The sequence below is a fragment of the Chionomys nivalis genome, chromosome 1 (genome assembly GCF_950005125.1).
Source record: "Chionomys nivalis chromosome 1, mChiNiv1.1, whole genome shotgun sequence".
In the NCBI taxonomy this organism is placed as follows: domain Eukaryota; kingdom Metazoa; phylum Chordata; class Mammalia; order Rodentia; family Cricetidae; genus Chionomys; species Chionomys nivalis.
In genome coordinates this window covers 27,555,939-27,699,688 of record NC_080086.1, presented here as the reverse complement: position 1 = coordinate 27,699,688, position 143,750 = coordinate 27,555,939, and the positions used below count along the sequence as shown (strand labels likewise).

The 143,750-nt window shown below is 46.1% G+C and overlaps 2 protein-coding genes across 3 annotated transcripts; one reads left to right on the top strand and one right to left on the bottom strand.

Annotated features, from left to right (window-relative positions):
* Window positions 1-26,232: 26,232 nt before the first annotated feature.
* On the top strand, window positions 26,233-32,305 carry Nanog (Nanog homeobox). The gene is made up of 4 exons (XM_057762438.1): window positions 26,233-26,392; window positions 29,283-29,548; window positions 30,965-31,051; window positions 31,844-32,305. The coding sequence occupies exons 1-4, from the start codon at window positions 26,233-26,235 to the stop codon at window positions 32,303-32,305; spliced, it is 975 nt and encodes a 324-aa protein (XP_057618421.1).
* A 13,774-nt stretch (window positions 32,306-46,079) lies between these two features.
* Window positions 46,080-118,825, bottom strand: LOC130882225 (solute carrier family 2, facilitated glucose transporter member 3). Of its 2 annotated transcripts, XM_057782148.1 has the most exons (11): window positions 118,460-118,825; window positions 113,382-113,459; window positions 57,538-57,630; window positions 56,981-57,141; window positions 54,209-54,449; window positions 53,744-53,906; window positions 52,905-53,092; window positions 51,380-51,484; window positions 50,945-51,046; window positions 49,938-50,141; window positions 46,080-48,385 (listed from the first exon to the last, which is right to left on the bottom strand). In XM_057782148.1, exons 2-11 carry the CDS (start codon window positions 113,400-113,402, stop codon window positions 48,179-48,181), a joined length of 1,485 nt encoding a protein of 494 aa, XP_057638131.1. In that variant the 5' UTR covers window positions 113,403-113,459; window positions 118,460-118,825; the 3' UTR covers window positions 46,080-48,178. The 2 variants fall into 2 exon arrangements, with proteins under 2 accessions (XP_057638131.1, XP_057638136.1); XM_057782153.1 differs by lacking the exons at window positions 113,382-113,459; window positions 118,460-118,825 and adding an exon at window positions 59,858-60,052.
* Window positions 118,826-143,750: the final 24,925 nt, after the last annotated feature.

Here is a 143,750-nt window from a genome sequence, read left to right as displayed (position 1 = left end):
GTCTGTTTTGAAACGGTTAGTCACGCTATTTCATTGCATCTCGAAGTTTAGTTCTGGCTGGGGGTGTTGCTCAGCTGTAGAGTGCTTGCCTGGCCTGGGTTCCCTCCCCAGCGCTGTCTAAACCAGCTGTGGCAATGTAACCTATAAACCGAACCCTGAGGAGGACATGCAGAAATAGGAAGTCCTCATCCTCTGTACAAGAAGTTCAAAGCTAACAGAAAACCCTGCCTAAAAACAAAAAACAAAACAAAACAAAAAGTCTGGCCTTGGCTGGGCGGTGGTGGTGCACGCCTTTAATCCCAGCACTCGGGAGGCAGAGGCAGGAGGATCTCTGTGAGTTTGAGGCTAACTTAGTCTGTAGAGCAAGTTCCAGGACAGGCTACAAAACTACACAGAGAAACCTTGTCACAAAACAACACAAACAGAAGTGGTAGCACACAGAGCAAGTTCCAGCCTTGGGCATGTTGGAAAAAAATCCTGTCTTGGCATGAACTGTCCATATTCCAGCCATTCTTCAGTACTGGGGGGAGGGTGTGTGCTGCAATTATTTGATTTTCAATTTTTTGAAATGTGCTCTCTTAATTTTTTAAACTTAACAAGTATGAAAGGCTGTCCTTGAACCCCTGATTTTTTCTGCTACCACCTCCCAGTGTGTGTGTGTATGAGAGAGAGAGAGAGCTCTTTTTGTTTCATTTTGACTTTGTGTGTGTATTTTATTGGTTTGTTTGTTTATTTGTTTTGGTTTTCTTTTCACAAGGTTTCTCTGTGTAACGGCCCTGGCTGTCTTGGAACTTACTTTGTAGACCAGGCTGAACTCGAACTCAGAGAGACCTGCCTGTTGTGTGCCACCTCCAAGTTTTGTGTTTTTATTTTTGTTTTTTCCTTTTTCGAGAGAGAGAAAGAACATGAAATTGGCATCTCTATGCGTTCCAGGACAACCAGGGATATATAGTGAAGTCATGTCTTAATTTAAAAGGGGGGGGGGGACTGAGAGATGGCTCAGTGGTTAAGAGCACTGGCTGCTCTTCCAGAGGTCCTGAGTTCAATTCCCAGCAACCACATGGTGGTTCACAACCATCTATAACGAGATCTGATGCCCTTCTCTTGCCTGTAGGCATACATGCAGGCAGAACACTGTATACATAATAAATAAATGAAAACAATAAATAATAGATTTACTCTGAATCGTGGTTTCAGAGGTTCAAGTCTATGGTCACTGGTGCCATTGCTTAATAGCCCTGTGACAGGCAGAAACATCAATTTAGAAGATCATAAGGGGAAAGTTGGTCATCTTTTGGGGATCCAAGAAGCAAAGATAATGAATGAGAGAGGAACCAGGACAAGGGGCCCAGAGTACCCTACTTCATCAACCTAGACCCCACCCCTCGCTTGTACTGTCTACCAATGATGCCCTCGGATTCTGAGTACTTCAACAGATTAACACATCAATTGAGCCTGGCCTCCATGATCCAATCACTTCCTTAAGGCCTACCTGTAAACACTGCACTGGCGACAAACACATTCATTTTGGAGTGTGTTATCCAAACCACAGAACCAACCTATTTATTCATTCAGTCGTCTTTCAGACACAAGGCAGGTTCTATGCGGCTAGAGTCAGCACACCTTAGCACACCATTTTGTTGGTGGTGGTTGCTTGTTCGTTCCTGGCCACCCAGATCCAAAATAGTCACACAAAACTGTATTATTACACCGCTCAACCTATTAGCTTATGCACATTTCTAGCTAGCTCTTATATCTTAAATTAGCCCATTTCTATTAATCTATGTATATCCATGTGGCTGTGGCCTCCGGTAAGGTTTTGTCAGGCGTCCAGTGTCTGTCTCCTGGCGCGGCTACTTGGCATCTCTCCTTGACTCCACCTACTCTCTATATATATCTTTTTTAGCCTGGCTATATTTTGTTAAGCCACTGGCCAAAAGAAGCTTTTTTGTTAATCAATAAAAGCAACACATACACAGAAGTGTTCCCACACCAGAGATCTATGCTCTAAGAACCCTGAGTAATACACAGACAAGCTCATGTGTGCATGCAGGTGGGCAAAAAGTAATACACAGACAAGCTCATGTGTGCATGCAGGTGGGCAAAGGCCAGAGGTCAAAATTTGTCTAACACCTTCCTTTTTGAGACACGGTCTGTCACTGAACTTGCAGCATGCTGATTGGGTAGACTTTCTACCCGATAGTTCCAGGTTTCCATCTCTAACCCCTCAGTGTTGGGCTTGCACACGGATCCACTCAGCCTGGCTCTTTTTTTTTTTTTTTTTTTTTTTTGGTTTTTCGAGACAGAGTTTCTCTGTGGTTTTGGAGCCTGCCTTGGAACTAGCTCTTGTAGACCAGGCTGGTCTCGAACTCACAGAGATCCGCCTGCCTCCTCCTCCCAAGTGCTGGGATTAAAGGCATGTGCCACCACCGCCCGGCCTCAGCTTGGCTCTTATATAGGAACTGGACATCTGAACTCTGGTTCTTACATCTGCACGTAACTGGACATCTGAACTCTGGTTCTTACATCTGCACGGCCAGCCTTGTATTGACCAACCCGCTTCACTAGCTTCCCCTACTTTTTCCTAACTTGTCCAAAGTCTGTTATTTATTAGCAGAGGTGTCCGGCAGTAGATGCCTCAGTTTATCCTTCTGTCAGCCTGGTGACATGTTCTCTCTGTCGCCTGTATCCTCACCTTCCAACACAGATCATCTTCATTCCGCCGTCATCAGTCAGTCGAAGGAAGAGGGTTGCTCCAGAACTTAGAATCTCCAGCAGCAGGGAGGAGCAGTTTGTACGAATCGAACCTTAAACTGTTGTGCAAAAATACACTTAATTGATCGTTACACAAAAGTTGTTAAGTGAAGTGTTAATCTAATTAATCTTTACCAATACGAAATCAGGAGTCAAATATTGGGGTAAGAACCTGAAAGATCAGAAAACAGAGCAGCCCGTCAGTGGCTTCCTACCTCTTCATCTCCTCCATCTGAAAGGGCCAAGATCCTCTCTCAGCCCTGCCTTACTACCTCCTGTCTCCTTTCTCTACAATTCTCCAAACCTCTATGGTCAGCTATTAGCTAGCTCTGCCCTGTGCCCCCAGGCAAGCTTTGTCAGAACACAATCAAAATATCACACACACCTGTTTTGTGGATAAAACTAGTTCCTCATACTAAAGTCCCTGATAGAACTAACCTATTTGTTTTCTGAAGGAAAACATCACACTTTTGCCAGTTTAGTCCTTACTGTGCACCGTGTGCAGTACCCAAAAATTCAAGATACTCCAGGTGTGCCAGGACTTCCTTGTGACCAAAGTCATGCAGTCTGTAAAACCCCTTCAGAAAAACACTCTAGAGGCTAGAGAGATGGCTCAGTGGTTATGAGCACTGGCTGCTCTTCCAGAGGACCTGAGTTCAATTCCCAGCACACACATGGCAGCTCACAACTGTCTGTAACTCCAGTTCCAGGGGATCTGACACCTTCACACCAATGCATATAAAATAAATTGAAATAAATTAATTAAAAAAGAACACTATAGTTAACAAAAAAAACAACCATTAGCTGGGTGGTGGTGACACAGGCCTTTAATCCCAGCACTCGGGAGGCAGAGATGGGTGACTCTGTGAGTTCAAGACCAAAGCAGCCAAAGCTGCAAAGAAACCCTATCTCAAAAACAATCATTGTTTTCCACAATGATTTCTTTTTTCTTTCTTTTTTTTTTTTTTTTTATTTTGGTTTTTCGAGACAGGGTTTCTCTGTGGTTTTGGAGCCTGTCCTGGAACTAGCTCTTGTAGACTAGGCTGGTCTCGAACTCACAGAGATCCGCCTGCCTCTGCCTCCTGAGTGCTGGCATTAAAGGCATGCGCCACCACTGCCCAGCTTAAACATAACATTTTTAAGCCAATAAAACATAAAACAATAGCAGCCAGGAACAGAGAGTCGGTGGGGAGGCCAGAAATACTAACTGCATTCTTGCACCTTCTTGTTCGAAAGTCACAGAGAGGATGCACTCTGTCAGCTCCTTGTTATGCTATTCATCGGGAAGAAATAAACTTTCTACACACATACACACACACACACACACAAAATAGATGATAGACAGATACATACATACATACATGCATACATACATACATATTTGTAATAAAAAGTTTTAATTAAAGGTGAGTGAATGCCACTGTACCTGGCCCTTAGGTTTTAATTAATCAGGAAATAGTTTTTATCCCCCACCAAACTGCAAGCATCATCCATGCCATGTCGGCGAGGCCTTCTTTCATCATGACCGCATTTTCCTCGGGTGCCAGGCGGGCTTTCCCGGTCCATGACTAGAAAAAGACACCCTGCAACAGCCCAGATCTAACAATGCCAAGCTAGGTAAGCGTTGTGCTCCTGAGCCGTGAGGGGCCTTCCCACATATCTTTCACTAACATAGCCACCCCTCACTTACCATCTGCCATTTTCCCATTCCCCCAAGCTTTGCTGATTTTGTCTTCCAGATATTTCTCTGTTTGCGTCAGGTGTCATCATTCACCGCCATTCCCAAGGACTTTTTCTTTCTTGTCAATCTCCACGTGGTTGCTACAGTTGCCTATGGGTTGAGTGCCCTCAAAGCCTTCAAGTATGGTTCTCAATCTTTCTAATGTCTTGACCCTTTAATACAGTCCCTCATGTTGCAGTGACACACTATAAATTATTTAGTTGCTACTTCATAACTGTAATTTTGCTACAGTTATAAATTGTAATGTAGATATCTGGTGAGCAGGATGTCTATATGAGCCGCCTGTGAAGGGGACACGACCCACAGGTTGAGAAGTTGGTTTAGGAGTTGGTGGCACATACCAAGTTATCCCAGTCGCCAAGAGGTTGATGCTGATGGATCACTTGAGACCAGTTTAAAGCCACGTGGGACAGCAGAATAGGGCGGGTCTCAAGCAAACAACAAATAACCTATTAAATACTACTGTAAGGTATTCTGTGGGCGGAGAGATCTTGGTGTTTGGGGTGGGACCTTTGGAGATTGGTAGGATTAGATACGTCATCATTAAGGTGTGGCCTCTGTAATTGAATTTCTGCAGCTTCTATAAGAAGAGCTAAAGAACAGCCGGCACCGTGACAGTCCAGTCACACAAGGCTTCGGTACTCTCCAGAGACAAGGACGTCCTTTGGGAGCCTTCTGATCTTTGCCTTCCAGAACCGTGAGTTGAAACAATCTTTTTCTTTGTAATTCAGAGCTCAGTGATATTGTGTAATTAGTAACAGTGACATAAGGTTCCATCTGGGAACTGGAGATGGGGTTTGGTAGGAAGAGTGCTTACCACTTACTTACCATATAGAAGGTTCTGGGCTCAATCTCGACTACTTAAAGAAAAAAATTAGAAATTTTACTGACTGGTACACTGTGTGCTTAGCTTGTGAGAAGCTCTTGGCTAAATCACCAGCACCAAATTTAAAAAGAAAGTCAAAGGGATTTCTCCTTGAATTAATTGTTGATTTATTTGACAGGGTCTCCCTATGTAAGTCCTGAATGTTTTTTGGTTGGTTGGTTGGTTTTGGTTTTTTGAGACAGGGTTTCTCTGTAGTTTTGGAGCCTGTCCTGGAACTCATTCTATAGACGAGGAGGGCCCCAAACTCACAGAGATCCGCCTGTCTTTGCCTCCTGAGTGCTGGGATTAAAGGTGTGTGCCACCACTGGGTGTGCCACCACCACCCGGCGCCCTGGATGTAGTTTTGAACTTTATACTAAACTGATCTAACACTCACCTAGATCCTCTGCCTAGGGTGGGGGATACCCGGATTAAGGTGTGAACCATTACACCCAGCTAGGGAGGTGTTTTGTTTTTACTTTGTTTTCTTAAAAGAAATATCTTCCTATTTGCATGTTCACAGAAGCTAGCACAACTGTGGGGGTCAGAGGACAGTTTTGGGAAGTGTCTTCTTTCACCCACCTTGGCCTTAGGGACTGAACTCAGGTCACCAGTCTTGTGAGACTGTCTGTTTTATTCACTGAGTCACTTTACGGGCTCTGTCATTTGTTTTCCTTTTTATTTTTTAGGGTTGTTTTGAAGTCAGAAGCTGTGATGCCCCCAGCTGTGTTCCTTCTGCTTTTGGGGCCTTTCTGTATTTTCTTAAGAATTTAAAATTTGCTGGATGCGGTGGCACGTGCTTTTAATTCTCAGCACTCTAGGGGCTAAGGCTGGCTAATTTCCGTGAGTTCAAGGCCAACCTGGTCTACACAGAGAGTTCGGAATCCAGCAAGTTTAATAATTTCTCTTTAATGTTAGAGATGTTCTTTCCTAAAAATGTTCTTTAAGACGTTCTTTTAAAAATTTATGCCGGGCCTGTGGCACAGACCTTTAATCCCAGCGCTCGAGAGGCAGAGGTAAGTGGATCTCTGTGAGTTCGAGGCCAGTCTGGTCTACAAAGCAAGTTCCAGGACAGTCAGAACTACATGGAAAATTCCTGTCTCAAAAAACAAAAAAATTCATTGTGTGTGATTTCTGTTACTGTTTTTCCTTTTTTTTTTTTTTTTTTTTTTTTTTTTTTTTTTTTTTTTTTTGGTTTTTCGAGACAGGGTTTCTCTGTGGTTTTGGAGCCTGTCCTGGAACTAGCTCTTGTACACCAGGCTGGTCTCGAACTCACAAAGATCCGCCTGCCTCTGCCTCCCAGGTGCTGGGATTAAAGGCGTGTGCCACCACCGCCCGGCTGTTTTTCCTTTTTTTTTGTCTGTATGTTTGTGTACCACTTATGATGGAGTCATACCCCCAGGACTGGAGTTTCAGATGGTTGTGAGCTGCCATGTAGGTACTGTGAACTGAACCTAGCTTCTCTGCAGCCAGCGCTCTTAACTGCTGAACCATCTCTCCAAATCTGTTCTAAGAAACAGAAAACTCATTGCTTCTAAGCACTTTAAATATGCTTCATCAGTAACAATACACTTTTTTTTCTTTCAGGACTTTGCTTTGTTAAAACCTAGTAATTCTGAAGGTTTTTTTTTCTTTAAATCTCTTAAGATTCAGAGCCTAGAGGATCTGATCTGAAAGCGTACTCACATCATGAGCAAAAGTCTGGCCATCAAGAAGATCACAAAATCAAAAAGTTGGAGTAAGTAAAAATTGAATCAAAAGTAAACACTAAGAAAAATTAAAAATAGTTTGGGTAGTACCTGGGACTGAACCCAGAATCCAGAACCCTGTTCTCCCACTAGCCAAACTGTAAATAGTTTCCTCCACCTCCTCCTCTTTCTGTAGAAGGATATCACTACGTAGACCTGTTTAAAGTCAGGCCTGATGATGCCTCCAGCTGCATCAAACCTCTTGGGTACCAGGATTAGAAGCAGGTACCTACCACATCTGGTTGCATCTTTCTTCTTTCGTTTGCCTTGATTTTCTGTAACAAGGTCTCATGCAGCTGTCCTGTCTCCTATGTCTTGAACTTTTTTGGTTTTTCGAGACACGGTTTCTCTGTAGCTTTGGTACCCGTCCCGGAACTTGCTCTTGTAGACCAGGCTGGCCTCGAACTCCCAGAGATCCGCCTGCCTCTGCCTCCTGAGTGCTGGGATTAAAGGCGTGCGCCACCACCGCCCGGCTATGTCTTGAACTTTTAATCCTCACTCCAGTCTTCGCTTCTCAGTAAATAAAAGCATAGAATTTTAAACTGGGCTGGAAAGAGCACTTGAGGCTATTGTAGAGGACCCAGGTTTGAGTCCCACATGGCGGCTCATAGCCTTCTGTCACTCCAGTTTGAGCTCCTCAAATACCCTGTCTGGACTCCATTGACATGGTGCATGTAAACTCAGAAAGGCAAATAACACATTATGAGAGCCAAAGTTAATCTGAACTTTTCATCACTATGCCTACGTGATCCACGGATCAAATGCCTCTGATCTGCAAGCCCCTTGCCCAAGGACAGACAGTTCCTGAAATGCTAAAGGCTATTGTTTATGGGAGAATATGTCAGGATGTACCCTTGCCTCTGATTGGATGTAGGCCGAGGTGCATAGTCAGGATGTATGCTTGCTCCTGATTGGACCTGATAGGAAATGCCCTGAATTGTGGGTTTTCCTTTTAAGCCTCTGCAAAATGTGACTTGGGGCCATTTCCTGGGAACCTGGGTATGAACTGGCCAGAGCCATTTACCTGGCCAGTATTCAATTAAAATTTGCTTCAAATTTGACTTTAAACTGTGGTAGTGTTCTTATTCTTTTTTAAAAGATTTATTTAAGCCGGGCGGTGGTGGCGCACACCTTTAATCCCAGCACTTGGGAGGGCAGGCGGATCTCTGTGAGTTCGAGACCAGCCTGGTCTACAAGAGCTAGTTCCAGGACAGGCTCCAAAACCACAGAGAAACCCTGTCTCAAAAAAAAAAAAAATTAAAAAATAATAATAAAAAAAAAAGATTTATTTATTATGTGTACAATGTTCTGCCTGCATGTGTCCCTGCAGGCCAGAAGTTGGCACCAGATTTTATTACAGATGGTTGTGAGCCACCATGTGATTGCTGGGAATTGAACTCAGGACCTCTGGAAAAAGAACAATATTAACTGCGGAGCCATCTCTCCAGCCCCTGTGTTCTTATTCTTGACCAGTGAGATTAACACCATAAAAATGAATAAATAAAGCTTTTTTTAAAGATCTTATTATAGGTGGTTGTGAGCCACCATGTGGTTGCTGGGAATTGAACTCAGGACCTAAGTTTTTTTTTAAAGGTCTATTTATTTATTAAGTATACAGTGTTCTGCCTGCAGGCCAGAAGAGAGCATCAAATCTTATTACAGATGGTTGTGAGCCACCATGTGGTTGTTGGGAATTGAACTCAGGACCTCTGGAAGAGCAGCCAGGGCTCCTAACTGCTGAGCCACCTCTCCAACCCTGGGGTTGAGAATTTAGCTCTGTTGGTAGAGTACTTCTCTGACAGGCTCAAGGCCCTGAGCTCAACCTTCAACACTGGGGGCACCAAGCTGCTGCCACACCTGTGATCCCAGCACTCAGAGATGGAGGCAAGAAGGGAAAACATTCAAACATTACCCAAAAATGATGGTAATAATAATAATAATAAAAGTTTTGAAGCAGATTCTCTACATAGCCCAGGCTGTCCTGGAAACTGAAAGCCTTCTGCCTCGGCCTCCAGAGTGCTGTAATCCCCCTCACACTGAAAACCAAATAGATTTTAACGTGGAAGATGCTCCCATGATCTGAAGGCGTACTCACAGCTTGTCTGTATCCTCCAGATCTCGTGAAAAGAAGCCAACAAATCACACACCTCCTGCGACAGCAATGGAAACGATTCTATGGGAGCAAAGTGAAAGGGCAGAGGAAAACAAACTGGAACAGAGAACAGAGAAAGAAGCTGAAAGTGAAACCAAAAAGCCAAGCCCAGCAGGAAACCGAAGGCGCGAGTCCCAGGAAGCCAGTCAGCAAGCCACTCCTGGACACTCTGTGGGCAAAATTTAAATTAAGAAAAAGTCCCGCAGTGCAAGACTATTTTTCTCTGTCATTTGAATTTAGCTTGACAGATAAGCAGGTACATGCCCTCTCCCTTTTCCGATAGGTCACTCTCGAGGTGCTGTTAACTGTCGTTATTTGGTTGGTCTGGTTTTTTTTTTTTTTTTTTTTTTTTTTTGCTTTTTCGAGACAGGGTTTCTCTGTGGTTTTTTGGAGCCTGTCCTGGAACTAGCTCTTGTAGACCAGGCTGGTCTCGAACTCACAGAGATCCGCCTGCCTCTGCCTCCCAAGTGCTGGGATTAAAGGTGTGCGCCACCACTGCCTGGCTGTTATTTATGTCTTTAGTCATCCATTTTATTAATGTAGGTATTTTATTATGAGTGTTTTGTCTGCATCAGATCCCACTATAAATGGTTCTGAGATGCCATATGGGTGCTGGGAACTGAACTCAGGACCTCCGGACGAGCAGAAAGTGCTCTTAACTGCTGAGCTATCTTTTCAGTTCCCAGGGGTTTAAATTAATGAAAGAAATGTCCAGCCCACGCCCTGATTCATGTCTTGGAGGTTCAGTTGGATAGTGACTGGCTCCTGGGGGTTCTAACCTAATTCAGTTAAGCCCTCAAGACTCTTAAAGAAAGAGGGTTTGTATGTCTGGTGCCTTTTTGTATTGCTTTCTCTGTCTACTGTCCACCACAAGGTGACCAGTCTTGTGATCCATGTATTCCCACTTCCATGATGGTGACGCTCATCCCAGGCCCCAGCGAATGGGAAGAGTGACCAGGGGTGGGACACTCTGAAACCAGGAGCCAACAGCTCTTTCCCTCCTTTCTCTAGCGTGCTTTGCTTGATTGTAATAACACGGAAGTAACTCACAGAGACCGCTCTCCTTTTTCCTCTGTTTTTCTCGTTTTTCTCAGGTCTACCTTTGGTTTCGTGAAAAGAAGAAGAAATACAAGGAAGAGATGGCGAAACAGAAGAACAGAAGAAACAGCTGGAGTGAGGTGCTACAGACTTGCTGTGCAGACCTGAGGGATGAGGACATGGCCGACCCGAGGGACGAGGACGTGGCCGACCCAAAGGATGAGGACATGGCCGACCTGAGGGACAAGGACGTGGCCGACCCGAGGGACGAGGATGTTGCCGACCCGAGGGACGAGGACGTGGACGACCCGAGGGACGAGGACGTGGACGACCCGAGGGACGAGGACGTGGCCGACCTGAGGGACGAGGACGTGGACGACCCGAGGGACGAGGACGTGGCCGACCCGAGGGACGAGGACGTGGATGACCCGAAGGACGAGGACGTGGCCGACCCGAGGGACGAGGACGTGGACGACCCGAGGGACGAGGACGTGGACGACCTGAAGGACGAGGACATGGCTGACCCGAGGGACGAGGACGTGGCCAACCTGAAGGACGAGGACATGGCCGACCTGAGGGACGAGGACATGGCCAACCCAAAGGACGTGGCTGACCTGAAGGATAAGGATGTGGCTGACCTGAGGGACGAGGATATGGCTGAAGGAATGAATTCATAACTGAGGTCATATAGACCAGTGAGCATACTTGGAAATCATTAATTTACACAAAAGTAACATTAAGCTGAAGGGCCAGGCAGTGGTAGCACACTCCTTTAATCCCAGCTCTCGGAAGGCAGAGGCAGGCAGATCTCTGAGTTTGAGGCCAGCCTGGTCTACAAAGCGAGTTTCAGGACAGGCTCCAAAGCTACAGAGAAACTCTGTCTCCGGGAGGTGGGCGGGGAGAAGAAAGAAAAATTGACCCTGGCCTCATTTGGTGAAGATTAAGCAATCACTATGCTCCAGTTACCAATTCAGCAAACCGAGGGACTATTCCTAGGGGCTGCCTTTCCCAGCATTCATTGCTCTAAACATGGACGTTGAACTGCTGGGAAACAACGTGATTTAACCACCAAGGAGCAAGTCCCAAATGACTGAGTCTGACTTGGTAGTATCCTGTCTCAACTCCAAAAGCGTTCTTCTTGCAATTACAACATGAATAATATTCTATCAATTTGTATGTTATGTGGAGTGCTTATTTGTTTCAGACCCCTGTGTGGCTGGGCATGGAGGAGGCATGGGTAAGAGGATCTCTTTGAATTCAAAGCCAGCCTGATCTACATAGAGGGCTCCAGGCCAGGCAAGGCTACACTGTGAAGTCCTGTCACAAAAATTGAGGTATGGCCGGGCGGTGGTGGCGCACGCCTTTAATCCCAGCACTTGGGAGGCAGAGGCAGGCGGATCACTGTGAGTTCGGGACCAGCCTGGTCTACAAGAGCGAGTTCCAGGACAGGCTCCAAAAAAACCACAGAGAAACCCTGTCTCGAAAAACAAAAAAACAAAAAAAAAAAAATGAGGTGTGTGTAGGGGACAGAATTCCAGAGTAATAATATAGGTAGTGTCTTTATTCTTGTACCTTTTCTTGATAAGAAACATCCTTAGCTTTTTAACTTTTGGGGTGTAGGGAGAATGCTAAGGATTGAACCACAGGACGTCATAGGGCGCTTTCTACCCCTGAGCTACACTTTAGCTCATGCCATTGATTTTTCCAAAATGCATTTAGCAGTCAGATGTCATGGTTTTGTACTCAAGAAGCAGAGGCAGGAAGATTGCCCAAATTCAAAGCTATCCTATGGAGATTGTCTCCAAAGTTTTACTTTAGCATGAGTCTCTTGTTCTTCAGTAGAAATTGTTTTCCAGTTTTTTTGCTTGTGTTTTTTTTTTTTCATACTACGATTTGTCTGTACAGCCCCGGCTGTCCTAGAACTCAACTGTTGACCGGCCTGACCTCGACTGTAGAAATCCGCTGCTCCCACCTTCTGAGTGCTGCTTTGGGTGTCACCACCGCCCACACCCTTTTTCCGATTTTTTTAAATTTTTATTTATTTATTAACTTATTTTTTATTATGTATACAGTGTTTTACCTGCATGTATGCCTGCAGGTCAGAAGAGGGCACCAGACCTCATTACGGATGGTTGTGAGCCACCATGTGGTTGCTGGGAATTGATCTCAGGACCTTTGGAAGAGCAGCCAGGGCTCTTAACCACTCCAGCCTTCTTTTCTAGATTTCGATTGCATCGTTTTTGTTTGTTCTTTGACCCAAGGTCTCAGGTGTCCCAGCTGCTTCCAAATGCTGGTATTAATCCTGAGATTCACAAAAGAAAAACCAGCTCCACCATTTTGAGCCTAATTTGAATAATAAATACCAAGAGATGGCTCAGTGGTTAAGAGCACTGCCTACTTTTCCAAAGGTCCTGAGTTCAATTCCCAGAAACTACCTGGTGGCTCACAACCGTCTGTAATGAGATCTGGCGCCCTCTTGAGGAAGAGACCTGGTCAGTCGTCAGACCATGAAGCCCAGTATGGAGAAGTTCAACAGAACCACCATACACGGGCTGCCCATGCGTGCTTCAGCATTGCCAGGGCATAATTTTCATTTTTTGGGGTGTTTGTTTTTCAAGCTGGGGTTAAAGGTGTGTGCCACTACTGCCCAGCCAAATTCCATTTCTTTCATTCAAGCAAGATGGACTTTGGTCAGAACTACTCCCTGTAACTTCCCAGCTGAGTGGCCCAAAACATGCGTTACAGAACTGTTCCGGAAAACCCATCAGGCCAAAAATTTCCCATGAGTCTTTGTAGTTATTTTCTAAGAACTAAGTTAGTGCCTCTTTAGCACGCCTTTAATCCCAGCACTCGGGAGGCAGAGGCAGGCGGGTCTCTGTATTCAAGCCCAGCCTGGTCTACGAGAGCTGGTTCCAGGACAGGCTCCAAAGCTACAGAGAAACCCTGCCTCAAAAAAAACAAAAACAGGAACTACAACTCCCAGCATCTCAGGAAGTTACCTGGTCCTTGGGCAGGTGGGGCTTACAGGTTAAGGTATTACAATGGAACTGTGGCGCTATGCTGCCAGGGATGGCAGAGTGAATGTATCTTGGTGTGTGTCAACTATAGAACAGTACTGTGAAACATTCTATGTGTAAGTGGGCTCCCAGAAGGATAAGAAAGTCCCTTAACTCTGCCCTAGAACTGGATCTAGGGGTATACGCAAACTTCTATTTTTTTTTAACCCTTGTGTAGATTTTTAAATCTTTAAAAAAGATTTATTTATTGTATATACAGTATTCTGCTTGCAAGCATGCCTTCAAGCCAGAAGAGGGCACCAAATCTCATTATAGATGGTTGTGAGCCACCATGTGGTTGCTGGGAATTGAACTCAGGACCTTTAGAAGAGCAGGCAGTGCTCTTAACCACTGAGCCATCTCTCCAGCCCATGTGTGTGTAGATTTTCTTAATGCATATTTTATGTAAGGAAAAAAATCAATAAAGAAATAACCACACAAATTTTAAGAGTTATTTATTTTATGTGTATGAGTATTCTCCCTACAATGTCTAAGAATTGCATGTATGCAGTACCTGTAATGGTCAGAAGAGGGCATCAGATTCAGATTCCCCTTGGGTTGGAGTAATAGATTGTGACCTGCCATGTGTGTGCTGGGAATTGAACCAAGTCCTCTGGAGAGCTCTAAACACTGAGTCGAGAGAGAGAGAGAGAGAGAGAGAGAGAGAGAGAGAGAGAGAGAGAGAGAGAGAGAGAGAGAGAGAGAGAGAAAGAGGCAGGTGATGGTGGCACACATCTTTAATCCCAGTACTCAGAAGGCAGAGACAGGTGGATCTCTCAGTTCAAGGCCAGTCTGGTCTACAAAGCCAGTTCCAGGACAGTCAGGGCAGTTACACACACACACACACACACACACACACACACACACACACGCAAACTGTCAATAAATAAATAAAACAGAAAAAACGTACTTTATTATAGTTTTCTAAATAATTCAGAAAATTGGGCAAACCTTGGTTTTGGCCCTATCAGCTACTATAGAACAGGCAGGATTTCTGTGGTAGGAAGAGAAAGTACGGTATCTAATTAAAGGACTAATTATTAGCCTGTCTCTCTAGTAAGCCTTAAAACAAGCCTGCATGTGTAAGGGCTGCCGGTCCCTTGATCTAGTGATTGACAGCCCAACTGGAATAGTAGGTCTTTACATACTCACATGGTACTTTTTCTATTCTAATAACACTAAAGGGACGGGTGTTGCACACAGCTTCTCATGAGCCTGCAGCAGAGCCAAAGAGACAGCATGAAGCAGCTGGAGTCATGTTAGGGAAAGGGAGCTGGGAGCCCGAGATTTCTGGAGGAGACATTTTGACCAGAAGGAGAAGTGCCGTGAGTTCCAGATCTATCCAAGCTGGTTAGAGGGCTTAGTAACATAAGCTGTGAAAATAAGACAGTGGGGCTGGAGACCTCAGCCAGAGTACTGACTGCTCTTTCAGAGGAGCCAGGTTGGTTCCCAGCACCCACGGGGCAGCTCGCAACCATCAGTAACTCTTTCCAGAGGACCCGGTACCCTCTTTTGGCCTCCACAGGCACTGCATGCACGGTGCACAGAAATGAATACAGGCAAGACACCCATACACATAAACAAATATATATGTGTGTGTGTGTGTGTGTATGTGTGTATACATATATATACATATATATATATATAGGCTTTTTTTTTTTTTGACAGGGTTTCTCTGTAGCTTTAGATCCTGTCCTGGAACTAGCTCTTGTAGACCAGGCTGGTCTCAAACTCACAGAGATCACCTGCCTCTGCCTCCCGAGTGCTGGGATTAAAGGCGTGCACCACCACTGCCTGGCCACATAAATATTTTTTACAAAATACAGTAGAACCTAGTGCTCTGTGTAGTAATATAATATCAAGTCTCCCTTTGGGAGCTTTGCCAAGTATGTAGAGAAAGAGGTAGAATTGTCTGCAGGTGCACAGGCAAGCTGCACACTTTGCAAACAGATCTATGAGTTTGAGGCCAGCCTGGTCTATAGAGTTCCAAGACAGCCAAAGCTGTTACACAGAGAAACGCAGTCTTGAAAAAACAAAACAAAACAAAAAAACCCTAAGAATTCTATGCACTTGCAACAGCAGCAGTCCTACACAATCTTCAAAGCAAGCCCCCTCATCTGCTGAGCCACCTCACCAGCCCAAACTCTTCTACTCCCCGTGTGGCACCTAGAACATGGCAGGACCCTGAAATACTCTGAATATAATATTGATTTTGCTGTCGCTGATGGCTAGACCTAGGGCCTCACCCAAGCTGGGGAGATCCCCCAACTGAAACTCCACCACCAGCCCAAGGGTGTATTTGGATACATTATCATCAAAGTCACCACCATTTTTTATTTCGTTCTACCTCACCTAATTAGATTCACAGCTTAAGTCTGGATAAAAGACCGAACACTGGTGCTAGATTTTTTTCATGACCCCACCCCCACCCCTGCATTCTCACTTCGCCCTCGCTCAGTTCCGGAGAAAAACTAACTGTTCTTCCTCGAGTGCGGGCAGAGTAAGTAGGGAGTGGTCCTCTGCTCTCAGACTATTCCAGAACAGTCTGAAGCTCCCCAAAGTTTGGTAGTGGTAGACTCTCCTTGGTATTCCTCCCAGGCCTGGAGGGTACACCCACTGAGTAAAACATCCATTTTTGATGTTTGCCTAAGGTTAAAGAGGCCCGGAAGGCTGGGTGGGAAGGAGGGAGTAACTCCCGAAAGATTGGCATCACCCTAGCCTGAGGACTTCTTTGGTTTTTTGAGTTATTGGGAATGAATTTTTTTTTTAAGACAAGTCTTTTGTGGCAGAGGCTGGCTATTAAATAAATGAATGAATGAATGAATAAATAAATAAATAAATAAATAAATGATAAGTAAATGCTCCTAAAGAAAATGACACTTGTTGGGCTGAGTTCAATTCCCAGGACCCAGGTAAAGGTAGACAGGATAACCAACTTCTCACAGTTGAACTCTAATCTCCACACCTATGTAAATGCACAACGTGACTAATTACTTAAAAAAAAAAAAAAAAAGAAAAACTGGGCGGTGGTGGCAAACGCCTTTAATCCCTACACTGGGGAGGCTGAGGCAGGCAGATCACTACGAGGCCAGCCTGGTCTACAAAGCCAGTTCCTGGACAGCCAAGGCTATTACATGGAGTAACTCTGTCTCGAAACAACCAAAAAGAAAAGAAAGAAGGAAAGAAAATAGCCAGCCCGGGCGGTGGGGGCGCACGCCTTTAATCCCAGCACTTGGGAGGCAGAGGCAGGTGGTCTCTGTGCATTCGACGTCAGTTTGGTCTCCATGTTGAGTTCTAGGAGAGACAGCCAGGACTACACAGAGGGATCCTGTCTCAGGAAAACTTGGTGACAATGCAGGGTGGCGGGAACATGGAGAAAAGGTTGCACTTATCCACTGTTTGGTGGAAGAGTAACCTACTCAGCCACCACGGAAACAAAAGAGGGCTGCCACGTGCCCAGCACGTGTCCAGAAGGCTGAAAACCTCTGGATCCAGCTAGAGACACTCAGCTCTTTCTGAGACAGCAAGCAAAGGGAATTAGCCTCTGTGTCCTTCAACAGAAAGTGTGAAACATGCACACATGTAAATTTTCTTTTTTGGCAGGATCCCACCGTTTTGCCCTGAAACACTCTATGTAGGGGGAGGGGCTCAGATTCATAGAGATCTCCCCCGCCCTGCTTTTGCCTTCTAAGTGCTGGTATCATAGCTGTCCTCTTGAATTTCTGAACAAGGTGGCAATCACTGGGACTCATTAAGCTTTTGTTCACAAGGCATGGGACTCGGCTAGAGACAGCCACTAACACTTAGAATAGAGAAAGTCAGTAGCATTCCACTGCAGGTTGAGCGTCTATAAATGCTGGGACTCACTAAGATCTTCAGTATTTGTTTATTTGTGTATGTGTGTGGCTATGCCACATATGTGTTGTTGCCTATGCAGACCAGAAGAAGGCATCAGATAGCCCCACAGCTGGAGTCCCTGGCAGCTGTGAAGTCACCTGGTTGCTGGGACGGGACCTGAGCTTGGGTCTGTCAGAAGAGCAATCTCTCCAGGCCCCTCACTTAGAGTTTGAATTATGAGTGTGTATGTTTGTGAGTCTGTGTAGGAGAAGGCCAGAGGCATTGGGTCCCCTGAAGCTGGAGTCGCCATCTGTTGGCAAGAGCAGTATCCACTCTCAACTACTGAGCCATCTGTCCGTTCTCTATTTACTGATTTATTGTCTGTCTGTCTGCTTGCCTGCCTTTTTTCTTCCTTCTTTCCTTCCTCTTTCCCTTCCTCCTTCTCCCTCCTTCTCTCCCTCCTTTCTTTTTCTTCCTTCCTTCCTTTTTTTTCTTTCTCCTGTTCCCCCCCCCCCCCCCGCAAGTCAGTGTTTCTCTCTGTAGCCTTGACTGTCCTGGAACTCGCTCTATAGACCAAGCTGGTCTTGAACTCACAGAGATCCACCTACCTCTACCTCCTGAGTTCTGGGATTAAAGGCATGCACCATCATCACCCAGCCTCCTTGTTGTTTTTTGAGTCAAGTTTTACTTGTTTTTAAGTGTAACCGCCCAGCGGGTCAGTTATTCTAGCAGGCTGGCCTCAAGCTCAGGAAGTTAGCATTGAACCCCTGATTTTTTTTTTTTTTTTTTTTTGCCTTGGCCACCAAAATGCTCAAATTGCAAACCTGCGGCACCACACATAGCAGCTAGAAATTCTCCAAAGACAAATTTCTTGGCTCCACCCTAGAGATTCTGATTTAATAGGTATGAGGAAAGAGTCTGCATTTCTGTGTTCTCGGGCGCTGCTGATGCCCAGATGATTTAAGACTCCACTTAAGCAGCAGTGCACTACGATGAGCATGAAAGGATCATTGTTTTAGCCAGGCGTGTAAGCACACACAGAAATCTACAACGAAATGTGAAATGGCAAGCACTAAGGGACTGTGGAGGAAGAGGGGCACCCCATTCTCTGGGAGGGGTGATTCTATAAACATGGGCTGGATGGGGGGGTTATGCCTGTAATCCCAGTATTTAGGAAGTGGAGGCAGGAGGATCATGAGTTAAAGGCACCCCTGCACTATAAAATTGGGAAATTGGCCAGGCAGTGGTGGCTCACGCCTTTAATCCCAGCACTCGGGAGGCAGAGGCAGGTGGATCTCTGTAAGTTCGAGGCCAGCCTGGTCTACAAGAGCTAGTTCCAGGACAGGCTCCAAAGTTACAGAGAAACCCTGTCTTGAAAAATAAAAGGAAGGAAGGAAGGAAAGAAAGAATGAATGAAAGAAAATTTTTTAAAAAAATTGGGAAATTGGGGAGGAGGCTCGAAGCCCAGACTGTGTCATGGAAATGAACTAAGAAAATGCTCAGGAGACAAGCATTCAGGGCTCAACAGTTAAGAGAACTTCCTGAACCTCGAAAGAAAAAAGGAGGCAACTGTCTGTTGCAGCCTATACTTGCATTCCCAGCACTCTCGGGGAGCAGAGACAGGATACCCCACAAATTAGAGCCCAGCCAGAGATAAGTACGTGAAAAAGAAGGGAAAAAAATTGGCTTGGGGCTGGAGGGATATCTCAGTGGTTAAGAGCATTGGCTGCTCTTGCAGAGGACCTGGTTTGATTCCCAGCACCCACATGGCCGTGGCTCACGAGGTAACTGCAGTTCTTGAGATCTGATGCCATCTGTGGACTCTGAAAGCACCAGGCACCGAGTGGTACACAGACAAACATGCAAGCAAAACATTCATATATATATAATAATTTTTTAAAAAAAGAAAATGTACTGGAAATGTGGGTTCTTTGGTAGACTTCTTGCCTCGTACAGCCTAAAATAGGCCTTTCAATGAGTTGCACCACAATAGGACACCGCACAGATGCTTGTAATTCCAGCTTTCAGGGGGTAGAGGTGTGAGGGTCAAAGGTTCAAGGTCATCCTTTGCAGCAGAGAGTTCAAGGCTGGGCTGGGGATATTTTGAGATTACATTTCAATGGGGGGGGGTGCGGGGGAGGCGGTGTCCAGGTAGCGGTACACGCCTTTAATCCCTAATCCCAACACTTACTCAGGGGCAGCGGCAGGTGATACCTGTGAATTCAAGGACAGCCTGCCCTAAAGAGGAAATTCCTGGATGTCCAGAACTGGATTTTTTTTTTTTTTTTTTTTTTTTTTTTTTTTGGTTTTTCGAGACAGGGTTTCTCTGTAGCTTTGGAGCCTGTCCTGGAACTAGCTCTTGTAGACCAGGCTGGCCTCAAACTCCCAGAGATCCGCCTGCCTCTGCCTCCCCAGTGCTGGGATTAAAGGCGTGCGCCACCACCGCTCGGCTCAGAACTGTTTTTATTGTTGTTTTTGTTTGATTATTCCACACGCGGTTTCTCTATCACCTTGGAGCCTGTCTTGAAAATCTGTAGACCAAGCCGACCTCAAATTCACAGAGATCCACCTGCCTCTGCCTCCGAGTGCTGGGATTAAAGGAGTACACCACCACCCCGGGCCAGCAGGTGGATCTCAAGACTAACCTGATTAACCTGCTCTACGCAGCCAAGGTTACATAGTGAGTTTTGTTTCCAAACCAAAGCCAACCGAACAAAAGAGGTGCTGTCTGACCGGTGGTTCAGGAGAGCAGGACTGAACACCTGGGGGTCCCACCTCGGAAAGGCAAGAAAATGAAAGCCAGTGCGGTGTCACATGTCTGCCTGTAATCCTAGCATTTAGGAGGTAGAGACGGGGGACCAAAAATTCAAGACCCAAATTGAAAATAGGAAGTTCAAAAGTCACCATTTAAAAAAACAAAAACCAGAATTAATATCTGGGGAGATGGCTAAGTGGGTAAAGCACTTGCTGTACAAGTGGTGAGGTCTGAGTTCAAATCCCCAGGACCCACATAAAAACCATGTGGAGTGACTGGCGAGATGGTTTAACACTCAAGAGAACTGGCTGCTATTCCCAGACCCAGGTTCAATTCCCAGCACCTACTGTCGGCTCACAATCATCTGTAAATGATGCCATGTTTACTATGTGGGCATTTTCCACACTGGTACACAGTCATAAATGCAGACAAAAATATATACGTTAATAACAATAATGCCAGGTGGTGCGTGCCTTTAATCCCAGCACTTGGGAGGCAGAGGCAGGCAGATCTCTGTGAGTTTGAGGCCAGCCTGGTCTACAAAGGGAATTCCAGGACAGTCAGGACTGTTACCTTTGGTTTAGCTTCACAACTAGTTCTTTGAGACAGGAGACGTGTCACAAAGAAGAAAATAATTATGTCAATTAAAGGATGTTTAAGGGCTGGTGGTGGTGGCGCACGCCTTTAATCTCAGCACTCGGGAGGCAGAGACAGGCAGATCTCTGTGAGTTTGAGATCAGCTTGGTCTACAGAGAGAGTTCCAGGACAGGCTCCAAAAGTTACAAAGAAATCCTGTTCAAGGGAATGTTTAAGGGAACCAAAGAGATGGCTCATGGGTTCAGGGCCAGCAGAGGACTGGAGTTCCCAGGATCACGAAGGGCAGCTACAAGAAACTGTAACTTCAGAACCAGAAGATCAAATATCCCTGTCCAGGCAGACACACATACTCATACTCATGTGCACACATGCACGCGTGCACACATGCACGCATGCGCACAAGTGCACACCCACACATATACTACACACACATGTGCACACAAATTTAAAAATAATAAGAAAAAGCAATTGTTAAATTTAAGTTGGTGGAGCACAGTGGCACATGCATTTCATCCCAGCATCTCAGCGCTCAGGAGTCAGAAGCAGACAGATCTCTGTGAATTCAAGGCCCCCTCGGTCTACACAAGAAGCTTCCAACGCAGATCTTTACTGCTAACTCTGACCAATTTTCTTTTTTTTTTTTTTTATTTTATTTATTATGTATACAATATTCTGTCTGTGTATATGCCTGCTGGCCAGAAGAGAGCACCAGACCCCATTACAGATGGTTATGAGCCACCATGTGGTTGCTGGGAATTGAACTCAGGACCTTTTGGAAGAGCAGTCAATGCTCTTAACCTCTGAGCCATCTCTCCAGCCCCTCTGACCAATTTTCTAAGTTTGAATTCTAAAAGCCTATTTTCCTTTTCTTTTTTATCCAGTGCACTTTCCCAGACACCCCTGACTTTGGTCCCACCCCTTATCTCTCTCCTCCCAGCTGCTCCCAAGATTTACAGCTTGCTGGCTCCATGGTTTTTCTTTCAAACCTAATAAAATGGCCCTCTAGGTTCAAAAGAAGTCTCTTAAGTGTGAAACAGTGGCTCCCACTTCATTTGCATACAAAGCTTTGGCTCTCCCTTCTCTTTAATAATATGATAAGTATCAACTTTTATGCCTTGTTTATTTGTTCTAGAATAACAGCTCTCAAACAATACCAAGTATAGTCTGTAGTGAGTGTGTGTGTGTGTGTGTGTGTGTGTGTGTGTGTGTGTGTGTGGTCAACATGAGGATTGTACCCAACCAGGGCCTCTTTATGCTAGCTGGGAGTCTACAAAAGGAAACTTGTTTTTGTTGAGACAGAATCTCTCAGTCCATACCCTGGCTATGATTCTCTCTCTCTCAAAGGTCGAGGTTTCAGATGTGAGCCACCACATCCTGCTTCAAGGAAAGACTCTGAAATACAGATTCCTAGTCCTTAGCACCTCTCTCTAACACAGAAGTTGGTGCTCATGGTTGGTGTGAGAGCCTTTTCTAGAGTTTAGAGATGCATGAAACAAAACAGGCTGATGGTGGGGAGGATGGGTCAACAGGGAAAAGACAGACAGATGGTAGATAGATAGATAGATAGATAGATAGATAGATAGATAGATAGATAGACAGACAGATAGATGGACAGATGGACAGAGAGGCAGATAGACAGTTGATAGACAGATAGATAGACAGACAGATAATAGATACAATATTAGCAATATAAGAGAAGTAAAGACAGGCACAATAGAGCATTTAAGATGCAGGAGAATCATGAGTCCCAGGCTAGCCTGAGCTACATAGAAAGATCCTAAAACAAATGAAAACTGAAAACAGCTTTCACCCAACAATGAAAAGGGGTGGCATTCAGAAGGAAAAATGTAAGAAAGCAGAAGAATTCAGGTATGTTTTTTATAAAATAACGATTTATATTGTGTGGCAGTGGGTGAGTATGCAACCTGTTGGAATACATTCTCTTCTACCTGGGGAGGGGGCACTGCAGGAGAGGATATGGGGATATGGCCTTTGATGAAGAGCTCAAGCTAAATATACCTGCTGAGCTATCTATGGAGACTTGATCCTCCTGTCTTTGAAGTGCATGGATTCAGACTTGGTACCAAGGTGTTATGCAGTGCTCTGAATCGAACCCAGATCCTCATGTGTGCAAGGCCAAGTACTCTAGCAACTGAACTGCATCCCCAGGTCCACAAAACCTTTTTCTGAGGTTTTAAAAGCAGAAGGGTTAGGATCTGTAATTTTCCCTCAAATGGTTAACTTGCTGGAATTCCCTTCCAAGGTCCATCTCTTAGTATTTCCTTTCTGCTGTCTAGCCCATCTGGAGGACTCAAGGCTTTGGATTTCTCTCCTCTGCCCCACCTGCGTGGACCCAGACACTGCACATCCCACCCCCTTTTCAGTACTGATCATACAACATTAAGTTCATCTCTTGCTTCGGTTTTGATTGTGCTTTGCCACTCTGGGACCTCACTCAACATACCCCTCCTCCACCCACACAGCCTGTCCCAACCAAGTCAGGCTTCAAGACAGTCTCCACCTTATTCAAACTGCTCCCCTGTGTAAGGAATGTGGCCAACCTGGCATTTGATGCCAGCCTCCTTTGTCTCCTGGGTCTTCCACCCAGAGACTCTCACCCTGGACACAAAGAGGCAGGACAGGGATGGGGGTTAGGGGCTGATTCATCGAAGGCCCCTATACAAAGATCCGTTCTGCAAGGAGCTGTGCTTCCTGTACCAAGCCTTTGCAGAGGTTGGGGTAAGGGCAAGGATTTGGTGGCCTTGACCCCATGGACCCAGAGGCAGGAACTAGGAACCGGCTTCAAACGTGAAAAGTCCAGTTCTCAGTACCTCCTCCCAGAGGAAGGTCAGAGAAGACAAAGAGGTGTTTACCGAAATCCTGGCTCCCTCGGGACACACCGACACACCTATCCTTACCAAGTGCTTTCTTGTTTATAAACAGAAGTCAGTTTTTGGGGTAGCAGAGTGTGCAGCTGTGGGTAGAGGGCCCCATAGTCCAGTAATGAGAGGATGTCAGGGTACACAGCCAGCCCCTTGTCCCCCAACAAAAGAATACGTAGTTATTTTAAAATTTAAGTGTTGTGAACCAGGCAGTGGTGGCGCCCAGCACTCAGGAGGCAGAGGCAGGCAGATCTCTGTGAGTTTGAGGTCAGTCTGGTAAACAGAGTGAGTTCCAGGACAGCCAAGGACACCTAAAGAAACCCTGTATCAAAAAACTAAAATAGGGGGCTGGAGAGACGGCTCAGCAGTTAAGAGCATTGCCTGCTCTTCCAAAGGTCCTGAGTTCAATTCTCGGCCACCACATGGTGGTTCACAACCATCTGTAATGAGGTCTGGTGCCCTCTTCTGGCCTGCAGACACACAGACAAAATATTGTATACATAATATTGATATTCTGAACATTCTGTTCATGCAGTGCCTAGTGGAAAAAAAATCACACCAGAGCCATCTTGTTCTTAGTCCAGTGAGCCGGTGAAAGGCAGAACAGCACTTCCCTTGTTGGATCATTTCTACTCTGGGGCTTGTAGTCCATCTGTTCATTCTTTAAAATATTAATATCTCACCCACCTGGCGGCAGTGGCACACACCTTTAATCCCAGCACTCACTCGGGAGGCAGATCTCTGTGAGTTTGAGGCCAGCCTGGTCTACAGAGCAAGGATAGCCAGGGATATGCAAAGAAACCCTGTCTTCAAACACACACACTTTTAGAATTTACATACACACATACACACCCACACATACACACAAAATTCTAAAGTGTTATTTCTTTTTAAAAATTTCCTCACCCCTAAAAGTTGGTGGAGGAAAGAGAATGGCGTTAAAACAGTAAATCTGAAGAGCCCGAGGGAAGAGGAGACAATTCCAATGTCCTTTTCCACCTTCTTCCAGCTGGGTGTTGACAGAGGTCAGCCAGCCACATTAGTTTATATTTAGTAGTGTTCAAATGAAATAAAAAATGATTGCTTTTAATTTTATCGTGTTGCCTACCAGATTAAAGTTTAAAAAAAATCTCAAAAAAGAAAGTCATTCACACTTAGTGTTTTGTAATATAAAATTCACATAGAATCTCAACGAGTACCCACTGTGACAGATAGTCTTGACATGATCAATGTTATGAGAATACAGCATTTTCTCTGTATAACTCCTAAAACACACAACAGGTACTTCCCTCTCTATCCACACACACAGAAACAGACTTAACAAGCGAGGCTAGAGCTATACTCACTCAGTTGTGTAAAATAACACTTATCTGTGAACACGACAGTGCTCAGCAAGCCTCCAACTTGGGGTGGGAGAAGGAAGATCAGAGTTCAGGGCCAGCATCAGAAACGTAGCGAGTGTGCGGCCAGCCTGGGCTACATGCAACTCTGTTTCAACCAAACCAAATTAAAAGATAAAATAAATTCTTTAGTTTGTTTCTTAGGAGGCTGAGGCAGGAGGATTGCAACAAATCTGAGGTCAGCGTAGGCTACAGTGAGACTTTGTCTCAAAACAAAACAAAACCCCCCAAATGTATTTAAAAAAAAAAAAAAAAAAAAAAACTCCTCAAGTTGTGGCTGGCTAGCATACTTCCAATCCCAGCAGTGGGGAGGCAGAGGCAAGCAGATCTCTGTGTGTTTGAGGCCAGCCTGGGTGAAACACTGAGCTAGTAAGACCCTGTCTCAAAAGCAGAACCACCTTGGGCATGTTAAAGGTACAAACCTGCTTACTGAGGAAGGAGCCCATGAGTCTCAGCGAATCACAGAAGTGCAAGAGTCTCAGCGGGTCACAGGAGCCCAAGAGTCTCAGCGGGTCACAGGTCCTTCCTTCAGACTTTTGCTTCAGCATGGCATTTTGGGCTAGAAAGACTTGTCTAACTCCCCACCCCCCCACCCCCGCCCCAAGCGAAAACTAAAAAAGAGCTAAGTGCTCTTTCTAAAAAAGAGCTGAAAAGGACCACCATTTTAAAACAGGGACTTGGACAAGTTCTGCGTATTTTATGATGTCTGCAGGGAGAATGGAAGAGGCCATAGCCCCACTTGAGACGTCCAGGGATGGGGGTGCAGCCACGGTTTAACGGTGGAACATGATAAAGCCACAAGAAGCTTTTTTTTCTCCTTCCTTCCTTTCTTCCTTCCTTCATTCCTTCCTTCCTTCCTTCTTTCCTTTCTTTCTTTCTTTCCTTTTTTTTTTTTTTTTGTGTGTGTGTATGTCTCTAGATTAGGTGACCCCATTCCTTTTTCCCTTCCCGCCTCTGTCTGGGTCACTCTGCATTACAATGTCCTTGGTGAACCTCGCGGGTGGTATTAACTGTGAATTCACAGGGACGGTGGGGCGTGGGTGCTGGGGTGGAGGGGCAGGAGGCGAGGGTGTGGGCGGAGGAAAGGGGTCTGAGGGGGAGGAGTGAGCCAGGACACTGGAATCTACCACCTTTTAAATTTAGAGCCTTGAACTGTCGGCCTTCTACAAGGCTGAGCTTGTCTCTTGCTTTGTTGCTGGGTAGACTGAGGCTCGCTTCCTTCTGGCCTCTTGATAGTATTACTCGGGACGTATTGATTTTTTTGTTTCTAAGATCTTTCCCCCTTCAACATTGAGCCTTACAGTCTTAGCCTTGTTGTTAAAAGCCTTTTTTTATTTTTTTTAAAAAAGTCCCTAATTCTTTTCTTTTCTTTTTTTTTTTTTTTGCCGCTACTGATTTCTGGCTGACATGAATGTGGATCCCCCTGGTCCCCACAGTCTGCCTTGTTATGACGAAGCAGAAGCAGTGAATGATGGAGATTTGTCACCAATGCCTGAAGTTCATGATCCTGAGGAGAACAATTCTTGCTTTCAAGTATCTGTTGCTGAGACACTCCAAAAAGAGATCGGTAAGTTCAATCCCCCAAGAACCGAATTAATGAGGGGAAGAGAAGGAAGAAACGGGGTGAAGGGTTATCGCCTCTTTACGAATTGTAGTCCATGATCAGGTGTTATTATCAACCTTCTGAACACCCCTCTTTGAAGTGTTGCTGGTGACACCAATGTCACCTTCTAGTCTCGAGCTGTCCTAGAGACCAGGAACACAGAGTCAGGCAATTCGAGGCTCTTATGGTGTGAATTTGAGACCCTAAATGTTTTAGGCTCTTTGGAGACAAATATGTTGCAATAATTTAGCAAGGTGATTCTCTCATCTTAACAGTGCTGGGCATCAGGTGTCGTGGGTGGTGTTCTCAGCAGCTGGGAGACCTAACACCCCAGCTCACTGACGAGTACCGGGTTTTCAGTGTGCGATTACCTTGCAGTGTATCCAAATGGCTTCTTTTTCCTGAAGAAGTGGTTGGCTTTTCTCTCAACCTTGGGAGGGAATGTGGGTGTCTCTTAGCAGCCTTGTACTTGTGAGCATGGCAACTAAACCTCAGTTCCTCCTACTGAGCCGCTGGGGCCAAGGTCTGGGCAGATTCAACCCAGGACTGCTACAGTGAGTGAGTGTGTGTGTGTGTGTGTGTGTGTACGCGCGCATACGCAGTATATGCAGACCCTATTACAACAGCACACCCAGGCCAATGACCACTGTCACCTCTTTTCTGAGCTTTGGGTTTAATATTTGTCATTTGGTTGGTGATTTTGTTGTGGCAGAGTGCCGGGTTGGGGATGAGCCGGTGGAGGGGTGGAGGTGGGGGACATCCTTTGCAACCAAATTCCAGATGTGTGTTTGGTGAATGTCCCTAGTGCCAGTACTTTCCATTTAGAAGCTGCTTTAAGGCCGGTGTGAGGAAGAAACCGGCAGTCCGTCGTCCTCAACTCAAACTGTGAAGCCCAATAGAAACAGGCTGCCTACACAGGCTGCAGCACTGCCGGGCGCTTGCTTCACTTCTAGGCTGCCGAGTCAGGGTCGAGCAGCGCGTCACCCGGGGTGCTATAGCTAGGGAATGCTGGGGCAAAGCTGGGTGGTGGTTCTGGGTTCAACCCTTCGAGTCTCAGAAGAACCACAAAATGCTTGGCCTTGTGGCACACAACTAAAAACCTAGCAGTGGGGCAGGGAAATTGGGGACTTTGTTTTACAAAAAACAAAAACAAAACCCAGCTGAAGACCTAGAAGGTCAAGGACGAGAAAAACAAGTCATTTGTTCATTGGAATTTTGCCCTCGTATTGATAATTATCGTATCGATAATTTTTTTTTTAAATTTATTTATTTATTATGTGTACAATATTCTGCTTCCCACACACCAGAAGAGGGCACCAGATCTCATTACAGATGGTTGTGAGCCATCATGTGGTTGCTGGGAATTGAACTCAGGACCTCTGGAAGAGCAGTCAGTGCTCCTAACCTCTGAGCCATCTCTCCAGCCCCTCGATAATTTTTTAATATGTATATATTTATTTATTACGTATACAATATGCCTCTATGCCAGAAGAGGGCACCAGACCTCATTACAGATAGTTATGAGCCATTATGTGGTTGCTGGGAATTGAACTCAGGACCTCTGGAAGAACAGCCAGTGTTCTTAACCTCTGAGCCATCTCTCTAGCCTCCTCTTATCGATAATTTAAATGGCAGACTGTTTTTGTTTTTGTTTTGGGGTGAGGTAGGGTTTCTCTGTTGCTTTGGTAGCTTTGGAGCCTGTTCTGGAACTTGCTCTGTAGACCAGGCTGACCTCGAACTCGCAGAGATCCACCTGTCTCCGAGTGCTAGGATTAAAGGCACACACAACAAGCCTGGCTTTTGTACCAGCAGAAGGAACCACAGTCACAGTAACATCTGGAAACAGGCCTCTTTTTTTTTTTTTTTTTTTTTTAATATTGGGAACTAAACCCAGTGCTGCACATTGGTAATGGTAAATGATTTTATTTAACCTTGGAAATTTCCTTCGATAACATTCAGTACAATGGATTTCTTTATGACATTTTCACGCGTGCATGTTAGTTCATTGATATGTTAGTTCAGGTATGTTTCTTGTCATATAACTAGACTAGAACTCATCCAGTGGTAAAGCACGGACGGTCCCAACGGGGTTCGACTCCCAGCACCGTGCAAAAAACTGGGGGAGATAAAAGTTCCTAAAATCTGATATCTGGGATTATAAACCAGCACTCAGAAGGTAAAAGTAGGAGAATCGAGAGGGAAAACAGACTGTATGCTAGGCTGTTGACTGCTAAGTGCTTTTGTTATTAATTAATTAATTTTTTTATTTTATCTGTACTGGTGTTTTGCCTGCATGTCTATCTGTCTGTGAGGGTATCGGATCCTCTGGAACTGGAGTTACAGATAGTTGTGGGCTGCCCTGTAGGTGCTGGGAATTGAACCCAGATGCTCTAGAAGAGCTGACAGTGCTCTTAACTGCTGAGTCATCTCTCCAGCCCATTTCTTTATTTGTTTTTTTAACTGTGGCTGGTCTCAGCCTATGTCAGCTTCTGGAGCAGCTAGACTTCCGGTGTGTGCTGCCTCCTCACCTCCCCACTCACTGCCAGAGCTCACACTGTACGTAGGTCACAGTCCTAACTGAGAGAAATTAGGCTTTACTCTTACTTAGATTTAGGGCTCTGACGATGACTACTTTGACAATAAATATGTTAAACCTAAATAGTATCTGGGAGGTTTTTATTTTGTTTTGCTTTTTTCTTTTTTGAGACAGGGTTTTTTTCTGTAGCCCTATCTGGCCTGGAACTTGCTTTGTAGACCGGTACCGCCTGGAACTCAGATCGGCCTGCCTCTGGTGTGTGCCACGGTGCCCGGCTGAAAATGTTTTATTAACAAACTATCTGTTTATTCCTATCAGGCTCTCCTTGCCCTTTTTCTGTGGACCCATCACCTCAGGACAGCTCTGATGCTCCTAACAGTCCCATAAAGCTCCCTGCTCTTGAGTCTGAAGAGGGCACTGAGAATAAGGCGGAGGACAAGGTCCTCACCAGGAAGCAGAAGGTCCGGACTGTGTTCTCTGACACCCAGCTGTGTGCGCTGAGGGACAGGTTTCAGAGACAAAGGTACCTCAGCCTCCAGCAGATGCAAGAACTCTCTGCCATTCTGAACCTTAGCTATAAGCAGGTAGGGTTGGTTCTTTCCCACCGGAATATAATATAACAGAACGGGGCTGATTTGCCAATGGGTGGAGTTAACACCTGGACACCTCTCTAACCGAGGGCTATCCTTTCTCATGTTAAAAACCATACAGTTAGCCGGGCGGTGGTGGCGCACGCCTTTAATCCCAGCACTTGGGAGGCAGAGGCAGGCGGATCTCTGAGTTCGAGACCAGCCTGGTCTACAAGAGCTAGTTCCAGGACAGGCTCCAAAACCACAGAGAAACCCTGTCTCAAAAAACCAAAAAAAAAAAAAAAAAAAAACCATACAGTTATGTGTGACTCGTGGTTCATATATTGTCCCCTTGAGTCCCATCAGTTACTTTATCTTCTACTTCATTCCCTGCACCCACCTCCAGCTCCCAGGTCACAGTCTCACAAGGCAGCCCCGACTGGTCTGAAACTTAATGTGTAAACCAAAATGGCGCCACGCTCACAGGTCTGCCTGCCTCTGCCTCCCGGTGCTCAGATTAAAGCAGTCCTCACCACACCCAACATTTTATTATTTTAATTTGAACTAAGCATGACGGCACATCTCAGCATTTGGGAAACAAATGAGGCTCCGTGAAACGCTGATTTTAAAAAAGAAAAACCAAATGAAGTAATCTTTTCATCAGCACATATACTAAAACTGGAGCAGTGTAGAGAAGTTCAACCTAGATTCTTTTTGATCTTTTTCAAGACAGGGTTTCTCTGTGTAACAACAGCCTTAGCTGTCCTGGCACTCTCTCTGTAGACCAGGTTGACCTCGAACTCACAGAGATCCACCTGCCTCTGCCTCCTGAGTGCTGGGATTAAAGGCGAGCGCCACCACTGCCCGGCTGTCTGCCTTTTAATGGTAAAGTTACAGGCTGAAATGAAATGAATGAGAAGGCAGTGTGTGGCCAAACTCTCAGCACCTGAGATGAAGACAGAAGGCTCGGGAGGCCAGGCCAGCCTGGAGCTCAGCAAAACTCTCTCATAAAAACAGAAAAGAGCAAGGTGATGGTGGCACACGCCTTAATAGGGTTCATGTGGATAACTGTAGTGTATGTGAGGCCCTGGATCAATCCCTAGTACTATTCCCCACCCCAAAGGAAAAAGAAAAGAAAAACTGAAATTTGTCCCCTGATCTCCGTGTGTCCCCCCTCCATGCTAATAAAAAATAAACAATACTATTTTTAGAATTTATGAAGCTGGCTCATCTGCATGTCTATGTATACGGGTGTTTTGCCTGTGTGTATGTCTGGGTATCGTGTGTACAGTGCTCATTGGAGGTCGAAAGAGGGCCTAGGTCCTCTGGGACTGGAGTCATCACGTGGGTGCTGGGAATTGAACCTGCGTCCTCTGGGAGTGCTCTTGTCTGCATGTCTTAAATTTTAAAAAGCCCTGTCACTTTCTGCAGGTTAAAACCTGGTTCCAAAACCAAAGAATGAAGTGTAAGCGATGGCAGAACAACCAATGGCCGAGGCCTGGCAGCGGCGTGACTCAGGTAACTGGGCGAGTGACTGGAAGTTTTACACACTTTGCTTTTTCCCATCCCCCCCACCCCCTAACCCCCCCACCCCCTGCCGCATATGTCAGCACCATCTGTGAGCCACCCACCTGCGGGTTGGGAGCCCATGCCCATTTCCCGGGAAAGTAGTCAGTGGATTTGAACCACCGCTGTTCCTTTTCAGCCCTGTCCTGTTGTGTCTGTCTTCCATCAGTCCTGTTGCCCTTTCCATGCCCTCTCCCTGCTCAAGTGCTCTTTCTGGTGGTGATTGTTTGGTTGGAAGTATCACCCCAGCCCCTGGCATCCATATACCCAAAGAGCCTGGGGTGTGAAGATGGAAGCTTCACCCCAAGCCCCCTACCCCCGAGAAAGCCCACCAAACCCTCCTCAGAGCTGCTCAAGACCACTCCCACAGGGTATTTACACAGCAACCCAGAGAACAAACCGGTGGTTTCCCAATCTTCCTTCCCCATCTCCTCTCTTAGGGCCAAGAAGGCCACCTGGGACCGCTAGTATCCATTAAACCTGGGCTGTTTCTAATTGGGTTTGATTTGGTCTGATTTGGATTATTGCATTGGCAGAGAGGTATCGGGTGGCAAAAGCTTTTCAGTGATCTTTTTTATTTTTTGAGATGGGCTCACATAGCCCTGGCAGTCTGGGATCTTCCTGCCTGTCTCAGGAGTGTTGGGATTGGAGCATGTGCCCCCATGGTGATCTTTTTCATATTTCTTTGGCTTATGACTTTAAATTTCCTTTTTCACTCATTGAATTAATCACCTCTTCCAGAAGGGTTCTGCATTTGTGGAGTATCCCAGCCTCAATTCCAGCTATCCCCAGGGCTATCTGAACACATCCGGAAGCCTTCCAGTGTGGGGCAGCCAGACCTGGACCAACACTTGGAGCAGCCAGACCTGGACCAACCCAACTTGGAGCAAACAGGCTTGGAACAACCAGGCCTGGGCCAATCCAACATGGAGCAGCCAGGCCTGGACCAACCCAACTTGGAGCAACCAGGCCTGGACCACTCAGTCCTGGTGTTCTCAAACTTGGAATAGTCAGTCCTGGAACACTCCCTTCCATAACTTTGGGGAGGATTCTTTGCAGCCTTACATGCAGTACCAGCAAAACTTCCCTGCCTGTGATGTGGAGGCGAGTTTGGAAGCCCCTGGGGAAGGCCATACATATTTTAGCACCCCACAAGGCTTGGAGCTACTCCTGAACTACTCTATGAATATGCCAGGGGAGGCATGAGGAGCGGACAACCCAGTTTCAAGTCAGGGCAGTGGCTGAATTTCTTCTATCGGGGATTTCAAAAATTTCAAACTGGTGGCGTTTCTTGAGACAGGGTTTCTCAATATAGCCCTGGATATCCTGGAACTTATTCTGTAGATGGGACTGGTCTCAAGCTCGGAGATCTCTCTGTCACCACCACACCAGGCTTCTTTCAAAGATTTTTATATATTTTTACTTTTATTCTTTTGGTGCCAGAGAGCAAATCTAGGTCCTTGAACATGCTGGGCAGCCATCTACCGCTGTACCTGCAGCCTCTCCATTGTCTTAGAGCTATAGAACGTTCTATAGTGTTGTGCTGGAGATTAACCTAATGACTCGGGGACACTGACTTGTCTCTTCCTCTCCCCCACATTCACACACACTTACCCACCCCATTGCTGGCTTATCTTTTCCTTAGAAGCTTGGGTCTTGGTGTGTGTGGTATGTCGATTTGAGGGGTGGGGTCTAACTGGAATCTGAAGGAGGTTGGACTAACTTTGAGTGTCTTTAGGATGCAGAATCTGAAGCAAAAGAATAAAGCTTTATTCAGATACAAAGGGCCGCTCTAGAGGATGAGACAAAAGGATCATGAGTTTGAGGCTAGCCTGATACACAGTAGTAAGCTCAAGACCAGCGCAGAGATGATGTCTCAACACAATAAAGAAAAGCTTTGGTTGAAGGAAGACTTTGGTATTGGCAATTAGGAGATTTACCTGTCAAGTGTGCTTTGTTTGACTGCTGTATTCCTATCTGTAGAAAGATGTTCATATTTGACAGCTCCATGATGAAGCAATGCCTGCTTGACTATTCTAAAATAAAACACTAACTTGACTTGTAGTGTTCTCTCTGTCTTGCTTCCACCTAGTGGGGTTTTTGGTCTGTGAGGCAGGGTCTCATGTAGCCCAGGCTGACCTTAAATCTATGTTGCCAACACTTGAGGCTGAGTGGAAGAATTAAAAAAAAGTTTAAGACCAACCAGACTGCACAGGCTTTGTCTTTAAAACAAAAAAGCAAAAAAACCTATCACGTGACATGGTGCTCAAGGTTGGATCCTACTGAGTTTTGAGTCCAGCCAAGGCTACTTACCTAGTGAGACCCTGTCGCAATAAACCACAGCCCAGGATGAGCCGGCCCAATGTGGCAATGGCCTTGCCAAGTCTGACAGTCCTCTCTGGATCCCTGAAACTCACGTGCTGAAATGGGGGAGAACCAACTTGTGAGCTGCCCTCTGCTCTCACCTGTGCACACTGACGTACTTGTGCACACACACCAAGTAGATATAAACTAGCCTGTTGCAGGAGGTCCTTCCGCTCCTCCAGCCAATAGCCGCTGAGAAACCAGTCCATTGGGGGCGTGGTCTCTCTTTAAAAAAGCGGCCACTTCCCTCCTCACTCTTCCTGCTCTGCTTCCTGCGACTAGACTCCCTTCCTGATTGCACAGAGGGCTGTTGTCTGGGACGGTGATCTGTAAGTTTTTTCCCTTTTCCCCTTTAAATAAATAACCATTCTATTAATCATAATTCCAAACTAGCGTGGGATTGTTTGTGACTTACGCCTTTGCCTTCACTAGCCAACAGCCAGAAAAGACAGATGGTTAGCCAGTAGAATTTTGTCCATTCTGATCATTAAACCTCCTGCGACTGACTGCTCCGAAAATCTACCTGGCAGGAAGTGCCACACTGGAATAGCTTTGTAGTTTTTTATGAGTATGGGTAATGTTGGAGAGCAATTCCTGATCTGGTGTGTGCTAAAAGAGTGGGTTTTGGCCCGGCGGCGGTGGTGGCGCACGCCTTTAATCCCAGCACTCGGGAGGCAGAGGCAGGAATGTATCTCTGAGTTCGAGGCCAGCCTGGTCTACAAGAGCTAGTTCCAGAACAGGCTCCAAAGCTACAGAAAAACCCTGTTTCGAACCCTCCCCCCCTCAAAAAAGAGTGGGTTTTGTTTGCTTGTCCTGTGCACCACCCTCACCCTGCTGCTTCCCTTCCCCCAAGGTGCCCTCTTTAGCTTCCATCCACATCTCTCACGGATGTGTGTGCACACAGATTGCCCATTCCTCATCACACATGAGAGTCTGGCCTATTTCACTTGGTTCCAGTTCTGTCCATTTCTCTAGGAATGAATGGAATAGCTTTTTTTTTTTTTTTTTTTTTTTTTTTTTGGTTTTTCGAGACAGGGTTTCTCTGTGGTTTTGGAGCCTGTCCTGGAACTAGCTCTTGTAGACCAGGCTGGCCTCGAACTCACAGAGATACATGCCTGCCTCTGCCTCCTGAGTGCTGGGATTGAAGGCATGCGCCACCACCGCCCGGCTTTTTTTTTTTGTTGTTGTTGTTGTTATTATTTTTATTATCTGTTTTGAAGCAGTGTCTCAGTATGTAGCCCTGGTTGTTCTGGAATCAACCATGCAGACCAGGCTGCCCTGATACCCCCCCCCTCGCTTCTCCTTGAGGCTAGTATTAAAAGTATGTGCCACCATGTCTGGATGTGACTGGCCTCCCCTCCCCTAGACAAGGTTTCTTTGTAGCTTTGGAGCTTGGCCTGGAACTCACTCTGTAGATCAGGCTGGCCTCGAACTCACAAAGGTGTGCCTGCCTCTGCCTCCTGAGGGCTGGGATTTAAGCTGTGTGCTACCATGCACACAAATGGAATTGTTTTCTTTATACCTTAAAAATGCATTATTTAGGGCTGGAGAGATGGCTCAGTGGTTAAGAGTACTGCCTGCTCTTCCAAAGGTCCTGAGTTCAATTCCCGGCAACCACATGGTGGCTCACAACCATCTGTAATGAGGTCTGGTGCCCTCTTCTGGCCTGCAGACATACACACAGACAGAATATTGTATATTAACAAATAAATAAATAAATATTTTTAAAAATGCATTATTTATAGCTTAACAAAACTAGAGTAGAGACTGGAGAAATGGTTCAAGGGTTAAGAGCCCTGGCTTCCCTGACGGGACCCAGATTCAATTCCCAACATCCACATGGCATCTCACAACCTCCTGTAACTTTGGTTCCAGCATGTTTTCTGCCTTCTGCGTTCTACTGACATGTGGTACACAAACAAGCATGCAGGCTAAATCCCATATACATGAAAAGAAAAGTACTGCATTGTGTATACATACCACAGTTTTCTTTAAATCCATTTGTTGATGAACATCTAGGCTTTTTCTGTATCTTGGCTTTTGGAACTAGTGTGGCAGTAGACATGGATATACAATTAGCTGTCATTGTATGCTGACCTGGATCCTTCAAATGGACGTCTAGGATTATAGGCGTGCACCATTAGGCTTCTCCAAATGTAGCCATCTCCTACAGAACCATGCTGTTTTTTCTTATGTTTGTGGTTGCTGGTCAGCGTTCAGCGGGGTTCTGCTATAGCTTGACAACACTGGAGACAGGAGACTCTAAGGCTTGAAATCAGCATGTTTGACCTTTATTCTTACGAAGACTGGCGGATACAGACAAGCCTGTCCTTTCCTAAAAGGTATCAAGCAATTTTTAGATTTTTTTTTATTGTACATGAGTTTTGCCTTTCATAGTAATGTATGTACATTCTTTGCAAGCCTGGTGCCGGTGAGGTGAGAAGATCGAGTTGGACTCTCTGGATGTAGAGTTGGGAACAGTTGTGGGTACTGGGAACAGAACCTGGATCTTCTGCAAGAATAGAAAAATTTCTCCAGTCCCAGGAAATTGGGGGGGGTGCTTTACAGTTTGGGAAGATTATACCACAGTGGTTGGAATGATGTCATAACTGGAGCAGGAGGTCAGCTGGTCATGTTGCATCCTCAGTTAGGAATTGGGGAGCAATGAATAAGAAATGAATGTTTCAAGAATGTTTTATTTTTTTAATCACAGATATGTGCCCTGAGGAGGCCAGAGGCCTTAGGTCCCCTGGAGATGAAGTTACAGGTGGTTGTGAGCCACCTGACATAGCTGCCGGGAATCAAACTCCAGTTCTCTGGAAGAACAAACACTTAACCGTGCTCCAAGAGAGTGCGTTTTCTTCCTGTGAAGCAGGAATCGATGAGGGAGCGCTTGACAGCACATGCAGCAGAGCTTCAGTGAGAGCCACAGGAACCAGGGTCTCAACAGTTCTTGTTTTTGTGTAAACTGGGGATTAAATCAGAGGCTTCCTGCCTGAGCTTCTCCCCCACCCGCTTGGGGGCCTTCAAGTGTTAGGGGCACTGGGACTGGCAGGATGCCTGGTTTCAGACGTGAGTTTGGAGTAAGGGTGAGGGTGGGCTAGGAGAATAACCAGCAAAGATTTGAATTTATTGATAAGACAAAAGATACACCCACCTGGGGTAGCTGTGTATAAACATTCAGTTTCTCTGTGACACAAGAAGGAAATTAAGTTAATGTGACTCCGATTGTATTAATTATAGATGACCTAATTATTGCTTAGTCTTAGTAGATTTAGCTAAAACAGCACAGAAAAACATGGAAGAAGCAAGAGACATCTAGTAACTACCACAAGTAAATATCCTTGCTTGTCAGTCATAACATCTGTTCTCCCGACCACTCACCAGGGTGCCCCACAGCACAGTGAGTAGAATAGTTTCCATAGCTCCCACTCAACTAAGGAGAGGACTGTTTTGGTAACCAGAAATATTGGAGCTCAGGGTTAAGAGTGCTGGCTGCTCTTCCTAGAGGTCCTGAGCAACCACATGGTGACTCACAACCATCTATAGATCTATAGAATCTGATTCCTTCTTCTGGCATCAGGTCATAGATCACTCATGTACATAAAATTATATATATATATGTATGTATTTATATATATTCCCTCATTTTGCCACACAGGACACATCCACAAAGGCTAGGGCTATCCTTCTGCAAAGCCCAGCCTAATAACATCTAAAATTTTCATCCTTCATCTTCTGTCCTTGTGACCATTCGCATCAACGGAGATGGGTTCCCCCTATCGCCACAAGCCCTAAGGACCCTCGTACAGAGGCTGCTTCACTTCACGTCTTTCCTCGGATTCTAACATTTGTGTGTGTGTGGGGGGGGGGGCGGGAGTTGTAGGGATCAAATCCAGGGCTCTACCATGGATCCACATTCTCAGTCCTCGGTGTGAGAATTTTGATTATCTTTGGTTTTACCTTTTCCAGTGATTACCTTTTCCAGAGATTACACCAACCGCCAGGGAGGTGAGAGGCTTTGAGAAACCTCCCCAGCTGCGGTTTGCCTCGACTTTGCTTCAGCCTCTCCCCAAGGGACCTATTCAAATGCCTCAGTCAACTGATTCTTGAGTCCCGAGCTGTCCTGGGACCCCCAGCTGACTTCTTTATTTAACAAATTCTCTTCTTCTCCTGCCTGGCCCCTCCCCCTCCTCCGTCTGGCAGCTATCTGCTTTCCCTTTGTAGTTCACCCCCGGACCTGTTTTCTCCCGCCACTACTGGGTTTTCTGAAGACTCAGGGTTTATTCAAAGCAGAATGAACCTTTTTTTTCCTTCACCCTAAGAAGCCAGATGTTGGGAGTAACTGACCAGGCCTGTGCTGCTTCTGAGCTTGGATTCTGTACCGTCTGGTACAGGCAAACTCAATCCAGCATGCTCGTTCCCTCAGGTTCAGAAGGAAATGACAAAGCTAGAAAACTTAGGAAGATTGAAGTTTTAAAACACTAAGACATAAACTCTTCGCTTTGGGAGAGGAAATAGAAAAAGCAAGTTTCTAAGAAAAGACGGGGAGGGAAAGACAGGCTGGCCCATGGATGAGTTTTCGCTTCCTCTCACATCAGCTTGATGTGAACCCACACCAAAATAAAAAGAAAAAAAAATTTAAAAAAAAAGGAGGGGGGGAGTGAGGGAAGATTATCCTTAAGTTAAATTCATACTTTCCTAATTTGGGGGTGACCTTTACAAGTTTTTAAGGTGATTTATTACACACAGTGAATTAAAGCTAAAATTAGGTTGCTTGGGGGCTGGACAGGTGGCTGGCTCTGCAGTGAAAAGCATTTCCTGCCGCTCTGGAGGGACCCAGTTCAGTTCCTAGCGCCAGGGCAAGTGGCTTCACAGTGAACTGCTCACAGCTCCAGGGGTTGTCCTGCCTCTGGCCTAGCTAGGTACACATGCACACGCGCGCGCATACACAACGCACGCACGCAAACACACAACTGCTAAGGAAAATAAATCTAAAAAGAAAACTACCCACAAAAAGCTACCCACATCAAGTCTTTTGAGCGTCTGCCTTCGCAGTAGTACCAGATTAGAAGAGCGGTTGTCTCATTTTCCTGTAATATTTTATGGCTTTTGCTGTTGCTTTAAGCTGAGAAGAACAAGTCTTTAATCTTAGTCTTTGAGCAGGCGCAGTAGCAGGCTCTGTAGTCACTAGGGAAGCAGATGCGGACGGGAGGATTGTCAGGGAGTTCAAGGCCTACTTGATTTTACAGTCAGTTTCAGAGTAACCAGGACTGCACGCTGAGACCCGTCTCAGAACAACAAACCCCAAAGACTGGGCCAGCAAGAAGTCTCAGCGGGCAGAGGTGCTTGCCACAAGCGGAGCCCAATGACTGGAGTCAGTCTCTCTGATCCGCGGGGTGGAGAGAAAAAGCTTCACACAGCTGTCCTCTGAGCTCCACAGACGGGCAGTGGCGTGCACCCCTCCCTGCTCCCCAGCGCAAATACACGTAATCGTAATAACCCCACAACCACAGCAAACCCCCTTTGTTACTGCCCTGTTCAGCTGCTGAATTTCCCCTTTTCTCCTAAAAACAGCAAACACTGTTTTTTGTTTTTCTAGACAGGACCTCTCTGTGCAGCCCTGACTGTCCTGGAACTCACTTTGTAGACAAGGCTGGCCTCGAACTCACAGAGATCCGCCTGCACTTGGGAAGCACCACTCCAGATGCAGACAGAACTGCTGGGACAGAGAACTTTCAACACGGAGAAAGCCTGTCTTGACAAACAAAAAAACCAAATGAAACAAAAAAATTTCTGTGTATGAGTGTGTGTGTGTGTATATATAATATAACACAGAAATGTAACAGTTGGCTGTGCATTTGACAGGAAACAGAGGGTGAAATACATGGGAGGGATTGGAGGGAAATTATGTAACTATGTTATAATCCCCTAAATACAAAATTACAAGGGGGCTGGAGAGATGGCTCAGTGGTTAAGAGCACTGGCTGCTCTTCCAAAGGTCCTGGTTCAATTCCCAGCACCCACATGGCAGCTCACAACTGTCTGTGAAGATCCAGTTGCAGGGGATCTGACACCTTCACACCAATGCACATTAAATAAACCATAAAAAAAATTTTTTTAAAGATTTATTTATTATGTATACAACATTCCTTCCGTGTATGCTTGCATGCCAGAAGAGGGCACCAGATCTCATTATAGATGGCTTTGGGCCACCATGTGGTTGCTGGGAATTGAACTCAGGACCTCTGGAAGAACAGTCAGTGCTCTTAACCTCTGAACCATTTCTCCAGCCCCCATAAAAAATATTTTTAAAAAATTACAATAAAAGACTACTTTGCAGAACTATATATCATCAAATAAATGAAATAAGCAATTATCATTTTTAAAAATAATCTTTTTTTTCAAAGATTTATTTATTTATTATGTATACAACATTCTGTCTCCATGTACGCACACACGCCAGAGGAGGGCGCCAGATCTCATTACAGGTGGTTGTGAGCCACCATGTGGTTGCTGGGAATTGAACTCAGGACCTGTGGAAGAGCAGTCAGTGAGTGCTCTTAACCACTGAGCCATCTCTCCAGCCCCCATATTAAAAATAATCTTAAGAAGCTGGGCATGGGCCGGGCGGTGGTGGCGCACGCCTTTAATCTCAGTATTTGGGAGGCAGAGGCAGGCGGATCTCTGTGAGTTCAAGACCAGCCTGGTCTACAAGAGCTAGTTCCAGGACAGGCTCCAAAACCACAGAGAAACCCTGTCTCGAAAAACCAAAAAAATCATCTTAAAACAAAACAAAATGAACAATAACAATAAAATATGTTCACTAAATACCAAATCAACTTCAAGGAAAAAAGTAATGTGTTTTCATGACGTTGCTCTGGCTGGTTCTGGAAGAAGCAGAGGCCGCAGAAACACAACATCATAGCAAAGAACTGCTAAGAAGAAAAATTAAAAAAAAAAAAAAGTAAAACATTCATCCTGGGGGGCTGGAGAGATGGCTCAGTGGTTAAGAGCATTATCTGCTCTTCCAAAGGTCCTGAGTTCAATTCCCAGCAACCACATGGTGGCTCACAACCATCGGTAGAGAGGTCTGGCGCCCTCTTCTGGCCTTCAGGCATATACACAGACAGAATATTGTTTACATAATAAATAAATAAATATTTTAAAAAAAAACATCCTGGCGCCAGAATTTTTTTTTTTTTTTACTTCCCCGCCACACTGACATCAGTGTTTCTCTGTGAAATAGCCCTGGCTGTCCTGGAACTCACTTTGTAGACCAGGCTAGCCTCGAACTCAGAGATCCGCCTGCCACTGCCTCCCAAGTGCTGGGATTAAAGGCAGGCGCCACCACCGCCTAGTGAGCCAGAATATATATATATATATATATATATATATATATATATATATATATATATATATATATTTTTTTTTTTTGGTTTTCGAGACAGGGTATCTCTGTGGTTTTGGAGCCTGTCCTGGAACTAGCTCTTGTAGACCAGGCTGGTCTCGAACTCACAGAGATTCACCTGCCTCTGCCTCCCAAGTGCTGGGATTAAAGGCGTGCGCCACCACCGTCCGGCTAGCCAGAATATTTTTGTTAGGCACTTTTATGGTTTGTTTGTTGTGTGCATGTGTGTACTCATGCATGTGTGTTCAAGTAAAGGGTCAGCCCTGGCGTCCCTTGGTCACTCTCTGCCGTGACGGCAAGCCCTAGGGACCTGGTATCGCTTGGGCACCGAGGGACCCAATCAAGTCCTCATGCTTGTCTGCAGCCCTCTACGAACTGACTTTGCTTAGCTTTAATTTCAAAACCAGAATTCTAGACCCGGGGGAGAACCAGGAAACAATGGTGCCCAAGAACTCCAGGAGAGAATAGAGACGCCGGCACCGTGAGAGACATGCCTGGGATCTCTGGAGTTAGGAAAGTATAGAGACGACCGCACCGTGAGCACAGGCCTGGGATCTCTGGAGTTAGAAGGGTATAGAGAAGCAGTTCTAGGCGAGCCTGGTCTACAAGAGCTAGTTCCAGGACAGGCACCAAAGCTACAGAAAAACCCTGTCTCGAAAAAAAAAAAAAGAGAGAGAGAGAGAGAGAGAGAGAGAGAGAGAGAGAGAGAGAGAGAGAGAGAGAAGTGGCACCGTGAGAGACAGGCCTGGGATCTCTGGATTTAGGGGTGATGTAGTTAAGGTAAGCAGTGTTACCTTTGACATTGCTGGACCCGAAGTCCCCGAAGCTCCCACGATGTTCACACCCTTACTTTGTTCTGACAAAGCACATATTCCCATCAGTCTGCTCAGAGCCGATGAAAAAGTAGAAAGTCGCTGCGCTGGTCCAATGTTTAGCATGAGCAGGATGCTTCCAGGACCTGGATGCAATATGGTCGACTTTCCATCCTCAGATTGTGGGGCCCAGAACAGGTTAGCCACACTGCTGTTGTGTTACTGGCTGGCAGTACTGGGTTCCAGGAAAAGCCAGGAGCTGATACCACCCAGGGAGGGCCAATATCTAAAGGGAAGTACCTGATAGTCCAACCACTACAGAAGATTAGATAAGATCACCAGATGTCTCTGAGCCCAGGACCCAACTATTTCCCTCTTGCTAAGATACCCCTAGACAAATGTCAGCCAACCAGGGTCCTGAACCCTGGAAATCACCTTCCCCCCAAAACCTTTACTATGTAAAAAAAAAAACCCTACACGGCCTGGGCTGGACACTCTGTGCTCTTAACCATTCTTAACATACCGGATTCAGTCACCATGGTGGTCTTTTCGGGGGTGAGGGGATCCCTGTGATCTGGCATAACACAGATGTTTCCTTGTAGATGTTGTGAGCCTGGGCTACCTAGTAAATTTGAAGCTTGTTTTAACTTCAACACAGTGGCTGGAGCCTTAATCTCCTGATATCTCAGCCAGCAATGGCAACTCAGCAGTTACCGGCCTGCTTCTCTAGCGGCACCGGCTCAGACCGCAGCCTGATGACAATCCCGCTCAGGCAGACACCCGCTCTGTAGCTGCCGCTATAGGTATAGTAGCGAACTAAATGTCTATAATTCTAATTATGAATAAGATTGGAGATTCAGAGGTTGGAGTGAAAACCTGCGAGTTCAGGGGCTGAGTAGCAATTAGGTAACCCTTTGTCCTGGCAAGTGTCCATGAAAGACACATGCTTCCGCTTCACCAAACCACAAAACCCACCTGACTACTTCCTGAGTGAGTCTCTACCCATCCGAGATGCCCTCTGATGCTCTGTGGTTACTTTCTGTCAACTAGTTGCTAAAGCTGCCTCCTGACCCAAGGTTGATTTTATTTAATTAACATGAATGCAAACTCGGGGTTCACAGTGTAATCAAATATCCCCCAACAGAGGCCAGCATGAGCTACATGAGAATGTGTCAAATAGTAAAAACTGAAAATGTGTATGTATGGTATGTATATGTAGAATGTGGGGGGTTGGTGGTATGTGCGTATTTGTGTCTTGGTGTGGGTTGCGGTGTGTCTGTGAAGTGTGTATGTGTTGGCGTATTGAGACATGGCTTCCTGTGCAGTCCAGGAGCTCTGGACACTCTTGCCTTGATCTCCAAGCACTGCCACAACTACCAGAGTTCTTCCAAATATATATATATATATATTGGTTTTTCGAGACAGGGTTTCTCTGTGGCTTTGGAGCCTGTCCTGGAACTAGCTCTTGTAGACCAGGCTGGTCTCGAACTCACAGAGATTCACCTGCCTCTGCCTCCCAAGTGCTGGGATTACAAATATATGTTATTTTTAAAGCTACCCCATCCATTACTAGGAGGAAGGTATTTTTGTTTTCAAGACAGAATCTATGTAGCCCTAGGTCTTCTGGAACTATGTAGACCCGGCTGGTCTCGAACTCACAGACATCCACCCGAGTGCTGGGATTAAAGGCATGCACCATAATACCCAGCTGTCAAAATATTATTTTATCTAATTTTTACTTCTATGTATGTCTAGTTTATGAGTTCTAAAGTTGTTTTTTAATTTTTTTGTTTGTTTTTTGAGACAGAGTTTCTCTGTAGCTTTGGAGCCTGTCCTGGAACTAACTCTGTAGACCAGGCTGGCCTTAAACTCAGAGAGCTGGGATTAAAGGAGTGCACCACCACTGCCCCACTTTTGAAGTTAATTGGTAGACATTAGGTGTCCCTCATGGAAAACAACACTGTCAATGACTTTTTCAAAAAAATCATTTTCTCACAATATTGTCCCTCTTTTTTTTCTTTTTTCTTTCTTTTTTCTTCTTTCTTCGAGAGGGTTTTCCTGTAGATCAGGCTGGCCTCAAACTCACAGAGTTCACTGGCCTCTGCCTCCTGAGTGCTGGGATTAAAGGCGTGCGCCACCACCGCCAGACTAGGTATTGTTCTTGATTTGTGCTGTATTTTGGAAATGATTTTTCTTGTCCTAAGTTTGGTACCCACTATGGCGATGCTGAGGTTGCAGAATAGTAAGAGGTATTGTTCCTTCCTCCCTCCTTTTCCCCTCCTCTCTCCTTTTCTTCTGTTTTTGAGGCCTGGAAGCTACTACATTCCCAGACTAGTCTCAAACTTGCCCCAGTCCTCCTGATTCAACCCTTTCTGGTAGCAGCAGTCGATAATAACAGCTACTCAGGAAGCTGAGGCAGGATCAAAGTTCAAGGCCAGCACGGGCAATTTAATGAGACCTGTATCAAAATAAAAACTAAAAGAAGAGTCTGGCAGTGGTGGAGTGCGCCTTTAATCCCAGCACAAACAGAAGGCAGAGGCAGGTGGATCTCTGAGTGAGGTCAGCGTGATCTACAGAGTGAGTTCTACAGAGTGAGTTCCAGGATAGGCTCCAAAAGCTACACAGAGAAATCCTATCTCAAAAAAACAAAACAAAAACAAAAATAGTAAGAGGATGGGAGTTCAATTCCTTCCTATCACCCTCAAAAAAAAAAAAAAAACAAAAGGGAAAAAAATAACTCCATATGGGGTAACACCACCCTCTGGATTCATGTTCTCAATAATAAAGACCTGATAGGAGCGTGAGCATGGAATGGTGGTACATGCCTGTAATCTCTACACATGGGAGGTAAGGGTAGAAGGATAAGGAATTCAAGATCATCTCAGTTACTTACCAAATTCCAGGCCAGCCTGGGCTAGGGAAGTCCCTGTCTTAAGCAGGTTTTGAGACTCATGATGATTCATTGGTCCTGGTCGTGGAGTGATGGATAACTGGAAGGGTTAAACAGTGGGGCACCTGCAGGAAGGCTCCATTCATGCTCAGGTGTAACCCGCCCTGGCGGATCAGTTAGTCTAGGGGTTGTAACCTGCCTGGCAGGTCAGTTATTCCAGGGTCCCGGAGAGGCGCTATCTGAAAAGACATGGGCAAGAGAGAGGAAGGAGGCCAAGCAGAGTTCTTGTCAAAGCCTCTGTTTATTAGCATCATGGTTGTGGCTTATATAGCCCCTGGGTGAGGAATTTGGGTTGGGATGGGGGCCGGGGCATGGTCAGGGCAGGAAGGGATCTTGCAGCGATGGTCACACAAGTCGACACTTGGTCACGAGGTCAGAAGGTCACAAGTCGACACACCTAGTTCTCTATGCAAGAGGAATCATTCCTTTTGTGATTCCAACCACAAACAGTTCTCTAGATAGTTGGAAAGTGGGGCAGGTTCCACTAACAGGTAACTCTCAAGATAGTTGGGTGTGGGGTGGGCTCTGCCAACAAACAGTTCTTAATACCGTTGGGGTGTGGGGCTCTCTGCAAACATCCCCAGGACAATGGTCCCTGCTATACTCTTTGGGAAAATGGCTCCTGACACTCAGGAATTGCAAGGAAGCAAAGAGGAAAACCGGGGCTATAGACAGTTAACCACTAGCTTCCTGATAGGAAGGGAGGGGTGCACCATCCTCTCATCCAGAGAACCACTCAAAGCCAAGTGTGCCAGGTTCGAGGCCAGCTTAGTCTACATAGTGAATTCCAGACCAGTAGTAACAAAAACCCTCTGTGCGGTGGTACATTCCTTTAATCCCTACACCAAGGGCAGGCGCAGCTACTCAGAGATACCCAATCAAATATCTGTAGTCCCATCAGCACTAACATGAAGCTGTGGAACGGAAACAGGTACATTAGGTGTGTTTGCTATGACCAGGGACTGGAAATAAATGGCAAATCAAAGGGAAAGGCAGCAATTTTGTTCTGGTTGGGAGTGCAATCCACCATAGGCTGACTGGGAACCAGCTGCCTATGGCTCTCCAGGAAGAGTGAGGTCACACTGACCTCTGTAAAGGCATGGGGTGAACTTCAGGAAAAGAAACACTGTGAGCAAAGTTGGGGAGAGGCAAGAACAACACAAGTAACCCGTGTATAGGAAGCAGTGCTATCCTTCCCCGTGGTGTGTGTCTGGAGGGTTCACCCCGGCTCTGCCTCAGGAGAGCGGGTATCACAAGCCCATACTGCCGCACAAGCCCATACTGCCGCACCTGCTATGTGCAGCGGTGGATGAATCTAGGAGGCTGTGCACACAGGACACTCTCCCCACTGTGTTCCCAGCCCCACAGCCAGGACTTAAAGAGATTGCTCGAAGCCCAGGGAAAATGAACATATGGGAAAAAAATAAGCTTGTGGACATAGCATACATTCAGAATCTTTATTTCAAAACAAAAACTACAGTAACATGAATAGAAAGTATATATGGAAATATTTACAAGCTGGCCATTGTCAAATGGAAACATTCCACCCAGTGTTACTGCCAACTCACGGAGGGGCAGAAGAGGGAAGGCTGAGGAGCCACCTTTCCCCAGCAAGGGCCCTCTCCGTAGCTTTGTGAGTTTTTACCCAAGTTTCAATGACCACAGCGAGTCACGAACAAGTACTGAAACTGAGTATTGAAAATACTGCTATATGCAAGGGTTTGCCTAAAGGGTCTGGAATGTGTGAGCACCAAGAGGGACAGAGGGGTCCAGTGACTGATGGAAAAGGGGGCAGACCATCAGGGCCATCTCCATTTGTGAGCCCTGTAGAGATCGAGGGGATGGCTGTGGAGGGGGGTCTGTGACCCACCGCAGGAGGGAACCTTGACATTCCTCCCAACACACTACAGTGCATATTTCCTAGCTTCCTCTCCACACAACTGGGTCCTCAGGAGTCCCGACCTCACACTTTCCCTAGTGCCATCACCCCTCCCAGTTGGAAGGAGGCTGAGCCTGCCACCCCCAACCTCAAGGAAGCAGCCCTCTCCAACAAGAATAGGGAGCCAGAGGAGTGCAATCTAATCCTGGTGCAAACTCCGCCTGGCAGAGGCCCTGCGGCTCATGTACACAGGGATGAGCTTGAATAGAGTCTAGCAAAAAGAAAATGACAGGAACAGGGGAAACAGGTACCTCACAGCCAGAGCAAAGTGACAGTGCACACACATTCATATCCTCAAGCGTGGGCCACACTGCACAATTCCACTGCTCCTCCAGTGTCCAGCAGAGTCAGGGCCCCTCGGGCACTTAGCACAGTTATCACAGGGACACGGTGACATGGGAGCCTGAGAGTGTACCAGGCATAGACGAGCATGCCATGACCGCAGAGCAACACGGTACTCAAACAAGGTAACTGATAATCATTCAGGAAAAACCCTCTCCCAGAGCTGAGGTAACAAAGTTCAAATTTGCTATGAATCCCTTTAAACCAAAATAAAACACAAATCAACACATAAAAATCTCTTAAGAAATAACACTGAACTAAGAAATGCCTATCAAGAACTACTGCATGACGTTTCTCTCATTTGTATGGTTCGCTCACCAGCTGGGTGGTGGGGGTGACCGCAGGAAAAGAAACCGTGAGTTCATCAGGACAGGAAGGAAGTATCTGGCCCAGGCGAAGGAGAAGCATCCTGCAAGCTCTCCTCCCTTTTCTGGACTCCATACAAAATCAAAGGCCACCAACACCACTAACTACAAAGCCCACCTTTGTAAGAAGCAGAGATTTCAAGTAACACAACATAAAAACTCTAATCTTAAAAGGCTCACAGAAAGCTGTGAGCCTTCTCCTACAGGCACTCACTCTTCTGAGAGAACCTCGAGAGACTTTGTCTAGGACGGAGGCAGCTCGCGCGCCCACTAGTAATGTCTGCTCTCCATTCAGGATGCGCCTTCACCCTCCAGCACCAAACCTTGGTTCCTCTAGTACCTCTCTTTAAACACCTCCCTCCAACCTAATTTTCTTACTCTTTCATTATTTGGTAAAATTACATTTAAAAAAATAAATATTTATGCAATAAAACCTGAAGATAAAATAAATAAAACTCAAGTTACTTAGCTGTGTTGTGTGGAGCTGTGTCAAGTGAGGAGGGCTTGAATCCCCATGGCCCCCAACACTGGGAGTGAAAATCTTTGTTTCCCTGCAAGCTGAGGTTGGGGGAGGCAGGGCTGTACCCCATTCCTACTCCCTAGGTGAGGGGATCCTAAAACCTAAGGGGAGCTGCAGCCATTCCTTCCTGACATGAAGGTAGGTTCACTCGATCTCTCCAGATTACAAGAGAAATATCCAAGAAATGTAACAGTTAACAAAGCCATTGATGATCCGATTAACCCCAGCCGTGGGTGCAGCTGAGTGTTCATGAGTATGTGGGCTGAGAAAGGATCACATAGCAGCATTCAGAAGCAGTCCTGGTTCATCCTGATGAGGTCTCCCGGCTTTCAGGGAGGTTGCTTGCTGCACTGGAGGGAGGTGTAGGAGGCCCACCTCAGGCATTGGCAGGGCTCTCCTTGCCGGGCTGCACGCTGTTCATCTCCATACCAGAGGTTTTCCCAGCCTGTGCCCGCCCCTCGAAGGCCCGGGTAATGTCCTCGAAAGTCCTGCCTTTGGTCTCAGGGACTTTGAAGAAGGTGAAGATTAAGAAGACCGCGAGGAAAACAGCGAAGATGATAAAAACATAGGCTCCCAAGGCGGCCTAGGAGACAGGGGAGGAAGGTTGGTCTTTGGCAGCTGACTGGCTCATTTCTAGCCGGCCTTAAACTACAGCACTTCCATATTGAATGAATCGGCAAGATTGCTTCCCTTAATATGGCACTGTTTCTCTGTAATTCTTTGTATCATTTTTAAAAACATTTATTTCATATACAGTGTTCTGCCTGCATGTATGCTTACAGGCCAGAACGGGGAACCAGCTCTCATTAAGGATGGCTATGAGCCACCATGTGGTTGCTGGGAATTGAACTCAGGACCTCTGAAAGAACAGTCAGTGCTATCTCTTAACCTCTGAGCCATCTCTCCAGCCCTGTATCATTCTTTTTTAGTCACTCACTCAAACTAGATGCTTCCAAACACCTTCTGAGGAGGATTTTGTTTTGCTTCTGATTTATTACATAAAGCATTTTCTATTCCCACAAGTATTTCTAGAAACCTGGATTTTAAAACTTATAGTCAAATATCTAAGATCAAAATCTTCAGAAGGGCCAGACGTGGTGGCACACTTCATTTTTACTAATTATTATCTGATGTATATGTGTGTTTTGCCCGTATGTATGTCTGTGCACCATTGTGTGCCAGGCTTTATAGGCAGTTATGAGCTGGGAATAACAGAGCCTGGATCCTCTGGAAGAGCAGCCAGTGAGACATCTCTCCAGGCCCAACACAAACCTTTAATCCCAGCGCTCAGGAGGCAGAAACAAGCAGATTTCGGAGTTCAAGGCCTGATGGAGGAAGGTCATTGGCTAATAAAGAAACTGCCTTGGCCCATTTGATTGGCCAGACTTTAGGTGGGTGGAATAAACAGAACAGAATGCTGGGAGGAAAAGGAAGTGAGCACAGATGCAGGGCAGCTCCTCTCAGAGCCAGATGCGATGCAGCCAGCCGCCAGGTCAGACATGCTGAATCTTTCCCAGTAAGCGCACCTAGTGGTGCTATGCAGATTATTAGAAATGGGCTAAATTAATACATGAGAATTAGCCTAGAAGAGGCTAAATAGATATAATGGGCCAGGCAGTGTTTAAAAGAATACAGTTTGTGTGTTGTTATTTCGGGGCATAAGCTAGCCAGGCGGCCGGGAGCTGGGTGGCAGGAACGCAGCCCGCAGCTCCATACAACAAAGGCCAGCCTGGTCTACAGAGTGATATCCAGGCCAGCCACAGCCTTACAAGTGCTGGGATTGCCAGTACCAACCAGGCCTGGCTCGTCCCTTGCCTCTTCAGTTTCCTTGCGGGAAGTCTGGTTTAAAGCTCTTTTATTTTTTTGGTTTTTCAAGACAGGGTTTCTCTGTGGTTTTGGAGCCTGTCCTGGAACTAGCTAGCTCTTGTAGACCAGGCTGGTCTTGAACTCACAGAGATCCTCCTGCCTCTGCCTCTTGAGTGCTAGGATTAAAGGCGTGCGCCACCACCGCCCGGCCGTGGTTTAAAGCTCTTGACACGCAATCTGCCCCAGAGCGTCTACTACTAAGGTGCATCCTAAGTGTGTTGGCTTAAGTAGGCTGGTTTGTGATAATGTTTGATTTTAAATTTACTTACTGCAGCCGACGGGAAGAGCATCCCAACCAAGAAGTTGGAGGTCCAGTTAGAACAGCCAGCTACCGCCACGGCAGCTGGGCGGGGGCCCTGGCTAAAGAGTTCAGCCACAATAAACCAGGGAATGGGGCCCGGTCCAATTTCAAAGAAGGCCACATAGACCAGGACAGCCACAATACAGACAAAGCTCATGGCGTTATACTCATCCTGCAAGAGAAGGAAACACAGCAAAGTCTGGTTAAAAAAAGACAGCACGGCGTAGGTCCCATTTTTGGATCTGTTGTATAGAGCTGACAGTCACTCTGCTTGGGAGTCAGAAACCCTACTGCCGCTGAATGCAAGCTACTCCATCTCGCCCATCTCATTTTGTACCAAGACCAGTTCAATAGCCGTAAAAATGGAAATACAAGATGACTTTTGCAATTTTTTTTTATTTTTACTTTTTGTTTTTTTCTAAACACTATTTCTCTATGTAGCCCTGGCTGTCCTGGAACTTGATCTGCAGACCACGCTGGCCTTGAATTTAGAGATCCACCTACCTCTGGGCCAGGATTCAGGGTAGGCACCCACCACACCTTGTGGAGGATCTCCTGCCTTTGCCAACACTGGGTTTCCAGGTGTGCACTACTGCCAATGTCTGGCCTTCAAGCTGACTGTTAGGAATTAAAGCAGACAGGGCCTGAGAGATGGATCTGTGGGCACAGGTGCTTGCCACCAAGCCTGAGGACCTGACTCCGGTACCCCAGACCCACACGATGAAAAGTAATTGGAGGATTAGGAATTCATGCCATCCTTGGCTATAAAAGACCTCTCCTAAACATTAGACAAATGTACCTTAAAAGCCCATGCACACAAGGACAGAGACACTCGTTTCCCAATCTCTGAAGATGCATCTTCAATAAAACAAACTTGACTCTACTGATTACCTGGAAGGCCAGGACCTCGGCTGCTGCCACAGAGAGTCAATTACAGTGTAACCTCATCTCTTCCACCATTCAAAGAGCACTCACCTTGAGTAACAAGGAAATGGTCATGAGGATGGAGCAGATAGCCATGCCTCCCAGGCCTATCATGTGCAGGGTTCGCCTCCCAGCCCTCTCGACCAGGAACACCTGGAAGACAAGGCATTTGCAACTTCACACACACACTGTGCCTCGCCCCGTATTTCTAGGTACCTAATCCTTTCCATGCCTCTCCTTTCTCATCCATTCCAATATATGCTGGAATTCTTTTTCTCAGGGCAATTAAAGAACAAAAAGTGCTTTAACTAAATGTGGGTCACGGAAAGGTAGGCAGTCTCTATGTTGGAACGTTAGCAGGAAGGATTCTTGTTTCACCCATCCTTGTCACCCATTCTTCTTTGTTATTTTAAATCTTTATTCATTTTATATAGCAATCACAGCCCCCCCATCCCTCTCTTCCCAGTCCCTCCCACCCCAACTTACAGACACTATAGTGAAGATAGTATTAACCACACCGGCTCCAATTGTAGCATAGATTGGCTCCTGGACACCTGCATCCTTGAAGATTCCTGTTGAGTAATAGAACACCTGGAAGAAGACAAAAACTGCATCACGGATTGCACCCCAGGAATACTGGGGTCCTGCACCTCTATCTCCCAGTTATCCAGGCCAGCTACTGTTTTCTCCTAATGTCTAGTTCCACTACTTTCTTTTCTTTTCTTTTCTTTTTTTTTCCCATGGGGAGTGAGGTGTGCCACATCTTCCTCTGTAGCCTCTGCCTCTCCAGTGCTGGGGTCACAGGAATGAGTCACCACGCCCACCCAGTTTATGTCTACTTCACTAAATGTTAAAGATTTAAGTCCTAGTTCCTCTTTTGTCTCAATTCCCAGTCCTCTCTAGGGATAACATTTAGATGTGATGTGTGCCACCACACTCCCCTTTGCCTCTACGTCGTTTCTGTTATTAAGCAGGGCATGATGGCACACACCTTTAATCCCAGCCTGCACTCAAGAAGCTGAGGCAGGAGAATCTGTGAGTTCTAGCCAGACTGATACAGTGAGACTAAGTCTCAAAAAGCAGCAAAAAAATAAAAAAATGTAAAAGAAAAAAACTATAAAACAACAACAAAACCTAAAGGCTGGCAACGCAGCTCAGCAACAGAACACTTACACGACAGGTCCTAAGTTTAATCCCTAACTCTGTAAGGCAAGAAACAAAACGAGGGATATGTTGCTTGCCCAAAAATAGGTTGGTGGAGTAATTTCTACGCCTACTGTAGACTGGATTCCCTTTTCTGTTGTTTTTCCTTTTTGAGACAAGGCCTTTCTATGTAGTGCTGGCTGTCCTGGAACTCACTCTGTAGACCAGGCTGACCCTGAACTCAAGAGATCCACCTGCCTCTGCCTGCGGAGTGCTGGTGGTGGGTACACGCTAACACTGCCCAGCTAGCTTTACTTGTTAACAATCAAGTCCAGGCTACTTTCAAAACACTCTTGGCAAGGTAGACTCAGGAGATCCCACCCTGCAGTTGGGGTTAGAGTATACCCAGATAAAATCTGCTCATTGAGGAAACGGGGAGCCATCCTAGTCCAATAATGAATTTCCTCAAGGGGGGAATCTCGAGGACTGTGCACCCGATCGTGTGTGATGTTTCAGGACTGGTGTGAGGTGGCTGACCTCAAACTCTGGTGCATTAATGATCATCCTGTTCCAACTTTAGGAGTAACTACATTCTATTTATTTATTTATTTATTTATTTATTTATTTATTTATTTATTTATTTTTATTTTCGAGACAGGGTTTCTCTGTAGCTTTTTTGGTTCCAGTCCTGGAACTAGCTCTTGCAGACCAGGCTGGCCTCGAACTCAGAGATCCGCCTGCCTCTGCCTCCCGAGTGTTGGGATTAAAGCCGTGCGCCACCACCGCCCGGCGAGTAACTACATTCTACAGACATATGCCAACCTGCCAACAAGATCAGGGCATTTCAGGAACTATGGCAGACACTCACGGCATTGATCCCAGAGAGCTGCTGAGACAGCTGGAGAATGACGGAGATAAGGAGCGGCTGGCGGTAGTTGGGCGCCCTGAAGAGCTCCAGCACAGTGACCTGTTTCTCCTGTGCCATCCGGGCACTCTCATCTTTCATCTCCTGAATCTCCTGGGCCACATCCTGGGTGCCCCACAAGTGCTGAAGGACTGGGAGAAAGAGGCAAAAAAAATAAAGAAGCTGTGTCCCCGACACCCCTTGTTTCCTGTCAGTCAGCAGGCAAGGAAACACACAGATGGATGCACCTACAGCCTCCACCTTTGCTTGTCTTCCCACTTCGTTCTTGGGTTCTGACAGTCATCAGAAAGCTTTCTGTGCACATGGAGAAGCAGGAAAGGAAGGTGACAAAAACATTCAGTGCAGAGCTGGAGAGTTAGTTCAGCAGTTAAGAGCACTGGCTGCTCTTCCCAAGGACCCAGGTTTAATTCCTAGCACTCACAACTGTCTGTAACTCCAGTTCCAGAGGATACCCTTACACAGGAAAAACACCAGTGCACATAAAAATAAATAATTATGGGCTGGAGAGATGGCTCAGTGGTTAAGAGTACTGGCTGCTCTTCCACAGGTTGTGAGTTCAATTCCCAGCAACCACATGGTGGCTCACAACCATCTGTAATGAGATCTGGCGCCCTCTTCTGGTGTGCCAGCATACATGGAGGCAGAATGTTGTATACATAATAAATATTTAAAAAAAAATAAAAATAAATAGATAATTATCAGACAAACAAACAAACTATCCAATGCCCTCGCCCCGAAGCACTCACAAAGCCAAATTCCCGAGGTGATGTCTAAGTACTCACTCTCCTTTGCATGGTCTTCCTCCTTCTTGTTAATGAGCAAGAATCTCGGGCTTTCGGGGCAAAACGGAAGGGCTGCGCTTTGTAGGATAGCGGGAATGATGGTTAAGCCCAGCAGCCCAGGCCACAGCTCTTCAGAGCCCAGGATGAAGTCCAAACCAAAGATCTAGAAACCAGACAAAGAGAATACTAAACCTCGACCATACTTCCCAGGCCACAGACTCACTATTTAAAAAAAAAAAATCATCCATCTTTTTGTTTTTTAACACATAGAAAAAAATAAATGGTTTTTTTTCCCTTTCTGGGCCCTGCCAGCAACATTAGCTACTGTATGAACTATAGTAATGGCATTTGAAACACATACATATAAAAACATAACTGAATACATGCCAGACCCTGAGGGCCTCACCCACATCATTCACAGAGCACAGAGTTAACATGCATTAAACATGGAAAGTTGCAAGGTACCTGAGCCACCAGGATCCCGATAACAATGCCCAGCTGGTTTAGGGTGCCAAAGGCACCCCGCAGGGCAGTGGGAGACACCTCTCCGATGTACATAGGCACAAAGCCCGTGCACAGTCCACAGAAGATGCCGATAACCAGGCGGCCCAAGATCAGCATCTCCACTGACTCGGCTATCTTGGCAAAGCCCATGAGGCAGCCACCAGCGATGGCAAGTAGGTTGACTAGAAGCATCGAATTGCGCCTGTGCGGTGGACCAAAGACAAAGTATAATTAGTCAGCAAAGCGGCTCCAGTGTCCTCTCCCCAGGGCCTTGCTCCTCTGTAGGCACAAATAAATCTCTTTGCCTTTGTTGCTGTGGGCTTCTATATTTGAGCTACACCCCATGGTTCCTTTCTTTCCTTTCTTCCTTTTTTTAAGAATAAAGTTTAGGGGCTGGAGAGATGGCTCAGAGGTTAAGAGCACTGCCTGCTCTTCCAGAGAGCCTGAGTTCAATTCCCAGCAAACATATGGAGGCTCAGAACCACCTGTAATGAGATCTGGTGCCCTCTTCTGGCAGGCAGGCATACATGCAGGCAGAACACTGTATGTGTAGTAAAGAAATACACACGCGCAGGCAGGTGCCAGAATGCCACAGCACATATTATGGAAGGAGTCAGTTCTTTCTTTCCACCTGTATGTGGATGCCAAGGACTGAACTCAGGCCATCAGGCTTCTTGGCAAAGGCTGAGCCACCATGCTGGTCCCTTTTTATTACATTCATCATAGAATTGATATTGCAATGATGGTAGGATATGTAGGACAATTTTTTTTCATTTCACTGAAAAGAATACTCTCAGAATGTAGCTAGTCTCAGCTCTCTGTATCAAGTAGTTAAGGGCTAGACTAATTATTACTGATCAGTGATAGGGAATAAACTAAAGCTTTATGTGTTAAATGTGGCCAAGCCGCTGAGATAGCTACAAGATGTAAAAGATTAACACTGGAAGGCCCCTACAGCTGAGAGGCCTGGGACTCTGGCTTTGAGACAGGGTCTCACTATGCAGCCCTGGATAAATGGAGCCTAACCTGCTTCGGCCCTTCTAGCACCGCAGTGCTCAGCGAGCCTGGGATCCATGACCCAAATAGACAAGTGAACGGCAAAGGGAGCTGGGAAGAATGCTAACACACAGTTCCCGTCTCCAGAGGCCCACTTAATTGGCCCAAGTGTGACACAGCCCTGGGAGTCCCAAAAGCTCCCTTAGAGGACCCAAAATGCGCAGCCAAGGTGCACAAATACCAGTAAGAGTTTAAAAAAAAGATTATTCTCCTCCTCCTCTACTTGATGCGGTTCTTGGGATAATGGAAGAAAAACACAGTAGTTATTAATCAGGAGACCCCATTAAAAACCAAAATAAGCTGGGCGGTGGTGGCACACTAATGCCAGCACTAGGGAGGCTGGGGCAAGTTCCAGGCCAACCTGGTCTACAGAGAAAGTTCCAGGACAGGCTCCAAAGTTACACAGAGAAACCCTGTCTCAAAAAAACAAACAAGACAAGCAACAACAACAACAAAAAAAAAAAAATTGAAAAAAAAAACCAAAAAACAACACTGGGTGGTGGTGCATACCTTCAATCCCATTCAATCCCAGTACTTGGCAGGCAGAGGCAGGTGATCTCTGTGAGTTTGAGGCCATCAAGTTCTAGGACAGCCAAGGCTATACACACAGAGAAACCCTGCCCCTCCCCAAAAAAATCCCAAAAGAACACAACTAAATATCATCCAACAACAGATGGCTTTGATAATTATCTTAAATTCAATTTGCATATCTAGAATAGCTAAAATTTAAATCTAAAGGCAAAATTTTTTGTGTATGTGTGTGACAAGATGTGGGTCATAGGGATTGTGCTTTGTGGAGGTCAGAGGTCAACTCATGTTGACCATGAGACCAGCTCCTGGGCTGGCCTCAACCCATGGTCCCACCTAAGCCTCATGAGTGCTGGGCCTGTGTATCTAGTTTATTAATGGTTTCTTTTGTACTCAACTCTTTTTTTTAATTTGTTTATTATGTATACAATATTCTGTCTGTGTGTATACCTGCAGGCCAGAAGAGGGCACCAGACCTCTTTACAGATGGTTGTGAGCTACCATGTGGTTGCCGGGAATTGAACTCAGGACCTTTAGAAGAGCAGGCAATGCTCTTAACCACTGAGACATCTCTCCAGCCCCTGTACTCAACTCTTAAAAGTATAATCCTCTTAAGATATTTTATTATTTTATTCAATTTTCTCGTGTGTGGGGGAGGATCAGTTATTTAGCCATTTCCACAAGTCAAGGATTAGAAAAATACTAATTTTATAAAATATCAAGACTTCCAAGATACTCCAAAACTATTCAGTAATGAAAATTAACTTTTGGCTGGGTGTTATGGCACCCAGGAAGCACAGGGAGGTGGCTGGACCTTGAGTTTGAAGCCAGCCTGGTCTACATAGTGACCCTGCCTCAAGGGGAAAAAGTAACCTCTGACCTTAAAGGGGTTCAAGTAAACACCATAGCTGACTCTATTAGAGCAGAACTTGAGAGGCCAAGTGCTCACATAGCAGATCTCCAGACAGACCAGCTGGAGCTTCACAGGCAGTGGCCCTCCAGGGGCAGCCATAGTCCTGGCCAGGGGGTGGAGCTTCCTGGAGCATGAATTAGCACCGCATGTCACATCATCTCCCTGCTCCAAGACTCTCCGCTTATCTTCAGTCTAAACAGTACAGCCCTAATTCTTGCCCAGTGTCTGATCAGTACCTGCCAAAGCGGTTGACAAAGAGTCCAACAGAAAAAGAGCCAATCATGCCGCCAACGGAGAAGATGGCCACACACAGGGACCAGAGGGTGGTCAGCAGCACCTCACTTGGTAGGTCTTCTGACCTCTCTTCCAAAGTGTAGTTGAGAAAGTCCTTTATGATCTGCATGATAAAATGCACAGTGGGAGGACAGACCGTTACATCTGGATGAGAATAGGAAACAAATCCCGGGCGACTTCCTCCCTCAGAGGAGCAGAGGACCATAGACAGGGGCTTTGCAACAGACAATTCTGGAGCAGTGCCCTAAACACCCAGTAGGTGGCAGCACAAACGTCCAACGGTGCACCCACCCAGTCACAGCTTCTCACGGTTTTAGCAATCCCCAAGGAATAATATAGGAAACGGGTGGATCACGACTCGGTGAGAGGGCAAGCGGCCAGAGCACGAGAAAAGCAGAGGAGCAAGTAGCATGGCTCAGGCTTCTTCCACAGTGTTTGCCCTCCCCCATCTCAGCCAGGCATCTTAAATTCACAATCCTAAAGAACAGTTGACACTCACCGTCTCAGGAGCATTGATGACTCCGGTGTTGTAGCCAAACTGGAAAGAGCCGATTGTGGCGACAGTAACGGCAAACACCAGAGCTGGGGTCACCTGTTAGGAAGACAAGGTGAGAATCCTTACAAACGTGGATGAATGATATTCTTCCCCTTTCCCAGCATGTCTGGCTAATGGCTGTCTTGAGGCAATCCTCCTGCCTCAGGTTTCAAGAATGCTAGGATTTCAGGTGCATTTGGGGAGACCGTTAGAGGAATTTGAGTCTTTTGGGCTAGTCCTCATAGCAAGTACCAGGTCAGCCAGGGCAACCCAGTGAGACCCTGTCTCAAAAAGAGAGGAGGAGGAGGGGATGGGGGGGGGGAGAGAAGAAACCATTGCAATAGCCGGACCTTGGTAGTGCATACCTGTAATTCCAAGGCCACAGGATCATGATTTCAAAGGCAGCCTGGACTACATACATAGTGAAACATTGGTTGTCTCAAGAGAAAAGATTCAACAAACAAGCAAACATGTACCAGAGAGGCAAGCATGGGGCTGTACTCAGGAACTGTGAGGGCAGGAAATGCCAGTGGCTCAAATCCATAATACCAGCAATTGGGGAGGCCACCGAGGCAGGAGGATAGCCACGAGCTCATGGTCAGCCTAGGCTACAGTGAGACCTTGACTTAAGGTAACAATCCCCAAACTCCCCACACCACAGAAGGTAGAGCAGAAGGCAGCTTTAAGATCCCCAAGAACTGACCGTTCTGCAGAGGCCAGAGCAGCAGGTAGCAACAGCTTGGCCCCTGGGATGCTTAAATCAACAACCAAACACCCCGGAACAAACTAAGAGTGCTCGCCTCTCCACACCCCGATGCTCCACTTCGGCTCAGCTCACATCCCCACACCCCCTTGCGATATTTGAGACATGTTTCCCAAGCTAATATCAAATTCAACTCCTCAGTCCTCCCGCTTCAGTCTCTCAAGTGTGGGATTGTAGTTGTGATTTTAAATTCTACATATCTGAAAACCATGCTTTTCCTTCTGTACCTGGCCTATTTCACATCCATCCATCTCGGCTCCATACAGACATGACTTCATTTTTCTTTCTTTTTCCCTTTTGTGCCAGGTTTATTCTCTGTGTCGCCCTGGTTGTCCTGGAACTCACGCTGTAGACTAGACCAGGCTGGCCGCGAACTCAAGAGATCCACTGGTTTCTGCCTCCTGAGTGCATCACTACCCCCCAGCTGACTTCATTTTTCTTAACCCCTGACTGATACTCCACAGTGTGTCACCATTATTTTTTATTATTATTATTATTATTATTATTTTATTTTATTTTTTTCTAATCATTCCTCCTTTGATGAGTACCTAGGGCCGGGCTGCTCTTACTTATCTCTAGCCTGTGTAACCTACCAGCAACATCCTGGGGCCCTCTTGAGAGTCTTCCTGTTCGCTAAATATGGTACTATTTTTCCCCACCCAGCTGGGCTGAGCATAGCTCATTTTGAACACATTAGGAGCCATTTTTAGCAGAGTGGAATCAGGCACCTTGCTGGGCATCACTCGAGTGGGCTGCGGCAACTCTTTGCCCATCACAGCCACTTCAACTGTCCTTTAAGTTTCTCTTCTCTAAGGTCATACCTTAGAGCGGCAGGCTGGGAGCTTATACCAGCGAGTTGACCTTCCAGCAACCACCCAGCCTCCGTGGTAAGTGCTGTCCCTCCCAGGTTTTCCATAAAGTCCTGTAGTAAAAGCCTCTTTTCCCGTTTCCTCTTCTATCCCGCTTTTTTTTTTTCACGGCCACCTATTTATTTCCAAATAAATTATCTTCGTGAAAAGGTCTTTCTCTGACAAATACTACTTCCTTCACCGACAGTAACAGATACACCCTACACTGACAACCACAGTAAGGGCAACTGGACTTCTCTCTACACAGTACTCGGAGATGGCTGGATGCTGAGCAAGCCTAAGCCGACCCCAGGTCCTCCCAAGGTCTAATGCTTTCCCAAGCCTCCCGGGGAGCTCCGAGACCCACTCATCCTCGCCACGGCCAAGCCCCTACCCCCTTCGCTATCATCACAGCCACATTTAACACAGCCGGGAAGCAAACGGCTTCTTTGGTGACTTTCACACGATAGGAAGGTACCCGGAAGGATCCTCATCAGGTATGAGATGCACAGAACGGTAACGGGAACACTAGCAGAGAATGCTGGGGCTGATAACGAAAAGGCCTCCCTCCAGATGGCTCGGTGACTTAGGAGAAACCGGAGCATGGCAATTGGCACCAAGACCTGCCTTTGCAAGGACCCCAAACAAACGAGCAAAAATAACCATTTCTTACCTTCGCTGTCCCCATGGCCCTAATCTACTTCTCAAGTCTTAAGGACGATCTATAGGTAGGTTCCAGAGGCACCGTTCCCAGCCAGTGTCCTCGGCAGCAAGTTCTCTCTCGATGCTCAGCGGCACTCAGAGGGCTTCAGGACCATCACAACGAGATGGCCCAGCCTACCTATTTATAATCTCTGCAAGGGGTGGAGCCTTTTCATGCTCGCGCCCCCCGCCCCCACCCCCACCTCCAGCCTTTAACCTCTGACCCGAGAAATTGGTGACCTCTATTATCTGATTTTCACAGCTCCTCCCCCCCCCCAACCCCCTCGCCTTCGCAAGCAATCAATTCCCCCCACCCTCCTCTGGCTTTTTAACCACGTCCTCCCTGTGGTTTTTTTTTTTTTTTTTTACACATCCAAATTCCTTCTCCTTTTCAAGGGCCGACAACCTTTTTGTTTCACAGAATAAAATACCAAAAAGTTTGGAGGGCGGGCAAATTTGAAGGCTCTGGGAATGGAATCAGACTGGAGAGAGGAAAGCTCTCAGCTGAAAGTCATCCAAGGAGGGAAGCAGAGAATCCAAGACCCTCTGCGACTGGCAGGGGCGGTTTCATTCTAGGCTGGGTGTGCAAGGGAAAGGAGAGCCTGCCCCAGGAAAACTGGGAAGAATCTGTCCAGTTGTGAAGTCAGCATGGATGTCTTGGAGACTGACCAAAGCTTCTAGGCTGCAGGAAAGAGATCAAACGAGGTACACAGCCCCGTTTCCTTAGCACAGTATACACCACCCCACGCCTCGGGAATTCTGCCACTGTCACCTGTTCTGAGGTTTACAACATCTAGAAACACAGCAAATACCAAATTCAACTTAACAGATATTTGCTGAGTACATTCTGGGTCTTTAGTGAATGAGAGTGGGGGGGGGAGAAGTGGGGAGGGAAGGGATGGAGGTGTAGCTCAGTGGTAGAGCACTTGCCTAGGCCCTAGTTCACCCCCCTCAACAGTCAGTCAATAGACAAGGACAACATTCTCACATAAGAAATGTTTGCTAAAATCCTGTTAGCTGGGGCTTGTGCATTTCTTGAAAGACAAGCGTGAGAAAATAAATATCTGATTACCACACTGTGCAAGAAAACTAAAATATTGGCTAGCAGCCCAGGGAGGGCAATGGCGACCAGCAGGAGGCAGGAGGATTCCAGGTGAGTTTAGTGGGTAAAGCAGCTGAGCTTGTGACCAACACGTGGTGTGACTGAGGCTCTGGGCTCTGACTTGCTGAAGAAGCAACCCCCTTCCCTGCAGGAGACGGTGGGGGAGGGTGGCTGTATGCACCGAGGAAAGAAAAGCATCTTTACAAAGGAGCTTTGCCTTGTGGCCCAAAATCCAGACTGAACGGCTGAACTCAAACAAACCTGGTCATCTTCTCCTTAAACGAGGGTCCTTCCCAAATCCGATCAGTAGCTGAGAAAACGGAGGTTGAGTGGAACGTGCCGTCCAAGAAAACCTGCCCGAGCTAGCATCCCCTCCTCCCTCCATATTCCTTTCTAAGAAGCACTGAGTCGGAAGCCCCATTAATTACCACAGCTACTGAATTTAGCAACCAAAGGAAAAACAACGCCCAAAGGCCAGACCAGCCAGTAGAAATAGGATCCAAGCCACTTGTGCACCACTACATTTTCTTTAGACCTAGTGAGGGTTTTCAAGATGGTGCAGCAGGTAAAGGCTCTTGCAGCCAAGTCTGCAGACCTGAGTTCGATCCCCAGGACCCACATGGTGCCAGGAGAGAGCCCATTCCACAAAGCTGTCCTCTTTTTTCTTTGTGGTTTTTTGAGACAGGGTTTCTCTGTGTAGCCTTGGCTCTCCTGGAACTCACTTTATAGACCAGGCTGGCCTTGAATTCACAGAGAATTGCCGCCACCACTGCCAGGCTTGTTATTTAAATTTTTCTTTTTCTTTCTTTCTTTCTTTTTTCTTTTGTTTTTAGTTTTTAATTTTTCAAGACAGGGTTTCTCTGTAGCTTGTAGACCAGGCTGGCCTTGAACTCACAGAGTGCTGGGATTAAAGGTGTGTGCCACCACTGCCCAGTTTAAATTTTTAATATCATTAAAATTAACCATTCAGGGCAGCACAGTGGCACGCCTACAGTCTCACCTCTCAGAAAAGAATCCTAAGTCTCAGGCCAGTCTTAGCTCCTTGCCTGTCTCATAGAAATGAACAAATGGCCGGGCGGTGGTGGCGCACGCCTTAATCCCAGCACTTGGGAGGCAGAGGCAGGCGGATCTCTGTGAGTTCGAGACCAGCCTGGTCTACAAGAGCTAGTTCCAGGACAGGCTCCAAAACCACAGAGAAACCCTGTCTCGAAAAACCAAAAAAAAAAAAAAAAAAAAAAAAAAAAAAAAAAAGAAATGAACAAACAATTCAGTTCTCCAAGGCCAGTGGGGTTCTTTATCATCATAGAACACATGAGGTTCATGGCCGGCCTTGCAGCTTGTAATAAGACCATGATGTCTTTCTGTCTGTCTCTTTCTCCTTTTCATTTCTACTTATTATGCATCATGATATCTCCTCTCCACTCTTGCCAAGGGCACAAAACTCTGGGCCTCCCACAGGCTGGACTCTCCTCTGAAGCTGGACCCCAGCCCACTACACTGTGGCTCTGGAGTCTAAATTCTGAGGGTTTGTTGTTGTTGTTGTTTGTTCTCTCTTCCCGAAAGCACATGAATGCCTCCACAAGGGTGGACTTCAGCCAGGCTGCTCCCTGCAAGGCAGAACATCCTCTCCCAGACTCTGGTCCTTCTTGGCCTACACTGACTGGAGGAAATAAATGAATTGTGAAAACCCAGGATTGTGCCTGTTCTCAACTGGCGTAATATTATTCAGAGAAAGAGTCTGCTGAGAGCTAATTCTTAGATGTTTGAAGCCGGTAACAGAATATTGTTTTCTTGGTTAAGAAATAAGAAGTGTTGGCTGGGAGTGGTGAGGCAGAGGTAGGAGGATCTCTGAGTTCGTGGCTAGCCTACATATCAAAAAAAAAAAAAAAAAAAAAAAAAGCTTCGGTGTGTGGCAGAGGATCCAGACTGATGGATTATACTGAAGCAAACCTGGCCTTTCTCCAGGACAGCCAAGGCTACAGAGAGAAACACTTGTCTTGAAATAAATAAAAACAAACAAGAAAGAAAGAAGCAGTGTAAGCAGTGTGAAAGGGAAGCAGACCTGGACCTGTTTTCTTTGGCAAAATTCAGTACAAGACTACTTGCATTTTATTTTTGTCTCTCTCCCCTCTCTCCCTTTCTCTTTTTTAATTGGCCTGGTTCTGACTCACAACCATCTGTAATTCTAGTCCCAGGGGATCTGATGCCTTCTGGACTTCCAGAAACTGCACACACGTGGTACACAGACATACATGTAGGCAAAACACCCACAATGCATTAAAAAAAGTTAAGATCAAACCTTTTTCTTTCTTAAAGGGACTGCAGAGAGTGGAAGCGGGCTAGTGATTTGGGGGAGACTGGTGTCCCCAAGCTAGAGATGATCTCTGAGAAAGGCCAAGTGCTGGTGGTGACAGAAAGGGCTCTACTTGCAGCAAGGAGTGCATTTGCAAGATTATAGCTGGAATTCAGCTGAAACCTAAGAATCTAAAATGTGCTGAACAAATTGAGACAAGTGCTGTCTAAACCAGCAGCTGCAAAGATGCTCAAGTCTCAAAAATTTGTGCTACTGTGGCCTGAACAAGAGTCCAAGTCAGATAATCCTCATCTTGAGCAACAGATAAGAGCAGGAAACGTGACCAGGCTTGTGGGGTTCTCGGTGCACTGTGGGAAAGGATGCTACCTGTTGCCTGGGGGTTTTGGTGCACTATGGGAGTGGATGCTAAAAGACTGAAAAGCCCAAGGCCCAGGAAGGGTGACCAACCCTGAGGGAGGAGTAGGCAGCAGAGGCCTCCAGGCTGAGACACACTTTCAACGCCTAGCTGTCCCAAGTCCTTGGATGGCTAGTGAGATCTCTGTGAGCTCTTCTGTCTTTCCTAGATCTGAAAGAGGAGGAAGTGTGAAGGGTTCCTTTTAAAATGTACCCAGTTGGGAGCAAAGAGCAAAGTCGCTGTGCTTAGTGGAAAGGGGACAATGGGAACAATACCCAGGGATATCAGTTCCAAATGCAAACACCTGCAGAATGTAAACCTTAGTTTGGCCTCCTGCTGGTTTGTGTTGAGGTTCGCTAGTGTGAAAACTAAGCAGAAAGACAAAGGGTCCTACAAAAGAGCACTCAGGCTTCAACCATAGCCCAGAGCAGGCCTGGGGGAATACAAGCCAGGGCTGCTCCAGAGACTGCTCAGATTCCACTGTTTGCACGGTGCCATTCCTCACAGACGGCAAAGCGCATGGCTTTGATTTGTCCGATTTTAATCTTTCTCTACCAGGTGAGGTGTCCCCATAACTCACTTTGAGTCTGAAAACACTGTTTAAAATGAAAAGCAGCAGCAGCCCTGGGGTGAAGAAAGGAAAAAAATCTGAGAAATGCTGCTCTCCCTGTTTACACTGTGTGCAAACCACTCATTACTGCCACTGGAGCTGAAGACAGATTCCAGCCTGCAGGTTCTCATCACTGCTGCAGATCTTCCTGTCCCGAAGTCGTCAGGAAGGAATTCCAATGCATGCCGTGCTAACCCTCAGTTAAAATTCAAATCACACCAATCTACTCAGGCATCTTCAGCGATTACTCACTAAAGCCGGGGTTCAAAGCGCCTTTGCCGAGAGTAAAACATTCCAGCAGCGTTATACGCAAAACTAATAATATACACAAGTTAATTTTATTGATTCCATCGGATTTGTCCCAAATACTCTTGATTTCACTTCACCCTCTTTTTCTCTTTGCAATGCTGGAGATTAAACCTGGAGCTCCATGTATCCTAGGCAAAGCAGGCCCAGTCTCAGCCTTCAAAATTCTCATATTAACCTATTTTTCTAATTTTGTAGCAGGCCTCCAGGATCTGGTGTGCATTTTACACTCACAGTGCACCTCAGCTGAAACAGTTAATTTTCAGACATCAACATGAAATGTTTTTTTTTTTTTTCCCCCAATGCTGGGTATGAACATAGGGCCTTGCACATTCATGCTAGTCAGGTACTCTACCACTGAGTTATATTCCCAACCTGAAAAGCCCTTTAAAAATGATAACTGTAGCCGGGCGGTGGTGGCGCACGCCTTTAATCCCAGCACTCGGGAGGCAGAGGCAGGCGGATCTCTGTGAGTTTGAGACCAGCCTGGTCTACAAGAGCTAGTTCCAGGACAGGCTCCAAAACCACAGAGAAACGCCGGGCGGTGGTGGTGCACGCCTTTAATCCCAGCACTTGGGAGGCAGAGCCAGGTGGATCTCTGTGAGTTCGAGACCAGCCTGGTCTACAAGAGCTAGTTCCAGGACAGGCTCCAAAACCACAGAGAAACCCTGTCTCAAAAAACCAAAAAAAAAAAAAAAAAAAAAAAAAAAAACCACAGAGAAACCCTGTCTCGAAAAACAAAACAAAACAAACAAAATAATAATAATAATAAAATAAAAAAATAAAAAAATAATAAAAATGATAACTGTAGGGGCTAGAGAGATGGCTCAGCAGCTAAGAACACTGGCTGCTCTTCCACAGGACCCAGGTTCTATTCCCAACACCCACATGCAGCTCACAACTGTCTGTAACTCCAGTTATAGGGAATCCAACACCCGCACACAAACATACACATAGGCAAAAATACCAATGCACATAAAATATAAATAAATAAATGTAAAGAAAATGGTAACTGTAGGACTTGCCAGGTAATGGCACTTGTCTGGAACCCAGTGACCCGAGTCTGATCACCTGAACAACAACTTCTGAAAGTTGTACACACACACACACACACACACACACACACACACACACACAAACCACACACTTTGGCATAAATATGCCACCCATAGAGAAATCAACAAATGCGAATGTAATGTGTATTTCTGTAAGTTTGAGGCCAGCCTGGTCTACAGAGCCAGTTCCAGGACAGCCAGGACTACACAGAGAAACCTTGTCTCAAAAAACAAAAAATCAAGGGCTGGAGAGATGGCTCAGAGGTTAAGAGCATTGCCTGCTCTTCCAAAGGTCCTGAGTTCAATTCCCAGCAACCACATGGTGGCTCACAACCATCTGTAATGCCCTCTTCCGGCCTTCAGGCATACACACAGACAGAAAATTGTATACATAATAAATAAATATTTAAAAAAAAATCAAACTATCTAAATAAATAAATGAGTAAATGAACTTAAGAAGTCAACCAGTTGCTCTCGCCTTAGTTCAAGAATTCAGTGACCATGTCAGATATTGGGCCAGCACTTTGTTGGTGTGTATGTGCATGTGTGTGTCTGTGCCTCAGCACACACATCATTTGGGGGTTAGAGGACAACTTTTGGGAGTCTGTTCTCTTCTTCCACCATGGAATCGCAGGAATTGAACTCGGCTATTGGGCTTGGCAGTAAGCGCCTTTATTCTCTGAGCCATCTCACAAGCCCTTAAACCTCTTTCCTAAGTCGGACATCTGCTTTCAGTCCTAGCGCTTGGGAGAATGAGGCAGGAGGATCAAGAATTCCAGGTTAGGTTGGGTTAAAGCTCAAGTATCTTATTATAACAACAGAGAATGGATTGATACTGTTAAATAGTGTGTTCATCATCTCTGTGTCCCATTTTAAAATCCAAATCACAGTCCAGGCCTGCGGATGACACAATGGACAAAGTACTTAATACAGACTCCTGATGATGACCTGAGTTCCACCCCCAGCATCCTGAAAACACGACATCCGGCAGGCTCCGCTCTAGGAGTCCTGTTGCTCTTGCGGGAGACTGCAGCTCCATCCCCAGCACACAAATCAGGTGGCTCACAACTGCCTGACTCAAGACTGACAAACTCTGCTATGCTGGAGATAGGCAGTGTTGCTTGCTTTCGGTGACGAATATTTCTGTGTTAGTGACTGTGTTAGTTGAGCGTTTGGATAGCTATAAAGTATAGACCTGACATATGTATATATGTACAGGCCTTTTGCAATAAAAATGTGCATGGTTTGAAAACAGTTTTAAAACTTGTAAGTATCTGGCACATGGAAAGCTTTGACAGCCGTTGAATTACTAGCAGAGCACACAGACAGCAGCAATCTCTCTAACACCCGGCCCCCACAGTGCAGGTTGGCCTCAGGTTCATTCTGTAACTGGGCTCATTTTGAACTCTTTATCCCCTTGCCTCCACCTCCTAGTTCAGGGCACGGTGAGTACCACATCCTCTGTTGCTTTCTTCTTTTCTGTAGTAAGTTGTGGGACTTTAAATCTGCCAGCTAGAGATTTTTTCTTTCCTTTTTTTCGTTTTTGTTTTGTTTTTCAAGACAGGGTCTCACTATATAACCCTGGTTGTCCTGAAAATTCACTATGTAGACCCGGCTGGACTTGAACTCACAGAGATCCACCTGCCTCTGCCTCCTGAGTGCTGGGATTAAAAGCGTGCACCACCATGACCACCTTGGTCATTTTGTTTTATAATAGTAATATCTGTCACTCATAGGCATTAAAACACTGTGGGGGAGGCTGGAGAGAAGGTCACTGATTAGGAGCACTCACCTGCTGCTCTTTTAGAGGACCAAAGTTTGGTTTCCAGCACCCAGAGGAACCTAAACTCTGACTTTCTTTGTGCTACTTTCTATGTCAAACGTTCTGATAATGTAGTGTTTATCAAAACCAATGGCAATTACTCACCTCCCTCAACTGTGAGCAAGTTCCCTTTGGGGAGAGATTTACTCTGTATCCACAAAGATTAATAACATTCTTTGGAACATCAAATTTCTTTTATTTATTTATTTATTTTTATTTTTATGAGCATTAGTGTTTTGCCTGCATTGTATGTCTGTATGAGGGTGTCGGGTCCCCTGGAATTGGAGTGAGCTGCCGTGTGGATGCTGGGGACAGAATCTGGGTCCTTTGGACAACCAACAGGTGCTCTTAACTGCTGAGCCACTCTCTAGCCCCAGAAGACTGAATTTCTAAATAAGCTATAACCTAACTATATAGTATGATCATAGAAAGGATACACTAATATTCAGTCAATGATTTACTGAAGTCTCAAAAATGCCCCTTCCCAGGCTTAAGGGTTATAGTTAAGTTGCAATTTCTTATCCCTTTGATAAGTCAAACATTTTAGGGATACAGGATATGAGAAATACATGAGAATGAATACATGAAAGCCAGAAGGGAGTATTGGATGCCCTGGAAATTGAGCTACACATAGTGTAGTGGAATTAGAGGCGTGCACCATCATGTCTGGTATAAATAACTTTTAAAAAATATATAATTTATTTTTTAATTTATGTGTGTTGGTGTTTTGCCCATGTTTGTCTGTGTGAGGGTGTCAGATCTCCTGGAACTGGAGTTACAGACAGTTGTGAGCTGCCATGTGGGCATTGGGAATTGAACCTGTGTCCTCTGGAAGAGCAGTCAGTGCTCTTAACTGCTGAACCATTTCTTCAGCCACCAAATATGGCTTCTCCTGGATTTAGGATTATTCTTAATCTTTATTAACTCTCATTTGATTACAGGTGTGTGGGTACACATTTATTACACCAAGTATGTGGAGGTCAGAGGACAACTTGTGAGACTCGGTTTTCTCTTTCCACCGTGTGGGTCCTGGAGAGTGAACTCAAGCCCTTTGGCACGGGCAGCAGATGCCTTTACCTGCTGAGCCACCCCACTGGCCCTCGATTCAGTATTTAAATTCATGGTTATAATGTTTGTCTCACAGAGTTACAGGAAAATGATGTCAGTGCTAGTGAAAAAAACAACCCAATAGGTATTTGGTCAAACATTACTCTGGCTGTTTTTGTGAGAGTGTTTTGAATGAGACTTGATTTAAATTGGTGGGTTATGAATAGAACAGATTGTTTTATACTGTAAAACTCAACCAGGCTTGAAGAGCACAAGAGACTAGTCTTTGTTGAGCAAGAAGAATTGTGCCAGCAGGTAGCCAACCACAACATGGTCTTGGGTATGGTTTCTAGACTGCCTGCCAACCATTCACACAGCAGACTTGCCAGCCCTTAGAATGGTGTGAGCTGACTCCTTGATCAAATAATAGAATTTGTTAGTCTGTCTGGAGAATGATGAAAAAATTCCAAGAAGTAGGGTTCAGGTGTAGTAAATGCCTGCACGAGTCTGTGAGTTCAAGAACAGCCAGAGCTACACAGTGAGAGCCTATTTCGAAAAGAAAACAAACAACAACAAAACTCTGCAAATGGGCAATGGGAGAAGCTAGAAATTTTGTGGCGATACTGGAAAAGCTTAGCTCACCTGGAAGAGACTGTTAGGAGGGATACAGACGTTTAAGGTGATTCTGGGGCTAGCCAGATAGTTCAGCGAGTAAAGGCCCTTGTGGTTGATCCTAATGACCTGAGTTTGATTCCTGGGACATATGTAGTGAAAGACAATGGACTTCCACAGCCTGGGGTTTAAGCCTCCATACATACAGAGATAGTAATAATAATAATAATAATTTAAAAATAATAATAATAATAATTTATTAAAAAGGTGATCCTGCCAAATTCCCAGGTAGAAACACTTTACTATTAATGGACGAGTATTTGGACAGATCTTTGTTTTTAAAAAGGCTGGAGAGATGACTCCGCTGTTAAGAGCATTTACTGATTTTCCAGAGGACAGGTTCCAATTCACAGCACCCACATGGTGGCTCACAACTGTGTGTAACTCCAGTTTTAGGGGGCCTGACACCCTCGCATAGAAATACATGCAGGCAAATAACCAAAGCACATAAAAATAAAATCTTTTTAGAAATCTTTTAAAAGGCCGGGCGATGGTGGCGCACGCCTTTAATCCCAGCACTTGGGAGGCAGAGGCAGGTGAATCTCTGTGAGTTCGAGACCAGCCTGGTCTATAAGAGCTAGTTCCAGGACAGGCTCCAAAGCCACAGAGAAACCCTGTCTCGAAAAACAAAAAAACAAAAAAAAAAAAAAAAAAGAAATCTTTTAAAAGGTTAAAAAAAAAAACAAAGCAAAACAAAACACCTTTCTCAATATTGTTTTCCCCGTTTGTAATGAATTGGCCATTTACCTGAAGATATTTCTCCTTTTTTCTTTTCCTTTTCCTTTTTTTTTTTGCTATAAGTATTTTACTTTCATTAAACACATGAACAGAGCACTATAATATTCCAGGGCAAACTAAAGAATTGGGCAGTTTAATTGGTCCCTCAGATACCCACAGGCCCATAGTAGCCGCACAGAATGTCTGGGTTCGGTGAGTTTGTGGCTTTGCCCGTCTTGCAGGTGGTTCACCCTCTACATCATGCCAGGTCTTGGGGATGGGGGCAGGGATCATTTCAGTGCTTGGGAGTGTTACTCTGTTTTTTGTTTGGTGGCTTCTTTGGTCATCAGGTTCTCCCGTTCTTCTTCAACCTGGCAGTTTCTCCATTGTCTGCCATTTTCTTAACACAACTACCTGGGTGGATTGGCAAATGTGTGTAATTCAGGACTTGGGAGGTCGGGGCAGAAGGATTTCTAGTTCATGCTAAGATTCTATCCTAACAAATTAAAAAAAAAAAAAAGAGTTTACAGGTTCATTCATGATCTGACAAGCCATTATTTTAGCACAAGACTGAAAATGGGCCACCTAGTGCTGGGAGGGACAGAGACAGGACAAAATGTCTACAATTCTACGGAATGGAACAATGGCACCCAAGAACAGTCAGTATCCTTCAGTGCAAGAGAATACTGACCCCCAAAGTGATGCCATAGTCAACCTTATTCCTACCACAGGCTCACAGGTCCACGGGCCAATGCTGTCTCCTCAGACGCAGTGAGCCAGCTGCCGTCCTGGACAGCAAGGATGGGACCACTACAGAGGGCCAAGAGGACGAGGCTACTGCCGAGGAGGCCTGGAAGGCAAAGCACCCAGTCACATAGGCTTGGGTTTTTTTGACTTGTGGCTTTTTTCTTTGAGGGTGCCTGGGATTGAACCCAGGGCCTTACGTATTATACCACATCATCTCCCACGGAGCTAAACCCCAGCCTCGGGGGTTTATCTTGACCCTTAAATCTAACAGAATATGAATTTCTTGCCTCTAACATCAAAAACACAAAAAACTAAATAAAAAAATAAACAGGCCTACATCAAATTCAAACACACTGGTATATCAACAGACACAATCAGTGGAGTAAGTTAGAGTTGACAAAATGGAAAGAAAATATGTGTAAGTCATTGATCTAACAAATGGTTAAAAAGTCAAAGAGTTTCTGTAAGTCAATAACAAAAAAACAAAAACAAAACCCAATAGCCCGATTTCAAAGTGAGTCCCACACTCAAAAATAAAAATAAAATAAAAGTAGTCCTGGCAGCTTTAAGTAATAAAAGTGAGACCAAATTAATCATGCTAACCAACACCTATAATCCTAGCACTTGCGAGACGGATACAGAAGTTCGAAGACAGTCTGAGCCTCTTGCCAAGTTCAAGGCCAGTTTGGTGTACAAAAAACTGTCTAAAAAAAAAAAAAGGGAAGTTGGGGGTGGTGTTGGGTAGCGGTGGCTCAACAGTTAAACTCTTGCAGGGGACTCAGGTTCAATTTCCATGGTAGCCCACACTATTTAAAACTCCAGCTCCAGGGAACCCGACCCTCCCTTCTGGCTTCCACAATTCATGGCGCACATACATACATGCTGATCAAACGCTCATACACTGTTGGCACAGTGGCGTACACCTTTAATCCCAGCGCTCTGGAACCAGTGGCAGAGGCAGGCGGATCTCTGTGAACTTGAGGCTAGCCTGGGCTGCAGAGCAAGTTCCATACATTAACACTGGCATACGCACATGTAGACAATAGATGGGATTTTAAGACGGGAGAAATCTGTGTAACATGGCTGAAACTTGAGGACTTTTTGCTAAGTGGAATAACACCTTTACGGAAACCCCAATCCTCCGTGATTCTACTTGGGTACGGTCTCTAAGGAGGTCAAATTCACAGAGGCAAGGTGGAGTGGCTTCTTTAGAAGCGCTGGGAGGAAGTGGTTTGTTGGGTACAGAACTTCCGACGTACAAGATGAAGTTTTTGGAGATCGGTTTCATAACAGTATAAATATACTTAGCACAGTTGAACTTAAAGGGATCAGCTGTTTCTTTAGCCAGCTGTGCACCCCTGACCAAAGAGCCTAAAGCAATCAATTGTAAGGGAGAATTTTATTTTGACTCAAGCTTTCAGAGCTGTTGGCCACAGTAGCGTGGCCTTGATGTCCTTGCATCCGAGGCACAGTCATATATCGGGGCTAGCAGCCAATGGTAGTCACTATGTATGTGTGTGTGTGTACACTGAGCACGGTCTTACTCTGTAGCCCACAGTGGCCTCCAGTCTCACTGAGATGCTCACTCCTAGGCCTCTCAATGCTGGAATTACAGGTATAGTGCACTATGCCCAGCTTGAGCCCAGCTTAGTAACTTGTGGGTCACCGTTCAACACCATGTTGCGTAAGTGAGTGTTGATGTGAAAATCTTGGCAATCATAAAAGGTTTCTGAATGGTCAAAAGTTAAAAAATCCAGCTCATGGCGTAACAAATCTGAGGTGTTCCCGAGCGCTCTGGCCCACGGCATCAAGGTTTCACAGGGACTTCTTTTTTCCAGGACAGGATCTTAATGTAGCCCAGGGTTACACATCAACAGCACTTGGCCCCGTGCGTGCCATAGCAGCATGCATGTCAACAGATGAAACACCTCAGCCTTGAGACTGTTGTTCCCCAGTACAGGGTCTTTACTGTACGTACAAAGTTTTCTGGTCTTATAACGGTTCAATTACAGAAAACAACAGCTTCTAATGTTTTCCTGCCTTCATTCCTTAGCACATGTCAAGTCAAATTGGATTGAGGTAGAATTTTAAAACCTGACCTTTGTCGGGTGATAGTGGCACACACCTTTAATCCCAGCACTTGGGAGGCAGAGGCAGGTGGATCTCTGTGAGTTCGAGGCCAGCCTGGTATACAGAGTGAGTTCCAGACACCAAACCTACACAGAGACATGCTGTTTCGAAAACAAAACCAAACCTAAAACCCCTGCCGTTAATGGAGCGGGAGTGTAGCTCAGCTGGTGCTATTCCCGAGGCCCTGGGTTCGAGCCCTGGGTCCCTCAGTAGTCAAAGACAACCTTGAATGGCTCATCCTCCAAGAACAGGTTGGGTTTGTATAAGAATCAAACTTGGGGCTCACTGATGCACTCCACTAACTGGCTGGATCCTCAGTCATGTTATTATTCTTTTTTTAAATTTATTTTTACTTTTTGTGTTTGCCTGCACTAGTACATGCGAGGTTGCCAGGAGGTCAGGAAGAGGGTTTTCAGTTCCTTGGAACTGGAGTCACAGATGGTTGGGAGCTGGAAGTCAGACTCAGTCCTCTGGAAGAGCACGCTAGGTCTTCATCAAGCCCCTCTGCCCCTTTTTTTAATTTTTTGGAAACAAGGTCTTGCTCTGAAGCTCCGGCTGGTTTGGGACTCTGAAAAGCAGTGTGAGTGGCCTAGAATGCAGAGATCTGCCTGTCCTGATCTTGGCAGCAGTGGGATTAAAGGTGGTCACCACCAGGCCTTGCCCCTTAGCTGTGTTTTCTACGCACATGACTCTACAGATGCCAAGAAGGCCCCAGACTACTACGTGGATGAGCTAAGAATGAGCCCATGAGTTCTACAAGCACACCCCTGCCAGGTCTAAGGGTCCTGCTTCTCTACATAGTTGTGGGGTGGCATTATCACAGGGCATCCTGCTTGCTTTAGTTACAGGAAAGGAGCAACATGATAACTCACGCTGACTCATATCCCCCCTTTCAAAATACACAACCACACGAGACAGGGTTTCTCTGTAGCTTTGGAGCCTGTCCTGGAACTAACTCTCATAGACCAGGCTGGCCTGGAACTCACAGAAATCTACCTGCCCTGCCTCCCAAGTGCTGGGTTAAAGGCATGTGCCACTTTTCAATAAGATATGTCATAGTCAAAGGCGGTGTTATGTGAGCAAGTCTGTCCCCTAATTTTGGTGGGCCTTGAGTCTGGCAGTGCCAGAAAAGGGGGAGAACCACTTGATGCTCAGAGGTGCTGTTTATTAATATGACATTCTATGATGGGCTAGGCTAGTATACAAACCACCAAAAAGTAAATGAGATGCTGTAATTGGGGATATTCTCAGAGGAGAGAGGGCCACAGTCCCCAAGACTCTGCAAAGCTAGAGGGGCTGCTGGGAGTTGTAGGAACTGAGGGAAGGCCATCTCTCTGGGTCCACAGGGACCAAAGTATAGATACTAAAGGCTTCGTTTGGCTCTGCTGGAACAAGCACTGAGCACCCCTTCCTGGTATGGGGACAGTTGGCGAAACCATCCTGTCCTCATAGGAGGGTGGTGTACTGTTCCTAGCACTATGGACACGTTGATACTTGAGGCCAGTCAAAATTTTTGTGAGACAGGATCTCGCTATGTAGCCCTTGACTGTCCTGGAACTCACTATGTAGACCAGGCTGGCCTTAAACTCACAGATATCCTCCTGCTTCTGCCTCCTGAGTGCTGGGGTTAAAGGCGTGCACAGCCACACCCAGATTTTGTTCATTTATGTATCGTCGCTTTTGCCATGGGTGGTCCAGATAGAGTCCATAGGGTCCACAAATATCAGAGCGCTTGGCTAGCATATTCAAGGCCTTGGCATGATTTAAGGCTCTGAAAGTGCTCGGCTATTAAGAGTAAATACCAGTCTGGTAAGGAATGTGAGTTCGACTCCCAGCACCTACCTTAGGTGGCTCACAAACATTTGTTAACTCCAGCTTCAGGGATTCAAAGCCCCCAGTCACCTGTACACACATATAAAAATAATTCTTTAAACCGGCATAGTAATGCACGCCTTTAATCCCAGCACTCGAGAGGCAGACAGGTGGATCTCTGAGAGGTCGAGGCCAGCCTGGTCTACAGAGTGAGTTCCAGGACAGCCAGAACTACATAATGAGAACAGCAGCTATCATGCTAGGAACAACTGCATGACTCAATGCCATCCCTACCCAATATACCTCATTTACAAGCAGTATGAAATCTACGCTGCAGAACACAGGTCTGCTTAATGGACACATCTTTCTCAAGCTGTTGCCAGTGGAAGTAGCCAGTCACAGAAACATTTGGATGAGGCGGGCTCAGAAACCAAAGTATCTCTTCTATCTTTGTCTTCCCAGTAGGCTAAGCCCCGCCTGCTTACGTCTCACTCTTTTTTTTTTCTTTTGGAGGTGGGCTGCATGATGCTGATGCGTACTTAATGCATGATGCAGGCATCAGGCGTGCGGTGAGCATGATTCAGCTGGTCAGCGGAACTCCAAAGTGACTAGTTTCATCATCCAATCCTCTCTCTCCTTTATTCTACTCTCCCCTCCTGTGGAATTTGTTTTCCTCTTATGTTGCCGAGAGATGCTGCCAGCATCTCCCCGTGGTCCTGATTCTCTTCATCCTGTTTCTCTATCCTTTTTTGATGCAAATCTGCAAAATCGTATGGGTGTAAAAAGGTCCTGAATATTGACTGAAGGGTTCATATGCAAACTTATGACTGTGGAATGATTTTGGAAATGTGTGGGATAATCCCTGCCTTTGGTGACCTGGTCCTACAAAGTCTCTAAACTCAGATCTTTTGCCTACAACCACCTTTTAAGTTAGCTCTCAGGCTAATTTTTCCTCCCTAGTAAAGAGCTTGAATCCAGGGTCTTTCACATAACTGGGAAACCTTCTCTCACTGCACTGTGTCTCCTAAGATCTTTTTGATTTTATCTTTGTATGTGTGTGTTTGAGACAGGGCCTTACTCTGTAGCCCTGGCTGACCTGGAATTCACAGAGATCTGCCTGCCTCTGCCTCCTGAGTGCTGGAATTAAGGGTGTGTGCCACCACCACCAGGCTCTCAATACTATTTATTAACAGACACCAACAGATCACAGACAGCAAGACTGAAGACAGACAAATGGCCTGGAAGACAAGTGTCTTAGGGTCACTATTTCTGTGATAAAACACCACAACCAAAAGCGATTTATTTAGTCCACACCTCCACATCACGGCTCATCGCTGAAGGAGATCAGGATATGAACTCAAACACAGTAGGATCTTGGAGGCAGGAGCTGATGCAGTGGCCACGGAGGGGTGCTGCTTACTGACTTGCACCCATGGCTTGCTTAATCTGCTTTCTTATAGAACCCAGGACCACAAGATCAGGGGTGGCCCAACATGGAACTGACCTGGGCCCTTCCCCACCAATAACTAATTAAGAAAACACCCCAAAGTCTTGTCTATAACTAAATCTAATGGAGACATTTTCTCAGCTGGGGCTCCCTCCTCTCTGATAACTGTAGTTTGTGTCAATTTGACATAAAACTAGCCAGCACGATGCACAAGAGTATGCTGCCATGATATGGGAGTCCCCTCTGTGTGCTGGGATTACCATTAATGAATAAAGAAACTGCTTTGGAGCCGGGCGGTGGTGGCGCACGCCTTTAATCCCAGCACTTGGGAGGCAGAGGCAGGCGGATCTCTGTGAGTTCGAGACCAGCCTGGTCTACAAGAGCTAGTTCCAGGACAGGCTCCAAAACCACAGACAAACCCTGTCTCGAAAAAAAAAAAAGAAACTGCTTTGGACCTATAGCAGGTAGGCAGGGAAGACAGAATTGAATACTGGGAGCAAAAAGGGCAGAGTCAGAGAGAAACCATGGAGCCACCGGAGACAGGCGCTGGGAATTTTACCCGGTAAGTCACAGTCGCGTGGCGATATACAGATTAATAGAAATGGATTAAATTAATATGTAAGAGTGAGCCATTAAGAAGCTAGAGCTAATGGACCAAGCAGTGATTTAAATAATATGGTTTCTGTGTGATTATTTCAGGTCTTAGCTAGCTAGCTGGGAGGCCAGGAACCAACAAGCAGCCTCCTCCTTCAACACTGCCAGGCCTGGTTTAGACTCAGGCCTGGGTAGAGCTGTCAGGGACCTCCAGCCTCTTCCATTAGACTCAGGCCTGGGTGGAGCTGTCAGGGACCTCCAGCCTCTTCCAGCTTGGAGCTTATATTTCACAGGGCTAAGTTGTGTTCACATCTGGGCTTTTTGTTTTGTTTATTATTATTGTTATTATTTGCCCCTCCCCCCAACACATGGGGAACTGAAGCCAGTACATTTACTACTAAGTTAAATCTCCAGCCCGTTTGGTTTTTGAGACAGGTTCTCCCTACGTATCCCAGACTAGTCTGGAACTTACTATGTGGTTCACATTGGCCTCGATTTTACAGTTTTCTTGCCTATACTTCCCAAGTACTGGGCTTACAGTATTTTGCCACCATGCTCAGCACATTTTAGCGTTTCCTTTCTTCTCTATTTGCCTTCCTCATACACTTCTGTTTTGTTTTGATTTGCTCAGACGGGGTCTATCTCTATATTCCTGGCTAATCTGGAACTCGCTATATACTCCAGACTAGCTATGAATTTACAGAGATCTGTCTGCCTCTGCCTCCCATTGCTGGGATTTAAGATGTTCACCACCTCACTGGCTACAGTTTTTTTTTTTTTTGTCTGTTGAGACACTGTTACTTAATGGCTAACTCTATGAGAAGAAGCCTTGTCTTCTCTGGAACTCGCTCTGTAGACCAGGCTGGCCTTAAATCAATTCAGAGACCCTCCTGTCTCTGCCTCCAGAGTGCTGGGATTAACGGTGTGTGCCATCATACCCAGCTTTTTTTCTTTCTTAAGAGTCATATGTGTGCGTGTGTATGTGTGTATGTGTGTGTGTATGTGTGTGTAAGTTTATCACAATCTGCATGTGAAAGGCAGAGGACAACTTTCAGGAGTGAGTTTATGTCATGTATATGAATCCTAGCGCTCCAGCTCAGGTCATCCCACCTGGTATAAAGCACCTTTCGCATGACATTCTAGTGTGTGTCTGTGTGCGTGCGCACTAAACAAATAAAAATAAATGAATGAGGGCTGGAGAGATGGCTCAGAGGGGAAGAGCACTGGTTGCTCTTCCAGAGGTCCTGAGTTCAATTCCCAGCAACCACATGGTGGTTCACAACCATCTGTAATGAGACCTGGTGCCTTCCTTGCCAGCAGTACATTGTATGCTTAATAAATAAATAAATCTTTAAAAAAAAATAAATGAATGATCATGATGTTGGGTTGGTGAAATGGCTCACTGGGCAAAAGTGCTTTCAATGCCACGGGAGGCACACCTTCGCACAGATGAGTACATGTAATAATTGTGTGATCGTTATTATCCGCAGCTCTCAGTTGCACAGGTCTTGCCAGGACGTTCCACCTGTGTATATAATGTAGTCTGACCACACGCATTCACCATTACCCTCTCTTGTCCCCTCCCATTCCCACAGGAGGCTGGAGATGAGCAGCTGCTGCAGAACTCTAGGGAGGGAGCCAGCCTCCCAGGAGGCTCAGTGAGGGTCCTATTCCCAGGCTGTTGAGCGAGCCTTCCAGGAGAGGGAAATGGAGATGACAGAAAGTGAAGCTGGGTGAGGCAAGACTCTTAAGACACTTTGTGGTCCACAAGCCCTAAAACACTTACATAATCTGACCCATTACAGCAAAAGCTGCCAACTCCGAAGTGTGGCAGCAGATGAGTCGAATGAAATGGAATCTGAAGGCTCTGAGGTCACGGCCGTAACCCAGGGTCAAAGGAAGGAGGCACTGTTTGTGGCGGCAAGGAATGATGCATCTCAGTGGGAAATACACATCTCGAAGAGTAAAAGTTTGAGGACTTTTTGCTAAGAAATGTAAAAAGTGCCCCTATCATGACTGACAACCAGAAAGATTAATTAGGAAAGCATTTCTCTCTGTCTCCCTCCCTCCCCCCATTCCGTGCAACAGAGAATAGGCGAAGACCCGCCAATCTGAGCGTGTTCCTACTTAAGGGCACTGTGTCTATAAGCTGACTCTCCAGGCCTGTCTGCTCCCTTGGCTTCCACTTAGGAGTCCTGGTAGCCACCATGAACACAGGGCTGCCATCCATGCTATGGGGAGAGGAAAACCTGGGGCTGACTTAGAGGGGTGACTGAAGAGAGACAGGCTGACGGCTGTTTGGATTCTCCACCTGCCTCCACAACGTGTCCATTTTCTGTGACCTCCTCCACCTTAAAGGCGGCAGGAAGTCTGCAGAGAATCACCGAAAACCAGTGTGGGAGAGCGAGCTGTTGAAGATGACCAAGGCCAGAGTGTACAGGACTGCACAGACGCAGTGGGAATTTCTTTTTCTAATGGGTAATAACAGTCCCTTTTCAGGCTGGACAAGTGGACATCTCAAAAGTCAGGGGTAGAAACTGAAGTCCAAAGGTTATCGCCACCATCCTTCATGAAGTTTAGTGTTGCAGGCAGGATGTGGACTTTAACAGAGCAGCTAAAACCTACAGGAGTTACCCCCGCGCCCTTACCTTACATTGGTAGACTAGGGTTTTGGTCTTTTTCAGTTCTTGTTTTGTTGCTAGTGTCTCATGTAGTACACGCTGGCTTTCACCTCCCTCTGCAGCCAAAACTGACCAGGAATTTCTGATTCTCCTGCCTTCACTTCCCAAGTGCTGGGATTACAGGAGACTGACGCCCATCTTCGGGTTCTATGTGGTTCTGGAGATTAAAGCCAGAGCTTCCTGTATTCTACCATGTATAACATGTATAACACGCTCAGACTTTCCAATGTCTATCTACAACATGCCACATTGTGTCCTGTGGCTGGTGTTAATGCTGAACACATCTATCCAAAATCCTAAAATGGCCTGAGGGGCTATGAGAATGCAGACAGCGCTCTGTGCTTCCTTGGTTTGGGGCACAGTGAGAGAAGAAAGGTAAACGCCATAGAGGAACGCATCACTGTTGGAGGTTAGGACAGCAAGGAAGGGCCAGGAAGCCCTGGCTTTTACTTCTGATGTTTTTCGACCCCAAGCACGCTTGCATGGCGAGCAGTACGCAATGCCAACCCCGATTTGCCGGGAACTGTGTTTGCATTTCCTGGCGGCGGTGCCCACAGTGCCCACTGCAGTCCCGTTCACTGCGGGCCGTGCGGCGTGCATTTGCGCGCGGGGGGGGGGGGGGGGGGTCTGCGCATGCTCACACACTTCTGCCCCCAGGTCCCCTCCCGCCATCCCACCCCCTTCACGCTGTTCCTGGTGGTCTGCAGCCCACCCGGCCTTTTACTACTAGAGTCTCCCTTGAACTTCTAGGTCCGTTTCTGTCTTTTTATCTCCCGCTCCTCGGCCAGTTCAACCCAAAATGTCTGAAGGTGGAAACCAAGAGCAGAAGCAAAATAGTGCGTGAGTCAGCGAGCGGGGGAGGCCCGTCCGGGCGACTCAAGGACCGCGGGGCTGCAGGGTGTCGTGCCACCACGCACGTCCCCTCTGCGGGGCGGGGCCGGCCAGCGCCCACCAGATGGGACTGAGAAACTGCAGTTGTCAGGAATCCGAGGCATCTCTGGGGAGTCTAAAAAGGTTACTCAAGAGTCTGCCTCGAGGGCAGTGGCCAGTCCCCCACCCCACCCCCCACCTGCTCCTTATCAGCTCCAGGCAGGGTCACCTCCCCACCTGCACAGCCCCGTGCCGCAGGCCCTCCGTCTTTGCCCATGTACGTGGCAACCATCACGTTTTCACTTGGCCTGATTCTTTTTATTGTAGTCAGCTTTACAGATTAAGTGTGGGCAATAGCCTTCGCCTATTTATAGTGTTCGGATAGATGACTTATTTTGGATGTCTGTAGTCGTCCCCTGTCCCAATCGCAACTCCCCTACCCCCACAACAGCGTGCAGATTTACTCCTCAGAATGTACGGCGTTGTGCGGTGGCAGTCGGAGCTTTTGTAAGGCCCCAGCAGGAGGAGATAATCCGGGAGAGACGAGGGCCCCTCCCCTAGGCTATCATCCTACTGAAACAATGGACCAAATAATTAAAATTTCCTCAGGATTCCCAAACGGTTGAGGGTGGAGGTGGGGAGGTGGGGTGCTGATGCCCTGGTGCGGAGAGTGAGGGGAGGGGGGGAGTATAAGGTGGGGGCTTGCCTTCTGGGAAAGATTTCACAGGGCTCTGACAACTTTATCGCACCCGTATTTCCTGGGTTTTGTTTCATCATTTCTATAGAACTTACACACCATCGAAATGTCCCTGTTTTGGATAAGCCGTACATAAATCAATTTTTCTTTTAAAAATGTGCTTCCAAGGCAGGGGCAGGTGGATCTCTGTGAGTTCGAGTCCAGCCTGGTCTACAAGAGCTAGTTCCAGGACAGACTCCAAAACGACAGAGAAACCCTGTCTCGAAAAACCAAAATAAATAAATAAATAAATAAATAAATGTGCTTCCAAATGTCTTTTAAAATGTATGTATAAAGTAGTTGGACATGGTGATGCAAGCGTTTATTCCCAGTACCCTGAAGAAAGAGGCAGGAGGATCTCTGTGCTTTCGAGGCCAGCTTGGTCTAGAATTATAGGAGAGCCAGAGCTACATATTGAGATCCTGTCTTAGAACAAAGTAACATGTTTAAGAACCTACATGACCTCCTGTGACACTTTTCCGCTGTCACTTTTTTTCATGTGTTGGCAAATACTAAGTATTTCTTATGACCCCAGCACGGTTCATACAAAAACAGGAACCGAGTACCAATCACTTTAAACAAGACCAGGGCTATAACTTTGTTTCTCCGTCTACACTGGGCTCTGGATGCTCCCCTCCCCCACACCTTTTCCAGGCCCTTAGTTGGTCCACTGACTAATCCTTCCTGAGAGGTAATTGTTTTCTTTTTTCTTTCTTCCTGAGGAAAGCTGCAGGGAAAAGAAACACTTAAAACTCAGCTGCTGATGAGGAGAAAGTCAGGTGGAAAGGAAGAATTTCCCCAAGGCCTGGGAGAGGACAGATGTGGGTGGGAACGAATGTAACAGGCCCGGTTTCAAAACCCAGGGCAGACAAGTCTGATGGAGTGGCTGTAAAAACTACTGGAAGGCTCCCTTTGGGCAGGATGGACAGGATGTGAATTCCTGCAATAGACTCATAAAAGCAAATGTCAGCTCGAACCATTAATGAAGATGGTTCTTCATTATAATAAAGTCGGCTACACTGAGAAGGTAGATGTGTCCTCCCCCAAGGCTGTACTGTGTGTTGGAGATGTGAGAAGGAAAAAACAGTCTAAGACAAGGACACAAAGAAAGAAGACACACAGGAAGGGCATGGCAGTGTATGCCTCCCGGTGCCTGGGAAACAGTCTTGCTGCAGCTTCAAGGGCAGCCTGGTCTGCACAGGAGTATCAGGGCAGCCATGGTTATACAGTAAGACAGAACACAACAACAACAAGCCACTAGACTTGATGCAATTTGGATGCAAACCTGGCCTCTTCCTGAACCTGTGATGAAGAGTTTCCACTTCCTCTTTCTGTCCCATTGTTCAAGAGCTCATCACCCTGAATGAGGGACATCCAGAGCTGTTCCTTCCAGCGATTCTCAATCATTTTGTAGCTACTCCATAACTGTAATTTTGCTTCTGTTATGAATTGTAATGCAAATATCTGCTATGCAGGCTATGTGCTATGTGACCCCCCCCCCCAGGGGTCTAGACTCATAGCAGGAGAAGCACTGCTGCGCAGATGGTCAGCCACAGAAATCTAGTAATGCTGGGGTTGTTGGAATTAAAACTTTCGGGACAATTACTTTGCTCGTGATGCTACACTTGGAGGGCGAGATGTTAGAGCTGCCGTTTTTTACTGAAAATACACATTCAATAATGCAGGTTAAAAAAAAAGCACAATGGATATGCTCTTCTCTTATATTCACCTGTCTAACCACTGCTAAAGTCAAGATCTGGATTCTAGAACATTTCTACACCCCACATCCCCAGCTTGGTGCCTGTGCCGGTTCCAGACTGTAACTTTCCACTCCCTCCCTCTCTCCCTCCATGTTTCTGTTTGTTTTTTAGATAGGGTCTTGTTTTGTAACCCATATAGTTTGTAACTTCCTATGTTTATCCTCAAACTCACAATCCCCCTGTCTCAGCATTCCAAGAGCTATCTTGCTTCAGCGTGTTGATTATAGGCAAGCTCCGAAGGGCCAGGGCTCATTGTGTGTGTGTGTACATGCCGCACTATTAAGTGCTAGAATGTTTCTATTAAATAGGCTGTGTTTTATTCCTTCGTGTTCCTAGAATCCTACTCATGGATATACATACGTTTATCCATATTGATATACACATTACTATCATTATAATTGATTTCTGCAGTACCGGAAACTGAATGCAGAGATGTGTGAGCTGGGCAAACACTATTATGGAGCAATACTCCCAGTCTTTAGTGTAGACACTGTTGGCTCTCCTTCTGAACAACATGTATTTTTTTTTTTTAAACAATCTTTTCTTTTTTTTTTTTTTTTAAATATTTATTTATTTATTATGTATACAATATTCTGCCTCCATGTATGCCTGAAGGCCAGAAGAGGGCACCAGACCTCTTTACAGATGGTTGTGAGCCACCATGTGGTTGCTGGGAATTGAACTCAGGACCTTTGGAAGAGCAGGCAATGCTCTTAACCGCTGAGCCATCTCTCCAGCCCCAACATGTATGTTTTATCACCTGTCAAATGTATGAATGTTTTCCTACTAGGAGTGGGATGACCAAATTGATCTTTGTTAATAAATAATCTCTTTCTTCCTCTCTTCTCTTATTTTGCATTGCTGGGGATTAAACCCAAGCATGTAAGGTAAGTAGTTTGTTACTGAGCTATACTCCCAGCCCAAATAATCAATTCCAAACAAAAATAAGTAAACTATAGATTATATATGTACAGTGTTTTACTTTTATTTTTTTGGAGACAGAGTCTTATTATATAGCCCAGACTTGCCGGGCGGTGGTGGCACACGCCTTTAATCCCAGCACTTGGGAGGCAGAAGCAGGCGGATCTCTGTGAGTTCGAGACCAGCCTGGTCTACAAGAGCTAGTTCCAGGACAGGCTCCAAAACCACAGAGAAACCCTGTCTCGAAAAACCAAAAATAAATAAATAAATAAATAAATAAATAAAATATATAGCCCAGACTGACCTCAAACGCAGCAATCTGACTGCCTCTGCCTCCTGGATTAAAGGCATGCACCAGGTATGCACCGCAGACCCAGGCCATGCTGTTTTCTAATTTATATGGATGTGCGTCTATGAGCTATGTAAACCTGGCGTCTACGGCTGCCTGAGGAGGCCAGAAGAAGGTATCAGGAAGTACAGGGAACTGAACCTACATCCTCCACAAGAGCAGAAAATGTTCTTTCCCACGGAGCCATTTCTGAAGCTCCTCCCCCCTCCACTAGCTGTGCTGTGTTTTTGCTTGTTTAGTTTGGTTTTTCAAAATAGGGTTTCTTTTTTTTCTTTTCTTTTCTTTTTTTTTTTTTTTTTTTTTTTTTTGGTTTTTCGAGACAGGGTTTCTCTGTGGTTTTGGAGCCTGTCCTGGAACTAGCTCTTGTAGACCAGGCTGGTCTCGAACTCACAGAGATCCGCCTGCCTCTGCCTCCCGAATGCTGGGATTTAAAGGCATGCGCCACCACCGCCCGGCCAAAACAGGGTTTCTTTGTGTAACAGTGCTGGCTGTCCTGGAACTCACTTTGCAGACCAGGCTGGCCTCGAACTCATAGACATCCGCCTGCCTCTGCTTCTCTTATGTGAGTGCTGGGATTAAAGGTATGTGTCACCACCACCCAGCAACAAGCTGTGTTTTAAGTACATTACAGTAACTAGTCTCTGAATACGGGCTGTATGTGGAATAGGTGACATTTGTCTGCATTCTTTTTTTTTTTTTTTTTTTTTTTGGTTTTTCGAGACAGGGTTTCTCTGTGGTTTTGGAGCCTGTCCTGGAACTAGCTCTTGTAGACCAGGCTGGTCTCGAACTCACAGAGATCCACCTGCCTCTGCCTCCTGAGTGCTGGGATTAAAGGCGTGTGCCACCACCGCCCGGCTTGTCTGCATTCTTATAGGTGTAGAAGCAAAGTCAGAGATTTTAAGTGGCCATTTGAAAGTCACAAGATTAATACATTGCGAATTCAGAGGTGATCTCATCTCCTGCTTCTTTCAAACGCATGTTCTCTTTCTGTCTTGCTAGCCTGTGCCAATGGCCGGGTCACCCAGCCATCCGCTTTGCCCAGGACTGTGCTATTTTAACACTGAAAAGGCACAGGGCAACGCTAGACAGTCGATTGTTCCACACAGGGACCATGGGCAAAGGGGTGCAAAGCTGGCATATAAAAACCCAAAGCAAAGTGGGGTGCGGTAATGCATGTATGTAGTTCCAGCGCTCTCTTGAGGCTGAGGACCTGGGTTTGAGCCTGGTTGCATGGTTCAGCCTTCTCTCAAAAACCAAACAAAACGAACCCTAGCTACACTCCTACTCTTTCAGTCCCAAAGGAAAAGGTCAAGAAATGCATCACTGGCATACTCGTGCCTTACATAGAACAGGAGCACTCTTCTGCACACATCCCTTACCATCTAGCCTAGCGCTCACTGGGACTGTGCTCCAGGGACCAGTGCTCCAGGGACCAGTGCTCCAGGGACCAGTCTCTCTTTCGAGCCTATTAGAAATGCAAAGACAGATTTCACAATGTTGTGCAGACCTAAATAAATTCAGGGGAATTCAGTTTGTTGTGGCAGACAGGCTCACCAGGTTGGGGTGGAACGCAGTGGGAAATAGGAGGTCAAGTCTGAAGACAGGTGACTTAGTCATTTTCCCTTACAGATGGACAGTTGCCATGGAGCTTCACAGAGAAGCCCTGGCTCAACATTCCAAACCAACCAGACAAAAAAGATTTCTAGGCAGAATGACTGTGATCTCAGCCGAGTGCTCAAGTGCTCTCCCGACATGAAGTAAATCTTACTTTTGGAAAAGAAAAAAAAAAAAAAAAGAAAGCAAACAACAGGTTTTGCTTATTAAAATTCTCTGCCCGGTAGGCATGCTTTACTTCTTTTTCTGCTGTGTTTGTGATAAAATCCATTTTCTATTTTGTTTTTTTCTCTTTCTAATGTCATTTCAAGTATGCTTCATGTACTGCTTAAATTATGTTATCTAAACCGGGTGATGGTGGTGCACAGTTTTAATCCCAGCACTCAGGAGGCAGAGGCAGGTGGATCTCTGTGAGTTCGAGGCCATCCTGCTCTACAAGAGCTAGTTCCAGGACAGGCTCCAAAGCTACAGAGAAGCCTTGTCTTGAAAACAACAACAACAAAACTAAATTATGTTCTCTAAACCCATCAATGGTGGTGGTGCACGCCTTTAATCCCAGCACCCCAGAGGCTGAGGCAGGTGGATCTCTGTGAATTCGACACCAACCTGGTCTACGGAGTGAGTTCCAGGACAACCAGGGCTACACAGAGAAAATCACTTAACTTAAGGTATACCAGAAATGGTTTGGCAGGTAAATGTGCTTGCTCCCAAGCCAGCTGGTACCAGATCTATCCCGAAGAGACAGGGTGGAAGGAGAGAACCAACTCCTGCCAGCCTGGCCTCCACACTCACTCTGCAGGTGTGTGCACATGCTTACACTTACAATAATAAATAAGCGCCAAAAACAATTTAGACGAAGAACTAAAAACAGAGAAAGGAAGACGCAGGGTTTGCCAACTGAGTCTTTGAGCAGGCCTGGATTTGTGTCCCCGGGCTCTGTGTGACTCTGCTCACACCAACAGACTTAGTTTAACTCTGATCCAGGACTCAATCCAAATCTTCCAGCGCCAGCCCAGCTTCTCTTTGCCCATCTATTCTAGCCCACTTGTCTTTCCTTCCCCTTGTTTCCCCAGGAGAGGAGTTGCCATGGGGATAGTGTTGCTATAGTAAACCAGCTGGTGGGCTGTAACAGAAGCTACATGAGAAAGTGCCGGGCATTAAAAGACAAGGGCTCTGACTCGGTGGAGAGGGGAGACTCGGAGGACTCCTGGAAGTGACAAAATGTCACGGCAAGCTTAGGCAACTGAATAAAGACACAGCGCAGTGAGAACAGGGCAATCATGAAAACTGACTCTGGGCCTCGCTTGTGTGGGAGGCACAGTCAGATGAGCGGATTCTGCTGGATTCTGCAGAAAACAGCTGGAAATAGATGCAGGGTGGGGTGGGTGGGGCTCAGATCAGAGCCAGTTCCTGGGAAGTGTTTATCTGTCCTCATCTTCCTCCTCCTGAGATCTGCCTATTTCTATTTCTAAGGAAAGTGTAGTGGGCTGTTAGATACAATGTCTTCATTTCTCTGGCACTTTCTCTTCCTTTTCTAGCCTCTGACCTTTTGGCATACACAGAAGGAAACCTCCCTAAAATGATGAAAGCCTAAGAACACTTCCCTTAGGCAAACCCTTGGGTCTGTTGTTGTTTGGTTTGAGACAGGGTTTCATTATGTAACCCTGCCCGGTCTGGAACTCCCTACATAGACCAGGCCAGCCTTTAATTCACAGAGATTTGCCTGCCTCTGCCTCCCGAGTGAGATAATTGGTGTGAAAGGAGACACCCTTTGGTCTTTGCTTGTCTTTCTGGCAGTGCTGGGATGAACCCTGACTTCGAGCATGCTGGGCAAGCAAGCACGCAGACTCTAGGCTGTTCTCTCAGAACGCCCAATCTCAGAACCTTCACAGTTTCTCTTTATGTATCCCCTCCCCGCTTTGTCCAGGTTCTACATCCTGACAGCTGTCACAGTTTCCTTATCATGACTCTGTTTCCCGGAGCCACCCTCATCTCTGAGGCAGCCACCCCCTGTACCCCAACTCTTCTCGGAGGTGTTGTTTATTTTAATTCTATAGTTTTACGGCATTTCTCCTCTTCACAGTGACCACCTCCATTCTTACTCCCGATGTGCCAAATGTGTGTCGCTTCATCTGCTGTGCTTTGCTCTATTAAAACGTCTTCTGCTGGGCACACCTCTAATCCCAGCACTCAGAAGTTAGATGCTGGAGGATCTCTGAGTTGGAGGCCAATCTGGTCTATGTAGCATGTTCCAGGCCAGGATGATATTTTCTCCTCTCTCTCTCTCTCTCCTCTCTCTCTCTCTCTCTCTCTCTCTCTCTCTCTCTCTCTCTCTCTCTCACTCTCTCTCTCTGTGAGCCCGAATGGGCATGCTGGGATACAAGGATGGAACCCAGACCCTTGTGGTTGCTCAGTGTGCCCTACTAAGGAGTTACATACCCCAATCTCTATGCTTTCTCTAAATTTGCCTTCCCATTGCTTCCCTTGACCCCAACCCTGAACCCCATTGCCATTGCTTCAGTTCACAGTCTATACATTATTTCTGTAAGAAGAGTCTCTAAATAGAAACCAGCTTGTCTGCTTCAAACAAGTGTCTCTTACTTCTTTTAGAGCAAAAAATAAGGTTGAGAGTCAGCAAACCAGACACATCCCTGTGGCATTGATACCGACTTGCTACACTACAGACTATGCTCAAAACAACAGACAAATGAGCAAATTGAATACCATGTCCCTGCTCTCTACAGGGTGAGCTTATGGAGGAAGGAAAAGGACTCCAACCATTCTCTGAAATCTGAAGGTCTTGCAAAGACACTGTTTATACAAATAGTAGTCTATGCATGGAAACTGAGCCTTGGGAAGCAGGACTTGTGGTATACATTTCAAGCCACTGCCGACTTGAAATGGCTCATGCCTTCAAGCCCAGCAGAGGCAGACAGATCTCTGTGAGTTAGAGGCCAGCCTAGTCTACATAGTGAGTTCCAGGACAGCCAGGGCTACATAGAGAAACACTGTCTTGAAAAACAAAACAAGGGCTGGAGGCCAGGCGGTGGTGGCGCACGCCTTTAATCCCAGCACTCAGGAGACAGAGGCAGGCGGATCTCTGTGAGTTCAAGACCAGCCTGGTCTCCAAGAGCTAGTTCCAGGACAGGCTCCAAAACCACAGAGAAACCCTGTCTCAAAAAACCAAAAATAAAATAAAATAAAATAAACAAGGGCTGGAGAGATGGCTCAGCAGTTAAGAGCACAGACCGCTCTTCCAGAGGACTCAGGTTCAATTCCCAGCACCCACATGGCAGCTCACAACTGTCTGAAAATCCAGTTCCAGGGGATCTGACACCATCACACCAATGCACATAAAATAAAGATAAATAAATCATAAAAAAAACCTAAAAAGAAAAACAAAACAAAATAACAAAAATAATAAAAACAAAATTGTACATTCCATCTATTAAATAGGTACTCACTTATTCTTTCAAACACATACTTGGAATTTCCCAATTTCTGGAAGCTTCCCCTGGTTTATGTATGTGACCTGTACTTACAGACATTCTCAACGAAATGTTTGAGAGAATCTCTGACCATGAGATTAAAGACACTGGGGAGAGACGTTTCCCCCCATTAGACTTTGGGTAGGAACATAGTTGGAATTTGGAAAATTGAAAGCATCCGAGAAGATGCACCGCACCCAGCTTTCTGAGTAACACTGCAAAGCAGTTTTGTCTCCCTTCACCCTTTAATCTCCAGCAGGACCTGGCTGTCCCAGGTATCCTGAGACCCCAAATATTTTCTTGTCTCTGGGTGACTCTTTGATCCTGACAGCTGCAGTCAATCAAAGAAACACAACAGCCCCAGGAAGCTAACACATTCCCACTGTAGAAGATGTGCAGAGCGGCATTCCTCTGGGTCTCTCACGCTCTGCCCCTGTGCCCTCAGGAGCACATGGTGACTTCTGCCCCACCTATCTCACCAATGACTAACCAGTCAACACTAGTGATAGAGACCCATTCTAAAACAGCCCGTGCCTTGCCTCACCCGGGCTCCTCAAAGATAAGGAACAGAGCTCCGGCTTAGGCTGTGTTTACCTAATATTAAGAGAGACAAAAGAAGCATTATTTACCTTCTTAAGAAAAGCGACCTTTCCACTGGAAAGAGGGAGTAAAGCCTGGAAAAGCAGCTAAGGCCAGGAAGGGCACTGAGATAGACGAGTGATGGTTTAGCTTGCCCAAATGCCACTATCTGAGGTGATGACCACACTTAATTACAGGGCACCACCAATATTCTAAACACTGGGGAGATGACACGAAGATCAACTAGAAAATTTTGTGTGAGTCAGAGTCTCACATGTCCCAGGCTGTCTTGGAAATTGAGATTCTCTTGACCTAGCTGACCAAATACCATTCCTATGTCCAGCTTTTTTTTTTTTTTTTTGGTTTTTTTCGAGACAGGGTTTCTCTGTGGTTTTGGAGCCTGTCCTGGAACTAGCTCTTGTAGACCAGGCTGGTCTCGAACTCACAGAGATCGGCCTGCCTCTGCCTCCCAAGTGCTGGGATTAAAGGCGTGCGCCACCACCGCCCGGCTCTATGTCCAGCTTTTTCTACGTTAAGTAGCAAAAGCAATGCCTCACTCTAGAAAGAGTCCTGGCAGATGGCTGGATGCACCAAACGGGAAGAATGGTGACTCGCAGGAGTAGAATTATTAAGCTTAAAGTATGACGAACTGCTTCCTACAGCGTTAACGAGAGCAGGAAGACACTGTGGTCAGTACTTCACGTGACACGCTGCTTTGGACTGGAGAATTGTAAGCCCAATCTTTGAATACGGCCTCCACTCATTAGAGTTCTTCTGTTTTCTTCACGGGAGTGCTGTGCATTGAACCCAGGGTTTTGGGTACACAAGGCAAGCTCTCTACTGCTCGGCTGCACCCCTGGGTCTCCTCAGTCCCTTCGATGCTAACCCTCTGCAGTGTAGTGAGGACAATGCCCGGGGAGAAAAGCCAGCACGGGTTTAGCATGGCTTGAATACATCTTGACCTTTGTAGGCCCCTGAGGACAATGTCTACTGAAGACCTCAGGCAGGTGTGACCTGCCTCTTCCCTTTTTTCCTATTGTTTTTTGTTTTGTTTTGTTCCTTTTTGAGAAAGATTTTCCTAGCCTGGGCTCCCTATGTAATGGAGGATGACCCCAACTCCTGACCCTCCTTTCTCCACCTCCCAAATGCTGAGATACACCTAAGTTCCAACTAACTGGGGAGGAAAACTTTATGAGTCCGTGCACTGGTGCAGTAGGTAAAGGCACCTGCCACCAAGCTGACAATCAGAACTTTGTCTCCAGAAGCCCCGGATAGGAGAGACTAAGTTCCTTCAGGCAGTCCCGTGACCACCACATGTCCATCACAGCACATGTACCCACTCACATATGCACAGGCATGCCCAAAATAACTAAATAAAGTGTAATCTAAGTATTTTTTTAAGAAATAAGATCCAGCGGGGCAGGGCAGTAGTGGCACATGCCTTTCACGCCAGCACTCCAGAGTGGATCTCTGTGAATTGCAGGCCAGCCTGGGCTACAAAGCGAGTTCCAGAACAGCCAGGGCTGTTACACAGAAAAACCCAATCTCGGGAAAAAAAAAAAAGAAGAAGAAATAAGACACAAGACACATTTAAAAATGTATTTAAAGCCGGGCGGTGGTGGCACACGCCTTTAATCCCAGCACTTGGGAGGCAGAGGCAGGCGGATCTCTGTGAGTTCGAGGCCAGCCTGGTCTACAAGAGCTAGTTCCAGGACAGGAACCAAAATGCTATGGAGAAACCCTGTCTCAAAAATCCAAAAAAGAAAAAGAAATGAAGGGAAGAGCAGATTATAAAGGCTTAGGTGTCTGAAGACTGGCCAGTAGACGGTGTATTCCTATAGCTGTGGACGTTCCTCAGGACACTGGAGTCCTTGGCATCTTACCTTAAAAGGATGACAGACACACCATACACACAGACAATAATAAATAAAAGCCTCATTGTATTTATTTATTGTTGGGTGTCTGCAAAGAGTGTGGAAGTCAGAGGACAATTTGTGGGAGTCAGTTCTGTCCACTGCATAGGTCCACTACCTCCATTAAAAAAAAATAAAAATAAAAGAAGGGAGGGGCAGTGAGATGGCTCTGAGGGGAAAGAGCTTGTTGCATCTGTCTGACAACTTGAGTTGATCCCTGGAACCCATAAAAAGGTGGAAGGAGAGAATTGACTGCTATAGGCCCACCCAACACACACACACACACACACACACACACACACACACACACACAATGCTAAATTTAAAAAATTAATTTAAAGAGCGTGTCTAAGAAAAACCAAACACGTGGCTGAAATGAAGAAGTGTGGAAAGGGGCCAGGAACAGCAGAAGAACCAGGGTTGTTTAGTCTAGGGAATCAAAGGCAACAGGGAGAACAGATGTGGTTGTACAGGCCTGAAATCCCAGCATTTGGAAGGAGGAGTGGGAAGATCAGGGGTTCAGGACCATCCATGGCTACACAGTGAGTTAGAGACCAGCTTGGCCTGCCTGAGGCCCCTGTCATGAGGCTCCTGATGGGGGTGGGCTGCATATGTACATTACATTTACAATTACCCCACTCTAACAGAAACTTCTGGTAATTAGCGCGACCTACAAGTCAGGGAATGCCTTGCCTTGCATGTTTATCATGACTCAGCATCAGATTCCCAAAGTTTCCTCTCAATACCCTGCTTGTATTTCCACTTGAATGGCCAGATGAATATCCAACGGAGCACAGAAAAACACAGACACCTGACTTTTCTTCCAAGTTTCTCCATCTCAGGACAGAGGGCAGTGCTTATCCTATTGCCAAACCTGGAAGCTAGGGGTCATTGAGGGTGCTTCTCCTCCCAGCATTTCTCCTAGGTATGCACTGGGAAGGCCGTAAGTCCAGGTCCCTCATGTCTGGGTCCCCTGTTGTGGTCATCCTTTGTCATCTATTGTAATTGTCATCTTTTAAGTTTTTATTTATTTTATTTTTACTTTTTGAGACAGGGTCTCTTTATGTAGCTCTGGCTGTGCTGGAACTCACACTGTAGACCAGGTTGGCCTTGAACTCACAGAGATTCACTTGTCTCTACCTGCCTCCGTACTGGAACTAAATGCATGTGCTATCTATCTTGTGTGGCTTGAACATTGTCTTTGTTTGTTTGTTTGTTTGTTTGTTGTTCTGTTTTGTTTTTCAAGACTAGGTTTCTCAATGTAACAGTCCTAGCTGTCCTGGACTTACTTTGTAGACCAGGTTGGCCTTGAACTCACAAAGATTCATCCACCTACCTCTACCTCCTGAGTGCTGGGATTAAAGGCACGCGCCACAACCCCACAACCACCCGACTGGCAATTGTCTTCTTAAAAACATTTTTTTTTTTTTTTTTTGGTTCTTCGAGACAGGGTTTCTCTGTAGCTTTGGTGCCGGAACTAGCTCTTGTAGACCAGGCTGGCCTCGTACTCCCAGAGATCCGCCTGCCTCTGCCTCCCGAGTGCTGGGATTAAAGGAGTGTGCCACCACCGCCCGATTTAAAAAACATATTTTGAAGATGCTCATTCCCCTCTTCTTTTTTATCTTTCAAAATTTGTTATGTAATCTTGGCTGGCAGTGAGTTTCCATGACCCCCCTGCCTCTGCCTCCTGAGTGCTGGGACTATGCATAGGTACCACCACGCATGCCAAGATCTTGTTTGTTGAGACAGAATTTTGTTATATAGCTCCAACTGACCTTTAACTCCCTCCGGTCTTTGCCTCAGTTTCCCCACTGCTGGGATTACAGTCATGTGCTGCATCCATTCCCAGATAACAACATGTTCTAATCAGTGCTCTCTGTTGAGCACATTCTTGTTCTTCTGTAGCTCACAGCTCTCAAACAGTACTCAACCCTGCTTCATATCCAGCCTGATGGATACTCACTCGTTCCTGACTCTTAATGTTTAAACACATAGGGCATTTTCTTGTCCCTTATCAAGTCATTTCTGCCTTTTGAACTACCTGGAGATGTCCTTACAAAAATAGGGCTGCTGAGAAGGCTTAGCAAGTAAAGGCGCTTGCTAGCAAGCTTGGTGACCAGAGTTCAAACCCGGGTGGGTGGTGACTTCAGCGCGCGCATGATTGCACGTGTGCACACACACACATAAAAGTAAAAAGAAGTTCAAATGTCTCATTTCTTTTTGTTCTGAGCTCAAAAGCCACGTCCTGGGAGAAGTCTCCTTGACCAGTGGATCCGATGTCGCCCTCTAACTATCCATGATTTAGCAAATTACTTTGTTTTAATTCTTCACAGTTCTTTCTTCAACATTGTACAATTTTATAAAAAGAGAAAACCTTATTTGTTGCATCATCACATTGCTAGTCAGAGAAGAGCTATGGGAAAATATCTGAGATGTGGGGAAACCGTCAGTGTTGATCAGCTGAAGTCCTGCAAAGAGACGATGGTCAGCACAGACCATCACGAGATCCATTCTTTTATTAGTTTATTGATTTTTTTTTCTTATGAATGTTTCACCTGCCTGTCTGTGCACCACGTGCATGCATTGCCAAGGAGGCCAGAAGAGGGTGTTGGATCCCCTGGAACTGGAGTTACAGATGGTTGTGAGGTGCCATGCGGATGCTGGGAATTGATCCGGGTCCCCTGGAAGAGCAGCCAGTGCTCTCACTGAGCCATCTCTCCAGCCCCTTGGTTTGTTTCATAGTGAAATCCTCTCTCCCAAATCATCCCTTCACTGGTAATTCCCACACATATCGTTCTGTGCCTGTTATCCCGCTTACAATCCAGGATGAGACTCCGCTCACCATTCCCATCTTGGCATTACGTTTCTCAAGCTGGGATCGTCTCTCCTCTCCTTCGATGCAGTCTTTATTTTCTCCTCTCAGTCTCTACCTGTGTGTATCATCTTTCTCCTTCCTTCTCAGAAGTCAACTGGGAAAGGGTCCCAAGTCCCTAAAGGTGCAAAAGGGTAGCCATGGAAAGAGGTAACCTCTCCTCACCACCGGAGCCTCCTGGTCCACCTCACAGCCTCCACAGGGCAGCTTAGGCTACAGCCCAGTCACCTGAGGGGCTCAGAGGAGTGACGCCCGCTGTCCTTCAGAATGACCTATACTCTGGCTTTCCATTCTTCACCAAGTCTGCATCAACACCTTTCAGAACAGCCAGGGCTTGGTACAGACCTGGCTTCTACATGCAAATTACATGCCTTCTATGTCTAATATTAATAAGACATTGATCTTTGCTGTCGTTGGAATTCCTTTGTTCCTCTGATTACTGTCCTCCTATGATAACACCCTGGCGTGAAGGTTTCCCTGGGCGGAGTGGACGTTTCTGCTCCTAGGAGGAAGTACGTGAGCCATGAAGGAGAATGAGAAGGATGCTGGTCCTCGCTCCTTATAATTCAAGCTTGATATGTTGAGGACTTTCTCAGAAGCACAAGGCAAAGCTGGCTTCTGACAAATGGAACTGGGCCAGCAGCTTCTCAGGGGGGCTCAGTAAACAAACCTGCTCATTCTAAAGTCCTAACTCTATTTTCTTCTTATCTTCTAGTGAAGAGATAAGGAGACTCTAGACAGTCCTGCTACAGCATTCCAAGCTTATCTTAGCTGCTTTTGGTAGCAAGGTTGGTTGGTCATGAGCTACAATTAAAGGATGAGAAAGGTACTCTGGCCTCATCCCCTCCTCCCCTCAGGCTACCAAGGTGGTGGTTACAATCTTTAATAATAATTCCCAAAGGAATCAGGCTTTTTGCCTACAGGTTCAAGCACTCTTCCCCCTACATTCCATTGCAATCCTTTGGTCTGGTTTGGTTTTTGTTTTTCCAAGGCAGTGCCCCTCTATGTAGCCCCGGCTGTCCTGGAACTCACTGTGTAGACCAGGCTGGGCTAGAACTGATAGAGATCACCCAGCTCTACCTCCTGAGTGCTGGGAGGAAAGGCACTCGCCACCATGCTCAGATCATCTCAGTCTTTCTGAGGACATTTTCGTAGCAAAAGATATCAGTGATCAGTGACCATCTCAACAAGAGTCCAACCTCCACCACTTAAACTTCCTGAGCCTCCTAACTTCTTTTGATTTCATTAGAGTGTTTATTTTCCTGAGGTCTGACCACTCCTTTGCTACTCTTGCTTTTTCCCAACTCAGAAGTAGATGCTCTCAGCAAGGACAGCTTATGTCTTTTGGCAATCTGTCTCTTCCTTCATTCTCTTGGCCCAGATTTTAGCGTGTTCTGCAGCTACCTCTTCCCTTTTTCTAGTGAGCCGTTTCTTCAGAAGAACACGTTGGTGTTTGGGTTGCAGAACACGTGGAGTGACAAGATGCTGGATCTGGGTACTTGGTTCCTAGGAACCAGTTCTTTCTTCTTCTTCCTCCCCCTTCTCTTCCTCCTCTTCCTCCTCTTCCTCCTCCTCCTCCTCCTCCTCCTCCTTCTTCTTCTTCTTCTTCTTCGTGTGTGTTTTCCTTTTTTCTTTTCAAGATAGGGTTTCTCTGTGTAGTCCTGGCTGTCCTGAAACTCATTCTATAAACCAGGCTAGCCTTGAACTCACAGAGATCCCCCTGGTCTCCCTCCCAAGTGCTGGGATTAAAGCCCTGTGTTCCACTACCACTCAGCTGGTCATTTTCTTTTCGAGAGACTGGAAAACTTTTGGGTTCTGCTAGCTCTTTGGGGCCCCAACTGCAGAGGCACAATAATATCTGTCAGTACATGAATATCCCTCTTTTCCCCTCTCCTTTTTTGCACAATACCAAGTAGAAAACACTCAGATTGGAATCCACAGTGCTTCCTGGAGCCGCTTACACTCCTCCTCTCCAGCTCGCCTTGGTCTATAGCAAGCATGCACTAACAGCGGGTGCACTCTGCCATGAGTCTTGCTTCAGGGAAGGCCTTGCTTGTCATTCCCTCCACAGACTCAGACCACACAGCCCTTTCCTTCCTCACCCGGAGCATCAGCAGCTACTTCTGCAGCCATGAGTTTCTCATGGAGTGTGCCGAGCTTGTGTTCACCGTCCACTCCAGTGAGTTTCTGACAGTTGGTGGCTGGGAAGGGAATATTCAACTTCATCTTGTATGTGTGTGTTTTATTTTTTGAGACAGGGTCTCTCTACGTATCGTAAGCTACCTGGCCACATGTAGCATGGGCTCACATCAAATTCTATGTGTAACTAAAGATGATATCAGACTCCTTCCTGCCTCTGCATTAGGAAGGCTAGGATTACAGGCATATGCTACCAGGACCATTGTGATAAGGATGGAGGCGTGGCTCTTAGTGACCACACATATGGATTCTAGGGATAGAACCTATGGTTTTGAGCCTTCTAGACAAGAGTTCTTTTTTTTGTTGTTGTTGTTTTTCTCAAGACAGGGTTACTCTGTAGCTTTGGAGCCTGTCGTATAACTAGCTCTTGTAGACCAGGCTGGCCTGGAACTCACAGAGATCCGCCTGCCTCTGCCTCCCGAGTGCTGGGAATAAAGACGTGGGCCACCACTGTCTGGCTAGACAAGAGTTCTATACTGAGCTATGTTCCTAGCCCTGTGTGTATATGTGTGTGTACTTTTTAAAAAATTCCTAAGATCTATCCTTTATCTTACAGCCTCAATTAACAGCGATTAACTTACAGACTTACTTTCTTTTCCCAGTTTATTCCATATAATTATCATTTCTAGGTTCCCTTCTAAAATTCAATTTTTTTCCTAAGCCATTAGGTAGTATGTGCTAAAGGGTGAAATCTGAAACTTGTGTAATTTTGGTGTACACAAAATTAAAACTTCCTATTATGATTAAAAAATTTCATTACTATAAAATTTTTTAAAAAATAAAAATCCTGGCCGGGCGGTGGTGGCGCACGCCTTTAATCCCAGCACTTGGGAGGCAGAGGCAGGCGGATCTCTGTGAGTTCGAGACCAGTCTGGTCTACAAGAGCTAGTTCCAGGACAGGCTCCAAAACCACAGAGAAACCCTGTCTCGAAAAACAAAAAAAAGAAAAAAAAAAAATAAAAATAAAAAAAAATAAAAATCCTGGGGCTGAGCTGGGAGGTAGTGGCACACGACTTTAATTCCAGCACTCAGGAGACACAGGCAGGCAGATTTCTCAGTTTGAGGCCAGCCTGGTCTACAGAGTGAGTTCCAGGAGAGCCAGGGCTACACAGAGAAACCTTGTCTCAAAAAACAAGACAAGCACACCTTTAATCCCAGCACTCGGGAGGCAGAGGCAGGTGGATCTCTGTGAGTTCGAGACCAGCCTGGTCTACAGAGCTAGTTCCAGGACAGGCTCCAAAGCCACAGAGAAACCCTGTCTCGAAAAAAACCAAAAAAAAAAAAAAAAAAAAAAAAAAAAAAAGACAAAAAATAAAAAAATCTAGGGGCTGGAGAGATGGCTCAGTGGATAAGATCACTGACTGTTCTTCCAGAGGACCCAAATTCAATTCCCAGGACCCATATGGCAGCTCACAGCTGTCTGTAGCTCCAGTTTCAAGGGATCTGACACCTTTACACAGACATACATACAGACAAATACCAATCAATATAAAATAAGTGTTAAAAAATCTGGCAAAATGTGTGCAACCAATATGACAAATATTCAATTATTATATACATATATTATACACATACAAATAGAAAAAGGAGGAGGAAGAGATTTAGATATTTCGGAGACTGGGGAAATAGCTCAGTGGATAGTGTTCATTGTACACGCGTGAGGATCAAGTCCTCAGCATCCGTAATTGCCAGGCAGGCATGACGGCCCACCTGTAATCCCGGCGTCCGAGAGACAGAGACAGGAGATTCCTAGAGCACACTGGCTAGCTAGACTAGCTGAATCAGTGGACTCTGGGCTCAGCGAGAAATCCTGCCTCAATATATAAGATAAAGAACAATCAATGAGCCCCTTTTGTCAACCTCTGGCCTTCACACACATGCACAAACATGTGCTCAGGTATACATACACGCACAGCCCCACACATATGAACCCACATGCATATATACATACGTGTACCTGCACACATATGTATACTTCCATATATGTGTGTCAGGAGCCGTGTCCCCCCCAAAATTTACAGGAAGCACCGCCGTGAGGAGTTTTTACAGAGGGCTTCACTTTCCAATTGTATTGAGAATAGTCTTATTGACCAAGCCTATCCCACACCCAAATTAACTGTTAATAGAGAGTTATCTGTTAACGGAACCTGCCTCACATTCCAAACTATCTAGAGAACTAGGTGGGTCACCTTGTGACTTCCTGACCAAGGAATCTTGACCTGACCCATCGTAACCTCTTGGACGTGAGGGGCGTGGACCACGTGGCAAGACCCCGTGCCCCAGCCCCCAAGCTCCCCATTCAGGGGCTATATAAGCTGTAACCATGACTCTAATAAGGGAGGCTTTGACAAATAAGCTTAGCCTCCTTCCCCTTATCAGCCTATGCCTTTCAGGTGGTGCCTCTCCGTGACCCTGGAATAACTGGCCAGCCAGGCGGGTTACACACCCTAGACAGAGTGACCCGTCGAGGCCGCTACATATGTGAACGCATTTACACGCACACCACACACACATGCAAAACACAATTTATATTTTCATATGTTTTAACCACAGTTTCCATAAAATTTGTCATAATACACAGAGACAAAAGTACTTAGATAATCACAACACCATAATGTCACAGAGGAAATCTGGAAACACCTAAAGGCTAAGCGGGATCTGTTTTCAAAGGATTATTTATATTTCCCCTTGCACATCTATCTCACTTCCTCTTCTTTTACTTCCCTATAAACACGCAATGGTAGTTTTCAGTTCTGAGGGCTCACCAAGCCCATTTATGTTTCCTCTGTCCAGAAAGCCCCTTTCTCCCAATGCCAGCTGCATGTCAGCGTGGAAGCAGACCTTCCTACTTGTTCCGAGGTCTCTGTTAATTTGATACAAAGTGATTACTGTCTCCTTCAATACCCTGCATTGTGCCTGAGAGAAAGCAGCCTCTTAGGAGGGGCAGCCATGTACAGAACACAATGGGCCCATTAAAACAATAAAGGTGATTACATACTGCTTTTTTTTTTTTTTTTTTTTTTTTTTTTGGTTTTTCAAGACAGGGTTTCTCTGTGGCTTTGGAGCCTGTCCTGGAACTAGCTCTGTAGACAAGGCTGGTCTCGAACTCACAGAGATCCGCCTGCCTCTGCCTCCCGAGTGCTGGGATTAAAGGCGTGCGCCACCATCGCCCGGCTACATACTGCTTTAAAGGTCTACAAGAGCTAGTTCCAGGACAGGCTCCAAAACCACAGAGAAACCCTGTCTCGAAAAACCAAAAAAAAAAGCAAACAAAAAGAAAACACCATAAAAAAACCAGTTTGTAAGAACAGTTACAAGAGGTGGAAAGTCCACTCACTACATATTTTAAAATAACAAGGATATTATGGGATGTGTAGTATACTAGGTTAACACTCCATGGTTAACCATGTACACTTTGGGTTCATCCAGGGTCCCTGCCTCGGCATAGAAGGTCGAGAACAATTGAGAAATGCCCCATTTGTCAGCCTCTGACCTCTAGACACAGGCATGCGCAGGTGCTCATGTATGTGTGTCCACACAGTTGAAAAGGTGATACATTCTCTCTAACTTGGCTCTGCGGAACACTGGAGGAAACAAAGGGGAATAACACAGGCCCCACAGGGGGATTATGGTCAGTCCTCCAATAGAGCTGTGGGCAGTGTCCCTGAGGGGCAGAGAGGAGAACGCAGAACCTTTGAGTTGTGTCTGATAGGTTGTGCCATCAGGTAAGAACATAAACAACAGTCTGCCACCTATAATCCCCGAACCTGGGTGGTAGAGGCAGGAAAATCAAGAGTTCAAGACAAGTTAGACTTGCCTGGGCTACATGCGATCCTGTATCAAAAAGAACAAGTGGACCACTTGAGTGAAGGTGTTTTCCACCAAGCCTGACAACCTGAGTTCAATCCCTGGAACCCATATGGTGGAAGGAGAGAAGCAGGAAAAAAAGGCATATTTCCAGCTGGGAAAGCCGTTCACATGAGTAAATAGAGGGCAGGGTAGTGTGTGCTACCAGGTTAGATACACGGGGGTAAGGAGGGAAACTAAGAGAAACTGTATTATTTCCTTTGTTGGCTTCTGTGTGAGGTCAGAGGACAGCTCGTGGTTGTTGTCCTGCTTAGCAGCAAGCACCCTTTCCTGTGGAGCCATCTTGCCAGCTCTCCCACTATTTTTATATAAAGCCAAGCACACTTGGCTTTTGTTGTTTCCATGGGAGATTTATACAACAAATAAACTAATTCGAAGACACCAAATAATAGGGCTGCAGCCTGTCTGAAGGTGAACACAACAGAGCTTGTGGATGATACCAGGACGAAGTTCTTGCAGTTCAGCATGGCAGATGGAAGGGAAGGCAAGAGGGGGTGGTGAGTGGTGAGTGTTTCCAGACCAGCTTTCCAGAGAAGGATGCTGCGACAGCCCTGCAGGCTCAGCAGTAGTTACTCTGACAGTGGGCAGAGAATGGAAAACAGCCTCCTGGGTTGCAGGGGCAGCGATGGAAAGTGCTCACTGGGCTGAACAGGGCGCTGTGCTTTCTGATCCAGCACAAAAGGCAGAGAGATACGAAGGGGAGATTCATTACCAATGGCTGGCCAGGCTAGGTACGACAAGTGGAGGGAGCATTTGGGCTTTGTCAGAGCACTAAGCTATCCAGAAGGTGCACATAGCAAGAGTGTGTGTAGATTTCAGTTTTAGAAAGGTATGGTGGAACAGACCTTTAAGCCAAGTACTAAGGCAGTAGATGAGGCCAGTGGGGACTAGAATGAGCATGAAGCCAGTCTGGGCTATATAACAAGACTCTGTCTCAAAATGAAAAAAAAAAAAAAAATTCACTGACGTGTGGTAAAAACCAGCAAGGATATGCTTATTAAAAGATGATTTTTTAAAAAAGATGATAATGACAGACTTAAATATTTGACAGGAAATTCAGAATATTGGCTCTCAAAGTAATTAAAAAGTTTATCTTAGTGACAGACCTTGTAGTGCATGTCTTAAGCACTCCTGAGGCAAAGGCAGATGGATCTCTGTGAGTTAGAGGGTAACCTGGTCTCCATATGAGTTCCAGGCCAGCTATGACTACATAGTGAGACCTGGCCTCTAGAAATAAAATAAAATATAAAATAACACATATCAGTTGGGCGGTAGTGGCGGCGCATGTCTTTAACCCTAGCACTTGGGAGTTAGAGCCAGGCAAATCTCTGGGTTCGAAGCCAAACAAGGTCTATAGAGCGAGTTCCAAGACAGCCAGGGCAATAGAGAAATCGGGTCTCAAAAATAAATAAATAAATAAATAAATAAATAAACCCAAAAAAGTATATCCAATTGCAAATCTGTTTTTTAAGCAAGCTTTTTTGAGAAGATCACATGATGTATTTCATTTTCCTCATTATAGATGGGAAACAAAAGACATGGGAGCCGCCATGACAGAGCAGAAGAAACAGAACCTGCTATTGGGGTATTTGCTCAATGGACAGTTATCCATCAACTACTATATACAAGGCTCTATCACTGTGGAATTTAAGAGCGAGACACAGAGAGACAGCAACAGAGGCAGAGATAGCGCATTCTTAAGGCTTAAAGACACTGATTGCTAGGCTCCTAAACTATGCTGTGTGCTCCTGGAAACGCCGCAGTCGAGGGCCGCTGGCCTCCGGTAGGAACAAACCTGTGGAAAACATCTCGCAGATCCGCTTGCTGGGCTGTTCCCTATCGCTTCTCCTCCCTTGCCGACCTTTACCTCAGCCAGGTTGGAGCCACAGATAACACCTTGAAAAAGATTTGGAATGTCTGTGTACTCAGAGGAGGGTGTCGGGGAGAGTGCGGGAGAGAGGGCGTAGACAGGAAGAGGGGGAAGCAGTAGGGTCAAATGAGACATCATAGCCGGGACCTCCAGTACACTGCAGAAACTGGCCTCTCATAGAGTAGCTTCAACTGCCAGAAGGAATTCAGTGGACAAAGTCAAAGTCTACTCCAAACTGTATGACCGCGGCCAAGCTGTCCTTAAGGGTTATATCTATAAAAGGATACGGAAGGCATTGCATTAACGGGGGGATTAAGGACTGTATGCGAAAGTGTTTTGCAGAGTAAAGTATGAGGTTGCCATTGCTCTGAATTTCACAAGGTACCCAAGTCTGAAGTCATGAAATAACATCCTATGGGCAGACTTCCCCCAAGCCTAGCTCTGGAAATCACCAGAGCAAACATTTGACTAGTACAACGACAGCATCTCTTCGATGGGGAACCCCTTTGACTCCCTGCCCAGACGCCTGGCAGACCAGTTCGACATTGTTTTGCAGATATTTATGTCAACTTTAGTTTTTGTTTGCTTTGTTGATGGCTGCTCCCTTTGCTCCCCCAGGGGCTGGCTCAGCAACACTGGGAATTGAAAAAGAAAACTAAGCCAAGACATCACTGCAGGGGGTGGTGCTACACACCCCAAAGTTAATCCTAGCCTCTTGGAAGGTTGGGGCTAGAGAATCTCAAATTTAAGGCTAACCTAGGCTACATAATGAGTTCAAGGTTAGTCTGGGCAATTTAGGGATCCCCTATCTCAATACGAGAAAAGGAAGCTAGCTTAAGTCTCTGGGGTAGCAGGCTTGACTGGCAGGCACAAAGTAAAGTTTAATTCCCAGTACAAAGTGGGGGAAAGGAGTTCAAATCAGCCATGCAGTATACTGGTCAGGCCGTGATGAGTCCTCAATGCTAAACAGCCATCACTGCCCTTCTAGCCTACAAATGTTATTTTTTGTTGTTTTTTGAGACAGGGTTTTTCTGTGCAGCCCTGGCTGTCCTGGAACTCACTCTGTAGACCAGGTTGGCCTCAAGCTCACAGAGATCCACCTGCCTCTGCCTCCTGAGTGCTGGGATTGAAGGCGTGTGTCACCACTACCCAGATCAAATGCTACTTCTTAAGGTCCTGCCTCATGTGAAAGATTTACAGATCCTCAAACTATAACTAGCCATAACCATATTACCCAAAATATTATCTATAACTAGCCATACCATATTACCCAAAATATTATCTATAACTAGCCATACCATATTACCCAAAATATTACCTTGATTTCTTTTTAAGCACGGATAATTAAGAATTTAAGCCCTAGTTGCCCCAGAACTCAACCCACACCAGGTTGGCTTCAAACTCAGAGAGCTACCTGCCTTCAGAGTGCTGGGATTAAAGGCATAAGATTTATACTATTTATATTTAATTCATTTATGCATATGAATGCTTTTCCTATGTGTATGTCTGTGTACTAAATGTATTCCTGGTACCTGGAAGAGGGTGTTAGATCCCCTGGAACTAGAGTTAAGAATGGTTGGAAGCCACTATGTAGATGCTGAGAAAGGAATCTGGGTCCTCTGAAAGAGCAACACGTGTTCCTAACCATTGGGCCATCTCTCTAGGCCTTATTATTATTTTTTAAAAATAGTCACATTATTTGTGTGTGTGTGTGTTGGGGGTGTGGGGGTGTGGGTGTGTATGTCTGTGTGTGCAGATGCACTCAGAGCCAGAAGAAGGCATCTGATCTGTGAGAACTGGAGTTGCATGCAGTTATGAGACCCCTGAAGTGGGGTGCTGGAAACTGGACTGGGGTGCTCTGGAGGAGCAGCAAGTGCTCTTAAACACAGTCACACTATAGCTCAGTCTTTTTCTTCTTTCTTTCTTCCTTCCTTCCTTCCTTCCTTCCTTCCTTCCTTCCTTCCTTTCTTTCTTTCTTTCTTTCTTTCTTTCTTTCTTTCTTTCTTTCTTTCTTTCTTTCTTTCTACAAGCTTTCTCTGCCTCCCCAGTGCAGGGATTAAACTGTGCGCTGCCCAGCTCCTTGTTTAATTTATTCAGTGCTACTCACGGTGCCATCCTCCCTGTGACATCACCATCCCCAGCGTGCCTGTGAGACAGGCAAATGTTCACTTTTTACCCCAGATGTCTTGGCCGGGCTGAGAAGCCTTCACTAAGCCAAGTGTCTCTCAGGTGTGCTTCAGGAGAATCACCTGGTAAACAAGCTTTAAGTGAGTGTTCCACACTTCTCTGTTTCACACTCAAGCAGGTGGTTGGGGAATGGAGAGATGGGTCCGCGGGGGAAGGTACTTGCTGTGGAACCGCGGTGTACTGAATTCCATTCCCAGACCCCACATAAAGTTAGGAGGAGAGAATAGACTCCACACAGCTGTCCTCTGACCACCACACGTGCCCTGGGGCCTACACACACAAAACATACATATATGCAATATAAACCGACAAATAAACGAACAAATAAAAGTAAGATGGGTAGCATAAAAACATTTATTAAAAGTAATACTTGAAATAAAAAAGGGCCAGCACTTGGGAGGCAGAGGCAGGTGGATCTCTGTGAGTTCGAGACCAGCCTGGTCTACAAAGCTAGTTCCAGGACAGGCTCCAAAGCCACAAGAGAAACCCTGTCTCGAAATACCAAAAAAAAAAAAAAAAAAAAAAAAAAAGAAAGAAAGAAAGAAAAAAAGGCGTCGGGCTTTTCCCTGATGTGAGTCTACTTGGCTCATGGGCTTGCCCAGGAACAATGGCTTTGTGTTTGTAGCTCTATAAACTGGACTGCGCCATCTCTGCTCCCAAGGCGATTACCTCCCCATCATGGTAAAGTCTGCGATGGCCTTTATGTGTGATGGTTTAGTTTGGGGAACTAGCGGAGGCTGGAGACTTGGGTAGTTTCTTCAGCCCCAGCCAGAAGCTTCTTTGCATGGTGGTCTCCCTGGAAACCCTGCTCCGGGAAAAACACCCTTTCCTATTTTACACGAAGTCACTGCACCCTCTTCTGGCCTTGTGGTCAATAAGCAAGCACTTGGCATGCAAACGTATGTGTGGTCAAAACACCCATACACACAAAACGAATAAAAAGAAAACAGATGCCAACTTAAAACTGTGTGAGGGCTAAGACAAAGGCAAGCAGAAGCTTCACCGCCTCAGACGTCACCTGTTCCTATGTTTCCTTTTAGTGGCGCCCGCCCCGTGTCTGCTCGCCGCCTGTCCCGCAGCCTTAAAGTCTCCTGCTTTCATTCGGGTCCTCCCTTTAGCCACTGGGGCCACTTTACCTTCTTTTAAAACATCGATAATGAAATAAAACAGTTTATCTTAGTGTCTGTTGCGGTTTGGATATGACCTCAACCCCGAAGGCTCGTGTGTTAAAAGGTTTCGGTTGAGAGCTAACAGGCTTTCGGGAAGAATCATGGGGGAGCTGACCTCCTCAGTGGACTAATCCACAGATGGATTCAGAGCTTGACAGTGATATGAGTCATGGCGCGCGTGGGGGACGGGGGACGGAGGGAGACACGGGGGGGGGGGGGAGGGACGGGGGACGGGGGGGGGGGGGGAGGAGGACACGACAGAGGGGAGGGCCCAGCCGCAGGCATCCTTTGAAGGATGTGTAACTCCCTGGACCTGTCTTCTAAGCCACCTTCCTCCATCCCGGCAGAGCAGCACGCCTCATCACACCGTGGCCCCCGTACAATGGCACCAGTGACAATGGACTGCAGTCCTGGAGCCAGAATAGAGCCTTCCTGCGGTCATGTGTCTGCTCAGATACTGTGTCACGACAAGAGGTGACTAATCCAGCATGTGTAGTGTGATTTCAGCGCCAACCCTTGGCTCAGTTCTCATGGATATAATATGCTGAACAACCTCGGAAGGACGGAGCCGCCCACTGAGTCATCTGTTGGCCCTCATCTGCAAGGCATCCAAGCCGAAGAACCATTGCAGTATGTTTTCCTTAGTGGTGTCTTTGGCTCCTGAACTCAGGGGTCCCTGAACTCCTCCTTCAGGTCTCTGATCAGGTCTCTGGTAAAGCCAGTTAGGTCAACCCTAATTATCAGTGCTCTGCCACCTCTGGTTTCACGGGTGTTTTTCCTTGTCTTTAAACCCCCAACTCAACTCACAAATGTCAGAAGCCTCATAGACCTTGGCTTTCTAATTCTAAAGCCCATACCCCCCTCCACCGGCCCCCTCCATCTCCAGGCAGCTGCCTTTCCTTTCGCGCCCTCCCTCAACCTTTCCCTAAATATTCTCAAATAGATTCTCCTTCTCCCTAGAGCTTTGCCTTCTAGGCCTAATTAAAAACAGTTCACAGGGCTGGGCTCACCTCAGGTGAATTCTGGGTCGGAAATGCAGTCAGTACTGCGAGCTGCAGGGATCTACACCGCCATCTGGTGGCCTGCTGTCAAATAGGTCTTGTGATACCTAGGATGCTATTGGCATCCTAGCAACAGGCCCTGGAGGTGGATGGACGTGGGCGGAAGACAGCTTCCTCAAAACCAGCATTTCCCCTGCCTGTGATTATCTTATCCTTGCACGGGCTTTTTGCTTTCTGGTTTTTTTTTTTTTCTTTAGAATTCTTTGACTCCTTCCTTTTCCAGGGACTGAATCCACGGCCTCACGCATGCTAAGCGAGGGCACACTCATCATCACGGAGCAGGCTCAGCCCGTTCACTCTTTGCTCTCTGCTAAATCTGCACCATCTCTTCTTCCTTTTCGACTCTCAGCTGGTAACCCACTTATTAGTTCATTGAGAAAATAGAAGCAAAATAAGAGAAATCCTCCATATTCAGTAATAAATCTTCCGATTCTAATTCCATGCACACTCTCAGCTTCTTGTCAAACAAATATGCTGTCACCTATTCCAGCTAAGCCACACCTTCCAGAGATAGTGGGACTCTCTTCTTCCTATCTACTCAAAAGTCTGTCTGGAAACCAACTCTTTTAGGGAACCAAAGGTTCTAAGATCAACTCATCTGAGGATGACCTTGAACTTCCAATCTTTCTGCCTCCACCTCCATTGTGCTGGGATTGCTGGTGTGGGCTGGCCTTGAACTCACAGACATCTGCCTACCTCTACCTCTCAAATGCTGGGTTTAAAGGCGTGTGCCACCACCTCCAGCTAAGGTATTTTACTCTGTACATGGTTTTTTTTTTTAAGATTTATTTATTATTTATACAGTGTTCTGTCTGCATGTATTCCTGCAGGCAGTTGTGAGCCACCAAGTAGGAATTGAACTTAGGACTTTTGGAAGAGCAGGCAGTGTTCTTAACCACTGAGCCATCTCTCCAGCCCTCACCACCCTGTTTACGTGGTACTAGGTATCAAACACAGGACTTGGTAAATGCTGTGCAGAGTATCACTTAGCTACCTCCTCAGTTCCTCTGCTTAGCTTTTTAGACTACATTACCCAGCCTCCTTTAGCAACATACACATTTAGCCTACCAGGAAGGCCTTTTAATTTCTCTGCTTGGTCTTTTTCTTTGGGGTGAGCGAGGTATTACAGTAGCCCAAGATAACCTGGAACTTATTCCGCAGGCAAGGCTGGCCTCAGTATCATGGTGACCCTTCTCCCTCAGCCTCCTGAGTGCTGGGCTCACGGTGGGAGCTCCAGGTTCTGGCTTTGGAGTCATCACTCTGTCTGGGTGTCTGCATCAGCTCGTTGTCCTTTCTCAGCAGTCTAGACACTGGCATGTCCTTAAAGCTCAGGACTCACACTTTTTCTACCCCAACTCCCAGTGGCTTCCAGTAGCTCCATGGCTTTGAATATCCGAACCAAACTGGGTCTGTATTTGGGCGTGACCTCTGGGCTGAGGATCTGATATTTCTTCACCTAGAAGTCTGTCAGGAAGCAAACTGGAGCACTTCAGGGTCCTGCCCTAGTCTATTCGATGGTCCTTTCTACAGTTTCCCCTCTGGGAATGACCTCCCCAATGGAGGAGGCTGTCCAACATCTGGATAGCCTTTGTCCCTTTGTCCAGCCCATTAGCACATCCTTCCTACCGACTCTTATCACTTCCCCTAACCTAGCCACACTGGCTCAAGTCATTTTCCCTCTGCCTTGTGGGTCCTAGCGTAACTTATCTGTTTCCTTGTTTGCCTTCATATAGTCTGTTCAAACAACAGCCAAAATGATCCCTTAGAAACATAAATTTTATCTCATTTCTCTCATTGCCAGAACTCTTCCATGGACTGTCTATCAGGGTACCCTCCTTGCTGGTGTTTGTTTAGCGTAGGGTAGTGGTTCTTAACCTTTGGGTCCCGACCTTTTGGGGGTTGGATGACCCTTTTATAGGACTCGCATATCAGATATCCTGCATATAAGATTTTACAATTCATAACAAACAAAAAGTTCACATAGCAAAATCACAGTTATAAAGTAGCAACAGGGTGACCACACTTGAGGAACTGCAGTAAAGGGTCACAGCATTAGGAAGACTGAGAACCTGTGCCAGGCAAGCATTTCACCACTAAGCCATATCCATAGTCCTCCTTGTACTTTTAATTTTGACACAGGGTCTCAAATCTAACTCCAGGGCATTCAATGTCCTCTTCTGGACTCTGAAGGTACCTGCATGTACATGACACACACACAGACAGACATGTACACACAGAGACAGACATGTACACACACAGACAGACATGTACACACACAGCTCCACCGAAATGCAGCTCACACACACACAGTGCAGGGGATTTTGGCATATTCAGAGTGGTGCAACCACCTTTCTTTTTTATTTTATTTTTTATTTTTTTTTAATTATTTATTATGCATACAATATGCTGTCTGTTTGTATGCCTGCAGGCCAGTAGAGGGCACAAAACCTCATTACAGATGGTTGTGAGCCACCCTGTGGATGCTGGGAATTGAACTCAGGACCTTTGGAAGAGCAGGCAATACTCTTAACCACTGAGCCATCTCTCCAGCCCCAACCTTTCTTTTTTAAACATTTATTCGTGTTCTGTGCTCGAGAGCCTCAGCATGCATGTGGAGGTCAGAGGAAAACTTTCTGGAATTGGGTCTGTCCTTCTACCATGTAGGTTCTGGGGATTGGTGAGCCATCTTTGGGCACAACCTGTATCTTACTTATTTTTTGAGACAAAGTTTTGTTCCATAGCCCTGGCTGGCCTGGTTGATGTCCACTTTTGCTGTTCAGTCTTGCCTGTTTTGATAGATAAGGCTTCAGTATACAGTAGCCAAGACCATTCATACACAATACGTCTGACTGCTTTGAGGTTGGAACATTCAGAGCTGTGAACAGCGGTAGCCAAGAATATGTGATCCACAGAGCATTCTATATCCACTCCCAGGATCTCTACAAATGGTCCACAGAGTATACCATATCCACTCCCAGGATCTCTACAAATGGTCCACAGAGCATACCATATCCACTCCCAGGATCTCTACAAATGGTCCACAGAGCATACCATATCCACTCCCAGGATGTATCCAATAGAATATGCTGACTCGGGCTGTGTCTGTGAAGTGTTTATACCCCAGGACCTTTACACACTGTTTCTTTTATATGAATAACTCCGGATTGCCTCATAGCTGGCTCCTGGGCATTCTGTTTCTGCTCAAATTCTTCCTGAAGAGACTTTCTCCCACCAGACCACAGCACAGCACCAGCGTGAGCAAACATCCCTCCCTCCCATTTTCTATATTATCTTGACTTTTTTTTTTCCATTTTAGACTTTTTTTTTTCCTTTTTTTTCTTGCCAGGTGGTGGTGGCGCACGCCTTTAATCCCAGCACTCGGGAGGCAGAGGCAGGTGGATCTCTGGGAGTTCGAGGCCAGCCTGGTCTACAAGAGCTAGTTCTGGGACGGGCACCAAAGCTACAGAGAAACCCTGTCTCGGAAAACCAAAAAAAAACAAAAAACCAAAAAAAACCCAAAAAGCCATGTGAAACAACCGGACGAGCACAGGAGCCCTCGGAAGAGACGAGTCCGGGACGGGAAAGGCTCTTTAGAGCCCTCAGCGGTTTCATCAGAGGAAAGAGGCCTGAATACAAGACCAGGGAGGGACTGGGGATGTGGCTCAGATGGTAGAACGCTGCCTGCAGCTCAGTGCCACCACCACATAAACAGACGTGGAGACTCTCGCCTGGAATACCAGCACTGGGGACAGAGGAAGGGGCAAAAGGACCAGAAGCTCAAAGCCATTCTCAGCTCTACATAGAGTTTGAGGCCAGTCTGAGATTCATGAGACGTTATCTCAAGACAGGGCCATAGAATGGCTCACGAGGTTAAAGCACCTGGTTGCCACTAAGTACGACAACCCAAACTCCATTCCAGGGACCCAGTGGCAGAAGGAGAGGACAAGATCCCCACAAGTTGTCCTCAGACTTCTATTAGTGAGCCATGGCACATGCTCCTACATGGTCACTTAAATAAGCACAAAATAATAAAAAATTTAAATAGAACAAAGAGCAGTTCTGATTCCTACCATGATTTATGTAAATGATGCTTCTGAGTGATTTAACGTCCACGTTATTCACCAATATCATTATAAGGAATTATAGAGGGTTGAGGAGCAAGGATGTTCCAACCTCTTTGTTTTTAATTTTCTAAATTGGTCTTTCTTTCTGAACTAAAAACCCAACGGGTGGCTTACAGCTTCTTTTCCTCCCATTACTCTTGGCTCATCTTGACTTCTTTTGCCCTTGATGATATTAGACACACTTTCAGCTAGTACCGGGCCTTGTGGGAAGTAAAACCAGGGCTGGTGAGATGGCTCGTCTGGTAAAAGTGACAGCCACTCAGCCTGAGTTCAATCCTGAGACCCACGTAGTAAGAGAGAACCGGCTTCTGAAAATGGCCCTCTAACCTCCATCTGGTCACAGTGGCACATGGGCTTCTCTGTCTATAGTTGGGAATAAATACAGTAAAATTACTGTTTTGTTTTGTTTTTTCTAAATTTATTATGTATCAGTGTTCTGCCTGCATGTATTCCTGCAGGCCAGAAGAGGGCACCAAACCACATTACAGATGGCTGTGAGCATATGTGGTTGCTGGGAATTGAACTCAGGACCTTTGGAAGTGCAGGCAAAGCTCTTAATCACTGAGACATCTCTCCAGCCCAAATCGCTGTTTTTAATTGCTGGTAATACCACCAACAAACACTTTAACCTTTATTTAACCTTAATTCCCACCAAACTTCTATATTAGTATAAGTTGAACAGATATATATTTCTTTTAAAGTAAAACGAGAACAGAGAGGGCTTGGCGGCACATAGTAATCTCAAAAGTAAAACGAGAACAGAGAGAGCTTGGCGGCACGTAGTAATATCAATATTGTGCTGTGGAGCAAGAGGCTGGTGAGTCTGAGGCCAGCCTGAGTTACGTAATGAGATCCTGACACAAACACACTCCAGTGATGCATCTTACCTTAATACGATAAGGCTGGCATAGTCAGGAAGCCTCAAAATAAGAGAACAGGGCGGCTTATAGAGTTTTTCTTTCTGACACTGGGTAGCAGACGCTAGCCTTGGACTTGCCTTCTACCCATGGTAGCCTACAACTTCTTGAAATGGAAAGCAGAGTAACCCCTTATCTTAAATAGCAAAACCTGATTATTTGATAAACAGGGGAGGATGAGCCACAGCCAGGGTGGGCAGGAGGAGAGCTTGGTGGGGAATTGGGGCGGGCAGAGTGCGGAGCAGTCATGTTTTTGGTTAGTGACAGAAACAAACAGTTTAAAAAAGGAATCTCCTACTGAAAGCCAACCTTCTGGCACCTCATCCCCCCCCCCCCCGCCACTTGCCCTGGTAGAAGAGGCTAATGGTCACCAGACTTAGTCATCACCACGTGTCCTGCCAGCTCTTCTGGACCTCACTGGCATGAGCAAAGCCAGTTTCTCTTGCCAGAGAAATTGAGGTACTGTGTTGTGCCATCAGTCCCGGGCACCGATTCTTCCTCCGGCCCTTGGCTTCTCAGGCTCTGTGACTGGATTTACGCTCTTTTCACCTCTCAGATGCTGTAAACGAGCATTGTCTGCTCACCTGCAACACTGGTTGTAGGGTAAATTCACCTGGATATGAGCTGCACAGCTGTTTCTTCCAGTCTGAGGAATCCCTTTCCGGGAGGAGAGAGGGGGCTGAAAGCTTGCCCATAGGAAGCTAAGAAAGCTCGTGAAACTTAAGACTCAGGAGGGCCTCCCTGAGGTCATTTAAGCAGTTGCTGGTGGGCTTGGGGGGCTAAGGCTGCCTGCAGGTTGTACAAGTAACTCCAATAAGGTGTCTTCCGGGAGAGTTCACCCGTGCTGGTGTGCTTTTGGTGACGCAGACATACATGCAGGCAAAACACCAATGCAAATAAAAGTAAATAAACTATTAAAATAAAAATAAAAACAAACCCAGTTTTCACAATCAGCATGTCTCCATGTTGCTCTTTGTGAGCTGGCTCCCCAAGGGAAAAAACTTGACTACAGCATGCTATAAAGACACGGCAGAGCAAAGGGCCACTTAGGGTCACATTCGTAGTTCATATACTAAGTAGACTGAGATTGCCCCCTATGCAAGGACAACATACAAATCTGTGACGTATCCCATATTAAAAACTATAAATAGAAGGGAGACTATTGGAGCAAGAGAGGGAGCAAAGGATGGGGGGGCGACCATTATGGAACGATCTAAGAACAGTATATACGTACATACAAAAACAATGAATCCTTTTTATTTTACTAATAATATATGCTAATAACGATACAAAAGAAATCACTGAGTTCCACGTCTTAGCTTGAAAAGCATGCTAAAGAGACAGCTACTTTCCTAAGGATGACCATTGAGACTTCAGAAAACAATCTGATCCTGTAGCGGTAACAGTCTCTCCTACAGGCTCCTGCATCACTTACACACCTTACATGGTGGTCAAGACGGGAAAAGTTCAGCCAGACGGTGAGCACTGAGGCTATCAACACCAGCACACCAGTTTGGTACCAACAGGACATTAAACCTCTGTTACTCACGCTGTGTTTATTGGGCTCCATCTCTCTGGTGTAGTAAGACTTGACCCTTCTTCAAATTTCTCTTCAAGGCACAGCTTCCTGTAAATTGTAATTGGTTTGTCAGTTACTACTTCTGTCGAACTAGATTCCCCAAGAGGATAGCCTGCGACTGAGCCCCTGGTCAACTGAGCACTATGACAGTGGTGATGCATTTCCACACATTCTAATAGTGTCATAGAATAACTAACTTCTGGGGTCCTTGTTCAATGGCCAGGGAGTGGGGGAGGGCTCCCGGAAAGAGGGAAAAGACAATGAGTATGGTAAAAAGCTCTAGATACCGAGCCATTTCTATGTCACCAACTAAGCTTCCCCCATCTGCAGAATGAGCAGGGATTGAGGTGATCTTGCAGACACAAATTCTGTGATTTTTTGTCTTTTTTTAGATTTATGTTATCTTTTATGTATATTACTGTTTTGCCTGCATGTATTTAGTTTACTGTATATATGCTTGATGTCCAAGGAGGTCACAAGGAAGTGTCAGATCTCCTGGAATAGGAGTTATGAATGGTCCTGTAAGCCACCATGCGGGTGCTGGGAACTGAACCCAGTTCCTCTGCAAGAGCATCAAGTGCTCTTAACCACCAAGCCATCTCTCCACCCTCACCAATTCTGTGATTTAATGCAGTTTATTTAGTCACATAAAAGTTAAAGTATCTAATCCCAGCACTCGGGAGGCAGAGGCAGGCGGATCTCTGTGAGTTCGAGACCAGCCTGGTCTACAAGAGCTAGTTCCAGGACAGGCTCCAAAACCACAGAGAAACCTTGTCTCGAAAAACCAAAAAAAAAAAAAAAAAAAAAAAAAAAAAAAAAAAGTTAAAGTATCGCCGGGCGGTGGTGGCGCACGCCTTTAATCCCAGCACTTGGGAGGCAGAGGCAGGCGGATCTCTGTGAGTTCGAGACCAGCCTGGTCTACAGAGCTAGTTCCAGGACAGGCTCCAAAACCACAGAGAAACCCTGTCTCGAAAAACCAAAAAAAAAAAAAAAAAAAAAAAAAAAGTTAAAGTATCGGGGGCTGGAGAGATGGCTCAGTAGTTAAGAGCTCTGGCTGTTCTTCCAGAAGACCCAGGTTCAAATCCCAGCACCCACGTGGCAGCTCACAATTGTCTGCAACTCCAGTTCCAGGGGATCTGATACCTTCACACCAATGCACATAAAATAAAGTTAAAGAAATTATTTAAAGAAAAAAAAAGTTAAAGTAGCCAGGTGGCAGTGGCTCACGCCTTTAGTCCCAACACTAGGGAGGCAGAGGCAGGTGGATCTCTGTGAGTTCGAGGCCAGCTTGGTCTACAAGAGTTAGTTCCAGGACAGGCTCCAAAGCTACAGAGAAACCCTGTCTTGAAAAAAAAAACAAAAACCCGGGGCTGGAGAGATGGCTCAGTGGTTAAGAGCATTGCCTGCTCTTCCAAAGGTCCTGAGTTCAATTCTCGGCAACCACATGGTGGCTCACAACCATCTGTAAAGAGGTCTGGTGCCCTCTTCTGGCCTGCAGACATGCACACAGACAGAATATTGTATATATAATAAATAAATATAAAAAAACCCAAAAAAACAAAACAAAAACAAAAAAGAGTTAAAGTATTTGGAGAACTACCCCCGCAACTCCTGGCGTACTTAGAGATTTGGTTATGCTGTGGTCGGTGACTCTCCCTAGAGAAACATGCTTGCGCTTTCCGGTGTGTCTTCTTTCTCCTAACCCTATGCTTAGAAGCTTCTAAAATCTCTTCAAAATAAACACACAAAATACTGCTTCAATAGCCTCTTCTCTTGTATAGATGCTTCTATTGTATAGAATAGCTCTATAGTATTCTGTCATATGGATGTAATATGTTATTTATCCACCAACTTTTTTTTTTTTTTTTTTTTTTGGTTTTTCGAGACAGGGTTTCTCTGTGGTTTTGGAGCCTGTCCTGGAACTAGCTCTTGTAGACCAGGCTGGTCTCGAACTCACAGAGATCCGCCTGCCTCTGCCTCCCAAGTGCTGGGATTAAAGGCGTGCGCCACCACCGCACGGCTATACACCAACTTTTTGTTTTTAAAATTTGAGTTGTTTCCAGTTTTCATCTTTTTCTCCCCCAAGACAGGATTTGTGTAGCACTGGCTATCCTGGAACTTGCTCTGTAGACCAGGCTGGCCTCAAACTCACAGAGCTCCGCCTGTCTCTGCCTCCTGAGTGCTGGTATGAAAGGCACCACCACCTGACACAGTTTTCAATTGTTGCAATTAAAACTATGAACAACAACAGATTTAAAATGTTTGAAACAGGCCAGGCGGTGGTGGCGCACGCCTTTAATCCCAGCACTTGGGAGGCAGAGGCAGGCGGATCTCTGTGAGTTCGAGACCAGCCTGGTCTACAGAGCTAGTTCCAGGACAGGCTCCAAAGCCACAGAGAAACCCTGTCTCGAAAAACCAAAAAAAAAACAAAAAAAAACAAAAACAACAACAACAAAAAAAGCCGGGCGATGGTGGCGCACGCCTTTAATCCCAGCACTCGGGAGGCAGAGGCAGGCGGATCTCTGTGAGTTCGAGACCAGCCTGGTCTACAGAGCTAGTTCCAGGACAGGCTCCAAAGCCACAGAGAAACCCTGTCTCGAAAAACCAAAAAAAAAAACAAAAAAAAACAAAAACAACAACAACAAAAAAAGCCGGGCGATGGTGGCGCACGCCTTTAATCCCAGCACTCGGGAGGCAGAGGCAGGCGGATCTCTGTGAGTTCGAGACCAGCCTGGTCTACAGAGCTAGTTCCAGGACAGGCTCAAAAAGCCACAGAGAAACCCTGTCTTGAAAAACCAAAAAAAAAAAAAAAAAAAAAAAAAAAATGTTTGAAACAGCCCGTGTCATACTCCTTTAATCCCACCACTCAGAAGGTAGATCTCTGTGAGTTCGAGGCCAGCCAGGTCCACAGAGAGTTTCAGGACGGCCAGGGCTGCACAGTGAGACTGCCTCTGAATCAACAAAATGAAGTCTTTGAAAGCATCTGCCTCCTTTTACCCTCACCTGCGCTCAGACCATTTCCGTGAGTCGCTGCAGTCCGAAATCACGGCTCTGCTTGGGAGAGCCGTCTGTTTGCTCCACCCCTCCTTCTCCTGACCTGGACGGCCGACTTTGAAGGTCAGCTGAGAGCAGTAAGTGAAAATGCTAGTTTGGTTGGAGCCTTGGGACACACTGTCCCTTTGACTTCTCTCCCTCTCCATTCCTCCTCTTCTGCTCCCTTTGGTTAGGGGGTGCATATGACTAGTTATGCAGCCGGTCTGGCTTCAAACCTATGACCTTCCTGCTTTAGCCTCCAGAGTGCTGAGACTGAAGGCATCTGTCACCACACTCATGACTCATAGCTTCCTTGCATCTTCTTATCTTCTGCTGTCTTCCTCACGACACTCTCACTTCTTACCGTCTGTGTCACTCTCAAAAAGCAAAGCAAAGAAACCTCACGCTGCCCTTGTAATTCAAATAAATAAGCTTTTCTTTAAAGGTGAGGTGCCAGACCGCACAGTGATGACGCATGCCTTTAATCCCAGCACTCAGGAGGCAGAGGCAGGCGGGTCTCTGTGAGTTCGAAGTCAGCCTGGTCTACACAGGCTTGTTCCAGGACAGGTTCCAAAGCTACAGAGAAACCCTGCCTTGAAATACAAGAAAAAAAAGGGGGGGAGGTGTCAGGACCAGCAAGACAGTTTAGTGGGTAAGGGTGCTTGCTGCCAAGCCTGACAATATGAATTTGATCCCTGGAACCCAATAGTGAAAGAAGGAACCAAATCCTACAAGTTGTCCTTTGACTGACACATCCACAAGGTGGCAAGCACATGCTCGAACACACACTGAATAAATCAACCCTGAGATGTGAAAAACAAACACTTAAAGTTAAGGTCGGAGGACCACAGTGGTCAGGGACAGCCTGAGCAATGTGGCGAGCCCCTGTCGCAAAAACTAAATGCAAAAGATTGGGTGGTGGGGAGGTTGGGGTGGGGGTAGGTGGGGTGTATAGAGCTATAGCTGAGCAGGGGACACTGGCCCAGCAGGTGTTCAATCCCCAGTACTGCATGACAAGAAAAAAAAGTGGTTAACTCAATAACTCCTCGCCTCTATGTATTAAACCTGGAGAAACTAGCACCATTTTGCCCAGGGCAGTTAGCTGGCTTTTCATCCTTTCTCAAACACTTGAGGAATAAGTCACTTGATGACTGAATAACCCATCATTTGCTAAGAAAAAGCCAGTTTTCCTCTGGTTTCAGAGACCCTGGCAGGTGTCTTTCATGGCTAACACAGTTCCCTCTCGGCAGCCTAGCTCTGCTTGGGTTCCCTTGAGGCTTGCTCTCAGTCAGATCTCTCTGGGAAGTTACTTTCAACAAGGTATTCTCAGACAAACCACTTTCTCTACCCCGCACTTGGCTTAACATACAAAGCTGTCCTGGTTTCTTCACCTGATTACATTTCCCTTGAAAAGATTTACGGGGGACTGGAGAGATGGTTCAGCGGTTAAGAGCATTGCCTGTTCTTCCAAAGGTCCTGAGTTCAATTCCCAGCAACCACATGGTGGCTCACAACCATCTGTAATGAGGTCTGGCGCCCTCTTCTGGCCTGAAACCATACAGACAGAATATTGTATACATAGTAAATAAATAAATATTTAAAAAAAAAAAAAAAGAAAAGATTTACGGGGTCTGATGGCACCGGCCTGTAATTCTAGGTACTACCTGGAGCCCGATGCAGATGGATCTAAAGTTCCAATCCAACCTGGGCTAGAAGGGAGTTCAAGGCCACAGAGAGCTTCTGTCTCAAAATTTAACAAGGCTGGGGATATAGGTCAACGGTGTAGTTCCTTGCTGGCATAACCAAGGCTGTGGTTTCCATACTTTTACAAAGATTTCCCTCTATGATCTATGCTATACCCATTTAAGCTAGGATGCTGAGGTCCAGGAAGGTGGGCAGTTTGTGTGCTTGGCTGAAGACCCTGGGAAGCAGGAGGTGCTCACTAAACACCGATGGGGGCGACCCGGAGAGCAGCCTCCACCCTCCACCCACCGCCTCCCCCGCCTCTCACCCACCATCCCCGCAGTTGTCCTGGCCGAGCTCCGCCCAACCGCCTGCGTAGTGGCCCCGCTCTGTCCCGGCACCGCGCCGGAGTGACAGCGCAGCAGCCACCGCCGCCACCGCCACCGCAGCCGTTAGCCCCGCGCAGTCGCCAGCCGACTTTCCGTTCTGAAGGGTCCGTTGACGAGGAAAACGTGCCCGGCGCCCGCTGCTCGCTGCGTCTACCCAGCACGCTCCAATTACCGGAGAGGCATGGGTCCCCTCAGGGACCGCGGCAGTGCCCTGCTCCTCACCTGGCCACCAACCGACCAGCCGCAGTCTGGGGTCCTCGGGAGAGCACGGAACGTGCCAGCACCCCGAACTTTCACGGGGTAACCGTCCTGGGCCCCGCCATCCTCCGCGTCACCGTTAGGACTGTGGTGACATTGCTGCTTTAAGAGATGTCGGAGCCCCTCGCGCATCCACGCCCCCGGGGACCGCGTACAGACGTCCCAGCGGAAAGAGCTCGGGGGATCCTGCAAAACCAATGTGTTCGCCTTCATCTCTGAAAGGACTCTGGTGTCGCAAAGGTCTGCTGCCCCGTTGGTGTGTCGGGCAGACCAAATGACTAACTAGGTTTGGGATGACCAGGTTTGGAAGACCAGGGTCGCAACGACCCGGAGCCACGGAACAGGGGGCTCGCAGGAAATTTTATAAACATCGAAGTTGCACTTCTCAAAAAGGGTATTGCAATGGACAAACCCACACTTGCAAAGCTGTGCAACTGAGGAAATCACTAGGAAACTTCAAATTAAAGCTATGTGTGCTAGTAGGCCCCCACCAGACGGCTGAAACAGGAAAAAAGGGGCCTGGGAGGGGAAAGAAAGGGACGTCAAGAAGCAGAGGTGAATAGAACGCTCATACATTATTTTGGCTTTTTTTTTTTTTTTTTAAAGACAAGGACCTTATGTAGCCCAGGCTGGCTCCAAACTTACCGTGTAGTTGAGGCTGGCCTTAAACTCCCGATCATCCTGCCCCCACTTCCGGAATACCAGGCTACCATGCCTAGCTTTGGTTTTGGCATTTAAAAAAAAAAAAAAATTTATTCTGTAAGCAGGCAGTGGTAGCACACTCCTTTAATCCCAGCACTCGGGAGGCAGAGGCAGAGGCAGGCGGATCTCTGTAAGTTTGAGGCCAGCATGGTCTACACAAGTTCAGGATAACCAGGGCTACACAGAGAAACCCTGTCTAAAAACAACAACAAAAGAAATTATTCTGTGTATGTGTGTGTGTGTGTGTGTGTGTGTGAGAGAGAGAGAGAGAGAGAGAGAGAGAGAGAGAGAGAGAGAGAGAGAACAAGAGAGAGAGGGCTCACTCTATATCATAGACTGGCCTTAAACTAGTAGTAGTCCTCCTGCCTCAGTGCTGAATTATAGGCATGAACCATCACATCTAGTTCATGTGTTGTTAATGGGTATATAAACCAATAAAAGGTAAACAAACAAACAAACAAAAGCCCACGATGGAAAACTGACAGTATTTATCTGAGCAGAACATAAGTCTACACCATATCACCCAGCGATTCTGTCACATATATATTCAGCAGAAATTATACATATGCAAGCCAAAAAATAGGCGTTAGGAGGTTTGTGACAAGGTCTTTGACTCTTATTTAAAATTTTTCATTACAGGGCTGGAGAGATGATGGCTCAGTGGTTAAGAGCACTGACTGCTCTTCCAGAGGTCCTGAGTTCAATTCCCAGCAACCACATGGTGGCTCACAGCTATCTTTAATGAGACCTGGCGCCCCCTTCTGGCATGGGGGCACACATGGGGAGGAATGCTGTATACATAATAAATAAATAAATCTTTAAAAAAAAAAAAGGCTGGGTGGTGGTGGCGCACGCCTTTAATCCCAGCACTTGGGAGGCAGAGGCAGGTGGATCTCTGTGAGTTCGAGACCAGCCTGGTCTACAAGAGCTAGTTCCAGGACAGGCTCCAAAATCACAGAGAAACCCTGTCTCGAAAAACCAAAAAAAAAAAAAAAAAAAAATTTTTCATTACATTTTGTGTATGGGGGGCGGGCACTCAGAGGACAACTTGTGGGAATTGTTTTCCTCTCACTATGTAGGTTCTGGGGATTGAACTCAGATCACCAGGCAGGGAGGGCAATAGGTTCCATTTCTAATGAGCCATCAAACTAGCCTTAGTTCTTGAAAGAAAAAATTCAGTCAAGAGACGTATGCAATCCTCTTTTCAAGATAGGGTTTCTCTGTGTTACATACAGCTCTAGCTGTCCTTAGCACTTACTCTGTAAACCAGGCTGGCCTCAAACTCACAGAGCTGCCTGCCTCTGCCTCCTGAGTGCTGGGATCAAAGGTGTGTGCTACCAGCTGGCTACAGTTTAACAGCATTCACCTAGCCAAGCAAGCAAGTCCTCCAAAGAGAGACTGGGGTGGGCTGCCTCTAAGGAGAACTGGTGGCCTCATGGTAAATCGGCATCACGAATTTTTTTTTAAGTTTTAATGAATATTTATGAAGTGAGTCACATGTTCACAGGCTGAGGTCATTTCCCTCAAGATTCCTAAGGAACGTCACGAAGTAGGGTGAGTCAAAACCGCAGTGTAAAGGGCAGTCTGATGGAGCTGAGCTCTTTGAGGTTGGCATGCATGTGGTTGGAAATGCTGCAGTTCCTTCGTTTTTGATATGGCGGTGCAGCCGTTCTGCAGCCCGAGGAGAATTAGCCACAGACGGACAATGAACTTCAGGAGACACGCTGAATAGCTGCGGCTATCTTGCCTTTTTTTGTGACTTCTCAAGATCCATTCGTGATTGTATGGATGAATCATCATATGGTTGTCAGTTAAGACATTTTGTTATTTTTTAAAAAACTGAACCTTTATCATGGAAAAATGGGACTAAGGGTACCAGGCTTTTCCTTTTGGGCCACCAACCAGCTCCCAAACCATAACACGAAGACTTATTAGTTCTGAATGCTTGGCCTAGCTTAGCCTCATTTCTGGCTAGCTCTTTTAACTTAAATTAACCTGATTCTCTTTATCTACCTTTTGCTAAAAGGGCTTCTGTATATCTTAACTTTCACGGCTTCTCTGTGTCTGTCTGTCTATCTGTCATCTGCCTGGCTTCTTGTCCTGGGCATGGCCCTCATTTTCTTCTTCCCTTGCCATGCACAGAGCCCCCATGTCTGCGCTCTGTGTGCTGGCACCCAATTCACGAGCTTCGGGAAAGGGGCTGGAGGTTAAAATACACAGACACACACAGACAGAGAGACAACGACACGGGTCATCCTTGAATTCCCCAAGAATGCCCCCTTTATTGTGTTCAGGGGCAGATTATATAGAGATAGCCATGCCCCAGCCAAACCCACCAGAAACCACTCTCCTGCCATCAGGAACTCCTGAAGGTCTTGTGCTCAGAGCAGCTGTAGGCACTCAGATCAGGGGATTACAAGAAATTCAGGATCTGGGGGCTCACTGCTCCCAACATTCCCTCATTCTTTCTCTCTCTTCTTTTGAGCCTAGATTTCTCTTCCTATCTATTCTCTCTGTCTAGCTATTGGTTGTCCAGCATTTTATTAGATCAATCAGGTGCCTTAGGCAGACAAGGTGAAACAGATGCAACACATCTTTCCATAATTAAACACAGCTCCTTACACTATTAAACAAATGCAGCATAGACAAATGTAATGCATCTAGTTAAAGTAATACTCTACAACAGCTAAGTTTTTAAAGTTTATCCTTTAAAATTATTTTTGATTATGTGTACTGTGTGTCTGAGTGGGATGTGTGCATGTGAGTGTGTGTGTGTGTGTGGAGTGTGTGCACATGAGTGTAGTAGGTGTGTGTGTCTAAGTGGAATGTGAGGATGTGAGTATATGTGTGTTGTTGAGTGGGCGTGTGCATGTGAGTGTATGTGTGTGTGCAAAGTATGTGCATGTGAATGTGTGTGTCTGAGTGGGTGTGTGCACATGAATGTATGTGTGAGTCTGAGTGGGTGTGTGCATGTGAATGTATGTGTGAGTCTGAGTGGGTGTGTGCATGTGAATCTATGTGTGTTTGAGTGGATGTGTGCATGTGAATCTATGTGTGTGCCTGAGTGGGTGTGTGCACGGGACTGTAGGTGCCTTCAGAGGATAGAGGTGTCATCAGATCCTCAAGGAGCCGGAGCTAAAGGCAGTTGGGAGCTGACATACATGGATGCTAGGAACTGCACTCTGGTTCTCTGCAAGAACAGGATGCGCTCAAAACTGTTGAGCCATCTCTCCAACTCCCCCCCATTTTATTTTCTAGACAGGGTTTCTCTGTGTAGCCCTGGCTGTCCTGGAACTTCCTTTGTGAACCAGGATGGCCTCTTGCCTCTGCCTCTGCAGTAGTGGGATTAAAATCGTGCACCACCACCTGGTACTTTTTTTTTTTTTTTTTTTTTTTTTTTTTTTTTTTTTTTTGGTTTTTCGAGACAGGGTTTCTCTGTGGTTTTAGAGCCTGTCCTGGAACTAGCTCTGTAGACCAGGCTGGTCTCGAACTCACAGAGATCCGCCTGCCTCTGCCTCCCAAGTGCTGGGATTAAAGGCGTGCGCCACCACCGCCCGGCTACTTTTTTTTTTTGATATGAATGTTTACTTGCCTGTGTATGTACCACATGCATGTCTGATGTCCAAGGCGGTCAAAAGAGGTGTCAGATCTCCTGGCACAGGGGTTACAGGTAGTCATGAGTTGCTATGTGGGCTCTGGAAACTGTACTCCTGTCCTCTGCAAGAGCAGTATGTGCTCTCAACCTCTGAGTCATCTCTCCAGTCCCCTAATTATTTTATTTTATTTTATTTTTTATATTTATTTATTTATTATGTATACAATATTCTGTCTGTGTGTATGCCTGAAGGCCAGAAGAGGGCGCCAGACCTCTTTACAGATGGTTGTGAGCCACCATGTGGTTGCTGGGAATTGAACTCAGGACCTTTGGAAGAGCAGGCAATGCTCTTAACCACTGAGCCATCTCTCCAGCCCCCTAATTATTTTATTTTTGAGACAGGGTCTCTCTACGTGGTCCTCAATGGCCAGGAACTCTCTCTACAGATTATGCTAGCCTTAAACTCACAGCGATCTGCCTATGTCTGACTCCCGAGTGCTAGACTTAAAGACATGTGCCACTATAGTCGACTCTTTCTTTCTCTTTTTAATCACACGTGTGTGTGTGAGAGTACATATATGCATAGGTGGCATGATGAGGTCAGAGAACAACTTGCAGAAGTCATTTCTCTCCTTTCATGTGGTCCTGGGGATTAAACTCGCTTGTCAGGTTTAGTGGCAAGCACCACCACATAATGAGCCTGTTATTTTTAGTCTTCGATTAGCATACAGCTATGGGTTTTCCTAGGACATTTCAAACATACAAATCACTGTGCTTGCTTATATTCATGCTCCTATTCACCCCTTCTTGGTCCACCTCCCCCTTTCCTTAGTCTCCTTCCTGTTGGTTTCTTGTGCATGAACAGGTTTTCAGGTAATCCCAGCACACTTGGGAGGCTACACAAAGAAACCCTATCTCAAAACCACGCACACACACGCACGCACGCGCACACACACACACACACAGAGTCAGGCTCTGGTGGCACACCTCTTTAATTCCAGCACTTGAGGCAGAGGCAGGCAGATCTTCCTGAGTTCAAGGGTAGCCTGGTCTACAGAGTGAGCTTCAGGACAGTCAGGGCTACACAGAAAAACCCTATCTAAGAAAACAAAACAAAACAAACAAAAGTCTTTTTTTAGGGAAATTGGAGAGATGGTTCAGTGATTAACAGTGTGTTCTGCCCTTGCAGAGGACCCAAATTTGATTCCCAACACCCAAACTGTGTGATTCAAACCTGTATGAAACTCCAGCTACACAAAGCTCTGAGGGATTCAACGCTTCTACCTCCAAAGGCACCCGCACTCATGTGCACTTGTGAGCTAGAGAGACACGTCTCTGTGACTTTGAGGCCAACCTGGTCTATGAGCAAGCTCCAAGCCAGTGAGACCCTGCTTCAAAATAAATAATAAATAAAAGGTGGGTTTTTTGTTTGTTTGTTTGTTTTTTGAGATAGGGTTTCTCTGTAGCTTTGGATCCTGCCCTGGAACTCAATATGTAGGCCAGGCTGGTATTGAACTCACAGAGATTGCCTGCCTCTGCCTCCCTGTCAGGAGCTGTGTCCCCCCAAAATTTACAGGAAGCACCGCCGTGAGGAGTTTTGCAGAGGGCTTCACTTTCCAATTGTATTGAGAATAGTTTTATTGACAAAGCCTATCCCACACCCAAATTAACTGTTAATAGAGAGCTATCTGTTAGCGGAACCTGCCTCACATTCCAAACTATCTAGAGAACTAGGTGTGTCACCTTGTGACTTCCTGACCAAGGAATCGTGACCTGACCGATCGTAACCCCTTGGCCTACATGACGGGTGTGGACCACGTGGCAAGACCCATGCCCCAGCCCCCCAAGCTCCTCATCCAGGGGCTATATAAGCTGTAACCATGACTCTAATAAAGGGAGGCTTCAACAAATCTGCCTAGCCTCCTTCCTCCTATCGGCCTATGTCTTTCAGGTGGTGCCTCTCCGTGACCCTGGAATAACTGACCAGCCAGGCGGGTTACAAACCCTAGAAAGAGTAACCCGTCAAGGCGGTCTACACCTCCCCAGTGCTGGGATTAAAGGTGTGTGTCATCACCACCCAGCAGGGCTGAATTATTAATTTGGATACATTCCTCTTGGCATCAGGTCAGCAGATATTTACCTGAGAATCACTATTATAAACCGCTCGTAAACACTGTGGGGATTTTGAAAGGAATCTCTGCCTTCTGGGAGTGCATAGATTAGGAGTTGATCTAACCCTAAGAGTCATTGCTTGGGAGCAGTCTTTGATATGGCTAGTTAAATACTTATTTGTGTGTGTGTGTATGTGTGTATTTATGTGCAACACATGCATGCAGAAACCTGAAGGTGTCAAAAGACAGCATTAGATCCCCTGGAACTGAAGTGAACAGCATTGTGGGTGCTGAGAACTGAATCAGTCGTGTCGTCCCCCCCCTTCAAGAGCAGTAACCAAAAAAAAAAAAAAAAAAAAAAAAAAAGGCCGGGCGGTGGTGGCGCACGCCTTTAATCCCAGCACTTGGGAGGCAGAGGCAGGTGAATCTCTGTGAGTTCGAGACCAGCCTGGTCTATAGAGCTAGTTCCAGGACAGGCTCCAAAGCCACAGAGAAACCCTGTCTCGAAAAACCAAAAAAAAAAAAAAAAAAAAAAAAAAAAAAAAAAAAAAAAAAAAAAAAAGAGCAGTAAGTGCGGGCTGGAGAGGTGGCTCCGTGGTTAAGAGCACTGACTGCTCTCCCAGAGGACCTGAGTTCAATTCCCAGCACCCACGTGGTTCAAACCACCTCTCCAGCCCATAATATGGCTAATTGTTAGAAAACCGCAAAATACCGATGGCCAGGTGTGGCGGCATACACCCAGGATCACAGGATTTTAGGTCATCCTTGCCTCTACCTCCCAAGAACTGGGTTTGTGTCATCACGCTGGGCTCTCTATGGTTCTCACAGGCAGTTTCTACAGAACCGAGGAGTGGCTCTTCACTGCTAAGTACACAAGAGTCCTGGCAACCCGGGTCAGGTGGTTTTGGTAGTGGGGACTGAGCCTGAGGCGTCTTCCAACTGCTGAACTATCTCAGTTAGACACAAAGCAGGTGCTGAATAATGTCAATAACCGCTTATTGGAATTATTGGGGAAATTATAACGGAAGCTAGGATTTTTAGCTACAAATTATGATCGGCCAATAACTGGCATACTTAACAGATATGGAAAGTAAAATAAGGCACCTTCGGCCAGCCAGCAGGTCCTGCAACAGTGCTGGCTTTGCCTCCCAGGACCTGATCACTATTACTTCATGGGCATAGCTGGCTGGCAAGGCAGTGTTAGCCACAATAGTGGCTTTCTGATCCCTGGACCACAGCGCAGTGAGTGTGCTCACCAAGTTGATGATGCCACCAACACCGTGCTGATTCCTTGCCCTTCTCAGTTCCCCTGGTAGATGACTTTAGTACTTGGATTATTGGAGCCATCTCTTCTTTTTATCTCTTCAGTCCTTTTATTTATTTTTAAAAACAAACTATCTTTTTTCATTATACATACCAATCCGAGTTCCCACTCCCTTCCCTCCCCCCACTTACCCTTCTTAGAACCATTTCTAAGATGCTGCAGGCACTTCTGACAATTTTGTAAGCACCTAAGCCCCTGTATGAAAACTTTCCCTTTGTAAAGCTCTCTCTGTTCGCTGCAACCTGCCCCAAAACCAACAAAGAGACTGAGTCCCGTATGTAAAAGAGCCTTTATTCTTATTCAAGTCTGAACTCAGGCTCTGCGTGAGAGAGCCTTGTGGGGTTTTAATCTTAGCAGAAGTTGAGGTGAGGGATTTCTAAGGTTCAGGACCCTGATTGGCTGACATTTGCCTAAGGGTATCTTGAGGAAGGGAGATAGGTGTGCTGGGCTGAGGGACTTCAGGTGATCCTATCTACAATAGTTGGAACGTTAGGAATTCCCTTTGGAAGGTCTGTTTCTGGGTGGCACCAAGGCTGTCTCAGGTTGTGGTCTTTCTTGGAACCAGGTATTGCCTTAGGGTAAACAGTTACTGAGACTCAGGTTCAGGCCTCTATTGAGCTTGTCACAGCTGGGTCCTATATTCCCCCCTTCACAAGTACCGATGACAGCACATGGGACATGCTTGCCCAGAGTTTTTTTTTTTTTTTCTAAGAATTATTTATTATGTATACAGTGCTCTGCCTGCATGTTTACCTGCAAGTCAGAAGAGGGAGCTAGATCTCACTACAGATGGTTGTGAACCACCATGTGACTGCTGGGAATTGATCTCAGGACCTCTGGAAGAGCAGTCAGTGCTCTTAGCGGCTGAGCCATCTCTCCTGCCTTTGTCCAAGGGTTTAAGGGGATGGTATTGGAACCTAAGTACCATTAGCTAACAGATTTTTTAAGGGCAGTGACCATCCTCTGCTACCAGGCCTTGTAGCTTTGATCTCTGAGTACAACCAAGTTATAATCCTGGATGTCCTCTTTGGTTCTGTGTTTTGGCATAAAGAACCAAAGTGTCTTATTTTAGAACCATTTTAGTTATCAAATTCATTAATTGACAACCCTGGGCCTACTTTCTTGGTATGTCAATGGGCATTATAGGTAGTCATTTTGCACCCCATGCCGGGGAGTTCTCCCTTGTCTCAGCATTTCAATCTATTTTGGGCAGGGAACATGGGACGATGAGTTCTTTTTTTTCTTTTTTTCTTTTTTTTTTTTTTGGTTTTTCGAGACAGGGTTTCTCTGTGGCTTTGGAGCCTGTCCTGGAACTAGCTCTGTAGACCAGGCTGGTCTCGAACTCACAGAGATCCGCCTGCCTCTGCCTCCCAAGTGCTGGGATTAAAGGCGTGCGCCAGCATCGCCCGGCTGATGAGTTCTTTTCTGTAACTACTTTGAGCTAACATTGGGGTGTTCTTATCAGGGTCCAAGAAGGCTGAAAGGCTAGTCGAAGGTAAGGAGGGAATTCAGGCAATGGGTCATTCATCAGAAGCATGTGGCTAGCTGACTGTGCGAAGAGACAGGGAGCATTCACACAAGCTGGACTGGGCCACCTCAGCTTTCAGCACATCCAGGGCTCGCAGTAATTTGGAACAGGTTGCAGTAGGCAGCTGATGCTTGGATGCATCTGTCAGCCAAGTAGAAACCTGCTGAGACAAGTTTGAACTAGGAACAGAAGTTAACATTTATGAACTTAAGGGAAAATATTACATTTGAAACTTTCAGGCCCACAGTCTTAGTAAGTGGGAAGGGGAGGAGTCCCAAGATCAGGAGAGAAAAATACCATCCTCAGGAATAGATAGGTAGGGAAAACTTAGGCTGAAGTTACCTGGAATCCTTTTCACCTGTGAGAAGGAGAACCAGTTCTTTTATTTCCTGAAGCCTATATGAATTTTTATTTTACAAAAGGACGTAAAAGTTTTAGATATATTAGTATTGCCAATCTTTACTGAAATTCACATTGTAGAAAAAGCAGGTAATGGGTATCTGTAAAGCAGCAGGAAGAGACTCCCACCTTTGTATCCCAGCAAAAATAACAGATTTGGGTTAGAAACATGTACATTTTTCTTCTGTCCTGAGAGCCAGCTATAGATTGGACAGAGACATCTCTGGCCTGATGAGAAATATCTTTAAGTTTATATTTAGAAGGCCACTAAAATAAATCCAAAATCTTGAGCTTGTGACTGAGCAGTAAGTAGTCTCTGCTCTACCAGCCTTTCAGGACTCTTAAATTTTACATCATAGAAGGGAAAAATAATCTAAAGCATTTTTATTTCTTAAATTATCTCCGTATTTTTATAACTTGTACTTATATCTGAAGTCATTTCCTGAGACCCTTACACTTCCAACAGTTAGCACCTAAGTTCCTGTATTAAATTTTTTCTATATAAGGCCCTTTCTGTTCAATGCAACCCACTCTGCCAAATCTAACACACAGCCAAGCAGTCATAAGTGCACTCACTTATGCTTATACCAACCTTCCTCACTTGCCTCCCCATAGACATCCAATCCAGTGATATCTCTTGTATTGTTTTTCGAGACAGGGTTTCTTTGTGTAGCCCTGGCTGTCCTGGAACTCGTTCTGTAGACCAGGCTGACCTCAAACTTTTCTTTCTTTTTTTCCTTTTTTTTTCTTTCTTTTTGGCAGTGTTAATTTCATCTCTAGGCTTCTGAGATCTTGTAGCTGTTTTTTTTTTTTTCATCTCCAGATATAAAAGAAATTGTCGATTATTGTTTCAGAAGGAGCGGGAGCCAGGCTTCACAGGACCAGGGACTTTCCTAGAGTCCAAGGGTCTGACTCAAGATCTCATGTTCTTATTCTTTTGTTTTTTTTTTTGTTTGTTTTGTTTTTTTGTTTTTGTTTTGTTTTTCGAGACAGGGTTTCTCTGTGGTTTTGGAGCCTGTCCTGGAACTAGCTCTTGTAGACCAGGCTGGTCTCAAACTCACAGAGATCCGCCTGCCTCTGCCTCCCAAGTGCTGGGATTAAAGGCGTGCACCACCACCGCCTGGCACTCATGTTCTTATTCTTATCATTTTAAATTTAATTTATTTTATGTAAGTGTTTTGCCTGCCTGTTTGTCTGTGCACCATATGCATGCAGTGCCCGGACAAGCCAGAAGGGAGCACCAAATTCTCTGGAACTTAAGTTACAGGCAGTTGTGAGCTGCCATGTGGGTCTGGGAACTGAACTCAGGTCCTTTGGAAGAGCAGCCAATGCTCTTAACCACTGAGCCATCTCCCAGCCCGAGATCTCATGTTCTTATCAACCAAGGTATTATCTGTGGGTTAGGGGTGGGACTCAGCAGAATGCTTGTCTAGCATGCTCAGGACCCTGGGGCTGGCTTCTTGGTGCCATAGGGGATGAAAACAGTACTGCACATTCTGGTGGACTTGGATTTGTGGCTAGGAACAATCCTTTCAGATTTGGTTCCTGACTCTGGCTTGCTAACATTGCTGCCCCTGAGATGCCAAAAATTTCCACTTTGGCTTTTTGGATATAATCAAAGGGAAAGTGAATGCGCTAAGTCTATTTATTGTTAAGTAAAAAGTTTTTGCTTTTGCATGATTTATTTAACTATCACTAGGAATAAAGTACATATTCGTATTTTTTTTTGTTTGTTTGTTTTTTGTTTTTCGAGACAGGGTTTCTCTGTTGTTTTGGAGCCTGTCCTGGAACTAGCTCTTGTAGACCAGGCTGGTCTCGAACTACATATTCTTTTTTAAAAAAAAAAAAAACTACTTAACTTTATTTTATACACATTGAAATCAGATGCCCCGGAACTGGAGTTACGGAAAGTTGTGAGCTGCCATGAGGGTGCTGGGAATTGAACCTGGGTCCTCTAGCAGTCAGGGCACTTAACTGTTGGGCCATCTCTCCAACCCCAAAGTATATAATCTTAAGAATTTCTTAAGATTTCTGAAAAATCTGACATCTTCCTCCCCTTTGTTATAAACACGTGCTATAACTATTTATAGCTTCATAATCATTTTCCCATGATAATTCTGCTACCACAAACCATGCTTTAAACTACTTCCACAATGACGCTAAAGAGAGCTGTGCTGTACATTCCTGTTCTGTGACGCAGACATGTTCATGCGGGTGTTTGTGAGGGTGCATGTTGTAGAAGTCAGCAGATTTGCTGTATCTGGGGTAGGTATTAGAATGAACAACCGTATTTTTAGAAGTACTCTGACCTTGAAGAGTCCTTGTGCTGAAGGGGCATTGCAGCCATCCCATAACTTTGGCCACACAATGCATCAGACACTCTTGAGGCTCTTGTATTATTGTGTATTGCAAACAATACATAATAAAGGACTGGAGCCATGAGGACACGTGATGCTCTTCTTTAGTAAGACATGTAAATTAGGGACCTTGGTATGAGGAAACGCTTTGTGTAATTTTCAGTAAATACGCTTTTGTATGGCTGTTTGGGGTTCAGTTCATCAGAGGCTGGACCTTCCTGCTGCCATATAGGTCTTAAAATTTCATCTTGGAGAGCCTTCATTCTTCAATCTACCCGCACTACACGGTGCACCTCGCATATAGGTGCACAAGTGCATGTGTGTGTGTGTGTGTGTGTGGTGTGCGCACACACAGGCGCGCGATACACAGGTGGAGGCCAGAAAACACTCTAGGGTATCCTCAGAAATGCCATCCTCCTCTCCTTTAAAATGCGGTCTCTCTTTGGCCTGAGGGTCACTGATTCAGTAGATCGCCTGGTCAGCAAGTGGCAGGGATTTCCCTTCCTTTGCCTCACGGCACTGGGATTGCAGGTATTCACCATCTTGCCTGGTTTTTGTTTGTTGTTGTTGTTTTGATGTGCATTAGTGTTTTGCCATGGGAAGTTTGAGTCCCTTTAAACCGGAGTTACAGACGGTTGTGAGCTGTCTCATGGGTGCTCTGAATTTGAACCCCGGTCCTCTGGAAGAGCAGTCAATGCTCTCTAACGGCTGAGTCATCTCTCCAGCCTCCTTGCCCGGTTTTTAATGTGGATTCTGGGTATCAAACTCAGACTTCAAGTTTTCGAGGCAAGCACTCTACTGACTGAGCTATCTTCCCCCAGTCCCAGTATCTAGTCTTGAAACTGCCCGGGCTTAGAAAATTCTGAAAGAATCATGCAAATATGAGATTTCTTTGGATAAGTAGAAAATGCCAGTTGTAGACTCTTAACCAATAGCCCTTGTAGTATTCTCTGGTGGAATGATGAAGCATGGTACTGTGATATGCAGGCAATTATTCATTACTACTATTAGTATGTGGTGTTGGGGACCGGGGCTGTCTGGGTCCTTTCCCAGGCTACTCAAGCACTGTACCACTGAGCTACGCCCCTAGTTCTATTTTGAACATTGCAGTTTTTAGACAATGTTAAAGCATGCCTAAAATATAGTTCTATAAAAACCTGTGGACCAGGAAAAAAAAGAAGTGGTCATTTGTGTTGGGATGCGAATGACTCCACATTGCAGTGCAGGTACTTTTCTCAATATTCCAGATGGAAGCTCTGCTTAGCTTCTGCCCACACTCGGGCTGTAGGGTAAACGCGCTTAGTTGTCAATTCCTGTCTGTAGAGGAATTTTTTTCTTTTCCTTTTTTTAAATTTATTTATGTTCTGTTTTTTTGAGACAGGGTTTCTCTGTAACTTTGGAACCTGTCCTGGAACTAGCTCTTGTAGACCATGCTGGCCTTGAACTCACAGAACTCTGCCTGTCTCTGCCTCCTGAATGCTGGGATTAAAGGCGTGCGTCACCACCGCCTGGCGAGGACAGCAGGACAGCTTTTCATAAAAGTGTGATTTCCATTTTTCAGGAAAAGTAGCTGGAGGGGCAACCTCGTTCAAATTTTAAAGGCCTCTGGGTATTAAGGAAAACCCAAACCTTTCAAACTAGTAGAGACTGAATTGGTAAAGTGCTTGCCTAGCATGTGTGAAGCTTGAGGTCTATCCACAGCACTTCACAAACCAGGCCTGTGGTACAGACCTATAATCCCAGGACTAGGGAGGCAGAGACCAAGGAAGAGGGTCGTCCTTGACAACACAACCTCCCCTACACAGTAAGATCAGACCAGTGGGCTACATAATACTGTTTCCATGGAAACTAATCAAGCCAGGAGCATTTTCGTAGGTTGACAGGAAGGCTTGGGAAGCAAATCCATTTCTGAAGCTGTGGTTGAATTGACCTGGGTGGTTAAGTGAGTATTTAAAAAGAAAGGTGGGAGGGGGAGGGGGTTGGAGAGATGGCTCAGTGGTTAAGAGCCCTGGCTGTTCTTCCAGAGGTCCTGAGTTCAATTCCCAGCAACCACATGGTGGCTCACAACCATCCGTAATGAGATCTGGTGTCCTCTTCTGGTGTGCGGTTGTATACAAAATAAGTAAGTCTTTAAAAAAATAAAAAGGTGGGGGCTGGAGAGATGGCTCAGTGGTTAAGAGTATTGCCTGCTCTTCCCAAAGTCCTGAGTTCAATTCCCGGCAACCACATGGTGGCTCACAACCATCTGTAATGGGGTCTGGTGCCCTCTTCTGGCCTTCAGGCATACACGCAGAAAAAATATTGTACACATAATAAATAAATAAATATTAAATAAATAAATAAACAAATAAATAAAAAGGTGGGTAATAGCCAGGTGGTGGCACACGCCTTAAATCTCCGTCCCAGGGGCAGGGGGAAATTTGAGTTTGAGGACAGCTTGATCTACAAAGCAGACAGAGAAATCCTGACTCCGAAAACAAAAAACAAAAAACTGGCAAAGACACCTTTAAAAACAATATTCTTTCCTTTCATTCTTTGTATTCACTTCAGCAGGTGTTCACCATCTATTGTATATTCGCTGCCTGTCCCTGGACACAAGAGAGTAAAATACGGTGCCCATGCGAAAAAGCTTCGGAGTAACCGTTTTCGCTTTTTCCAGACCAATCTTTTTGTTGTTGTTGTTTGTCTTTGTGGCTCTTGCAGTCCTGGAACTCGCTATGTGGACCAGGCTGGTCTCATAGACTCGCCGCCTGTCTCCCAAACGCAGGACTAAAGGCGTGAGTCACCACGTTAGGTTATTTCCACTTTCATCCATCACTAACTCAGTGCCAAATTTAGTTCAGGCTTGCTTCCCATTCTCTGGGTAGTCGAGGATGACTTTGAGTTTCTGACCATCCTGCTTCCATCTATCCAAGCGCTAGGAACACAGGTGTGCGCTACCACGCCTAGTTTTGTTGGGGATCCATCTAAGGTCTTCTAGATCCAGCCCCACTCGATTTTCGTTCTTTTTCTATAGAGATAAATCTAATGCTTTTCTCTTTCTCCATCTTATTCTCATTCCTTTTAGAGAAAAGGAAAGTCTGGGCTCAAAAGTTGAGTCTGAATATCGAGTATATTCCAGGAAGCCAGCGTGCACTTTCCCTCCGGAGTAAACAGGAAACTATCGATCCTTTGCAGGAAATGACCTTGTGGGAGGGCAAAGTAGGTGCGCGGGTTTCCCTCGCTTTCCCTGAGTTCCCTTCCGAACTCATTTCCGGGTGTCAAACCATTTGGTGCTTCCCTACAAAAACAGTGCCGGCTGGCTCGTCCCTCCACCCTAGAATGCTCCCCCGAGAGCCGGGCCAATAGGCCCGTACCTTAAGTAGACATTTTTATGCCCTTTTTTTACATCATGGCCAACCTCTACCAATCAATAGCTGGGGAAGGCGGTACCAAAATAATCTTCACTTCCTCCCCAAATGGCCACCCTTCACTGCGTCATCCTCTGATGGACTACCCACACGGCCAATCCTCCAGCACCCCGGGGCCCAGCCCATTCTCAACCCCGCCAATCGGGACGAAGGCGAGGCACGGATCTCTTGCCCCTCTTTTGGAAATTCCTTGACGCGGTGCGTCTGGGACCAAGAAAGTTGACAACTTTGTACAGTCCGTCTGTCCTGCCAGCCTCCGGGTCCGTCTCTGATCCAGTTCGGTTCCCTGGCGCCCACCCGGGATGGCCCCGCGGTCCCCGTCCCAGCCCGATCGCAGGGGCTCGCGGGCGCATCCCCGAGCCCGCTCCGCACCCAGCCCGGGACGAGCAGCCCGCAGCCGGGAGCGCGGATCTTTCCATTCGCCGCCGCTCTCCTCCCTCCTCTCCTCCGCGTTCCGGGCCGGACTGACACCGGGGTGGGCGGGGCCGAGAGCTGGCTGGCGCCTCTTAAGGTGGACCAGACGCGTGGCTGGGCCTCCCTGACCGAGCGGCTCCCGCCCCCGGCCCCGCTCCACCCGCTCGCTCGCGTCCCGGCCACGAGCCTAGCTTCTCCACACTCCACATAGTTGAGGGAATTAGGCAGGAAATAAAATGAGTGTTTAAACTGAAAAGGAAAAAAAAAAAAAGTCAGGTCAAGGAGATATGAACTACGCAGAGAACTTTTATCATTTAATCACTTGCTTTCTTTTTCCAGGGTCTTAAGTGGCAGGCTTTTTTTTTTTTTTTGGTTCCCCCCCCTCTTGCTTTCTGATGTGCAAATAGGAGCTCAGATTTTGTCTGATGAACATACAGATGAATCATTTGTATGTTAGTTGTATGTCACGCCCCGGATGGCAGTCACTAAAGGAAGCAGGAACCCGGAGTCTAGTGGCTGCAGCCTATCCCTTGTGGTTGACCAAGGGTTCTTAGAGGGAGCTTAAGAGCAGAGGTGATACCTTTGTAAAATGGGCGACAATCTGCTGCTTTCTGGATTTTGTTTATTAAAAGACGCTGTGTAAATGAAAGGGGCAGATATTGGGCAACAGTATATACACAAAACCTGACAGTAAACTCATCTTTAGTATTTCTTTTTTTTTTTTTTTTGGTTTTTCGAGACAGGGTTTCTCTATGGCTTTGAAGCCTGTCCTGGAACTAGCTCTGTAGACCAGGCTGGTCTCGAACTCACAGAGATCCGCCTGCCTCTGCCTCCCGAGTGCTGGGATTAAAGGCGTGCGCCACCACCGCCCGGCTCATCTTTAGTATTTCTTTCACAGTGTTTTTAAAGCTCAATTGTAAAATTTCAAACACAAAAGTAGAGATTGAATTCTTAAAGTTTTATTTATTAATATTTATTTATGTATATACGTGTATATTCACATTACATGCATACAGGAACCAGAAGTTAGAAGAGGGAATTAGGTCCCCTGGAACCAGGAGTTACAGGCAATTGTGAGTCCCTGGATGTCAGTGCTGGACAAGAGCAGCAAATAACGGCTTAGCCATCTCGACAGACCTAACTTTATTTTTTAATTTATTTATTTTCGGTTTTCCGAGACAGGGTCTCTTGGTAGCTCTGGCTGTCCTGAAATTTGCTCTGTAGACCAGGCTGGCCTTTGAACTCACAGAGATCCACCGGCTTCTGCTTTCTGAGTGCTGGGATTAAGGGCGTACGCCACCACCACCCCACTTTACTTTTAATCTTAATGTGCAGGGGGGATAGGTACATGTGTGATTGTATGCGCCCTCAACATCCAGAAGAGAAAGTCCAGATCTCCTGGAGTTAAGAGTTTTAGGTGGTTGTGAGAGGCTGGACTTGGGTGCCGGGAACCCAATTTGGATCTTCTGCAAGAACAATATTTACTCTTAACCATCTCTCCAGCCCAAGGATAATATATTTATAGTTTTTCTTTTTCTTTTTTTTTTTTTTGGTTTTTCGAGACAGGGTTTCTCTGTGGCTTTGGAGCCCGTCCTGGAACTAGCTCTTGTAGACCAGGCTGGTCTCGAACTCACAGAGATCCGCCTGCCTCTGCCTCCCGAGTGCTGAGATTAAAGGCGTGCGTCACCACCGCCCGGCTAGTTTTTCTTTTTATTTTAAATATATTTTATGTGCATTGGGATTTTGCTATGGGCGTTGGGTCCCCTCGAACCCAGTTGTGAGCTGCTACGTAGGTGCTGGGAACTGAACCCGGGTCTTCCAGAAGAGCAGTCAGTGCTGCTAACCACTGAACCATCTTTCTAGCACTTAGGCTCTGTTTTTCAAGACAGGATTTCTCCGTAACTCTGGCTGTCCTGGAACTCATTATGTAGCTCAGACCAGCCTTGAACTCACAGAGATCCACCTGTCTCTGTGCCCCTAGTCGTGGGATTAAAGGCGTGCGCCACCACTGCCACAGGCTATTTTTAAATTCAATAAGCAATATTTGGCCAATATGTTATTATATATACTTTCCTCCTTTATCACAATTATTTTCAGACAAATTTCAAGTATTTCATGCTTAAGTACTCTAATACACATTTAAAAAATTCCTTAAAAGCCGGGCGGTGGTGGCGCAGGCCTTTAATCCCAGCACTCGGGAGGCAGAGGCAGGCGGATCTCTGTGAGTTCGAGACCAGCCTGGTCTACAAGAGCTAGTTCCAGGACAGGCTCCAAAGCCACAGAGAAACCCTGTCTCGAAAAACCAAAAAAAAAAAAAAAAAAAAAAAATCCTTAAAGATAATGGAATTCCATTAACACATTATTTATTTTTAAGACCTATTTTATTTTAGATAATGTGTATGCCTGTGTTTGTGTGTGGCTGTGTGTGTGTGAGTACATCTGTCCAGAGGGCAGAGGTGTCAGATCCCCTGGAGCTACACTAACGCGTGGTTCTGAGTTACCCAGCCTGGGTAATGGGAAGGGAGCTTAGGGCCTCTGGAAAAGCGTTTGCTCGTAATTGCGGAGCCATCTCTCCAGCCCCACACAAAATGATTTATCTAGGTTTTGTTTTGTTTTTTGACATATGCTGGTCCTGAATTTATTACCTACCTACCTGAGGTTAATCTTAAACCCCAAGTCCTCTTGCCCTGCCTGACATTACCAGTATGTGTTACCATGACTGGCTCCCTTAACACATCTCAAGTTTAAGAAATCCTGCTAGTAAGCAGCCTGCGATGGTACACATCTCTCTACCGACTGTGTTTGGGAGTCAGGGATAGGCAGATACCTGTGAGTTCAAGGCTAGCAGTGAGAATCAAAAAGAGACAGAGTTTCTGTGTGCAATGGTTCTGGCTATCTTAGAACTTACTTTGTAGCCCAGGCAGGTCTCACAGAGATCTATCTACTTAGGCCTCCCGAGTGCTGGAATTAAAGGCATGTGTCACCTTTAGCCGGCTGAAATGTGAATTCTTGATATTATCAATTGAAATCTTTGTTTTGTTTTTTGACACAGGGTTTCTCTGTAGTTTTGCAGCCTGTCTTGGAACTAGCACTTGTAGACCAGGCTCTCACAGAGATCTGCCCATCTCTGACTCCCAAGTGCTGGGATTAAAGGCCACCAACTGCCCTGCCCTATTTCAATCAGAATTCCCCCTAAAGGTTCACATCCCGTATTAATGGGCGAGTCTCTTGGTCTGTATCACTGTGGATGGCTGATCAGTCTCTTAAACCCTTTACTCTCTGGTTCACTCCTCATCACATAGAGGAAGTCATGTTAAGGCTTCTGAACACTATGAAGTAAATTCTTTTTTTTTTTTTTTTGGTTTTTCTATTATCTCTTTTTCTCTGATGAGGAAACTGAGTCAAAAAGCAGTTACAAAAGTAGTGATGTACCTAAATTCTCAGCTAGCAAGCTTCAAAGCTGATGCATGAGTACATGAGCCTCATTTACCGTGTTCCATACAATATATTAGTCTTTAAAAATGACTATTTGAGGCGGATGCTGGTGGTGCAAACCTTTAATCCCAGCACTTGGGAAACAGAGGCAGGTGGCTCTCTGCGAGTTCGAGGTCAGCCTGGTCTAAAAGTGAGTTCAGAACAGCTATGACTGTTACACAGAGAAACCCTGTTTTGAAAAACAAACAAAGACTATTTGATCAGAAGTTCAAAAACATCCTCTGCTATGTAATGACTCAGGACTAGCGTAGGCTACATGAAACCTCCTCTCTTAAGGACAAAGAAAAAGCTTCTAAGGAAAGTGACTTTAATTCCTCATGGAGAGCTGCAGGGCCTGGAGGGATGACTGCTTAGGAGGAAGTACCGATCTCCCAGAGGACCTAGGTTTACTTCACAGCATCCAAGGAGGCTCACAAACCCCTGCACTACCTCCAGGGGTCTCATGCTCTCTTCTGGACTCTGGGAACACCTGACGTCACAGGTACACAGAGCAACACACATACACAAAATAAAAACAGGAAATCTTTATTTTTTATTTTTATTTATTTATTTATTTATTAGGTTTTTCAAGAGGGTTTCTCTGTAGCTTTGGAGCCTGTCCTGGAACTCACTCTGTAGACCAGGCTGGTCTCGAACTCACAGAGATCCACCTGCTTCTGTTTCCTTAGTTGTCACCACCGCCCGGCAAAAACTGGAAATCTTAAAAACCAACTACATGTGTCTTTTCACAGAAGGATGGATCCTTACGTTTTAATTTGGGAAAAAGCAAAACCAAACTGATTAAGAGTGTGGATAGGGGCTTGGGTGCCACGCGTGTGGAGGTCAGAGGACAACTCTGTTCTCTTTCCAGGGATCACACTCAGGTCCAGGCTTTCATGGCAAACGCCTAAATAGTTTGAACCTTCTAAAAAGAGGCTCTTGATCCCCCACCCCCACCCCATCAACACCATCCTTACCGATAGCAAAGGGGAAAGGAACGCAAGCACCTCCTCCTGCTTTTGGTCTTAACAGAACTAAGCCAGGCTTGCTGTTCTTTCCCCCCTTCTTTTTCTTCATTTATTGAGTGGGTATGTGTGTCAACGCACATGCTTCCTTCCCTACATGTGTGGAGGTCAGAGGACAGCACGTTGGAGTTGGTTCTTCTACTGTGTGGGTTCCAGGAATCCACACTGGCCAATATGCTTTTTGGCAAGGGCTTCTCACTGGCCCCCGAAAACTCCAGATCGTTACATTAGCAAAACCCACATAACCACTAATATCCACAGTAAAAACTGAATTAAAATAAAAACTTAGTGTATTTACACCCACGTATGCATATACACACACACAAGTATCACACATATTTGTTTTGTTTTTTGAGCAGTGTTATCACTGAGTAGTAATCTATCTCCTAGACACATTTTAAAAATACCTATTTAATCCTATTAGACAAATTATTATAATGTAATTTTACTAAAAAAAACCTTACGTCTATATGCGTGTGCCTGAGTGTATGGATGTGCACTGTGAGCATGTAGGGGCCCGAGGAAGAAGAGATCTCAGATCCCCAGATCTGGGCTTACAGAGTGTTGTGAGCTGCGACGAGGGTGCTGGGAACCGAACCCAGGTCCTCTGCAAGAGAAATGTTCTTAACTGCTGAGCCATCTCTCTAGCTCTTGAAATGTAATTTTCTATTCAAATACGGACATATAAAAGCAACCGAATATTTTATTTCCAGAATTAAATATAATTGCTCTTTATTTTTTGAAAGAGTTTATTTGGGCTCACAGAAAATGAAGTAAAATGACTCTTTGAAATGTCAAGCAATATTCTATTATGTAGAGTTACTATAAATTCTTTTTTGTTTGACTCATTTTAGATACTTAGATTGCTTCTATAAAGATGATACAGCCAGCCAGGCAGTGGTGGCACACACCTTTAATCCCAGCATTTGGGAGGTAGAGGCAGGAGGATCTAAGGTGGGTTTGAGGCCAGCCTGGTCTACAAAGTGAGTTCCAGGACCGGCTCTAAAGCTACTCAGAGAAACCCTGTCTCAAAAAGCAAAACAAAAAAACACAACAACAAGACAAAAACAAAATGTTAAGTCAACATTTTGTATATATGAACAATATTTGAGTTTTTATTTTCCCAAATTTTTAAGAGGTTCAAGTGTGGGTCTTGCACATGAATGCCTGTGTCCTCAGAGGTGCTCGGTTCTTCTGGAGTTACAGGCAGTTATGAATGCTGGACATGGGATCTGGGAACGCAGCTCCGGTCCCTCTGTAAGAGCCTATGCTCTGTATTTATCATGTCTACAGATCCTAGCCTTTCCATTGTATACTGCTTCTACCTCGACCCCCTGCCCTGCAAATGGGATACGCCAGAAGTGCTGAAACGTTAGTGAAACCATCCAACACAGACCCAGGAAGATATGTAGATGCAGGCTGGGCCTGGAATGGAGTTTGGGCTACCCTTAAACTTGAGACAATCCTCCTGTCTCAGCCTCAGAAGTGCTGGGGATTATAGACGTGGGCCACTATGTGGAGCTCAGTTGGTGGAATGTTTGCCTCAATGCTTGGTAATACTGGATGCGTGGGTAACACTGGAGCGTGGGTAACTCTGAATGGATGGGTAACACTGGATGCGCGGGTAACACTGGGAGAGATGCTCCGCAGTTACAAGCGGTGCTGCTCTTGCCAAGGAGCCAAGTTCGGATCCCAGCAACCATAATCAGGCATCTCACAATCACCATCACTCCAGCTCTGACCTCCAAGAACACCTGCACCCCACACACAGATACATAATTTAAAAGATAAAATATAAATTAAAAGTTGTCTTGAAACAAAACCTCCACCACCAGAGCAACTGTGCCCACAGGCCTGTAATCCCAGCACGTGGGCAGGTGGAGGCAGGAGGATCAGAAGTTTAAACATTTTTTTTTGTCTGCATGTATATGTGTTGGATGTGTGCCTTGTAACTATGGAGGTCAGAAGAGGACATTGGTTCCCCTGGGGCTGGCATTATAGATGGTTGTGAGTGCCTTATGCAGGAGCTGGGAATTGAACCTGGGTCCTCTGGAAGAACAGGTGCTCTTAACTGCTGAGCCAACAGACCAGGATCAGAAGCTTAAAGTTTTTTTTTTATTTTGTTTTTTGAGACAATGTTTCTCTGTCCCCGAACTCACTCTTTAGACCAGGCTGGCCTCAAACTCACAGAGATCCCCCTGCCTTTGCCTCTACATAGTCAGCTTGAGGCCAGCCTGGGCTACCTGTCTTATAACCCCCCCCTCTCCCAACTAACTAGTAGTGTAGGCTGGTTTTGAACTCCTGATCTTCTTGGTTCCTTCTCCCCAGTATTGGGACTGTACTTGCCACCATATAGGGTTTGTGCTTCCGAGGTCCTAGGAACCGAGCCCAGGACCTCGTGCTTGCAAGGCAAACACTCGACCAACTGAGCTATCGCTGTCGCTTCCTCTTTCCTTTTAAAAACAGGATCTCAAGCCGGGCGGTGGTGGCACACGCCTTTAATCCCAGCACTCGGGAGGCAGAGGCAGGCGGATCTCTGTGAGTTCGAGACCAGCCTGGTCTACAAGAGCTAGTTCCAGGATAGGCTCCAAAACCACAGAGAAACCCTGTCTCAAAAAACTAAAAAAAAAAAAATAAATAAATAAAATAAAATAAAAACAGGATCTCAGAAGGTAGTCTAGTTGGCCTTGAACTCCAGATCCTCCTCTGTGAACACCAGGAGTACCCCCACGCTGGAGGAAATGCATCCTTAAACTAAACACTGGAGTGTGGGGAGGGAAACGGCTTCCCTGGGCTTCACTCCTGGCAATTTGAGAATGGCTATGTTTTCACCATTCAAGCCAATGATGCACTAGGGGTTCTGGGGCCATTTGCGTTTAACACCTGACTTAAAATAGTTCTAATTATGTCATGGTGTGAGTTATGTGAACTCAGACACAGACAGTATCTTCCAGCCATAGTTACACTCTAAAGACACAATGACAGTGTTATGAGGAATTGCTATAAGACTCAAATGTGATAACACATGCAGAAGTGTGAAGGTTTAGTGCCTGCACATTGTACGTGTTATGTATTTGTATGTACACAGAACTTAATGTAGTAGCATATATTTAGCCAGAAGACAAATAGAATGACTATCTTAAGGTAGTTATCAAACCGTAAGCTTTTTGAGTAAGTCAATTATCAAATAAGCAATTTTTTGCCTTATCAGTTTATATTAGAACACAACTGGAGAAAAGTAAGCCAGAGGCTGAAATATGTCGTGTGTGACTGGACGGGTAGTAGAGATAGGCTACCCTGGTGGTATTTCCTGTCCCAGGATGGAGATTATTCTGTAAGGAGTAGAAGAATGCGCTGAGAGAACATTCCGTCCCTCCTGTGGCACTCAGGATAAAATGTTTTCTAGAAATATGGCTTGACTTTAGCACAAAGGTCAAAAATGATAATTTATAGGCATGTCAAGGGAAATAACAACCATACATTGCACCCTTTGTATATGTACGGTTTTATTTTTATTTGTTTATTTATTTACTTTTTTGAATTTTCGAGACAGGGTTTCTCTGTAGCTTTGGTTCCTGTCCTGGAACTAGCTCTTGTAGACCAGGCTGGCCTCGAATTCACAGAGATCCGCCTGCCTCTGCCTCCCGAGTGCTGGGATTAAAGGTGTGCGCCACCACCGCTCGGCTATGTACGGTTTTAAAGAGCATCTCCACACAAATCGTTTCCGTTGGTGACTGCGACATCCATATTAGTAGGCAGGTCAGAGTATCCAAGTCCCCTCCTGGGTGACTCTGACTCCAGAAACAAGGGCCTTGCACAAGTTAACGGAGCCAGAACTAACACAAGACTCCATCTCCCGATGCTTATTTCTCTACAAGCTCGTCTATCCTTTTATACATCCACTGACCCAAGAAGCAACCACTGACCTCCAGGATAAGAGTAAACTTTAACTTCACGCTAGTCTCCATAACCCTTTATAAGCTGTCTGGAAGAGAAAGAGAAGCCATCAAAGACGTTTCTGAGAAAACCGGGAATGCTCATCTAGGAGGAGATCATAGTACAATGGGAGGTCTGCGTGGCCGTTAGCGTGGACGCTGGCACCGGTATTGCCCGGCAGCCTAGGGCCGGCGACCCGCGGGCTGCGGGGATCCGCGCTCCTCCTTAACCCGCGCCGGGAGGCGGTGGCCGCGGCGGCGGGAGGGGGTGGGGCGCGGAGCGCGGCGCCGAGACCGGGGAGGAGCCGGGGCCTGCAGCGGAGCCGAGCCGAGCCCGAGCCGAGCCCCGACGCGCTCCGTCCGCCTGCCGGCTCCCGGGAACCCCGACCGGCCGGCCGGAGCCTCATTGGTGGCAGCGCGGGGAGCCCCACGCGCGGGGAAGCGCGGCGGACCGGGGACACGACTGGGGAGGCGCTGCCGCCCTAGAGCGGGTGACGGGAGCCGGGACCGCGGCCTCCGGGACCTTGCTGCCCAGGCCGGCCGGGCGGGAGCGGGAGTGCGTGGACCCCACCCTCGAGACAACAGGCGCCCGGACCTGCTCCCTCTCCCGTGGGAGGGAAGACCCTCCCCACTGCCGGGACCGCCAGAAGAGATCGCCGCAGGGCACGCGCTGTCCCTCCCACGCTGGCTCTGGAGGAGACC

What these genes read in the sequence shown, in the direction of transcription:
- Nanog (XM_057762438.1), top strand. Translation starts at nt 26,233, where the DNA reads ATGAATGTGGATCCCCCTGGTCCCCACAGTCTGCCTTGTTATGACGAA. An exon ending in TGAACCTTAGCTATAAGCAG is followed by an intron (nt 29,549 to 30,964) that starts GTAGGGTTGGTT and finishes CACTTTCTGCAG; the next exon opens with GTTAAAACCTGGTTCCAAAA. An exon ending in CTGGCAGCGGCGTGACTCAG is followed by an intron (nt 31,052 to 31,843) that starts GTAACTGGGCGA and finishes CTCTTCCAGAAG; the next exon opens with GGTTCTGCATTTGTGGAGTA.
- LOC130882225 (XM_057782148.1), bottom strand. Translation starts at nt 113,402, where the DNA reads ATGGAGCCCAATAAACACAGC. An exon ending in TCGGGATCCTGGTGGCTCAG is followed by an intron (nt 53,907 to 54,208) that starts GTACCTTGCAAC and finishes TCTGGTTTCTAG; the next exon opens with ATCTTTGGTTTGGACTTCAT. An exon ending in GGAAGACCATGCAAAGGAGA is followed by an intron (nt 53,093 to 53,743) that starts GTGAGTACTTAG and finishes TCTTTCTCCCAG; the next exon opens with TCCTTCAGCACTTGTGGGGC.